At 44.5% G+C, this 144,179-nt stretch overlaps 1 protein-coding gene across 1 annotated transcript; it reads left to right on the plus strand.

Annotated features, from left to right (window-relative positions):
* The first annotated feature begins 29,863 nt into the window (after positions 1–29,863).
* Positions 29,864–75,792, plus strand: LOC135289061 (uncharacterized). Its single transcript, XM_064402429.1, has 5 exons — positions 29,864–31,813; positions 67,779–68,006; positions 68,406–68,456; positions 68,647–68,821; positions 75,671–75,792. The coding sequence occupies exons 1-5, from the start codon at positions 29,975–29,977 to the stop codon at positions 75,790–75,792; spliced, it is 2,415 nt and encodes an 804-aa protein (XP_064258499.1). The 5' UTR covers positions 29,864–29,974.
* Positions 75,793–144,179: the final 68,387 nt, after the last annotated feature.

The following is a 144,179-nucleotide window of genomic DNA, read 5'->3' on the forward strand; positions in this document are numbered from 1 at the left end:
TGGACATGCAAGGTTCCAGTGTGCCCTTTTGAATTAAATCCTCAATTATTGCTTTCAGCCCTCTCCATCTTTCCATCGATATGGGGTACTGTTTGATCTGGATGGGATCTTCAGGTATCTCAATTTCAATATGGATTGGTTCCATTTCTAATTTCCCTGCTTCTCCCTTTGAATGCCAGACCTTAGGATTGATTTTTCCCTCATCCTCCATGGTTAATTGGTACAAACTTACCATAAGCTGTGAATCCTGAGCAATCAGGCTAATTCCTAGATCCACCATCAAATCCCATCCCAGCAAATTATAATCTGCTTCTTCCACTAATAGGATATTTCCCACACAAAACTTAGTTTCTGATTCAATTTCCACACCCTGTATAACTGGTACCTTAAAGGGTTCTCCTTTTGCTCCAATGACCATCATGGAATATTTGCTTTTAGAACATCCACTAGGTAATTGTTGCACCGTGCTCCACTTGGCTCCTGAATCCACCAAGAATTCCAATTCTTGCTTATGGGGTCCTATTTTTAATTTTATCAAGGGCTCTCTAGGTGTTATGGACCCCAAATTAAAAAGCCCCTGACACCTCTAGTGTTCCTGAAAGATCCTTTCAACCCTTAGCCTTTTCTTACATTCCCTCTTAAAATGACCTCTTTGCTTGCAGTAATAGCACTCCAGTCCCTCCCCCTGCCTATTTGTGGGTTTCCTTTGGGGTTGCTTAGGTTTCCCTTGAGGCTTGTGTGCCTGACTAGTCTTACCTGTATTCGAAGCCTTCTCTTGCTTCTGAGCCTCCGTTGCTGCCACCACCAAGACCTTTGCCTGTGCCTTTTGCTTTTCATCCTCCCTTCTCATATAAACCCTCTGTGCTTCCCTTAGCAATTCCTGCAGAGTTCTTTCCTGCATATTTCCCATCTTTTCTAGATTCTGCCATATATCCTCCCATGATTTGTCTACAAAGTGGGTTTTTAGCAGGATTGCCCCCACTGGGGAGTCCGGATCTGTCCCGGAGTACATCTGGACACTTTTCCTTAATCTCTCCAGCCACTCGGTGGGAGTTTCATCTCTCCCTTGGCATTCTCCTAATGCCTTGCTCAGATTTTGTCCTTTTGGAACTGCCCCCCTGATACCTTGTATGACCATATTCCTTAATTCTATCATTCGATGTCTATCTTCCACCGTCTGTGCATTCCAAGAATGTGTTTGGTTAGGCCGTTTATCCTCCCCACTCCCCCCTTGAGGGTTTCTATGCTCCCAGTCCTTTATTGCTGCTGACCAAATAATCTCCCTTTCCTCTGCATTAAACAATGATCTTAGGATGGCACTGTTATCATCATAGGAGTATATGCTGTTGCCCAGAAATTTATCCAGCCTCTCTGTCACCCCCAGCAGATCATCCATTATCTTCCCCATTTCCTTCTTGAATGCTCGTACATCCCCGGAGTTTATCGGCACGTTAACATATCCAATGACTCCCGGAGCTGTTGGAACCTCCCTTAATGGAAAAAGACTTTGTTGACCATCCTCATCCTCACTATCCTCGAAGTTTACCTTCCAAGTCCGCTGTCTTGTTCTACTAGCAGGCGGGGATCTATTGCCGCCCGTGGGAACAGCGTGCCTTGTGTTTTCTACTTGTTGTGAGGGAGGAGGGGAGAGCGACTGTTCTTGCGAATGTTGCACCGCTGAAGCCGATCCTTGTACAGGTAAGGCTTCCGCTGGCGGTGCTTGGGGTACTGCAGGTTGGTGTGCAGGATTTATTGGCGTGGGGAGAGGGAGAAGGTCTTGTGGCGTTGGGTAAGGTGGTGAGAGATCGTCTAAAAGTTCCCACGTTTCCCCAGGGTTTGTCTGATTTCTGTAGGTCCAAACTGGGAACAGTCCCGAATTGGCATATTCCCATAGTTGGGTATGGCTGGGCCATTACCCTCAGGGCAAGAGCCCAGCAGGGAATGCCGGCCGGCCAGGATAGCTCAGCGGGGGGCTCAGGCAACCTAGGCAAGCTATAGTGATTTGCAGCTCTTAGTGATAGTCAGCTCTTAGTGATTTGCAGCTCTTTAGCTTGCTAGGTGCGGCAGCAGCAGATGCAGGGGAGAGAGATATGAGAAGCGCTGTATGGGTTCGGCAGGATTCTTTTATTCGGGTCTCCGTGAAGGGTCCAGTGACAGCTCTTCTGCCGAACCGGGCAGAATTAGGGGTTTTTATACCCTACAGGGGTTTTGAAAACTGTCCAATAGTAAGGGTCAGGGGAAAGTGACCTATGGGTTTACAGGGAGATAAGCAGGGTCCGAAGGAGGAAGAGAGGGGCTTCTAAAGCTCTAGTCATGCTGACTCGGCATTTCCTAGCTCTCAGGTCTCTGATCGCTAAGGAGGCCTTGCAGGCCCTGTGCCTGCTATAACTCCACTTTCTGTATTTAGAAAAAAGGCGTTCCCTATGGTTCTTTTAAAACAATGAAAAAGGCATGAGAACATGACTAGCACAATGACAATTACAAGAAAAATCCACAAGAATCCCTTAACCAAAGATGCAACCCATCCCGTTAACCCCCATTGACCGAAGAGGTCATTGACCCAGTCTGGAGTCTTTTCTACTTTTAAGTCCTTCACAAGTCCCTTCAGTTTCTGGATATTGGCGTGGATGGATTCCGAGCGTGAAGAGAGATTGAAGCAGCACATCCCTTCGAAGTCTTCGCAACCATGTCCGTAGGCAAGCAGCAGGAAGTCAATCGCTGCTCGATTTTGGAGGGAGGCATGTCTTGTGGTTTCTTCTTCCTTTAAGAGATCGCTCAGGGCAGCAGAAGTAGTGTTAGCTTGCTTACTGAGCCAGCACCCAAAGTGATTTATTTCACCTAGGGCCTTAGCTGAAGCTACCCATGGTAGGAATATAGAGACCGCTATCTTTTTAGGTTTGTTCCAATTGTATAATTTGGGATCGCAATTTTCATCAAATGCTTTGTAGGACCTTTTGTGGCGTATTAATTCACTCTCGTTTTTCCAACTTTGCAACAAGGTGATATTTGGAGTAAGGGTGGAAAGTTTTCCAAGGGTACAGGGACCTCCGTGGAGTCGTGAGGGGATCCCAGCCCATACTCTGTCACCACAGATAAGAAACGTTCCCTTGGGTAGTACTTTGGGATGGAGAGAGGACACAGAGATCACACGAGCAGTGTAATTACACCAATCGTGAGGGTTGTAGGCTTTGTTAATTGGTGATATGTCTTTTCGCTATGTGTTTTTGTTCAGGTCAATTTCAGGCCAATTATTCTTTGGACATCTAAAGTAAAATTTGACACAGAAGGTGGCCTTAGAGGACCCCAACAGATCCAATTCTTGAGGTTCCTCAAGAGCATTGGGCAGTATTTTTGTCCACTCGTCCCAAGTTTCTACCTGGTGGGGTCGCTTACCTGTGGTGCGGAGAAGCTCCGAATTATAGGGGGGCCAGTCATCAGCTACGAAAGGAATTCCTACTAGACATGTGGAAAGTGGGTTATCAACGCTCCCTATAGATAAGCACATGTTATCCTGTTTTAATGTCTTCGCTAAGGTTACCCAGACCTTATGGCTCGGCTGTGGGCCGATCCCACCGATGGCACATGGTACGGTGAGGAACATCCAGGCAGCAGTGAGGATAGCACCAATGGAGATATTTTTCATCTTTGGGCAGGAATGGGGCTTCTGATAGGGAATATAAGCGAAATTTGTTATTTTTATGGTAGGAGGGGAGGGTTAGGGTTCCTTTCTTGTTCCTTTCCTCTGTTCCTTCCACCCCCCCATTTATTTTTAGTTTTTTACTGGTTTTTTGTTTTTTCTATATGCTAAGGGTGGGGGAGTGGGTAAAAGTTAGAGGCTTTTGGTAAGAGTTGATAAAGGGGATAATAGGGTTTTTAGGGTAAAAAGGGTAATAACATCTAATTAAGAGAACAGTTTTGTTTTCAGGCTGTGTTTGGCCTAGGGCTTGATGCCTCAGAATGTTGTTCAGCTTTCTGCTTTGTCTGCTGTTGTGTGATGGGAGAGTCGTCTCCTCCCCCTGTGGACGTTTGGCGACGTCTTCGTCTCCAGGCCGAGCTGGTCTGGTTTTGAGGAGGTCTTGTGTTTGACTCAGGAGAATTCTTGTCACTGCTTGTGGAAGTGGTATTTGCAGTGCCTAGGTACGGTTTTATGTTTTTCCTGGGTACCATCTTGGACGAGATGGTAGCAGAACACACGCATATCCTCTTCCCCAGGTAATGAGTTCGAAAGGTCCAGAGACTTTATGTGTTTCTGGGTCCTTCAGCAGCACCGGTGGTTTCTCTGTGAGCTTTGCATGGGTGGTATTTGCAAAGTGGCGAAGTATTGGTGGATCAGGCTCTGAGGTTGTACAGTTCAGGAAGTTGATGACATAGAGAGCCTTGCAAAGTCTTTCAACTGGAGAAATGATTTTCGTTCCTTTCTGTTGCTGATTGAGGACTCTTTTGAGAGTTTGATTTGTCCTTTCCATGATGGATTGTCCTGTGGGGTTTGCAGGTATACCTGTCTTGTGTTGTATTCCCCACTCACTGAAGAACTCTTTTAACTTACGAGAGGTATAGGCAGGTCCATTCTCTGTTTTGATCTCCTTTGGTACTCCCAGGGTAGCAAAGGCAAGGAGAAAATGTTTTATGGTGTGCTGCGCAGTTTCTCCTGGATGTGTTGATGCAAATACTGCTCCTGAGAACGTATCGACCGATACATGCATGTACTTTGACCTTCCAAAAGGTGCAAAGTGGGTTACATCTGTCTGCTACAGCTGGCAGCTGTTTAAACCTCAGGGATTGACTCCTGTCCCCATAGATGGTATCTGGTAGTTTTGACAGTTCGGGCATGTGGCAACAATAGCTTTTGCCTGATCTTTTGAAAGCTTGAATATTCTGATAAGGGCAGGCACATTTTGATGAAAAAATGAGTGTGACAGCTTTGCCTGGGCAAAGATGTTAGGGACATTAGTAGTCTCTATTGCCATGGCTAAGGTGTCTGCTTTCCTGTTCCCTTCTGTAATGAGACCTGGGAGGTCAGTGTGTGACCTCACATGCATTATATGTTAAGGTTGTTTTCTGTGGGAAATTAAGCGTGTTAATGTAGAAATCAATTGGTATAACTTTGGATTGGAAACCTTTTTGAGAAGAGCATGTTCTGCTCTCATAGCTATGCCAGCAACATAAGCTGAATCTGTGACCAGATTAAAAGGTTCGTCTTTGAATTTCTCAAAGGCTCTGACAACAGCTGCTAACTCTGCAATCTGTGGAGATCCCTCCACTATTTTTATGTCAGATTCCCAGTTTTGGGTCTTAGGGTCTCTCCATGTCATTACCGACTTGTGGGATGGCCCTGAGCCATCTGTAAAGACGGTTAGAGCTTTTAGAGGTGTCCTACTTTGGACTAATTTTGGGGTCAGATGAAATGTCACATCACGATTAAAAAGCTTATGTTTTGGGATGTGTACTGGAATTTGGCCTGTATAGCTAAGGCGTACTGGAGACTCTCATTGGTCTGGAGCAAATGCTCCAGGTCCCCAGTGGTCATTGGCAAATATATGCATGTGAACTCACACCCTGCAAGGGAGCGGAGGCGAGTTCTAGCCTTTTTTATTAAATGTGCCATAATTTCTTGGAAGGCGGTAATTGTTTTTGAGGGTTGGTTATTTGTAAAGATCCATTCCAGTATTAGTAAAGGGTCTCAAAGTTGAGTGTCCCATTGGAAAATCAGTCCATAGAACCGAGGTGCTTTTCCCAGAATGACAAACTGGAAAGGCAGGCTGGGCTTGAAGCGATGGGCTTTGCGTGAAAACAGGGCTTCTTGGACCTTGGTGATGGCATCTCGGGCCTCTGGTGTTAGAGTGCATGGAGAGTCCAGATCCTCCTTGCCCTGAAGAAGGTTGAACAGTGGAGCGAGGTCCTCTGTTGTAATTCCTAGCAGTGGACGTACCCAGTTGATGGATCCGCACAGACTGTGTAAGTCTCTCAGGGTTTTTGGGTCGTCTCGGATGGCGAGCTGCTGGGGTACGATGGTCCTTTCCCGGATCTGGAATCCAAGGTAAGTCCATGGATTGGTGTACTGTATTTTGTCCTCACAGATCTCGAATCCTGCCTTTTCTATGGTTTCAATAGTCCTTTTAACTGCTTTGTCCAAGTAAGTTTTTTCTGGTGCACAGACCAGGATATCGTCCATATAGTGATGGATGATTGCATCTGGGAATAGGTTCCGAACAGGAGACAGAATGTGGGCAATATACCACTGGAATAGAGTGGGACTGCATTGAAGTCCCTGAGGAAGATACAGCCAATGATATCTTTTGAGTGGAGCCTCTCTGTTAAGAGAGGGGACGGAGAAGGCGAACCGTGGAGTGTCCTGGGGATGCAGCGGGATGCTGAAGAAACAGTCTTTAATATCAATGATAGCAAGTGTCCAGTCTCTAGGCAGCATCGATGGTGAGGGCAGGCCAGGCTGGAGGGGACCCATGTCCTCGATGACCTCGTTGATTCTGCGAAGATCGTGGAGGAGCCTCCACCTATCAGTTCCAGGCTTTTGTAGTACGAAGACTGGAGAATTCCAAGGGCTGGTGGTCTCTACGATGTGGCCTTTGGCGAGCTATTCATCCACAAGGGCATGTAGTGCTCGCAGTTTGACTTTAGAGAGGGGCCACTGCTCGATCCAGATCGGGTTATGGCATTTCCAGGTGAGACGAGGAGTGTCTGGCAGTGCACGCTCCTCAGTGTCCCCAATTAGAAATCCGGACTGGGAATACATAGGGAGGCACCCCACTGACATAAAATGTCCCGTCCATACAAGGTGATGGGGGCCCTTACCACAAACGGGCGGATGGTTGCCAACTTGCCTTCAGGCCCTTCGATGAGAATGTTGTTCTTGCTCCGCATGGAAACTGTAGCTCCACCGATCCCTGTAATCATGCCTGCCACAGGTTGTAGATCCCAGTGTGCTGGCCATTCTGAGCGAGCGATGATGGCCACGTCTGCACCGGTGTCCAGCATCCCTGGTAGGTGGACCTTCTCTCCTCTGCAGGTAAGACCTACTCGATGACAGGCTTACTGGGTCCCACAATTTGTGCCCACATTGCTGTGGGGTTGAGAGGAAGCTGTTCCCTGTGATTCTTAGGGAGTAGAAAGGCCTGTGAGAATGGGGTACCCTTTGGAAGAAAGTAAGGTAAGTCTGTGCAGTACACCTGGACAAAGATTTCTTGTCCCGGGTGCACTGTTTGTACTTCTGGAACAACAAATATTTCCTTTGGGCTATGGAGAGAATCACCTATTATTAGGATGTTAGAAGGACCACCTTTTGGCCCACGTTTGCCTGTGGGAACACGATAAACATTGTCATTTTTTAAGTCAATGGACAGTGCAGTTACCAGTTGGCGGCGGGTTCCCCTCGGTATCACTCCGTGTGTTGGGTCCTCCTCATGTGGTCTGGAATCTCCTGGGATGGTGCATAACTGGGTCTGGATGGCCTTTGATTTGGTGTCTTTGCGTGGGGCCCCACCACGCTCCGATAGAAGTTTCCCGGACACGGCTGATAGTACTGCTGTTTTTGGGGCCTTTGTTGGGAATTGCGAGGGTACCTGGGAGGTGACCTCTCTGGAGAGTCCTTTATAAAATGTCCAAAATCTCCGCAGTGGTAGCAGCGGACCTGGTCTTTAGAAGCTATTACTGCATATGCACTAGAAACTCCTTCTGCAACACCCTTAGTAACTGCTTGTGCCACTGTATCTTCAGTGGACAAGTGGCGTGTGCAGCTTTCCAGCATTTGCTCTATGGTAAGTTCTGTGTCTAAGGGTAAGGGTCTCAGAATTGCTTTGCATTTTTCATTCGAATTACTCATGGTAAACTTACACAACAGTTCTTTCCTTGCCTCTGTGCTCTCTATCTGTTTTTCCAGAGCATCCTTAATTCTATCCACAAATTTGATTAAGCTTTCATCTATTCCTTGTTTAATAGTAGAAAAGTATTGGGTAGGAGTAGAGTCATCAGGGGTAAGAAGTAAGGAGGTTTTTGCTGCTATAGCCACTTCTTGTAGCGCTGCCATAGGTAAAGTATCAGCTTGGTCAGAGGGTTTTTGCAAATCCCCTTCACCAGCCAGCTGTTCGAGTGTAAAGTTTGACTTACCAGCATCTGCAGCATAGTTATCTGATAATGTTTTTAATTGCTTTTTCCAATGCCTTTCCCAAAGCATGTACTCGGCGGGAGAGAGGAGGCACTGGGCAATATTTTTAATATTGTGGGGTACCAGAACATGTGCTGAGAATGTAGTTTCTAGGAAATTTCTAAAAATATGTGAACTTCTACCATGTTCTTTGGCTGTATTTCTTAATTGCATGAGTTCTTTATTTGTAATAGGTTCCCATGTCTTTCTAGTAGTAGCACCTCCTCTTTTTCCCTTCTTATAATCTACTGGAAAGGCAGTAATTCTCTGAGCTAATTGCCAGTCCCCTGCCTGTGTCGCTTCCATTTTTATTTTTGCCCATGGATCAATATACTCTATTTCCAAATCAGAATCGCTGTCACTGCTGTCATCAGATGACGAGAAGTGAGAGCTATCAGGCAGTGCCTTATGTTTTTTATGGCAGGCTGGAGCAACATTTGGCAGAGGGGCATGTGGCTGGTCAGAGTGTAAGGTAGCACATGGCAGAATGTGGCTACAGGGAGGCAGCAGGGCTGGAGTGGCTGTGCAATGCGTGATACAGCATGCACAGGACTGGGGGGCGTGGGGAGGGGGGGGTGGTGCCGGGGGAAGTCTGGGAGGTCCCGACCGGGGGTCCCTGAGGGTGGGTGTGTGGCTGCAAAGCCTGGGTATGGGGGCAGGGGATCAACGCAGGAGCGGAGGAGGAGGCGGGGTTGGAGGAGGGTGCAACGGATACACAGGCGGGCTGAACCCCTGCCGCAGCAGGGATGATACCGGGGGCAGGGAAAGACGTGAAGGTGGCAGGCAGGGCAAGGGCGGGAGGGGCGGGAGAGGGAGTGGGGTTTGGGTCAGTCTCGGTGGGAACTGACGCAGATGCTCTCGGAGATAACACAGAGCAAGGAGGCGCGCAGGGTGTAGCTCTCGAGGGGGAGGCGGGGGGAGGAGGGGTTGGGCAGGGGCCGTGGGCGCGGCGGGGTTGGGGGGGTGCGGCGCAGACAGCAGGACACTAGGACCCAGAGGAGTGCTGGATTCCAGGGTGGGTGGGGAGTTATCTGCCCTATTAGCATTTGAAATAAGGGCTTCTGTTGAGTCAGATAAAAGGTTCGTGCTTTGTTCAACAGGAGTTTGCCCTGAAGTTACTATTTTTTTGTTAGTTTTTTCTACAGCTTTAGTTATAGCGTGAAATATAGGTAAAAACCGGGTTACAGAAAAGTCTTGGTTAGTTTGAAACTTATATATCGTGGTCCCAATTGTATCCCAAAAGGAGTCTAAGGTAATAGTCTGTGTATTAGTATCTGGAAAGTGGCAGAAAATCCACTTTATAAATTTTTTCAGGTTAGTGTTTGAAAGGTTACCTTTGGAAAAAGAAAAGTTGTTAGAAGATAGGATTTCTAGGATTAGTAAATATAAATCTCTCTCGTTCTGGGATCGTTTAAATGTACTAAGCTTTGATCCCATGTTCCCATTCCCTGCCAGCAGAAAAAAGAGGAAAAAAAATTAAAAAACCAAAAAAAAGGATCCAAGGAAAAAGTATTTTGCGCGCAAGAAAGGCTGTTTTAAACTTACACTTCTTCAGCCAGTTGTGGGTCAAAGTTCTGCTGGGGGTCGTCTGCTTGTCAGCCTCCATGAACACTTGCGTGCTCAGGTGTCGGTGTGCAGGTCGCCTGACCTCCTTTCCAGAAAAGTCCTTCTAAAACGGAGAGCTTCTTCTTCTAGGATTTCTGATGAGCGGAGGCAGTAACAATTTCAAGAAGAAATGCTGCTCCTCTGAAATGCCAGGTCCGGCATTCAGTTCCTCGGCCAGGATATCGCAGCGGTTCAGGTGTCAGTCCAGAGGCCTCCGCTGTTCGGTGCGCCAACTATGGCCGGGCCATTACCCTCAGGGCAAGAGCCCAGCAGGGAATGCCGGCCGGCCAGGATAGCTCAGCGGGGGGCTCAGGCAACCTAGGCAAGCTATAGTGATTTGCAGCTCTTAGTGATAGTCAGCTCTTAGTGATTTGCAGCTCTTTAGCTTGCTAGGTGCGGCAGCAGCAGATGCAGGGGAGAGAGATATGAGAAGCGCTGTATGGGTTCGGCAGGATTCTTTTATTCGGGTCTCCGTGAAGGGTCCAGTGACAGCTCTTCTGCCGAACCGGGCAGAATTAGGGGTTTTTATACCCTACAGGGGTTTTGAAAACTGTCCAATAGTAAGGGTCAGGGGAAAGTGACCTATGGGTTTACAGGGAGATAAGCAGGGTCCGAAGGAGGAAGAGAGGGGCTTCTAAAGCTCTAGTCATGCTGACTCGGCATTTCCTAGCTTTCAGGCCTCTGATCGCCAAGGAGGCCGTGCAGGCCCTGTGCCTGCTACAGTTGGGCATATTCTCTTTCCTCACTGGTTGGCCCCACCTCCTCAGAAACGAACTCATCCAAGGCTCAGCAGGTTTCCTTTTCGAAGGTGCCAAGCATAGGCCAGAACAAATATTTATTAACCTCCACGTTTGCTCATTTCTCCATGCAATAGTAAATCATTTTTTCCCTCGACCTCCTCCGCCTTGTCAGGCACTTGTCTCAGTGTTCTAACATCCACCCCAATGGACTGTTCCTAGGTATGTTTGGCAAACAGTACTTTTCTCCTTTTACTGTCTTACCTTGGGTTTTCCCTAAGATTTTACTCTTTCTTTGTCCCATCCCGCTAGGTTTAGCAAATTCCCTTTACATACCTTTTCGTTGTACTGGAGGAACCAAAAAAAATTCCCTAATTCCCCTGGTCTTCCAAGGGGACCTTTCAATCACACAGTGAACCGGTCTGTGGATTTTTGCCTGTAAATGAGCTCTCGTACTTACCTTTTCCTGGATCCAAGGGAGTTACCAATTCCCTAATGTCAGAGGTCTTTCCTACCCCTTTCTGATCCTGCCCGTGATTGATGCCCTCCCCTTCCCAATTTTCCCAGGTTTTCAGGGTTTTGGTGTGTGTGCAAAAATGAGTTTCTCAACTGCTTCCCCCTTGACCAACCACTTTCCTTGCAGAACAATGGAACTGCAATCTTGGGGTCCACACTTGCTTCGTGAGGGTGTCATGTCTCACACACACGCTCAATCACACCCCACTCAACCACGCGATACTTACAGTCCTTTTTCCCATGTGGATTCTTCGTGCACATAGTTTTTATGAGTGAAAAAATTCCCTGGTCTCAGAGGTTCCACTGCGATTTTGAGAGCTCTGGGCCCATTTTTATCCTTTTGATTGTGGCTTCGGCTTTCTAGTTCGTGGGTCTGATTGGTTCCATCGGGTCCCCCAATCCTGCCTGGCTGCTGAAATCAGCGGGGCGCCACCTGGGCTGAGAGACGGGTCCCTGGAATCCAGGATCAGATCATGTCGGGAACACCAAGATTGTTATAGGTAAAAATTGATCCAGCCAATTTAATAAAAAATAAAAAGTAAATGCATCCACAATCGATATACAGTCCCAACCGCCAACAATCAAAAAGTAGCACCGACCCCGGGATCGGAGCGGGTGAACTATGATCCGGCCTCTATCGCACCGAATCCCGCTGTTCACCACCGAGGTCTGGCAGAGTTTGATTTTTATACTCTTTTTCTTGCCCACGGCAGAGTCTCTTTGTCCCTCCTGGAGTTCTTCATATTCATGTAGTGTCTATTCTCTGTCTTGTGCTGGACAAAGCCTCATCCAGGAATTGATGTGTATCTGTCTCCAGTTCCCGGAATCCTTCATTCAGATGTATGTCCTCCATGGTCCTGTCTATCCGAGGTTGACATCTACATGGGCCATCATTGCTGGGCATTTTCATGCTGTTGGGAGTACCTATCTCCTGTGCGGGCTAGGTTTTCTTCGTATGTTAATGATACAACTCCTCCTCGGCTGCGAGTTGTGGCTTTTGTCATCCTATGTGGCAATCTCCCTCTCCCCTTTGCTGGCATGATCTTAAGGCTTTATTTTATATTACATTAATAATCTTACATTTCCAGCACGAATTACCACCTTATTCATAACAGGATGTATCAAATAAAGTTTACAGTATGGTACTGATGAAAATGGTAATTTCCCCTGTCCCCTGAACAATTCACAGGCTAAGGTCAGAATATAAGAACTCTTTGACCAAAACAGTCCTGATCCTTCTATCTGAAGTATTCCTCCCCAAGGAGATGTTTTATTCAGGCCGTGCTTGAAACCAGTGATGTAAGCTTTGCCTTATTTCTTAATTAGGTGTTATTCTTTGTACATTTCTTGGATCATTTGGGTTTTCCCAAACTATTACCACCCAGTCCCCGTTTGAAAGTCAATTTGGTATCACCCAGTTTAAATGTGATAGTACATTCTTCAGTTTTTCACAAGTCCTTTGATTCTGCTGGCATGAATTCACCCTCTTTTTGTGGTTAGGATTGCTGCTTCAGTAGTACCTGGAAAGGACTTTTTAATAACACAGTGATAAAAGAAAGACAATACTGCATTAACTTTTACCATTAGCTTTCTTCAAAGCTTTCTGGGTTTAGCTAAAAGCTTTCTCCACAGCAGCATCTTCTTTTTGTATCCAACTGTGCTAATAGCTGCAGAGGCAAATTCTCCTTTCTGTGAGCTACAATTAGTTAAACAAGAAAGGCCAGGCCGATTGTAATCCAAGATGAATCACATCTATTGCTTTTTACTTTTTGGGCAACATTTAACTGTTTTAGCCATAGAGACCCATTCCTCAGAGAAAAAAAAAACCTCCTCTTAACAGCAAAAAACCCCAAAAAACCACCTTACTTTAAAAAAACCACTTTGTGAGTTTTGGAGAGTCAGCAATTTCTGCCTTGATCTTATCTTATATTGCTGGCCCCCCTCCCCCTCTTTTTCACAGCATTGCTTTCAATGCTGTTCTTCGCCTTTCCCCCACTGCTGCCACTTTACTGCAGCACCCCGGCCAGGGCAAATCCTGCCCTAGCGTGAGTGGGGAAGAATTTACAGACCCTGTAAATGGGGACCGTGGGGGCATGCCTTGGGTCACTTTTGCCGCCCCGCCCCCTCCCCTTCTCTCTCTTTCTACCTACTTGTGGGTGTCGACGCTGCCATCCTGGACTTGGGACCCCCATACTCTGGGAGCCATCCCAGCAGTTCCGCCTCAGAGCCAGCACACTCCTGGCCAGCAAAACCGTGTAATCTGCGCCCAGCACTGCCACTGGGTCACCTCCATGAATCGGTCCCTGCCGCAGCCCCTGAGACCCTGCCGCTTGTACGGGAGCGACCAAACACCTCCCAACCTTGACAACCCCAAAACTTGGCGTCCCCAGGTGCTCCTGACATTCTTTTTCCTTAGTCAACATATCCTCTTTCCCCTTCAAGAAGGGCCGGTTCTGCTAAACCTTTTCCGGAACCCAGTTCAGCATTGGATAACCTCAAAACAACCATGTGTTAAGACACTTCCCTGCCCTTTATGCAGAAATCGCATTCACACTTGTGTTCTCCTCCAGCACCAAGACATCATCACTCCACATTCCAACATCCCAGAATCTGCTAACCACCCCTCCCCCTTCTTCAACTTCTCTCTTTCTTCTCTTCTTACTTTCTTTTTCTTTTCCTTTTCTTTCTCTTTTCTTTGATTCAACATACCTCGGACTGTACGAGGTGTACGCACAATTAGTTTACTTCCAAAAGTAAGCTGACAACTCTCTTCTACCAGGATTGTAGTAGCTGCTATAGCTTAAATACATACTGGCCAGCCATGGCTCACTGGGTCCAACATCTTTGATAAATAAGCTACTGGTCTCTTTACTCCTCCCCACTCCTGAACCAGAACTCCATGAGCTACCCCATTTTCGACATTCACGTACAGATGAAAGGGTTTTTCTAATGAGGGTAAGCTTAAAGCTGGTACTTAGGCCAGTTTTAACTTCAGTTCTTCTAATTTAACATAATCTTCTTTGGTCCACTTTATATCATCTCCCTCTGTCAATTTTCCATACAAAAATTTTACTGCCTGTGCATACCTGTCAATCCATAATCTACAATATCCCAATAATCCAAGTAGTTTTCTGATTTCCCTCTTTGAAGAGGGAGGGGAAGGGATAAAATTCCTGCAATTCTCTCTGGGTTGAGCTTCCAGCTACCATTACTTATTAAGTGTTCCAGATATTTTACCTCTGGTTCTACAGATTGCAGCTTCCCTTTTGATACTCTTAATCTTTTCCCCCGAGAAAATTCAAAACTTTTATAATAGCGTCTCCAGCTTCCCCAGATAAAAGATAGTTTCTATTGGACTTCCTTACTGGGACAATAGGGGTATTATGAGAAGACATAAAGTTCTAATGTCTCATCTTTTATAAGTCTTTTTATTACTGGCTTCAAACCTTCCCATCCTTCTAAAGATATGGGGTACTGATGTACATGTATGGGGCAATCCTCTCTCAATTGTGACCCTTATGGGGTCAATATTTAATTTTCCCCTACTTCCTTTCTTAGCCTGGTATAACTCCTATGCTTAGTTTTACTTCTAAGTCTTTTCCTAATAAGTTGCTACCTGCCCCAGGGACTAATAATACATCCTCTATCTAAATTCTACTTTCTCCCTTAATTACTACATCTTTAATGACAGGAACTGTGAAACTCTCTCCTTTTGGTCCTGTTACTTTTACAGTGTCTTTGCATAAACTATAACCTTTTGGAATATTTAACAGGCAGGTTCTTTCTGCCCCTGTGTCTACCGCAAATTCTAATTTTTCTTCTTGGCGACTTACTTTTTCTGTTACCACAGAATCTAGATGGTATCTGTCTTGTCAAATATAGAGCTTATGACTTCTCTATTCCTCTTTTGTGCCCATCTCTCAAAAGATTTTTAGATCATTTATCCAATCAGGACAATTTTCATATTTCTCTTAAATCTGTCTAACCATTCAGTTGGAGTTTCTTATTTTCCCTGCTGTCCCTTAAAAGCCTTTGTAGCATTTTTCCCTGGGGGTGCTGCCTTTTTTATTCCCTTGATTATCAAATTACAAGATTCATTCAGGTGTTTCCTCCACTCCTCATCATTTTGACCCCAATTAGGAGGTGCTATTGGCATTTTCTGATCTCCTGGGGGACCCTGCTAGTTTTCCCTTTCCCAAATTTTTATTCCAGCAGCCCCAGTCATTTTCCTCTCCTCCTGAGAAAAAGACTATTTTCATTATAGATTGCATTTCTTCCCAAGTAAAAATGTTAGGACCTAATAATTGGTCTAATCGCTCAGCTGTGCCTATGGGATTTTTCCTTTGTTTTGAGGAAAGATCAGGGGAGACCTGTCTTTTGGCTGAGTTTCTTGTGTTTCGATAAGCTGCTTCTACAGGGAGAAAGTTTTCTTGAACAGCAGGAGCTGTTGTTACTAAGGGAACAGGACCTAGGACAGGGATGGGGATGAGGGGAGGGTTCCGCACCGAGGCTTGGTCCTCTAAGGGGAGGGCGTAGGTGGGGTCTGCTGCGGGAACAGCCAAAGGAGGGTGGTCTTCTGGTGGAAGCAGGGTGAGGGCAGCAGCACAGGCAGAGCAGTGGGGGATGGGGCAGTGGGGACAGCTGAGGGACAAGCAGTTGTGGATGGGATGGCCAGCACAAATGGGACCGCCGGCATGGCCAGCGGAGCGGCCATGTGGCAAGCAGCTGGGACCGGGGCAGACAAATTCATTGGCCTGGCCAGAGCCAGCACAGGGGCTGGATTGAGTGGTATAGCCACAAGCGGCTGTGCCAGGGCCGAGATGGGGGCTGGGGTGAGTGATGCAGCTGCGAACGGTGGGGGAGCAAGTGGGAACAGACGAGGTAATATTTGTAAAGGATCTTTCTTTTTTCCTCTTGTTCCTAGACTCTTTTTTTCCCCTTTTGCTTTTCTTGCTTTGTCTCGGGAGTTTCTGATATTTTAAAGATTTTTATTCTCCTATAGAATAGTAAATAGGAGGGGATAACCAGTTTCCTTTCTGCTGGAACAGCCCATCCTTCCTGGTTATATGTTCCTTTTCGATCCTCAGTTAGCTTTCTATCCTTCTTATTATACACTGGCTTACCTTCTAGGGAGATTTGGCCATCGGGAATTAAGGCTCCTTCTACTGTTACCTCACCTTTTGCTGCTTCTTTTGCCTCCCTGTCCACCAGCTCGTTACCCTCTTCCAATTCTGATCTCACTTTCTAATGTGATTTAATGTGCATGATTGCCATCTTCTCAGGCATTTGGACTGCTTCCAATAGCTGTATTATTTCTTGTGCATGTTTAATGTCCTTCCCTTGCAAATTTAACAGTCCTCTTTCTTTCCAGAGAGCCCCACAGGTATGCACTACTCCAAATGCATATCTTGAATCTGTATAAATGTTTATTTTCTTTCCCTTTGATAACTCTAATGCATGGGTCAGGTCAATTATTTCTGCCTTCTGTGCAGAGGTATCTGCTGATAATGGTCCTGATTCGATTAGGTCCCTTGATGTGGTAACTGCATACCCAGCATTATCGTTTTCCATTGATAACATAGCTGCTTCCATTGGAGAACCAGGTTTCCACATCATCCAAAGGAGTGCCCTTCAGGTCTGAGCCGCTGGAATAAGTGGCTTCAATAGTGTCCAGGCAGTCATGATGAATTGGCTCTCCTTGGTTCCCATTAAGAAAAGAGGCTGGGTTGACAATGTTAGTTACCACAATCTCTGCATCATCCTCTTCTACCATGATAGCTTGGTATTTCAGAAACCATTGTGGGGAGAGCCAGTGGCTGCCCTTTGTTTCCAGTACTGAGGATACTGTATGAGACAGTAGTCATTTTCTGGCCCAGGGTGAACTTACAGGCTTCCTGAATGTTCAGTTCAACTGCCGCCACTGCTCTGAGGCAACCTGGCCATCCTTTGGCTTCTACATCCAGCTGTTTAGAAAGAGAAGCAACTTCCCTCCTGTAGGGGCCCAGGTCCTCTGCCAGTATTCCCAGGGCAATTCCCTGTTTCTCATGAGACAAGAGAAAGAATGGTTTACTCACGTCTGGAAGTCCTAAAGCTGGAGCTGACATGAGGGCCTTTTTCAGTTGACCAAAGGCCTGTGTGGCTTCCTTTGTCCACTGGAGATATCTCTCCTTCCATTTGTAATGAGCAAATACAGAGGTTTCACGAGTACTCCATAGTTGTAAATCCATAGTCTGAACCATCCCGTCATGCCCAGGAAGGTCCTCAGCTCTTTTATTGTTTGAGGTTTCGGGGTTTGGCATATTGATTCTATGCGTTCATTCCCCAAAGTCCGTTGTCCAGCACTGACCTCATAACCCAGGTAGATCACCATTTGTTTTACTACCTGAGCCTTTTTCTTTGACACTCTATACCCCTGAAGCCCCAAACAATTTAGAAGGCTTACCATCCAGGCCACGCACCCTTCTTCAGTAGGGGTAGCTATTAGAATGCCATCTACATACTGCAACATTTTCCCTTCTCCTGGTGGAGCTTCTCAGGATTCCAAATCCTTTGCAAGTTGTTCTCCAAACAGGGTGGGCAAGTTCTTGTATCCTTGGGGTAGGACTGTTCATGTGAGCTGAGTTTTTTGTCCACTTTTGGAATTTTGCCATTCAAATGCAAAAATTTTCTGGCTGGTTTCATGGAGAGGGAGGTAAAAGAAGGCATCCTTCAAGTCTAAAACAGTAAACCAAGTTAGCTCTGGTGTTAAACACATTAACAAGGTGTACAGATTTGTTGTAATGTGTTTTTTTTTTAGTTTTATTAGTATGCTTACTGTTTGATTTGTAATTTTGTAATTCCCTTATGCTGTCCTTTTCCTGCCTTTAGAGTGGCACAGGTTTTCCAATTTGTATTTTATGTTTTTAAAACTAGACTTGCTCCCTCATTGTTATTTAGTTTAATGTTGTTTTTTCTGTTTGTTACCTAGCTACTCCCTGCCAAGCTTTAAATCCCCTCCCCTTCCCAGTTGCTAACCCTTCCTGTCCCTGCCCTTTTCCCAGAACCTTCCTTATTCCTCTTTTCATTAAATGTTAATCCATCCCTGAGCCTGCCTTCCCCCTGGAAACTTCCTTGTCAGTTTTGTATTTTTCCAAACCCCATTAGTTCACTGAAGCTGTTTTTCTCCCTTGAAATTCTTTATTGCTTTACACATTGTATTCCCCGCCTTGTTTTTCACCCTTAGTTCTCCTGATTAGTTAAAGATTGTATCCTCCCCTGAGACCTCCCCCCATTTATAAGCTATTGTCTGCCCTCAGTTCGGGGTCCTGGGACTCTGGGGAGGGGGAGTTTTGCCATCAAATTAAATTACCCCAGTTCCACCCCAGGACCGTGCTGCACTTTTGTTTCCGTGCTGCACCTCCACTGGTAGCTGGGATTCAGCGGAGCTCAAAGGGGGTCTGTCGCACCCCCTGTCACCATCTAGCTGGGACATACAACACAGGTTAGCCACCACAGGGTAAAGATCTTCAGTTATCTTGTTAACATCCCGTAAGTCCTGCACAACTCGGTATGACCCATCAGGTTTGGGGACAGGCAGGATAGGAGTGTTGAAGTCAGATTGGCACTCCTTCAATAACCCCAGCTGTAAAAAATTTTCTATTATCAGGATAATTCCTTCTCTATCTTCCTTCCTCAAAGGATACTGTTTACTTCTAACTGGTTGTTTTCCTTCCTTAAGCTTACTTTGTATCGGTGATGCATTTTTCGCCCTCCCTGGTACACTGGAGGCCAATACTCCTGGAAACACTTGATTCAGGATCTCCTCACTAATTTCCTCTTTAGCTTCAATGGCTGTCAGTATTAAACTCAGCACTTCTACATATTTTTGCTCATTCACTTCCAGAGTAACTTCCCCATTTTTAAACAAAATAGTTGCCTCCAACTTCTCTAATAAATCTCTCCCTAGGAGCGAATCTAGGGAATTGGGCATGTATAAGAATTTATGGATGCCCCACTGTTTACCATATTTGTATTTGAGTGGCTTGCAAAAATATGCTAATTTAGATTGGCCAGTTGCTCCCCTTACCCTAACATATTCATTCCCCACTGGCACCAAAGCTTTATTTAAAACTGAAAATGTTGCCCCTGTGTCCACCATAAGTTCCACCTCTTTTGCCTCCTTCCCCATTTTCATTTTTATAACCAGTGGATCCCCTGGAGTAAGGTCCCTCAGTCCCCTTCAGTCGCTTTTTATATGAGCAACCACCACTTCCCTTTCCCATTTCTTTTTGTTCAGGGCACTCATTTTTCCAGTGTCCAAATTTTCTGCAATTTGCACACTGATCTTTGCCCAGCTGGGATGGTCCTTGCCTAGATGTTCCTTGTCTCTGTCTTCCTTTGCCTTCCTCTTTTACCACTGTCATTAACTTTCTCATCCCTTGCTTATATCCTTTTTCTCGACTGCTGAAAACCCTCCATGCTTCATCTAGCAAGGCCTCCAAATTCCTTCCCTCTGGTCCCCAGAACTTCTGAAGTTTCCTCCTGATACCTCCTGTAGATTTCCCTAAGAATAAATTTATTAGCTGCTCTATCCCTATCTCGGATCCAGGATCTAATGGTGTATGGTGATGCATTGCATCTCTGAGGCAATCTAAAAACTCAGAAGGAGTGTCAGAGGGAGTTTGCTTAATTGTGTACAAAGCTGACCAATTTATAATCTTGGGGATGGCTTGTTCCATCCCCTTTGCTACCCATTCTTGATAATTGTGTATTTTTATTACTTGCTCTTTATTTTTTAGATTCCAGTTTGGATCCTGCAGGGGAAAAACGTTCTTAACACTGTCTTCTGTTGTTTTACAAAAGTTTTCTGCTAAATCCCCTGCTGTTTTTAAAACTAGCCGTTTTTCCCTCTCTGTTAATGCCTCTAACAATAACTGAAGGTCTTACCAGTCTGGGTTATGCTCCTTAATCATATATCTTAACCTTTTAGTTGTTCCTATCAGGTCAGTCCTATAGTTCTTGGCAACTCTTTCCCAGCCTTCTAAGTCAATTGTAGAAAAAGGGATTTTAACACTCTTTCCCTCCCAGATCCCACTGCCTCCCTTAAAGGGGCTTGTATTACTTCCTTTGTTTTCTAGTCTGAGATGCTATGGGACCACTCCAGCTTGTGGAAGGTTCCTCATTGTCACTATCACTATCAGGAAATGGGGGATATGATGTTGTTTCTAATCCAGAAGTGGGTGGAGGAACAGAGGGTCCAGCTGGCATCTCTTCCAAGGGAGCTGAATCTGCTCCTCCCCTTATATATGCCTTTGCTTCTCCGGGGGTGGCTCAAATAAATGCAGCAACTCTTGCTTTTGTATCTCTGCTTGGTAAACCATGTCACGATGTATGCAACACTGGTTTATTGAGCAGGTACTACAACATCATTCAAGCTTCTTTCTATTAGCTTTGCTTTCCTTTTCGAGGGCTAATACTAGGGGATCAGAGGGGCCCTTGATCCCACAATCCCTCTGCCATTCAGGGTGATTTTGGAGGGAGAAAAACATATCTGCATATACTCTAAAATTTCTGGTTCTGGGTCCTCCTGACTCTGCAGCCTGCACTGAGCCTAGGCACTGTGTCTCCTGTCTGAGGAACAATACCACCACTCCCTGCAGGTCCCACATTTAATCAACACCTATGGTAGATTCTGCTCTTGCCTGCAGAAACAGTGGTCCCACTCCTGTTTATCAGATTTTTGGTGCAGGCTGCTGTCATTCTAATGGTGCCAGATCTCCCGTAGACATCCTATATACTCCCTCTAAATAAACCCACTGATGTCCCTTTATTACCCAATTACTTTCAGGAGTCACAGACTCCCAAGGTTGAAGTCCAAGCTGCTGGGGAGAGGCACACCTTTCAGCCATCTCGCCACAGCTAGAACAACTGTTACTAATGCACTACCCATGGCAAGGCATACTAAACAAACCCTAAAAGCAATACTCACAGCCAAAACATCAAAGCAAACAGCAGTAACTGAAAATAACAGTAATCGAACAAACCAAATAGTCACAGCAAAAGCATTAAAACAAACAACACTAACCAAAACACTTATTGAACACACCCAACAGCCACAGCAAAGGCATTAAAACAAACAGCACTAACAAAAAACAACCCTTATTAAAAAAAAATCCTAAAAGCAATACACACACCAAACTATCCCTATGGATAACACTCCAGCAAAGCAAAATGCAATAGCCCTTAAACAGTACTCCTGGCAAGTAACACTAGACAAGCCCTAAAAAGAACATGCGGTGAGAGAGAATTTGCAAAACACAAAGAGTTCCTCGTGCACGCAGTAAAAAGGAAAGATTGCCGCAATTATAACTTTTGACACAAAATGGCAGTATTGCCTCAGAAATACACCACAGCTCCCAAAATCACAGTCACTCCACACAAGCTCTGAGGCACGTACACACAACCAAATAGCAACAGGGATTCACTCGATTTACTCTGGAATTGCTAGCTGCCGGTCCACGGTCAGTGAACTCTTCCTCACTGCCTTTCCCTCAGTCAGTGGTCCTTACTGCTGGCTGCACATTCCACCAATGGCTGCTTGCAAGCCCAAACCTACCAGGACCAGGTTCTGTGCATTCAGACGTCTCTGAGCAGCTTATCAGTGGTGTTTATGGGGGCCCCCCTTTAAAAGAAATGCATACTGTTGCTCCACTGATTTGGAGGTAGTTGTCTGCCCCACAGTAAACAATCCGAGAAGCAGAGTTCCTTCCAGGGAAAATCCTGGGGTGCGCCTTTAGGAAGTCCGCCCCTCAGTCAGTCCTACGGGTGGCAGAGAACCATCCAACCACAATCGACAAAATGACACGTTGAGAGAGACTCTAAAACTCAAAGACAAAATGAGTTTTAAAGTAGGTATGCTTTTATTCGGCCAGAGGCATGGGGATCTCCACAAAGACATGCATGCCCCTGGTACACTCAGGTTTTCTTTTATCCCTAAAATGGTATATATGCATTAAGATCCACAACAGATCATTTTCTGGCTCCCCTTCCTCTCCGCTTTCTATGCTAATCATCTTGTCAGTCCTTAAACTTCTAAAATGATAAAACAAGTGATTGGCGTTTTTCACAATTGGCCCTGCGACTCTGATAAAACTCCTTGCTGCCGAAACCTCAGAGGATTCCGAGTGAGGGAGGCGCCCTGCCAAGTTTGGCAGCCTCTCTCTGTTTCTTCTGGCGTGGTCGGCAGATGCTGGTTCCTACCCAGTGGACAAAAAGAGACAATAAAACAAAGAAAAGAGAAAAGGTCCCCTAAAACCCTGGTAATTTGCCCCCTAAGACTAAGTGTACATGAGGACCCGGAAAGGAAAAAAGATTATAAATACTTTGGGGGGGGGGGGGGGGGGGCGGATAAGGGGGGGATTGTGAGAAGTGTGAGATGTGGGCCAGCTACTCCAGACCTGCAAAGAGATTGTAGAAATTCTGAGTGCTGCAATTGCGTAATTTCGTGAGAAATGTGGCCAGGGAGGAAACAAAGTGAATGAAAAAGGAGTGAGAGAGACCCTCAGGGTGACTGGGACGGGGTCCCAGGGAGGGGTTGAACCCCTCGGAGGATGGGAGCAGAGGATTTTCCTAGCACAATCCGCTAGGAAATAGGAAAAAAGGGAGGGGCCTCTAGAAATTTTGCCAGGTTGAGCATGTAAATAACGCAAGAGACTAGGGAGTGCCAAACTCAAGATCATCTAGGCATAAAAGCTGCTAGGCTGAGAGTAGACACACTAGAGACTCAGGGATGTGGGATCCAAGAGCACATTGAGACATCTGAGATTTTAACAAGTGATTTGAAAGTAAAAGGTACCTTATTATTGTCTTGTTGTGTGTGAGAGTGAGTGAGAAATAAAAGTGAGTAAATGTAGATGAATGAAAGTATATGTAAGGTAAAGTATTTATTTTAAGCTTCATTTTATCTCCTTGGAGGGAGGAGTATTGAATTGTATTGTGAGAGAAAGGGGTTTTTGTGTATTGGGAAAGGTGGTATTCTGGTTGTTAGAGAAAGTGGGAAACAGACACAGGGGATGAATAGATAAGATCTTGAAAAATGGGGCAGAAACCCAGTAAGTTGGGTCCAGGGAAAAAAAAACCAATAAGAGGGTATAAGCAGAGATAACCAAAGATAGCTCTCTGGGAGTTATATTAGCTAACAGGGATACAAATCCTTGTACAAGGAGAAAAGACAGGACAAAGATGATCCAATTTTGTATGATAGAATGGACAAAGAAGGAAATAAGATCTGACCACGTTTACTGGCCTAGATACAGCTCTTTTGAAGTTTGGATTTGTCAGGCCCTGAATTTGTTTGTAAATTCAAAAGAACCATTTAATCTAGAAGAAAGAGAATATGCCGCATGCTGGATGGGAGATCGTAGGAGAATAAAAATCTTTAAAATATCAGAAACCCCGGAGACAAAGCAAGAAAAGAAGAAGGGGAAAGAAAAGGGCTGGGAACAAGAGGGAAAAAAAGAAAGAAAAATTTGGATCCTTTATAAGTATCGCCTTTTCTGTTCCCACTTGTTCCCCCAACATTCGCAGCTGCACCACTCACTCCAGCCCCCGGCCCGGCCCCGGCCCCACGGCTTGCAGCTGCACCACTCGATCCAGACCCTGTGACAGCTCCGGACCCACCAGTGAATTTGTCTGCCCTAGTCGCAGCTGCCTGGCCCGTGGCCACTCCACTGGCCATGCTGGGAGTCCCTCCTGCTGCGTGGTCTGTGGTCGCCACTCCAGCTGAGCTGGGGGTCCCGTTTGTTCCGGCTGCTCCATCTCAGACCGCTTCTCCCGCGACTGTCCCTACTGCCCCAGCCCCAGCTGCTCTGCTCCTGCCAACTGCATTGGGGGCCACCACTGCTGCCGCCCTCGCCCAGCATGCTTTGTCTATGCCGGCTGCACTGGGAGCTGGCTACCCAGCTGCCATAAACCATGCACAGGCCATCCACACTCTGGTTTGGTTTCCACCGGAAGACCCCCCACCTTTGGCGGTTCTGGCAGCAGATCCCGCATACGCCCTCCACTTGGAGGGCCAAGCCTTGCCTTGGATCCCTCCCCTCACCTCTCCTCCTCCGACACTTCCATCCATCCCTGACCTAAGTCCTGTTCCCTTGGTAACAACAGCTCCTGCTGTTCAAGAAAACTTTCTCCCTGCAGAAGCACCTTATCGAAACACAAGAAACTCAGCCAAAAGACAGGCCTCCCCTGATCTTTCCTCAAAACAAGGGAGAAAGGTTGTTATAGGTAAAAATGAAATAGGTCCAATTCTAATAAAAATAAAAATAAAAATTTATTCGCTACCGTGTTACAGTCCCAACAGCCAACAATCAAGCTGACAGCGCAAAACCCCTGGGAGATAGGCTGGGTGAACATGGATTTGGCCTCTATCGCACCAAATCCCCCTCTGTCCACGCTAGCTGCTCCGAGGGGACAGATTTTATACTCTTTATTTTGCCCGTGGCAGAGTCCCTTTGTTTCCTTTCAGAGTTCTTCATATTCAAGGTGGTTCTTTTCTTCAGTCTGAACTGCACAAAGCCTCATCCAGGAATAGATTCCGGGAATCCTGTATTCAGGTTGCAGGTGTTGATGGCCCTGGCTAGCTCAGATGGGTATCTTTTTGGCTGGCATCTCTGGATACATGCCACCGTAAACGACCATATCCTGTGCAGCCGAGGTTTCCTTCGTATATAAATGACATGGTATTCCCTTGCCAGTCTGCCACGGTTTCGCCATCCTGAGAATGAAATCCCTAGCCCCCCTTTTGCAGCCAGTTTAATTCATATACTTTATAGAAGTCTGTATTTTATCAGCACGAATTACTAACTATATCCCTAGCAAAGGTTATAAAGGATAAAGAACAAAAAGAGTGGGATGAAAAGATTCATTTATTCCCACTACGAGAAGTTCCAATGGGAGGGGGAGGAAAAGGGTTTGTAAATGCCCCTTGGACTTCTGAAGTCAGAAATTTTAAAAAGGAAATTAAAGGATTATTGAAAGATCCCATAGGCACAGCTGCGCAATTAGACCAATTCTTAGGTCCTAACATTTTTACTTGGGAAGAAATGCAATCTATAATGAAAATAGTCTTTTTCTCAGGAGGAGAGGAAAATGACTGGGGCTGCTGGAATAAAAATTTGGGAAAGGGAAAACCAGCAGGGTCCCCCAGGAGATCAGAAAATGCCAATAGCACCTCCTAATTGGGGTCAAAATGATGAGGAGTGGAGGAAACACATGAATGATTCTTGTAATTTGATAATCAAGGGAATAAAAGAGGTGGCAACTCAAAGGCAAAATGCTACAAAGGCTTTTAAGGGACAGCAGGGAAAATAAGAAACTCCAACTGAATGGTTAGACATATTTAAGAGAAATATGAAACAATATTCCAGAATAGACCCTGAGCCTATGGTGGGACAACCTCTGTTAAGATGAATTTTGTCACTAATGCCTGGCCAGATATTAGAAAAAAAATAAAAAAAAAAATAAATTGAAGACTGGCACTATGGGTCACTAGATGATTTATTAAAGGAGGCTCCAAAGATTTAGGTTCAGAGAGATGAAGAAAAAGCTAAAGTGAAAGCAAAAATTATGGTAACCACCATGGGAGAAAGTAATTTCCAGAGGAATCTAAAACCCCCAGGCACCACGCTTAGACATGAAGGTCGTAGAGATTGGGGAAAAGAAAAGAACTCCAATACAAACCAAATCTCAGGAGTATTCTAGAAATATCTATTTTTACTGTGGGGTCGAAGGACATTATAAAAGAAACTGCCCCTATCAAATAAAATATCTGAAAATCTTCTGAGAGATGGGCACAGAGAAGGAATAGGGAAGTCATTGGCTCTATTTTTGGGGGGACAAATACCATCTGGAGCCTGTGATAACTTTAAAAGTGGGTCCCTAAGAAGAAGAATTAGAATTTGTGGTAGATACAGGGCAGAAAGAACCTGTCTGTTAAATATTCCAAAAGGTTATAGTTTACGCAAAGACACAGTAAAAGTAACAGGGGCAAAAGGAGAGAGTTTTACAGTTCCTGTCATTAAAGGTGTGGTAATTGAGGGAGAAACTAGAATTTGGATGGGGGATGTCTTATTGGTCCCTGGGGCAGGTAGCAACTTATTAGGAAGAGACTTAGAGGTGAAACTAGGAATAGGGGTTATACCAGAACAAGGGAAAATGACAGCTAGAGTTGTAAAACTTGTCCAAGACGATGAGGAAAAAGTTAACAAATAAGTTTGTGCTGGGGAAGGAAATAGGGGAGGATTTGATATTGATCCTATAAGAGTCACAAATCAGAGAGAAGATTGTGCCATACACGTACGTCAGTACCCCATATTTTTAGAAGGACAGGAAGGTTTGAAGCCAGTAATAAAAGGACTAGTAAAGGATGGGACATTAGAACCTTGTATGTCTCCTCATAATACCCCTATTCTCCCAGTAAAGAAGCCTAATGGAACTATAGATTGGTACAAGATTTACGGGAGGTTAACAAAAGAACTCAGACTAGTTACCCAGTGGTACCAAATCCCTACCCTCTTCTAAGTAAAGTCCCACCCCAGCATGTGGTTTAGTGTAGTGGATCTTAAAGATGCTTTTTGGGCTTGCCCACTAGCCAAGGAGAGCTGAGATATTTTTGCATTTGAATGGGGGGATCCAAAAACTGGGAGAAAGCAGCAATTGAGATGGACAAAATTACCACAGGGGTTCACTGAATCTCCAAACTTATTTGGGCAAGCTTTAGAAACAATACTACAAGCTTTCCCCACTCCTCCTGGAATACAAATTATCCAATATGTGGATGATCTTTTAACTGGGGAAGCTGAAGTTGAGGTTAGAGAGGCCACTATAAAAGTTTTGAATTTTCTCGGGGAAAAAGGATTAAGAGTATCAAAAGGGAAGCTCCAATTTGTAGAACCAGAGGTAAAATATCTGGGACACTTAATAAGTAATGGTAGCCGGAAGCTCAACCCAGAGAGAATTGCAGGAATTTTATTCCTTCCCCCTCCCTCTTCAAAGAGGGAAATCAGAAAACTTCTTGGATTATTGGTGTGATGGGAATATGACCTTTTTGTTCACTAAAAACAGGAGGGAATATATTGTAAATAAGTAACTGTCAGTTGGAATGTGATGACTGTGAGGGGAACATGACCTTGTTGTTCACTAGAAACCGGGGGGGAATATAGTGTAAATAAGTAACTGCCAGTTAGAATGTGATAACTAGCTTACGAACTTGAGAAACCGCAAAAGACAAACACTGCCGAGCTAATCAACCGCAAGTTGTTCCAAGTCTTAGGCTCAAGGAGAGAAAGCACGGAAGAAGACCATCAAGGACCTTCATCAGCGACCACCAGAAGGCAGGAGAAGACCCCCTGGCAGCAAAGCGAACATGCGCGGAGAGAGACACCGGAAGGAGGAAGGATGGGGGCATAAAAGGAGAACGGGACAACCCTCGGCGCGGTAGTTGGTGGAGCGAGGACTCCCCTGCCGCCCAGCGCTGCATTTTGCTTTTTCTTTTCTGTAATAATAAATTGGCTTTGAATTGGCTCCGATAGCCTGTTGTGCTCATTTATAACAGCTTGGTGCCGTGACTCGGATCGGAGGCTGCGGGGGATTCTCAGTCGCTGGGGGGGCGCCCCACCAGCTTGGTGGCCCCAGTGGCTGAAGAGTTCAGCCTCGGCCCCGACCGACGAACCCCGAAAAGAAGGAAAAGAGAAAGCAAAGGGAGATTAAGGGCCCAGGAAACCCCTTAAAGGTTTTGTGCACAAAGTCCGGATGAAGACGCGGGACGCGTAAGTATTACGGGATCCGTCCGGGTGGGGTTGGGATCCCGGAGTGCGGCGAGTGCGTGGTGTGTGTGTGTGGAGGGCTGGCAGCCGGACTCTCCAAGCGAGTGTGGACCCTTAGTAGTGCGGTTCCCATAGATTCGCGAGGGCTTGGGCCACGAACCAGGGGAAGCGAAAGTTGATTGTGTGAAAGAAGGCACTCCGGAAGAATGGGACAGGGGAAGAGTAAGCCCCCTGTCGATGTAAAACTCCCTCTGATTCCTAGGGAGAGTCCTTTAGGATTTTTAATAGAGAACTGGCAACATTTTCCAGGCACACAAGGCAAGGATAAGGCTAAAATGATTCACTATTGTGTTGAAGTATGGGGAGGAAAGGAGATTTCAAAAGGTGTATTTTGGCCTATATTCGGATCCTCAGAGGATTGGGTAAGGCAAATCCTGAATATTTGGGTAAACAGCAAGAAACCCCCCTGTACTAAAGAAGAAAGTGATTATGCAAAGGTGTGCGTGGAAAAACCAGAAGTGTTTCTTTTTAAACTCTCTGAAGTGCCAAAAGGGAAAAAGAGCAGGAAAAAGGGAAGTAGACCAGAAGAAACCCTAGTGCCTCCCCCACCCTATGTACCCCCACCCCAGGAACAGGAAGTGGCAGCCCCTCCGAATGCACTGACAGGGACAGACTCAGATTCGGATGGACCTGAGTATACAGGACCAGCGACCCGAAGTCGAACCAAAAAGGGTTTATACCCCTTAAGGGAGATGCCTATGGGGGGACCACAGGCAGGTATAGGGTTTGTGTCGGTGCCCCTGAGCTCGGGAGATGTCAGGGAATTTAAGAAAGAAATGGGACACCTCTTGGAGGATCCGCTTGGGGTTGCTGAACGGGTAGACCAATTTTTAGGGCCCAACATGTATACCTGGGAAGAATTACAATCTATACTGAACATTTTATTTACGGCAGAAGAGAAAAATATGATTAGAAGGGAAGGGATGCGCATTTGGGATACGCAGCATGCGCAGGGGCCGGCAGCAGACATAAAATGGCCATTACAAAACCCCAATTGGGACCATCAAAACCTGGCCCATAGGGTCCACATGCAGGATCTCAGAACAATAATCGTGCAAGGAATTAGGGAATCTGTTCCGAGAGGGCAGAATATTAACAAAGCCTTTAATGAAAGACAAAAGAAGGATGAGACCCCCACCGAATGGCTGGAGAGACTGAGAAAGAACTTTCAGTTATACTCAGGAATGGATCCGGATGGGCAGATGGGGCAGGCAGTACTAAAGGTACATTTTGTTTCCAAATCCTGGGAAGACATCAGAAAGAAAATACAAAAGTTGGAAGATTGGCAAGATAGAGGATTAGATGAGTTGTTAAGGGAAGCTCAGAAAGTGTACGTGAGGAGGGAAGACGAGAGAGATAGGAGGCAGGCTCGGATAATGGTGGCAGCTGTGCGCGAAAGCCAGGGGTTAGATAGGAGATTCGAGCAGAGCAGAAGGGAACCGAGACGGAACGAACCATCCCCAGGGAAGTGGAAAGGTCCAAGGGAAAAGCAGGAGTTAAAGGTGTGTTTTTACTGCGGGAGAAGAGGACACTTTAAGAGGGAGTGCCGGATGCGGATCCGAGATGAGAAGGAGTTCAAGGAGGATTAGGGGGGTCAGGGGCTCTACCTCTTGGGGACCCAGAAACATCAAAGGGAGCCCTTGATAAAATTGAAGGTGGGTCCCCAGGGCCAGGAAGTTATCTTCCTGGTCGACACTGGAGCTGAGAGATCTACGCTCCAGTCGTTACCTAAAGGGTGTAAATTATCAAAAGAAACTGCCACGGTAGTGGGAGCAAAAGGGGAACCTTTTGAAGTTAAGATAATAAAGGAAGTACCGGTGGAATCAGATTCCAAAATGGGTATTGGAAACTTTTTATTAGTACCAGAATCAGACTATAACCTATTAGGTAGAGACATGATTGTAGAATTAGGCATTCAAATCGAAGTGGTAGAACAGGAGATTCAGATCAAGCTGTGCCCCTTAAGATTAGAGGATGAGAAGAAAATTAACCCTGAAGTATGGTATAGTCCTGACAGTGCCGGAAGACTGGAAATTACTCCCTTTAAAGTAACAATTAGAAACCCGGAGATTCCAGTAAGAATAAAACAGTACCCGATGTCCTTGGAAGGGAGAAAAGGGTTGAAACCAGAGATTGACCGACTAATCAGTCAAGGATTGTTGGAACCTTGCATGTCTCCTTATAATACTCCAATTCTCCCTGTAAAGAAACCAAACGGGTCCTATCGCCTAGTACATGACCTGAGGGAAATAAATAAGAGAACAATAGCTAGATTTCCGGTGGTAGCAAACCCTTATACATTATTGAGTAAACTAAGCCCGGACAACCACTGGTATAGTGTAATAGACCTAAAGGATGCCTTTTGGGCTTGTCCCTTGGATGAGGCAAGTAGAGATTACTTTGCCTTTGAATGGGAAGATCCAGAAACTGGAAGGAAACAACAACTCAGATGGACAGTATTACCCCAAGGATTTACAGAATCCCCGAACTTATTTGGACAAGCCTTAGAACAAATTCTAGAGAATTACCAGACAGATGCTGGAGTAACCCTGATACAATATGTAGATGATTTATTATTAGCAGGAAAAGAAGAGGAAGAAGTAAGAAGAGAAAGTATAAGGCTTTTAAATTTCCTGGGACTTAAAGGTTTAAAGGTTTCAAGGGCTAAATTACAGTTTGTGGAAGAAGAAGTAAAGTATTTAGGGCACTATTTGAGACGGGGTGAGAAAAGAATAGACCCAGAAAGGGTACAGGCTATTTTATCATTACCAATACCCAAGAATAAGAGACAAATCAGGCAAATCTTGGGTTTAACAGGGTACTGTAGACAGTGGATTGAAAACTACAGTAGCAAGGCCAGATTCTTGTATCAAAAACTGACTCAGGATGGATTGATGAAATGGACTCAAGAGGATACTGAAAATTTGAAGGAACTGAAGGAAAGTTTAGTACATGCCCCTGTTTTAAGCCTCCCTGATTTAAAAAGACCCTTTTATTTATTTGTCAATATAGAGGGAGGAGTTGCCTTCGGGGTACTTACCCAAGAATGGGCAGACAAAAAGAAACCTGTAGCGTATTTATCAAAACTTTTGGACCCCGTAAGCAGAGGATGGCCCACATGTTTACAAATATTGGCTGGATGCGCCTTACTAGTTGAAGAAGCTAAGAAAATTACCTTCAACAGTAGCCTTAAGGTTTACTCTCCCCATAATATCAGGAGTGTAATGCAACAGAAAGTGGACAAATGGATATCTGATGCTAGGCTCCTAAAATATGAAGGGATTTTACTAGAAGCACCAAATTTTACCCTAGAAACAACTGCAATTCAAAATCCAGCTACCTTTTTGTTCGGGAGCATAGAGCAAGAACCTTTAACACACAATTGCTTGATAACTATTGAGGAACAAACCAAGATCAGGCCTGATCTGGAAGAAGAAGAATTAGATAAAGGAGAAAGGTTGTTTGTAGATGGATCCTCCCGGGTGATAGAGGGGAAACGGCAATCAGGGTACGCCATCATTGGGGGCAAAGGCTTACAAGTAGTGGAATCAGGGGCCTTGGATAAATCTTGGTCAGCACAAGCCTGTGAACTGTACGCCATCCTTCGGGCTTTAAAACTTTTAAAAGGAAAAGAGGGAACAATATATACTAATTCTAAATATGGGTTTGGGGTAGTACATACCTTCGGAAAACTATGGGAAGAAAGGGGACTAATCAACTCACAAGGGAAGGGATTAGTTCACCAGCAATTGATAGCTGGGGTATTGCAAGCCCTGAGGGGGCCAAAAAGGATAGCTGTAGTACATCTGAAAGGCCACCAAACAGGAACAGACCTCAAGACTAGGGGTAATAATGCAGCAGATCAGGAGGCAAAACGGGCAGCAGCAAGGGAAATGGTTTTAAGGGAAAACTCAGGAGAGCAAGATAGACAAAGGGCAAATACAGAATTAGTCTTCACCCCCGAAGAGGAGGATAAGTTAAAAAAACTAGAATTGTCCAAGAATAATGGGAAATGGATAACCCAGGATGGGCGGGAAATATTACCCAAAGCAGTAGCCCAACGAATTCTGTATAAATTACACCAAAGCACACACTGGGGAGCCCAAGGGTTAGCAGACCATTTCGCAACTAAGTACATGACTATTGGGTTACACGACATTGCTAAGTATATCACCAAGAGCTGTCCCACTTGTTTACGGGTTAATCGAAGCAACTTGAGGAAACTACCTCCTGGAGGGCGGCCTTTAGCAAAAAGGCCATTTTCGAATATACAAATTGATTTTACAGAACTACCTAAAGTGGGGCGAATCAGATACCTTTTGGTGATAGTAGACCACCTTACACACTATGTGGAGGCGTTCCCAACTACTAGAGAAACTGCCCAAACTGTAGTAAAAACCTTGCTAGAAGAAATAGTACCAAGGTATGGGGTACCTGAGACTATAGATTCAGATAAAGGGCCACATTTTACCTCAAAGGTAACACAAGATTTGGCTAATGCACTGGGAATAAAATGGGAACAACATACCCCCTATCATCCTCAAAGCTCGGGACGGGTGGAGAGAATGAATGGGGAAATAAAAAAGCAATTAACCAAATTAGTATTAGAGACCAAGTTGTCATGGGTAAAATGTATACCGCTGGCCCTGCTGAATGTTAGGACACAACCACGAGCAGATATGGGCCTATCTCCTTTTGAAATGTTGTATGGGATGCCTTATAACCTAGAAAAGGTACAGTCAAATCCCAATATAAGTGATCAGAATTTGAACCACTACCTAACTATTTTGGCAAAGTACAGAAAAAGTTTGTGGGAAAAAGGAATGTGGGCCCAGAGACCTCCTCTAAATCTTGTATTACACCAGGTTCAGCCAGGAGACTGGGTGTTAATCAAGAGCTGGAAAGAAAACCCTTTAACCCCAAAGTGGGAAGGCCCATATCTCACCCTGCTTACCACAGACACTGCTGTACGGACAGCCGAAAGAGGGTGGACTCACGCCAGCAGAATAAAAGGACCAGTGAACCCTTCCAACTTCCCTGAACATCCACAGAACCCTCAGTGGAGAATAAAAGGACCCCCAGACGGCCTAAAACTAACTCTCACTAAAACCCCAGAAATGGGACATCACCCTGATGACTGAGCAATGGGAAAGACTGGGACGGGCTGACCAAAGGAGAGTCCAACAGAAACTGTCATTAATTCTGCAGCCATATTTACTAAGTTTAGCACGCTTTAATTCGGCAGCTCGAGAGGCCATAACGAACCCCCCGGACAACTGGGTTTGGTGGATTGAGACTTATAAATATCAGGAAGAACCTTCGTTCCGACCCCTTAGACGCAGTCCATGTTGTAATTGCGGCAAGGAGTGCTGCGAAGCATGGGTAGCGTTCAGGTGCGGGGGTTGCCATAAAGTGTATTTATTGGACAGTACAAAGGGTATTGAATGAATTGCGGTGTGGGCAATGTCGGAGTAGAGACCTCAGAGAGGACGACTGGAGTCTTGCACTAGAGCAGGAAAATAGAGTACCCTATTCTCAATTTAGGGCAGTTTATGAAACCCCAGAACAATTGTTATTAGCCTGGGCTCGATGGGAAGTCAAAGGATGGCTGCGTAAGTGTTCAGAGATAGCTCACTCTCTCATAGTGAGTACTAAGTGTTTATATACGGTTCCCTCCCTGAGAACTTCAGTAATAGGACCTATCCCAGAGGGCAAGACTCCAGAGGACGTTTTAGCGGACCGGGTTGCGAAATTATACTTATAGCTGATAACTGTAAACTTAGTTGTAAGGAGAAGTGGTGGATTCACTGCCAGAGGGGGAGGGGTTCCCCGAGGTGTACACCCACCCTGTCGGGAATAATAGAGGGATCTAACCAACCGAGGTTTTGAAATATAAAGTAGCCACCTGGGAATTAAGAAAGAGACCCCTTGCGTGGCGGAAAATCTATCCTAAAGAAATGGATCCAGAGCTTTACTGTTATCACCCTATCGAGCCCTTTATTCTGCCTGCTGTCGATATTTTAGAGACCAAGTGCCAGAAAGAAAGTGGGAGAGAGGAGTTGAACCCATCCCCGAGGAGAATTCTTGCTGCCGAGAAGATGAGTTACCCCGTAGCTCGGAGCAACCGAGTTGACGGGTTAGGCAGAGGAATGATCCATGGGGAAGGGCGACTCTTACACGGCACCAGAAATAAAGACCACAATATGACGATGGCGAAACTGGGCGAGGGGAATAACAGAGGGGAGAAGGCAAAGCAGAGAACTAATAGAATGAACCACTCTGGCAGTAGGTCCTTCCATTTTTCCAGGTGGGGCTGGAACGTGTGGATAATGCTAATGATGTCTGGGGCAAAAGCCAGCGTGTCGCACGAGCCCTTTAAATGGTCTCTAGTTAGATGGGAAGATCAGAAAGTAATCAAGAACCTTACCCAACCAGGAGCCCCGGCCTTTTGTGTTTACTTAACTGAATTGCTCACCATATGGCCCGGAGATGTTCCAACAAGCCCCCACAACCCCCAGAGACGATATAAAGCCTTTTACATGTGTCCAGCCTCGAATCCCGGGAAGTCTTATTGTAATTACCCTGGATATAATTATTGTGCATATTGGGGATGTGAGACTATAGCACTGGGATTCTCCCCCGGAGGAGGGCCAGATAGATACTTAAGGGTGAACCGTGGGCCCCCAGGATGTCAGGACCCACGTTATGGGTATGATGGGATAATACAGGGAGGAAACTCGCAGTGGTGCCAGTACATATGTTTAAATGTAACACAACCTGAAGATTCTAGTTGGTTCATGGGGAGAACATGGGGTCTACAACTCTGGGAACCAGGAAGGGATAGAGGAGGGATGATTTTGATAAAGAAGGAGGCAGCACCAGTAGATAGTCGAGCGGTGGGGCCTAATAGCTTAATAACTGGAGGAATACAGAATGCAAACACCTCCGAGGTAGAAAATTCCACCGCGGGATCAAGTGAGTGGCCACTAACTGACCAAATCACCCAAGAGCATAGCGGGTTATGGAAAGTAATGCAAGCAGCATTTGGAGTTTTAAACCATACAAACCCAAATTTGACAAAGGAATGTTGGTTGTGCTTTGCTGTTGCTCCTCCCTTCTGCGAGGCTATAGGTACTACAGCAGAGCTTCGCAGAATTAATGGATCTAATCCACGAGAATGTTATTGGAAAAAGGGAACAGATAGAACTCCAGGTATATCAGTAGCTCAAGTAACAGGGAAAGGGAAATGTATAGGGAAGATCCCCAAGGACAAACAACATTTGTGTAACATTATAGCAGACACCGGAAAAGGAAAAGGACAACCCTCTCAATGGCTCCTCCCGGCAGAGAATGCCAAATGGGTGTGTAATACTTTGGGAATAACTCCATGCATATCCATACCTCATTTTAACGAATCTTCCGAGTACTGCATACAGGCGGTGATACTCCCCCGGGTTATATATCACCCAAAGGAGTACGTATACGAACATCAGACCGTGTCCGAATATCATTTGATGAAAAGGGAGCCCTTCACAGCCTCAGCTCTCACGTTAGCTATATTGCTAGGGATAGGAGGAGCAGGAGTAGGAACAGGGGCAGCCGCTCTAGTAAACCAGCAGAAGGGAATGAGGGACCTAAGAGTGTCAGTAGACGAGGATTTAAGTAGAATTGAAAAGGCCATAGATGGACTAGTAAAATCAGTAAGATCATTATCAGAAGTAGTGCTCCAGAATAGACGAGGGTTAGACTTACTGTTTTTGCAACAAGGAGGGCTGTGTGCAGCATTACGAGAGGAATGTTGCATGTATGCAGATCACACTGGAATAGTAATAGATACCATGGCCGAGCTCAGGAAGCAATTGGAAAAACGTAAAAAGGAAAGGGAAGCGCAGCAAAACTGGTATGAATCATGGTTCAACCACTCTCCTTGGCTCACAACACTCTTGTCCACTATAGCAGGACCCCTAATATTATCCATCTTAACATTGACCTTTGGGCCCTGTATTTTCAACAAACTAATTAACATAGTAAAAGGAAGATTAGAGGCTGCCCATCTCATGCTCATTAGGGCGAAATATGAACCTTTGAATGGAGGGGAGACAGAGGATTACCTGGAACTCAGCAGAAGGGAGCTTGCCAGATTCAGTGAACAAAAAGAGTAAAATAGAAGAAGGGGGGATTGTGATGGGAATATGACCTTTTTGTTCACTAAAAACAGGAGGGAATATATTGTAAATAAGTAACTGTCAGTTGGAATGTGATGACTGTGAGGGGAACATGACCTTGTTGTTCACTAGAAACCGGGGGGGAATATAGTGTAAATAAGTAACTGCCAGTTAGAATGTGATAACTAGCTTACGAACTTGAGAAACCGCAAAAGACAAACACTGCCGAGCTAATCAACCGCAAGTTGTTCCAAGTCTTAGGCTCAAGGAGAGAAAGCACGGAAGAAGACCATCAAGGACCTTCATCAGCGACCACCAGAAGGCAGGAGAAGACCCCCTGGCAGCAAAGCAAACATGCGCGGAGAGAGACACCGGAAGGAGGAAGGATGGGGGCATAAAAGGAGAACGGGACAACCCTCGGCGCGGTAGTTGGTGGAGCGAGGACTCCCCTGCCGCCCAGCGCTGCATTTTGCTTTTTCTTTTCTGTAATAATAAATTGGCTTTGAATTGGCTCCGATAGCCTGTTGTGCTCATTTATAACAATTGGGATATTGTAAATTATGGATTGACAGGTATGCACAGGCAGTAAAATTTTTGTATGGAAAATTGACAGAGGGAGATGATATAAAGTGGACCGAAGAAGATTATGTTAAATTAGAAGTATTGAAGTTAAAACTGGCCTAAGTACCAGCTTTAAGCTTACCCTCATTAGAAAAACCCTTTCATCTGTACGTGAATGTCAAAAATGGGGTAGCTCATGGAGTTCTGGTTCAGCAGTGGGGAGGAGTAAAGAGACCAGTAGCTTATTTATCAAAGATGTTGGACCCAGTGAGCCACGGCTGGCCAGTATGTATTTAAGCTATAGCAGCTACTGCAATTCTGGTAGAAGAGAGTTGTCAGCTTACTTTTGGAAGTAAACTAATTGTGTGTACACCTCATGCAGTTCGAAATGTATTAAACCAGAAGGCTGAAAAATGGTCGACAGACTGTAGAATGTTAAAATATGAAGCAATCTTGATAGACAGTGATAACCTGACACTAGAAGTAAACAGAAGTTTAAATCCAGCTCAATTCTTATATGGAGAACCAGTAGGTAACCTAATACTTAATTGTTTAGAAATTATCCAATACCAAACATAAGTTTGGGAAGATCTTGAAGAACAAGCCCTTTCAGAAGAGGAAACAATATATGTGGATGGTTCCTCCAGATGTCTACAAGGAAAAAGAATGTCAGGGTATGAAGTAGTTGATGGAAAAAACATGCAAACTATTGAAAAAGGAAAATTACCTTCAAACTGGTCAGCTCAAACTTGTGAATTATATGCTCTAAAAAGGGCACTGGAATATTTAGCACACAAGAAAGGAACTATATATACTGATTCAAGGTATGCCTTTGGAGCAGTACATAACTTTGGAAAAATTTGGGAAGAAAGGGGATTACTTAATTCAAGAGGAAAGGGATTAGTACATGAGGCACTCATTTTAGAGGTTTTAGAGGCATTAAAATTACCTGAAGAGATAGCTATAGTACATATTAAGGGACACCAAAAGGGAATGATCCCAGAACTAAGAAGAAATAATTTGGCAGATCAAGAGGCTAAAGATGTAGCAGAAAATGGGGCCTAAAGAGTAATGTTAATTTTAACTCAAAATAAGGAAAAATTGGAAATTCCAAAGTTTAGTGAAGCAGAGAAAAAAGAATTAAAGATAGGAGGAGAGCAAGATGAATCTGGGAAATGGAAACTTCCTGATGGAAGACAATTACTTAATAAAACACATACCAGGAAAATATTAGAAGATATGCATCAGAAAACCCATTGGGGTACTCAGGCTTTGTGTGATCATTTTTTAAGGAATATGGGTGCATTGGGATTTTTGGAGTAGCAAAGCAAGTAACTGAAAGATGTATAGCTTGGCAAACGATAAATAAAAAGGTGATAAGAAAAACAACATTAGTGAAATAAATGGGCAGGAGATCTTTCTCCTTTTTAATGCCTTTATTAAGAAGAATCAGCTCAGGTGGGAAGAAATCGACGGGTTGCGCCCTCGCCGCCGCTGCTCCCAGGCGTGGCACGAAGCAGGAGGATGATGCAGTTTTGTCCGCTGGTCTGCAGACAGAACTGGGGACTCTGTCCTCACGGGAGAGTCGTTGAGTCCTTAGTTTGTTGGTTTAGAAACCCGGGGGGTCTCTTTAATCAGTTTCTTTTCAAGTTAGAGTGAGAAATAAAAAGATTCAAGCAGGTACGGGACAATGCTCCCATCCTCAGACGTCACTCTAAGTCACTTATGGCTCGTGATTTTAGGGGTTTTTCTTATAAAAACTGTAAAACTGTAACAATCCAGGGTGCACTGCGTTTCTCATTTGCATGTTGTCTCTGGTGTCACTGTTCATCTCTTTACCCTGGAGGGTTTCCCTTGGTATCTTCTTGGCATGCAGCCAGCATCAGGGAAACAATCAGTTAATCACCCACCATCAACGAGTGATTAAGGGCTTTTCTTCGCAGGGAACCTAAAGAAGTCTGACTCGGTCTGGCTTGGTTTTTTTAACTCTGAAACTTAAAAAAAATTACAACTTTCTATTCATAACAGTAGGAGGTCATGAGTTAGCTCTTCAACCATTTCAAAGTATCCAAGTAGATTTTACTGAACTTTCTTAAGTACAAAGATGAAAGTATTTATTAGTAATGACAGACCATCTAACTCATTGGGTGGAAGCAGTTCCCACTGCCAGTGCCACAGCCAACATGGTATGTAAAACCCTTTTGGAACAGATTATTAAATATTAGTTTTTACCAATATTACTGAACAGGATGTGCCTTGGCTTGTCTGGTCCCTGCTGCTGAACCAAATAGCGGCACCTGTGGTCTTTTCTCCCCAGAGGCACTATTTGGCTACCTGTGGATCACAGCTGGGCATGCTGGGACAAGTCCAGGCATGTCTGAGCTCCAGTGCTTACGGGCTAGAGCTTGTTAGTAGAAGAGGGTCACTCCTCAGGCCTCCCTGTGCTGGAGAAACCTTTTAAGGCGATGGTGAAGAAAGGAGTCGGTCCTGATGAAGGGTTTAATCCAGAGTTTTTATTCTGGACATGTTATGAATAGAAAGTTATATATTTTTAGGTTGCAGAGTTAAAAACAAGTCAGACCAGTTGCTGTAAGTTAGTCTCACTGCCAAAGAAGAGTTCTTCAATTACCTGTTAATGGCTGGTGATTAACCATTGTTCCCCTGATGCTGGCCGCTTGCCAGAGAGGGACACCAGGGCAGACCCTCCAGGTACGAAGAGGAGTGACATCAGAGCCAGTATGCAGATAAGAAATGCATTGCACCCCAAATTTTTACAGTTCTCCCAGGAAAACCCCTAAAATTACGAGCCAACAAGTGACCTAAGTGACGTCTAAGGATGGGAGCGTAGTCCCATACCTGCTTGGATCCTTTTTGCTTCTCACCCTAACCTGAAAAGATGTTGATTAAAGAGACGACCCGGGGTGTTAGACCAAAAAGCTGGAATCTGCTAATCTCCTGTGAGGATGGAATCCCCAGCTCTGCCTGCAGACAAGCAGACAAAGCTGCATCACCCTCCTTCTCCGTGCCACTCCTGGGAGCAGCGGCGGCGTGGGCGCGACCCGTCGATTTCTCCCCACCTGAGCTGATTCTTCTTAATAAAGGCATTAAAAAGGAGAAAGATCTCCTGCCCATTTATTTCAGGACGCATGGCCCCTGAATGTAGTAACAGCTCCACAAGGACTCCCCCAGCGCATGGCATGCTCGTCCTTTTTACCCTGGAGGGGGACGGGGGGAACCCAAGGACCACCAACCAGGTATGGGGCAAGGGGCGCTCAGGTGAGAAGGACACCTGGATGGGCCAATGGCCCCCCAGGGGGTGGAGAGCATCCTTTGAATCTGCTAATCACTTGACGCCCTTCTGGAATTTCTGGGTTGACCGACAGTATTCGGCAGAGGTCAGGGAGGGGGAAAGGAGAGGTGATTGACACACTTGGGGAAAGACCAGGGTAACTGCGGCAAACCATGACATCACACTGCAACATCTTCCCCTTGTTTTGTTTAAAATGAAGAGGACTGGGTTGGGAGGACAGAATGCTTGCCAAACCACAGTTGGTCAATTCATTCCTCCTTTTCAGGAGGGTCAGTATTTTCTACTGAGGCTTCCCGGTCTTCCATTGGAGCACTAGGGGCTTCCACATGGTAGACTTCAGGGGAGGAAGATGAGCTTGAAATTAGCTTGTAAACCATGCGGTTGATAAGACCAAAAACAATGCTAACAACTACAATAACAATAACTAGAATAAACAGTACTAACAACAGAGTTTTCAGAATAGATCCTGTTATAAGTAAAAATAAAAATTGACCCAATCGTAATAAAAATAAAAACAAAAAAATTTATTCGCAACCATATTACAGTCCCGACAGCCACCAATAAAAAAAATGACAGCGCAGACCCCCGGGGATACAGGCTGGGTGGATGCAGATCCGGCCTCTATCGCACCGAACCCCCCCTTCCTCTGCACCTGCTGCTTTGCAGGGACAGTTCTTATGCTCTTTTTCTTGCCTGTGGCAGAGTCCCTTTGTCTCCTTTCAAAGTTCATCATATTCATGTTGGTTTCTTTCTTCACTCAAAGCTGCACAAAACCTCGTCCAGGAAGAGACAGATGTTCCTCCTCCAGTTCCCGGAATCCTGTATTCAGGTGGAAGGTGTTGATGGCCCTGGTTATCTCAGATGTGTATCTTCATGGGCCATCATCACTGGGCGTCCTCGGGTACATGCCACCGTAAACGACCATCTCCTGTGCAGCAGAGTTTCCTTCATATGTTAATGACGAGTTCCACCCTTGTCAGCCAGCCGAGGTGTCACTCTAGGATTAAACCCTGGTCCCCCCTTTAATAGCATGTTTGATACATATATATCTATAATCCATTTGCACAAATTTCTATCATATCCCTAACAGATCCCAACCAGCCCGAGAGTTCCCAGCCCTTGAATAGTTCATTCAGCCAGTCGTCTGTTTCTCTCTTGATGTCATTCACGATGGTTTTCATTTTGTCAATTGTGGCATGGATGTTCTCTGCTTTTGATGACAAGTTGAGGCAGCAGAGACCTTCAAATTCTTCACAGCGATGGTTGTGTAGGAAGAGCAGATAGTCTATGGCTGCTCTGTTTTGAATGGTGGCTTGCCTGGTAATTTCCTTGTCTGATAAGAGGTCACTCAGGGCAGTAGAGGTGAGGTTTGCCTGTTTTGCAACCCAACATTCCAATCGGCCTAATTCTCCTATGCGTTTTGCTGCAGAGATCCACGGCAGAAGGACTGTAACTGCGGTGGCCTTAAGTCTGGACCAGTGAACAATTTCTGAATTACAATCTGGGTCTAATTGCCTTAGGTCTCTTTTTTGGATAGCAAATTTGAGTGTATTGTTTTTTATTTGCCAATGCATTAGATTTGTTCAATTTGGGGTAAACAGGCTCAGTTTGCCAAAGGTGCATGTACCTCCCAGCAGATGAGGGGGAGACCTGCCCATGCTCTGTCTCCACATATTAGAAACACACCTTTTGGGCGTTCATGGAGCTTATAACCACAATTTGATGAGTGCATGACTAGGACTGAGTTTTTGCACCAGTTTTTGTCTGTATATTGTGGGTTGCTAGGATGAGGATAGTTGTTAAGTTCAATTTCATAATGTGGTAACCAGGGTTTAAATTTAAAGTGAATGCAAAAGGTTGCATTCATGGAGCCCAAGAGATGGAATTCTTGTGGCTCCCTTTTTGCCACCAGTAACTGTCTTGCCCACTCCTGCCAAAACAGTAAAGGATTGTCAGCAGGGTAGTGACCAGGAGGAGGTGCAAATATGTTAACTTCATTGAAAGCGTGCCACGTTTCTTTTGGGAACTCTGCAGATTTAAAAGGAGCTCCCACCAGGCAAGTTGACAGGGGGTCAGAGGCTGTTGCTGTGGAGAGACAGATGTGATCCTGTCCAAGGGCTTTGGCCAAGGTGGTCCACACATTTGCTTTGGGCTGAAGGACTATCCAGGAGATCACTGGGAGAATGATCATGAGTAGGACGAGGAGCAGACTCAGCTTCATGGTGTCTCGAGACTGCACATGAACAGTGGGATCTAAACTGGTAAAAGGAAACTTAAGACAATATTATATTACAAACTATTCCAGATAGGAGGTGCACATGGAATTTCTTCCAGTGAGCACATGTGGTGTTTTCTCCTCCAGGCAGCATTAGCAACCTGGGGCGTTTCTGTAGACTTGCATGAGACCTTGGGGAAATAGGGCCTTACCCATTTTGAAGGAACCCACTTTAAACCAGAGAGGGTGGACAGACAGGGGTATCCACATCCCCATGTAACCAATTTGTAAGGTCCCACTGTCTTCCAAGTCTCAGGGTCTTTTAATAAGACTGGATGCTTTTCTTTCACCGACATCTGACTGCTCCCCCCAAAGTGGCCTACGATGGGCGGATTCAGGCTGTCAAAAGAACAGTTCAGAAATTGATTGTAAACAATGCTCTGGAAAACCGGATGTGGGGAGATTCCACTTTCAGGACCTGATGTTGCTGGTCCAGGACTCTTGATATCACAGTGAATCCTTTCTACTACAGCTTGACCTGTAGGGGAGTAGGGGATGCCTTTTCTGTGCCCTACTCCCCATTGCTGCAGGAATCTCCCAAATTCCTTGGATTTGTAAGTGGGCCCATTATCAGTTTTCAATTCCTTGGGGATGCCCATGAATGATAAAGCCTGTAGCAGGTGATTTATTGCATCAGAGGATTATTCTTCCATGTGTGGGCAGAGGCATAGACTGCCCCAGAAAAGGTATCTACACTGACATTAATGTATTTCTGTCATCCAAATGACTGTATATGTGTTACATCTGTTTGCACAGTTTACAACTGTTCAATCCCCTCGGGTTTGCTCCCGCACTTATCGTAGGGAGTGCATGTTGTTGGCAATTGGGGCATGTGGCCACAATCGCTTTGGCCTCTTCTTGAGTGATGTGAAACTGACGAACTAGAACAGGTGCATTTTGGTGGAAAAGCTGGTGGCTGACTTTTGCCTGTTCAGAAACATTTGGAAGAGGGGCCATCTCTGCATGCGCAGCAAGAGCATCTGTCCTTCTGTTGCTTTCAGCGATAAAACCTGGTCTTGGGGCTTGTCAGAACCCAGGACGTCCCCCTGACAGTCATGGATGATCTGAGCCCCAGCCAGGGGGCTTTGAAGCCCTGGCAGGGGGGTCGGAGACCCTGGCATGCAGCCAAAGACCCCTGTGGCTTTGAGTTCGACCCATGGAAAAAATTACCACCTTTGTATGAAGAATTAAAGGTCACAAAAGTTTAGATAACATAACGGTAGTTGTCACAGGGCAAAAGGTGAAACTTTTGAAGAATTTTACTATGGAGGCCCAGGGGCCAAAATGGAGGGATTTGGGCATTGTCCTGTTCTTCTCCCTTCCTCTTCCTAGTCTCCATCTTCTTGGTGATGGTGGCACTTTGGGATTGGTGTAGAGTAGAAAGTCACTGTCTAACATAGGTGATAGGTATTGGAACATAACTGTAAATATCGAATACGTAGGTTATAGTATAAAAGACAACACCAGCTCTGTGGGCAGGCAGTGTGCCTCAGACTGACCTGAAGAACAGACCCTGGCAGGCCAGACAGAAAACGTTTTAGATAAGAAATAATAAACAATCTTGAGAATGTGAGCCGAAGACTTCTGACTCCTTCTTCGACAGCTGGGTTGGGGAAAAGAGATTTTTTAACACTCCTCGGGGTCACCTCAACTAGAGGAGATCTCAAGAGGGGCTTTGTCATTCTCTTGGACCTTTGGTGACTGAAGTAAACCCACTCTATGATCAAGAAAGGGTCCCTCTGGCCCTGACCCTTTTTAGGTGTTTATTTTGTCTTAGGTGTTTGTTTCTGCTCCCACTGGAAAATGATTCCATGGAGGTGTGGCAACTTACCTGAGATGATAAATTTGAATGGCAGGTCAGGCCAACATCAGTTGGCCTTTCTTGTGGACATTGCTGTCTGAAATTTTTCTAGAGCTTTCTGTGCCTCTGGGGTAACAACCCTCGGGGAACTCGGGTCCTCTCCCCCTTTCAACAAATTGAAAAAAGGGGCAAGGTCTTTGTTGGTCAGACCTAGCCAGGGCCTTACCCAATTTAAAGACCCAAAGAACTTGTGGACATCCGCAAGGGTCTCGATCCTTGTTTTGATTTCTAATTTTTGAGGAACAATGGTCCTTTTTCCAATTTCCAAGCCCAAATACTTCCAAGATCGCATCTTTTGAGTTTTCTTTTCTTGGAGCTCGAACCCTGCAACAATCAACACATCAATCATTAGGTCAAGCGCATGGGTAAGTAAATCATCATTGGGGGCACACACAAGGATATAATCTATATTATGATAGATAATGGCCTTTTCTAAGGCTGCACGCACCGGGGACAGTAAGGAAGAGACATGCCATTGGTAGATTGATGGCGAGACCTTTATTCCCTGCAGAAGAACTTTTCAATGGTACCTTTGCCAAGGGGCTTCCCTGTTGATAGTAGGGACTGAGAATGCAAAACGCGGTGCATTGTCACGGTGTAGGGGAATTTGGAATAAACAATCTTTTATATCAATAATAGCTAATTTCCAATCTTGTGGAAGCATCACTGGGGATGGCATACCAGGTTGGACAGAACCTGTTGAGAATTTTTACAGGACAATGGACATGTACAACATATGCACAATCCAGCCTTCGTAGAAACTGAGTAAGGTAACCATGTCCTTGAAGGACACGAAAGGAGAAGAACATGCTCAAAAGCAGACAGTTCAGGATGCAAAGGCAGACAAGAAAACTGCAGTGAGACACCTGAAGAAGGAAGATTAAATAAAATTAACTGATATATTAAAATGCATGCGTAAAAGGATTTAACAAATAATATATTAGCTTGAGGCATGAACAATAGAAAACAGTATAAATATAGGTTGCTTTTTGTAATAAATCGGCTTCACTTGATCACACTGATCATGGCGTGATGTCCCGTTACTGATCCTCTGCAATATTTTGGCGCCCGAATGAGAGGGACCTGAAGACATCTATTTCACTCTTGTACAGAGGTTCAGCAACAGCCTTCAGGAGGCAGAGAAGCCGGTCGAAAGTATCCTCACTGACCCAGCCAGAAGAAAAGATGGATAAAGGAGCTCCAAGTGAAGAAGAATTGATCTCGCCCTGATCACGTAAGTGACCAGGGAGGAATGGGGTTGGACCATGAAAGAGATGGGGTCCAGAAACTCCTCCAACATATTGCCTCTAAGAGGACAGAAATATGATGCTTCCGCTCTGAAGGGACTTATTTACTGGGCATGGGAACGAAACCTCATACCAGGAGCGCAGGTCGCTTTTGAGGTATCGACATGGGAAGCCATGGGCAGCATGTTGTGGGACTGTATTGCTTCGGGAGGACGTGAGGCTAAAGAAGCATCTAAATATGCTACTCTGTGGAACAACATCGTAGAGGTATTACAGGCGATGAAGGCAGAAAAGAAAGCTGCTGCAGCAGCTTGCATTGCTTTTTCCCCAAGCCCCAATCCTGAGCCATAGGCATTTCCTGCTAGCAGGTTATTTTCAACTATGTTAGATGTTCCTTCTCGCTGCCCAGGACCCTCTAGCCCAGTTCCACTACCCAAAGAGGAACTGAAAACATCAGAACCCTCAGATGAGAAGCAGTCAGGAAGCAGCCTCCCTTGGAGGTTCCAGCTGCCAACCCGGGAATAAAAGTATACAGGAAAAGGGAGCAGCTGATGGTGAAGTTTTAGAATTAACGCACTCCTCATCTGAAGATGAGGCTGAAGAAGAAAAGAGAGATTTGGGATCTGCCTCGGTAGAGGAGGAATTAAGAGCTTTGGTAGACAATTTGCAGAAGTTAGTAATTCAACCAAGTGATCAAGTCGCTCCCCACAAGGACTATTCTTTTGAAAAGGGGGAGCTGACAGTTATTTTGAGCTCTGAAAGGGCTCTCAAGGAGAGGAGGGGAAGACGGATACCCCCCTCAACCACAAAAAATAGGCAGTTAGAGCTATATCCTGAAATAAAATAGCACAAAAAAGAAAGTGGAGGGGAGTTATCACTGAGGCAATAATTGAGGGGACATTCTCCCCTAGTACTATAGAAGCCTTCCCCATGGTAACCCAAGCCACAGGGCGAGGGTGGGAGCCATATGATTGGAAGATATTAGAAAAATTGAAAAGTGCCATCACGCAATATGGCTTGAAATCTCAATTAGCACAATCATTATTTCAATTCATTTTTACAGCAGATACCTTTATTCCAGCTGATGTTCAAACTCTGGTTAGATTAATCATGCCCCCTCATCAGCAGATTCAATTTTATAAGAATTGGGAAGGGGCATGTAAAAAAGAGGAAGCAAGACCTCGGACTCAGGGGCACCCACTGTTTGGAGTCACAGCACAACAGTTATTAGGAGATGATCCCTGGTCCACAGCAACTGCCCAAGCCCAAAGTATCGATGAAGTTTTGCATTTAAGCCAACGACTTGCATACAACTCAATCCTTGCATTGCCTGATGGGCTGCATACTCAGGCTTTTACACAGATACGCCAAGGGGGAAATGAGTACTTTGATAAATTCGTAGACCGCTTGCATAAAGCTATTTATGATCACCCAGATTTGGATCCGGAAACAAAGCAGAAATTGTTTACAATGCTTGCCTTTGACAATGCTAATGACAAGACTGGCCAGATTTTCGGCACGTTGCAAGAAGAGCCGCATGGGTGGCTCAACCCCCTCTGAAAGACTTCACTCAATCCAATCCGCAACTCCTGGAAGCGCCAGAGTGGACTTGGAAACCACAGTAGACATTACCATCACTGACTCTGCAGTACATCTGGTAGAGACTAATGTAAAGAGACCTCTGGGGGGTGGGCTTAGTGCTTTCCTGTTAGGGAGGTCATCTGCTACTAAAAGAGGATTGGATGTAATTCCAGGGGTTATTGATGCAGACTATCAAAGGGTTATCAAAATTATGGTTAGGACATTTTTTTCCTCCTGTATCTATCCCTAAAGGATCATGAATTGCTCAACTTGTTCCTTTTAAGTCTTGTGTTCCCTGTACAGGATTGAAGGAGTGGGGAACAGGCGGTTTTGGTTCCACAGGTAACCCAGAAGTGTATTGGGCAATGGACATTACGAGAGGTAAACCGGATAAGCAGGTAACCTTGACACATCCTAATGGTAATTCTATTACCAAGAGCCTCACAATTGATACTGGAGCAGATGTAACAATCATTTCAAGCGCTATATGGCCCAAAAATTGGCCAGTAGTCAATCCTCTTTTGGGAATTGCAGGGATTGGTGGAACCCAACCAACTCGGTTAAGCAGGGAGGTAATTACCTTTACTTTCCCAGATGGAGTGAGTGTAACAACAAGACCCTATGTCATGCAGACTCCTGGTAATTTGTTATGTTTAATTGGCAGGGATTTGTTGAGTCAACTAAAGATCACGATTGTTACACATACTTTTTAGCAGCGGCTGGAGGACAGACCACGGTGATCTGAGTGTCTGGTACTAGGACTAACAATATTTACTGATGCAGGCAAATGGTCTAAAAGGGCTGCTTGTACATGGCAGCAAAATGGTTTATGGAATCAGCATATAATTCCTCCGGAGGTAGGAGATACATTGCAATCCTTGGAGTTGAAGGCAGTTATTTGGGCCTTTGAGAATTGGAATGATCAGGGTATTAACATTGTTTCTGATTTACTTTACGCGGCTGGCTGTGTACAACGCCTCGAAAAGGCGGTAGTTAAGGAAGTTAATAACAAACATTTGGATTCACTTTTAAGCCAACTACTGAGAAATTTGAACCTACGCCGACAGGAGTATTTTATTATTCATGTCCGCAGTCATCAAAATCTCCCTGGTCTGTCTGAAGGTAACGCTCGAGCTGATCGGTTGTTAGCCACTGCCTGGCCAATGCCAACCTCCGATAAATTTCAACAAGCAAAAATTCTCATGCCTTTTTGCATCAATCAGCAAAGATGCTAGTTAAACAATTTGGTACTTATTTGGTCCCTCTTACTGATGCCACTCGCATTGTAAGGTCCTGCCCAGGTTGTCAAAAGGATGGTATTGGCTTAGGTACTGGTGTAAACCCAAGAGGTACCCAACCTTTGCAATTATGGCAAATGGGTGTAACACATGTAGCAGAATTTGGCCAGAAGAAGTTTGTGCATGTTTGTATTGATACTTACTCTTGTCTTATATGGGCTACCCCTTTAACAGGTGAAACAGCACGTCATGTTGAGAAACATTTGTACAATTGCTTTGCAGTGTTGGGAGTCCCTTTAGCCATTAAGACTGATAATGACCCTGCTTATTGTTCTTTAAAGTTTCAACGTTTCTGCAATTTATGCGGTATTCAACATGATACCAGTATTCCACACAACCCTACAGGTCAGGCAATTATTGAGCAAGCCCATCAGACATTCAAGGGCATGCTGCAAAAACAAAAGGGGGGAAATGATAGGGTTATCCCCAGAAGAAAGGACAGCTAAGGCTACCTTTGTACTTAATTATCTCAGAACAACAGGTGATAGGGACAAGCCACCTATTCTTGTGCATCATGCCCTCCTACATAGGCCAAGTGAGGAACTGCCTGATAGTATTCAAGTCATGTTTAAAAGCCCTGAAACGGGGATGTGGGAAGGGCCAGCCACAGTGAAATTAATGGGAAGAGGTTACATGTGCTTACTTACAGATAAAGGGATTCGCTGTATTCCGGCTAAGTGGGTGAAACCTTACCTAAAGTCATACCTGCCAGCTAATGCTCTGTCCAGAAGCAGAACGTCTGCGACAACACCGACTCCAGATGCAGCTGAACCCGATACTCCAGCAGCTGATGGTTGAACAATGATTGAACTTTCTTCCACAGCTATTAACAGATGGGGGCCAACTACCTGGACCTGGGGTTACAGTAACCAGTAACGATAGCTTACCACCAGTTCCAACATGGGATTTAAACCAACTTGAACAAGCTTGTTCTGTTCATGGCTATTTTTACAAACCATGGACCAGGGTCCAGTGTGTTAAATGCAAACTGAAGTGGTGTCAGTCCTGAAATTCCAGAAGGGCGTGAAGTGATTGGCAGGTTTAAAGGATGCTCTCCACCCCTGGGGGGGGCATTGGCCCATCCAGGTGTCCTTTTCACCTGAGACCTCCCCGCCCCATACCTGATTGGTGGTTCTTGGATTTCCCCCCCCCCTCCCCCCGGTAAAAGGGCAAGCAGACCACACACTTGGAGAGTTCTGTTGGAGCTGTTGCTAGATTCAGGGGCCTGTGGCCCAGAATAATAACTCTGGATTGAAAACCTCCATCAGAACTGACTCCTTCCTTCACCATTGCCTTAAAGCTTCTCCAGCACAGGGAGATCTGAAGAGTGACCCTCTTCGAGAATAAGCTCAGCCCACAACCATCGGAGCTTGGGCACGCCTGGACTTGCTCCAAAGTGCTCAGCTGCGACTCACAGCTAGCCAACAGTGTCTCTGGGGTGAAACACCACAGTTGCCGCTGTTTGGCTCAGCAGCAGGGCCAGAAAAGCCAAGGCACATCCCGTTCAGCAATATTGGTAAAATCTAATATATGAGGAAGGTGTTTTTGTTAGTTAGCCAATCAAATAGAATCTATTGTATCACTCTATAAAAACTGCGCGGTTCTCTTGAATAAAGCCTTCTTAGCTCTTTCTACAATACTGCCTCCCACCTGTTCCTGCGTTATTCTCAGCGCAAGAGAGACAGACTTCAAGTGCGCTTTTGGAGTGGTGCATAGTTTTGGGAAAATTTGGGAGGAAAGAGGACTGCTAAATTCAAAAGGGAAGAGACTAGTCTATAAAAGACATCTCTGAGGTGTCAGAAGCATTACAATTACCAAAGGAAATTGCTGTTGTGCATATTCTGGGCCACCAAAAAGGAACCACCTTAGAAGTACGGGGAAACAATTTGGCAGACTTAGAGACTAAAAGTGCAGCCAAGTCTGGAGAAGAAAGCATAATGATGGTTTTTCATAGTTCACTCTTTAGAATTTTTTAAAAGTTTAATAAAGGATAAAAGAAGGACAAATATCCAGCATTGGGGTGCTTTTGGCGAATGGCCAAAGAGCACACTGTCAACTTAAACATCATTCTCTATATGCTGTTACATTGCTGGGAGTACATGCATTATTCATGAGTTTATGCATTATTCCAACATTCCTTTGAGTTTTTGATGTTCCAGGAACTCTCGTGTTTGGTTTTAACCTTTGACTTGTCTGCAGGACAATTTGTAGATTAGGACCATATATTTTATTTCTTCCTGTAGTTCTATCCTGTTGTTTCACACTCTCTGATATCAGAGTTGATAAATCCTTCCCGGATGCTTATGCTCTCTTTTCTGTCACTGTTATCACTTGGAGAGACCAGTCTGAAGATGTAAGAAACAAAATAATTGCTTACACCATTCTCTGAGGTTGTTACATAGATATATTTTAGTGTCTATTTTAACATTTTGCTAAAGCCTACAATACATTTATCACACTACTATTCATATGAACTATACAGTGCATACATAAACTGAGAGATTATACTATACAAAAGCAGTTAAAAGTAAGTATAAATTGAACCATATCAATATACTTGTGATGTAAAAAGCTAATCTATAAATGCGAAAGTCAATATTATATTATAATCTATAACAGTAAGAATCCCAAACAATTCAAAAGGGAATAATTGAATATTCTCTCAGATTTGTCTCTTATTCTTGCCAAAGCTAATGGCAAAAGCCATACTCATGGCCTCTTAAGTTTCTGTCACCAGCTTCAAAGGGTGTTTCGTTATTCCTCTATTCATCACTTCTACTTGACCTGAATTCTCAGGGTGCCAGGGCGTATGAAGGTCCCACTTGTGAGAAACAAGGCTCACTCTTTAAAACTTTTTAAAAGTTTAGTAAGGAAAAAGGGACAGTATCCAGCGCTGGGGTGCCTGGCAAACTGCCAGAAGCATACCATTAGCTTAAAACAATTTTCTTAGATACTTTTTCATTACATTGGTTGCATGCATATTCATGAGGATTATACATATTCAAACATACATGTGAGATCTTTTGCATGTTCTGGGAATTCTTTTAGCTTTGTCCAACCCCTGACTCATCCTACAATAGCGTAGATTTGATTTTTGGGAGTTGTGTATGTCATTTCCTCACAATGACAAATGGGGAAATATTGATAGCTGCAGGGTCAGTAGCAGGACTCCTTCTCACATCCTTTCTTTTGATGTTATCTGTGTGGTTTCTTCAATGTTATCTAATCATACAGACAGTTTTACCTACTTCCACAAACTTTTCTAAATCACCATTGTCGGTTGGTTACAAAAATAAAAGCATTCTGCAAAAGTTAAGACAGTCCCTATTTTAATATTTTGTGAAAGCCTAAACTGCAATACATGTTTATCACACTAATGCATAGATAAAATACACATGGCCAGGGCACCAGCCACAAAAGCTGACAAATTACACTATATCAAAACCAGTTAAAAGTGATTACAAACTTTATGACATCAAAATTGTTGTGATTAATAATAATTTGCAGTGGTCAATATATAATAGTGAAAGCCAATAACTACATGGTTATTTATAACACACTGAATTTCTTAAAGCAGCCATAATATCTTGAAGGATGTCCCTGTAAAATTAGTTACCCCATCCAAGTCTACTGCTTTCACAATCTCATATTCAGAAATCATTTGTTAACTGATCAAATAGTTGCTGAAGTGGCTAGAAATGCATCTGGCCACCTTGCCAGCCAGCATACCACTACCAGAGGTTATCTAAGCCCTCTTTCCTAGGGCATCTCGGCAATATACACCTGACATCTCTGGAAAGGACACGTAGGCCTAAGGTAATTCCCATGCCTGGCACTTGCAATCTCCTTTGTAGTCTGGCTATTAACTTTAGCCAGGCACCCCTCATTAGCTCATTTTGCTAAAACAAAAAGACTCAAGGCACTACCTCTTGAAGAATCTTACATCTCCGCTAATCCTCGAGAGTTCTAACGATGACTCCCCCCCCCCCCCCCCCCCCCATGGACCCATCCAATTATTTGCAGGCTCAAAGTTCCTGGCATCCACTGTTTACTGTCCTTTGTAACTCAATTTTCTCCTTTCTTCTGCCCCACTACCTTTAATTATCTTCAACTCCTCTGGTGGAAAAGACAGCACCACCACTTCCCCCCTCCCCCTGGCAACAGCTGAGTCATAGGGAGCAAAGGGAGAATCCCAGATACCTCTGGCAAAAGTGCTGCTTTCTGAACATCTCTATTGGCCAGTTGATTACTTATTGTCTCTTCTGAGCACTCTACCTGAGGTCCTTTAACAGCTCTTATTTCTACCTCTTCTGGTAAATTCACCACTTCCAAGAAGTTGAGTTAATGAGCTCCCAAGAGGGAATGTTTTCCCTGGAAGTTAACAAATCTCTCTCCTCCCAGCTTTCCAAACTCACATACTACCCCACATGCATACTTGGAACCTGTAAATATTCAGTACCTTCCCTTTATACACTTTGCAGGCTTTTATTAAGGCATAGAGTTCTGTGGTTTGTGCTGACCATGTGTGTGAAAAACAGAGTTCACTCTTTAGAACTTTTAAAAGTTTAATAAAGGATAAAAGAGGGACAAACAATTATTCCAGTGCTGGGGTGCTTTTGGCAAATGGCCAAAGAGCACGAAAATTGCTTAAAAAATGTTCTCTTTATACGGTTGCATTGCTGGGGTTATATGCATATTCATTAACGCATATATTATTCAAAACATTCCTGAGAGCTTTTGATATTGCAGGGACTCCTCTTGTTTTAGGTTTCCCATCCTGACTTATGACTTATCTGCATGACATCCTGAGATCAAGTCAATATATTTTATTCTTTCCTGTGGTTTCTGTCAAATATAGGTTAGAAACTGTTGTAAAATAGTTGATAATAATTGTTATGGGTAAAAATCGATCAAGCCAAATTAATAATTAATAAAGATAAATTTTATTTCACGACTGAGATATGGTCTCCGATAGCCACAATCAAAAGGGACAGCGTCGACCTAGGGTTCGGCGCTGGGTGAACACTGGTCCGACCTCTATCGCATCAGAACCCCCTCTGTTCACGCCAGTGTGTGTCCAAGTGGTTTTTATACACTTTAATTAGCCGAGGCAGAGTGTCTCTTGTTCTTTTCATGGTTAAACACATTCATGTTGTCTCCTTTGTCTGTGTTGGGCTGGACAATGTAGTTCACAGCAAGTGATGAACGCTGATGTTGAGTTATGGGAACCTGGCATTGGGATGCAAATTCCCCCAATGGCTCCTGCTATCTTGATCTCGGTACTTGTGGAGTATTCATCACCCAGGTGGTTCTTGAGTAAGGACTCATGTCCTCCAGAGCCAGGCTCTTTTGATTGTAAATTAGGCTTTTCCTCCCTGCCATCTGCGGTTTCACAATGGCATGCAGTAGTCTCCCGGTATGAGGTAATCCCTCAGCTCCCGCCTGTGGATTTGTAACACTTTCGAATATGTCTTTCAAACATTATAGCATATATATTTCTATCATATTCTACATAAGCACAAATTACCTAAATCACATATTACAATAATTGTTAAGCATGTACTGTTAAAAAGTTTGGTTATTATATCATAAAAGCGGTTAAAAGGATAGTTATAAGAAATACCGTACTCATCATACCGTAAGACACGTAAGTAAAGTACCTCCCATACCCCCACCCCCCAGCCAGCCTGGACAGAATTGTAATGGGACAATCAAGCACTTGAAACCTTCATGCAAATGAAGGATCCTAACAGAAACCAATCCAAAGGAACAAAAAACAGTATAAAAAGGGGACATCCAACCCAATGAATCTGTGCTGCTCCACCTGAAACATTGGGAACATTGCTGCTCAAGAAAGGAAGAAGATCCAGTGCTGGCGCTGTAGCATCTTTGACGGGAATGCTCCTGCCTCACCCACGGGCCCCCTAAGCTTCAGGCCTTATTATAAAAAATGCTGTAATCACTTTAGTACCGGGAATGTGTTCCCGTTTATAACAGCTGGGCACTCATCTGGCATATGACCTCACCCAACCAAGACCAGAGGACAGGATGGCCGCCTGTCCTCCCCAGTTCCACAGAGGGAACTTGCATTGCTATCCAGAAAAAAGGCCTGAGGCACATGTGAGGCACAGCTGAGCAAGGCACTAGCTGGTAAATATCACCCATCCACGGGCAAGGGGAAGGGCGAAGGGGACAGGGGAGACGAGTGTGTGGAGAGCATGTTTGAGACGAGCTTGGAGCCCCGGAGTGAGGGAGGACCTTCTAGTACCACGGTTCTGGCTTTCTGTGAGGACACCAGGTGGGAACATAGGGAAGTGAAAGAGGAAAGGCAGAGTGAGGCGCTGCCCCCCACCCCTCCTTGTTCCAACACCTAGGCAGGCCCCATTAAAGCCTGGCAAGCCATCCCCTGGGCATGTAGGGGGCAGTGGCAATCTCTAGGGAAGGTGTGAGTGACACGCAAACAAGCCATTGTTCCCCGGGCTTGTGGGGACTGTGGGGAGAGAGTGAGTCACACGCAAATCAGCTTCACCTCCCTGGGCATGTAGGGGGCCATGGAGAAGGTTTGAGTGACACTCAGACAGCCTTACAGGTGAACTGGCACTAGAGGCGACCAGATTCAGGGTCCTTCTTGGAGGCCCGGTGGTCCTGAAGCCTGGAGGGCAGACCCTAAGGTGAGGGGGGCTACAGCATTGTAGGACTTTTATAGCACCACAGCTGTGAGGGGTGGTTGTGTGGCCCATTCCCTCAAGGGTACGGGGGGGGGGGGGGGGGTGGGAAGTTCAGCTTGGGAAAGGTACGGAGGTCCAAAACCCCTGACTCTGAGGCTATCTCTAGGGAAGAGGGATAGCCAAGCCTCAGGGGAGATGGAAGGGGGCAGGGTGGGGGCCTACACGGACCAATGATTCTCTGGCAACAGGAATCCACTTTGTGTAAGTCTAAGAAGTTTGCTAATGTTTCCTTCCTCTGTCCAATAAAAGGGAAATTTATGGGGGTGCTGAACCTAGGTCAGTGGGGAAACTTAGGGTGTCACTGCTCAAGGGCTCTGGAGTGTCAAAAAAGGTACTTTACATAGTCAGAGTGGGCAAGGCACAAGAGCCAAAAACTCTGCTCAGCAGAAGTCAAGAAGTATGAATGAACAGGCCTGAGGGTGTGAATGAATGTGTGTGTGAGTGACAAAGAGTAAACGTTCCTTAGATAAGAACGCCAGATAAGAGTGCCCAGGGGCACCAAAGTCATTGTTGCAAGGACACCTGTTGTATAAACAGAAAGAGATTAGAAGATCTTGTCTCTCTTGAGTTAAAAAAGAGTAAGAACTTTTAAAAGGGCCAGTAACAGTAAGCAGCTTTATTTACTAGCCTGAAAGCTTATAGTAACTGAAAGTCACTATGGGTCAGAGCCACAGTAGATGAGGAGGGCAACCAAGGAAAAAGAATAAGAATATTCCTCCAGGTAGCCTCCTTGGTAATATACTCGATGACTGGAATAAGTGGGAATCAGCTAAAAAGTTAGATCAAGTAAGGATCATTTATTATTGTGTGGAACATTGGCCAAAGAGGAAACTACAACAAAAATCCTTAAAGTGGCCCTGGTATGGAAGTAGAGATAAGTGGTTCTGTAATTTATTATACCAGCAAGAATGCAACCAAGAAAACCCTAATTCAGAAGAAGTAGAGTATGTTACTTGCTGGGTCAAATTCTCAGAAGGAGATTCTAAGGTATACAAACTAAAAAAGGATAAAGAGCAGAAATCAGAGGAAAAGGAAAAAGAAAACGAGGGAGTTATTCAAAAGAGGTTGGATCCCCTGGATTATGTAGTCCCACCAACACTTCCTTCAAACTATCAAGCCATCCCCCCACTTAACACCCAGCCTCCTGCTTCTCAAAACCTACCTTTATTCTCTCCAATGATCCCCACCTCTCTATCTCCTCAGGGAATCTCCATGTCATTTTTACCCCCTCCAACAACTCCACTCCCTCATATATATCCACCCCTTGATGCTTTTCCCCCGCCGCCTCCTATACCCACTAACCTGCAGCATGCTCAACCTGTAAGTCAGAATACAACACCTTTCCCTGAGGAAAAAACTCTGGATATATCCTCCAACCTAACAACTGAACCCTCCCAAAATAATAACAAAGAATTAGTGAGCCAGTCAAATGGCCCTTCAGATGCTGGCCTTTACTGTAATACCAGATCAAAAAGTGGTGTAAGGCCAGAGTTAAATCCGGACAGGCTGCTCCCCCTGAGGGAAGTTCCACTAGGTGGGGGGGGGTGGGGGGTAGGAGGAATAGGTTTTGTAAAACACCCCTGACAGCTTCTGAAGTAAGGACATTTAAAAAGGAACTGGTTAGCCTGGTGGAAGACCCAATTAGGACAGCTCAGCAAATAGATTTAGTTCCTGAGTCCCAATATGTAGCAGGCTCAGGGCCTGCAAGGCCTTGGCGGGCAGAAGCCTGAGCTAGGAGATGCCAAGTCAGCATGACTGGACCCTAGCAGTCCCTCTCTTCCGCCTTTTGGACCCTGCTTATCTCTCTGTAAGCCCATAGGTCACTTTCCCCTGACCCTTACTATTGGACAGTTTCCAAAACCCCTGTAGGGTATAAAAACCCCTGATTCTGCCCGGTAATACCAATATATATACGTGGGGGGAGCTGCATTCTATTATGAACATCCTCTTCTCCCCCAAGGAGATACGCCTCATAAGGTCAGCAGGGAGAAAGACCTGGGTTAAGTAGAATTGCACCGGACCCTCAGGTGAGCAAAAACTCCCTGTAGTGGACCCAAATTGGAATCCCAACCACGAAGAGGGCTGGAGAAACATGAAAGACTATAGGACCCTAATTAAAAGAGGCATAAAGGAATCTCTACCCAAAAGCAGCAGTACTAAATTGGTATTTGATGGGAGTCAAGAAAAGGATGAGTCCCCGGGAGGCATGGATAAATCGATTAAAACAAAATTTTCAGTTACATTCCAACATTGATCCTGATGGACCAGAGGGCCAAGTATTATTAAAAGTACAGTTTGTTACCAAAGCTTGGCCTGACATTAGATGGAAATTAGAAAAATTGGAAGACTGGCAAGAAAGGGGAATTAACCATCTATTAAAGGAAGCTCTGAAAATTTATTTAAGGAGAGATGAGGAGAAGAACAGAACAAAAGCAAAAATTATGGTGGCAGTAGCAAGAGAAAGTGTAGGAGTGGGAAGAGGGGAGCCAAAAGGGGGAGCAGAAAATAAAAGGGAAGCTGGGTAAATGGAAAAAACCACAATTAAATTATGTGTATTACTGTTACTGTGGTGAAAATGGGCACGTTAAGCGGTCCTGCAAAAAATTACAAATGGATGAAGCAATTGAGAAAGAACAGGACACCCTGGAGAAGATTCTGAGAGGAGATGATGATTAGAGGTGTCAGGGGCTCTACATTCTGGGGGATGAGATCGGAGGTCCGATAGACCCCCGGTAAACTTAGAAATTTGCCGTCAGAGCGAAGAATATGGGTTTTTACTGGACATGGGTGCTGATTGATCCTGTGTGATGAAGGTCCCCAGAGGGGCTCAGCTAAACAAAAAGATCTGCCAGGTGTGGAGAGCAAAAGGGGAACCGTTCAGAGCCCAGGTTATACAGAGCATAATTATAAAAGGCAATTCAAAGGAATGCAGGGCTGATTTCCTTTATATCCCGAAACTAGGTTGTAACTTATTAGAGCAGGACCTAAAAGTAAAGATGGGAATTGGAGTAGTACCAAAGGAGGGGAGGATGGTACTCCAAATAATGTTATTAACTGAACGGGATATGGGAAAAATTACCCAATTGTCTGGGCGGAAGGAGGAGGGCGAAGGTTGTTAAATATCCCACCAATTAAGATAAAAATGCAGCCAGGAATCCCCCCTGTTAGGATAAAACAATATCCCATCTCCCCTGATGGCCAGAGAGGACTAACACCTGTGATACAGGGAGTCATGGAAGAAGGCATACTAGAACCATGCATGTCATCACATAACACACGAATTCTAGCTGTCAAAAAGGCTGATGGAACCTATTGATTGGTGCAGGACTTGAGGGAAATTAACAAACGAACTATTTCCAGATATCCAATAGTATCGAATCTGTATCCATGATATTTTATGAAAAATCCTTTGCTAGGATTTTTCCCTCCTGAGAAGATGAGGAGCCTCAGGAAAGAAATGTAAACAATAACTGTCTGCTCCTGCAATGCAACAGATGCATCTGTGATTGGTGCATGGTGGTTTTTTCTAATTAATGGCCAATCACAGTCAGCTGGATCGGACTCTTGAAAGTCACAAGCCTTTGTTATTGCATTCCATTATTGTTCTTTCTAGCCTTCTGATGAATCCTTTTCTCTCTATTCTTTTAGTATAGTTGTAATGTATAATTTTAATATAACATATATCATAATATAATAAACCAGCCTTCTGAAACATGGAGTCAAGATTCTCATCTCTCCACTCGTCCCGGGACCACCCCACAAAGTATCCCCCACACAAATCCATATACCCTTCTTAGTCAAATTCCACAAGAACATGCATGGTTCTCAGTAGTAGATTTGAAAGATAATTTCTGGGCCTGTCCGTTAGAGGTGTGGAGCAGGAATTGTTTTGCCTTCGAATGGGAAGACTCAGACTGCAAACGTAAACAACAATTTCGGTGGACCCGCCTCCCACAGGGATTCACAGAGTCCACTAACCTATTTGGATGAGCCTTAGAGGATCTTATAAAATCCTTTGTACCTGTGGAAGAAATATATATTTTACAATATGTGGATGACCTACTAATATCAGGCAAAGATCAAGAACAAGTCCAACAGGCCAGTATAAATTTATTAAATTTCCTGGGAAAAAAGGATTGAAAGTATCAAAGAAAATACTCCAATTTGTAGAAGAAGAGGTAAAGTACCTGGGGCACCTAATTGGAAAAGGGTACAAAAAACTCAGTCCTGAAAGAGTTGTGAGGATCCTGTCAATTCCACCACCCAAGACTAAAAGAGATGTAAGAAAACTATTAGGTCTAATGGGCTATTGTAAATTATTGATTGATCAGTATACTCAAACTGTAAAAGATTTGTATGAAAAATTAATAAGTACAGAACCTGTAGCCTGGACTCCAGAGGATACTGAACAGTTCCAAGACTTAAAGGCTTGATTGACAAAAGCCCCAGTTTTGAGCCCACCTATTTAAGAAAACCATTTGATCTGTTTGTTAGATCTGTTTGTTAATGTTAATGAAGGGATAGCATATGGAGTAATAACCCAAGATTGGGGGGGAAGCAGGAAGATGGTGGCTTATCTGTCAAAATTATTGCAAGAGGGTGGCCAGCCTGTATTCAAGCTGTGGCAGCCACAGCTACCTTATTAGAAGACACTCTAAAGCTTACATTCAATGGGAGGATTCGAGTACACACACCCCACAACTAGAGGATAGTGTTAAGCCAAAAATGTCCTCAGTGGCTAACAGACAGTTGAATACTGAGGTATGAAATAACCCCGATGAATATCAAGAATCTAGGGATTGTCACCTCAAAATGTTTAAATCCTGCTCAATTCCTAACCAGGAAACCAATGGAAAATTTAGATCATAATTGTATAGAGCTAATTGAGATACAAACAAAAGTAAGAGGAGACCTAGAAGAAGACCCCTTACCATATGGAAGGATCCTGTATATAGATGGAGCCTCTCAAATTGTAATGGGAAAAAGGGTGTCAGGATATGCCATTATTGAAGCAGAGGAGATCAAAGAAAAGGGGAAATTACCCTCAAATTGGTCTGCACAATGTTGCAAGATATATGCCCTAAAGAGAGGTTTAGATTTATTAGTAGACAATATAGGGATAATCTACGCGGATTCTTGATATGCCTTTGGGATAGCTCATACCTTTGGAAAAATCTGGCAAGAGAGGGGATACCTTAACTCAAAAAGGAAAAATCTGGCACATGAAAGTCTGATCAGGGAAGTACTCAAATCCCTCAGAGAACTGAAAGAAATTGCCATAGTCCATATTAAAGGCCACCAAAAGAGGATATCCCTGAAATCCAAGGAAACAAATTAGCAGACTTGGTGGCCAAAGAAGCAGCCTTAGAAATGGGGGACCCAGTCATAGTCCTAAGGGTAAAAGAAGACCAAGGAAAAATAAGGTAAGAGGGGGTACCAATTTTCAATGACAAGGAGCTAAAAGAAATAGAGAAAATGGGTGGGGTAAAAACAGAGGATGGAAAGTGGTGGACCCCAGACAGGCGACAAATATTCAACCGAATAATAACCAGGAAAGTGATGGAAGACATACACCGATTAACTCACTGGGGAAGACAAGGAATGTGCGATCCTTTCCTGAAATATTACATGGGGATGGGAATATATGAAATAGCCAGATCCATCACAGGAGACTGTTTAACCTGCCAAAGAGTAAACAAAAAGGTGATGCAAAAAAACACTCCATGAGGGAGGAAGCTGTGGTATTCACATTCTCTGAACAGAGACCAACATAATTCTCTCTCCCAGGATTTTCCTGGGGAAGGCAGTGAGAAGCTCAGAGAAGAAGAGAAAACAATTCTTATCTCTATTCACTGCTCTTGTTGTTTGGCACATGTGCAATGTGTTATGGAGGTTGTTTACTGGAAGTGATTTGGTTATTGGACACCGGTGAAGGCTGTTTTGCTACCTTGGCCAATTGGGTAAAAGCTGTGTCCTGACTGTCTCCAGGCAGTCATGGGTTTTTCTTTAGTATCTTTGTAGTATAGTATCTCTTTAGTATGCAATTTAGTATAGTATTAGTGTAATATAGTATAGCTTAATACAGCAATTGTTCAGCCTTCTAAATCATGGAGTCAGAGCACATTATTCCCCGGGTGGGGGTTGCTCTTCTACTATAGGAAATTAGCCATAAGACCTTTCCAGAGTATTCAGGTTGATTTTACTGAATTAACTCCAGCCCAAGGATATAAACACCTAATGGTCATAGTTGATCATCTAACCCACTGGGTTAAAGCATTCCCCACGAGAAGGGAGACAGCCCAAACTATGACAAAAGTTTTCTTGGAATAAATTATTCAAAAGAAATTATTATTATTATAGTAAATATTATTGATTCCGACCGTGGTCCCCACTTTACATCCAGTGTTCTGCAACAAGTCATCAGAACCTTGGGAATAAAGTGGGAGTTACACACCACTTGGCACCCTCAGAGTTCTGGGAGGGTCGAGAGGGTGAATCAAACCTTAAAGAATATCTTAACAAAATTTGTCTTAGAAACCAAATGGAATTGAGTGAAATGTTTGCCACTAGCCCTATTACGAATAAGAATGAGACCCAAAACAGATCTAGGGGTCTCTCCTTACGAAATGTTGTTTGGGCTGCCTTTCTTGCTTACCCTGTACAGTATTGGGGAACATCTAGAAGGGGGGATGACAATGCAAAAATATATAGAAACAGTAACAACAACCCTAGAAGAACTAAGGAAAAAGGGCTACCTCCCCTAAACTTCCCCACTGAACTGTAAAATACATGGTATTAACCCGGGAGACTGGGTATTGATTAAATCATGGAAAAAAACTCCACTAACTGCTCACTTTGAAGGCCCCTTCCAGGTGCTGCTTACAACAAACACCGCAGTAAGAACAAAGGAGTGGAGGTGGACTCATGCAAGTCGAGTGAAGGGTCCAGTACAATCCCCAGCTGAGGCAAGCAAATGGACTATAGGCAGCAGAGACTATAAAGACTTGAAATTGGTCCCGAGGAAAACACCAAAAGAAGCACAACCCCAAACACAATCCCCCACAGGAAACATCTACATTGTTATCTGTATATCCTTAAAGTTTGTTAATGTTTGTTATAGTTATAGTATAAGTTTAAGTTTTGTTCAGCTAAGAATTGACAATCAAAGTAACATCTCAGTTTCCGGTACTGTTCCATAGAGCACTCTCCTTGCAACCCTAATTGGGACCAAATTGAAGAAAGGGAGTCGGTACAATAAGGGTCATGGCAGAATGTCTCCAGAAGAAGGGAAAACCAGAGGTGGGAGGCAAGACTGAATCAGGAACTACTTCTGGGAAATACTCTCAGGGCACCGAGAAAACCCCTGTGGACTGAGAGGTAAGGAGGCCAGCCCGTACTAGACTCCCACTCTTAGCAATGCTACTACTCATCCACTTTAAAGGAAGTGGCAGAAACACTTGTGAGAAGTGTTACTATCCCTTGTATAGAGGAGATACAGTAAGTGTATTAATTGGAGTACATACAAACATGAATCCCAAATGTATCAATCACTCCCAGTTAACAACCTGTAAAGAAGATAATAAAATATATTGGTTGGCTAAAAATATTGCAAACCCAAGCCAGAGGATGTCAGGAAAGTGACCTATGAAAGATGGGTTTGTTTTGAACAAGAAAGTGAAGCCAACTTAGAGGATAAATTCAAAGAGAAAGAAGTGCAATTGAAAAGACAAAGGGATAGAGAGGGGCAAATACATGGAAAGAATCTTTTTATTGATATGGTGGAAAAGATTTTAAAAAAATTTAATTTGACTGATTCTTGGGTGTGCGGGGGGGACACACTTAAATGAAACTTCGCCATGGGACGGTATCAGTTTAGGTCCCCTAGACATTTTAAAATGGATTACATCAAGAAAAAGCATGGTAGTATCCAAAAGAAGGGAAGGAGAGTGGAAGATAAAATCAACAATAACAGGGGAAGAGTGTTTATCCAGAAAAGGGAAAATGTATACTATAGAAGTAGGAGAAACGCCATGTAAAAGATATCTAGCAGCAAATGACACACACACACCAGGTGAATCCCAGAAACCCTTCATTCATATTGGTCAATAGAAAAAACTGAAAGTAGATGTGCATACAGTGAAAAAGAAAAAAATGTTTCAATGCTTAGAAGATTATATTAACCCATTCTGGGCAATAGAAACCCTATCCAAATATTGGAAACATATAACAAATTGAGATTCTAATTTCTGGGATGCACCTAAAAATTTATTTTGGATCTGTGACAACACAGCATATGTGAAGTTACTGGGAGGGTGGACCAGGAGTTGCACAATTGGAGCAATAAAACCATCCTTTTTCTTACTGCTGAAGTATGCAAAATCAAACTTGGGAGTCCCAGTATATGATGATCTGGCCAGAAAGAAGAGGAGTTTATTTGGCGGAACCCAAAATCGGAACAATGAAATTTGGACCCCACAAAAGTTTATTGATACTTATGGGCCGGCTACCTGGGCCCAAGATGGATCCTGGGGGTACAGAACCCCAGTATACATGCTCAATCGAATCATCCGTTTACAAGCAGTACTTGAAATAATATCAAATCAAACAACTCTGACCACTGATCTCTTAAACCAGCAGCAACAACAAACACGAGCAGTAATTTACCAGATCCAATTGGCAGTGGACTACCTCCTCGCAGAGGAAGGAGGGATCTGTGGAAAATTTAATACTTCAGAATGCTGCCTAGACATCGATGACCATAGTCACGTAATAAAAAACATATCTCAAAATATTAGAAAACTCACCTATGTTGGAGCACAGCAATGGACCCCCTTGTTTGGAGACTCCAATTGGTGGGACAACTTGTTCACATGGAACAGTAAATGGTGGAAGAAATTGGTCTTCTTTGTGGTGTGTGCACTAGCAAGTGTAATATTTCTACCATGTACAATTCCATGTCCAGTCCGGATAGTAACCAGCATTATCCAAAGCAGCATCATGCTGCAAAGTAACATAGAAGGGAACAATGGCGAAAAAGTAATGTTAATAAAAGAACAGAGTGATCAGAATGCCAGAGATATGCTTGAACAGTATGAGAAACCGAGAAAAGTAGAAGTTGAACGTTAAAAGGTTGATGCAGGCTGGAAGCCTGATCAAATAGTTAGAGGGGGGAATTGTCAAAAATAGGTTAGAAACTGTTGTAAAATAGTTGATAATTGTTAAGCATGTACTGTTAGTTTGGTTATTATATTGTAAAAGGGTAGTTATAAGAAATATGGCACTCAATGTACCGTATTACACCTAAGTAAAGTGCACCACTGTCTTAGGTTACAATATAAAAATGTATTCTATACCCATCCTCAAGAGCTGCTGAAACCAGGAGGGGCATTGGTTTTTTCCTTATCTCCTGTTAATGGGCCCATCAATGTCTTGCCGCATGACTTAGAGATAACTCCCTCCGGGAGCCATTTCTGTTTAACAGGTAATCAAGGACCCACTGCATGACTCAGAACGATATCAGCCCATTGTGAGATGCTCCACCCAGGGGTGAGGAGCTAAGCATCCCCACATGGATATAATCTGGGTTTTGGGACAGAGCAGTCAGTCTTTCCAGTGGATTCCCAGAGGAACAGCTGCCCTTACCCACTGGTTTCCAGAGGACAAGAGCTACCAGATCGTTTCTACAGGATCACCACTTCAACAAGACCATTTCATCTGGACTGCTACCTCCACCCTAACTAGCAGGGTGTCAGGTTGTATTCTGACTCTGTCAGTGGTTTTTCTTTTGTATTATTGCATGTATTTGGTTGGGGTTTTTTTTCCCTTTTCCTAATAAATTGTATTTCTGACTTGGAGTCTCTTCTTGCGGGAAACCACCCATGTGTGAGGACACGAGGCTTGACTCCATTTTTCTCAGAAGGCTGATTTATTATGTTATATATTATACTAAAATACTACATTAAAACTATACTAAAAGAACAGAGAGAGAAGATGATCAGAAGGCTACAAAGACCAAGAATAGAACAGAATGCATAACAAAAATCCCGTGACTGCTCACAGCCTTGGCACAGGTGGCTGTGATTGGTCACTAATTGAAAACAATCCACATGGACCAATGGAAGATGCACCTGTTTCATTCCACAGCAGCAGATAGTTATTGTTTACATTTCTTTACTGAGGCTCTCAGCTCCTCAGGAGGGGAAAAATCCTAGCAGAGGATTTTTCATAAAATATCATGGCTACAGTCTCTCACTTGTTTTGCTTTCAAACCAGAACAACCACCCCCCAAGCAAAACAAGCCAGCCTGGACAGAATTGTAATGGGCCAATCAAGCACCTTAAACCTCCATGTAAATGGAGGTCTTTGCTTGGGTTTGAATCCAACCTATCCCTGCCTTATCCAGGGACTTGTTTTCTTCTAGGTTGGTTGAGTTTAGGGGGCAACTTCAGATCAGCTGCAATGAGACAACCCACCCTTTCAGTTACACTAAAAAATGCAAAGTGCTCTCTGTTATTCTACTTCCAAGGGCCTCTTGCAGACAGGGTGACAAAAGACAGCATGAGTCTAATTTGAATGAGGTTTTCCACCCAATTCAATGAACTCAGCTCCCCTCAGCTAGCAATGTGTCCCATGTACTACTGGAGTTGCAGCACTCACTTCCAGGAGCTGTTAGGAGAGATCAAAATCCCTTAGGCTAACATGCCATAGATTAACTATTTATAGTTACAAGTTACAAGTTAACTCTAAAAACAAGAAACCATTTAACCCTTAGAACTGTTAGAGAAAAACCCAACTACTAGAAAAACAATTTGTGAACAGTTACATCTTAACTCTAAACTGAAATTATAACTTTGAAACATTCAACTTTAGAACTGTGAGAAAAAAATGATAAAACAATTTGCAAACAATTAAAGTCCTTATATGAACTGTTACTTCAAGAGTCCCAGATTTCCATGAGGTAGATGATCAAGTTGTTTCAGCACTGTTCCATACATGGCTCTGCGATGTCTGTTGACGGGCCATCAGGAGGATGCTTCCTGTGGTCCTGAGCAGGATGTAGGGCAGGACGGACCATATTAGGTCCTTGATTACTTACGACCTGAGTCCAGTACATTTGGGACTGTCCTTAAAATGTCCCTTGTGGTATGGACTGGTGTGGACAGTTTACCTTCACGTGGCCTTGTTGTTCACATTTGTAACTATGGGATGTTTGTTTAATAGCAGCTGTAATAATATTAGCTAACATATCCATGTTGTGAGATCCAGTCCAAACCTTAGCACATGCATTTATCATATCCTCTAGGGAGGGATTCTCTTTAGGTAATGCATCTATAATCTTTCTACAGTGCACATTTGCATTATCTTGTGCTAGCTGCAGTATTAATTGGCACCTTGCATTGCTGTTAGATATCTGTTTTTCCATAGCATCTTGCAAACATTCTATGAACTGCATATATAATTTGTCAGGATTTTGTCTTATACTTGAATAACTTCTGGTAGGCACAGACATATTTGTAATTTTTGTTAGAGCTAGCATTGCTAAGTCCATTGCTTGAGCTAGGATTAAGGGGTTCAGGCGTGCTTGGGTTTGTGGGTCTTCCATGGGGAGCAGTCCCATAAGTTGAGAAATCCCTGCCCCAAAACATGGGTCCTGCTGCGAAGCTCTTGAATTTTGTAGTCCATGGTCTTCTGCATAAGACCTCCAGCTTGATTCAAACATCATATATTGCACTGGAGTACAGAGCAAATTTGCAATCTGCTTCATATCATAGGGGGTTAATTCACTAGCAGTTATAAATCAAAGCATATTTGCAACAGCAGGTGACCCCAGCCTGTGTTTAGCAGCCAGCTGGGGTAGCTCTGAGAGGATTTGCCAATTAAAGGGTACGTATTTGTCAGGTGTTGTCCCATTAGCTTGCACAACTGGGAATGCTGCAATTGTCCCCCCACCCCGCCACCAGTCCTCTGATGATGGTGAATACATGGGTACAGAAATTAATTCAACCCCTCTATATCTCCATATTCTATTGATTTTTTGTTTTACCTCCATCCAGAAGATTAGTGAGTCTTGAGTGGATTTCTTGGAATGGCACATCAGAACCACAAAAATATGAGGCTTTGGTTGACACTGGTGCACAGTGCACACTAATCCCATCAAGATGTGGGGGCAGAATCTGTTTCTATTGCTAGCATGACAGGGAGATGACAGGATTTGACATTGGTGGAAACTGATGAGAGCCTGACTGGAAATGAGTGGAGGAAACACCCTATTGTGACTGGCTCAGAGGCCCCGTGCATTTTGGGCATAGACTTCCTCTGAAGTGGGTATTTCAAAGACCCAAAGGGACTCAGGTGGGCTTTTGGGATAGGTGTTGTGGAGACAGAGGGTATTAAGCAATTGAAAATCTTGCTTAGACTATCAGACAACCCATCTGCAGTAGGACTTCTGAAAGTGGAAGAGCAACAAGTACCAAATGCCACTTCAACAGTGCACTGCTGACAGTACTGGTCAACTTGAGATGCTGTGATTCCCATCCACAAGACGATCCATGTGTTAGAGAGCCAAGGGGTGGTCAGCAAGACCCACTCACCCTTCAACAGCCCCATTTGGCCTTTGTGCAAGCCTGAAGGAGAATGGAGATTGACTGTGGACTATCGTGCCTTGAATGAAATGACTCCATGACTCCACCATTGACCGCTGCGGTGTCAGTCATGTTGGAGCTCCAACCCAAGCTGGAGTCCAAAACAGCAAAGTGGTATGCCACTACTGACATTGCCAATGCATTTTTCTCCATTCCTCTGGCAGCAGAATGCAGACCTCATTTTGCCCTCACATGGAGGGGAGTGCAGTACACCTGGAACTGATTGCCCCTAGGGGTGGAAGCACAGTCCTACCATCTGCATTGCACTGATCCAGACTGCACTGGAAAAGGGTGAGGCTCCAGAACATGTGCAGTACGTCAGTGACATCACTGTTTGGGGGGACACAGTGGGAGAAGTGTTTGAGAAAGGAGAGAAAATCATCCAAATTGTCCTGAAAGCCGTTTTTACCATCAAGAAGAACAAAGTTAAGGCACCTGCTCGAGAGATCCAGTTCATGGGAGTAAAGTGGCAAAATGGACAGTGTCAGATTCCCACCGATGTAATCAACAGGATCACAACAATGTCCCCATCAACCAAGAAGGAAACACAAGCTTTCTTAAGAGCCATAGGCTCCTGGAGAATGAATATTCCTGAGAAGAGCCAGATTGTTAGCCCTCTCTACCTGGTTACTTGTTGTATCGTGCCTTTTGTTTTATTAGTAGGTTTATGGTTTGATATGTGGTTTGGTGGTTTTCCTTGTTGCTGTTTTCCTTTTGTCTCCACCTTTTCCCAGTTATTTCATCAGCTAGTTTCTAGTTTCTATTTCTCCAAACTTTAGCCGTTTACTGAAACTGTTTTTCCTCCCTTGGAATTTTATTGGTTCACTATTGTGGTCTCCGCCTGGGTCTTTTACTCCCAGCTCTCCCGATTTGTTGAAAGTTGTGCCTTCCCCTGCGACCTGCCCCCACATGTAAGTCTTTGTTTGCCCCTTGATCGGGGTCCCGGGAGAGGAAAAGGGGAAGTTTACCATCAAATAAAGTTTCCCTGGACCCCCATAAATCCCTGTGTTTTATAATGCACCGAAACAACTGACAGCTGGGATTCAACGGAGCTCCAGGGGGAACCTGCCGCCCCCCCCCCCCCCCCCCCCTTGTCATCAGCTAGCCAGGGAAAGAGAAGCGGCAGTTACTCATAAGAACAATTTCCAGTGGGGCCCTGAACAGCAACAAGCCTTTTCCCAGATCAAGCAGGAGATCATTCATGCAGTAGCTCTTGGCCCAGTCAGGACAGGACCAGATATGAAGAACATTCTCTACTCCTCAGCTGGGAGCCATAGTCTGTCCTGGGCCCTTTGGCAGAATGTTCCTGGGGAGACTCGAGGCTGACCATTAGTATTCTGGAGCCTAAGCTACAGAGGGTCTGAAGCCAACTGCACCCCAACAGAGAAGGAGATCTTAGCAGCATATGAAGGCATCCAAGCTGCCTCAGAAGTAATAGGCACTGAAGCATGACTCCTCCTGGCACCCTGACTACTGGGGTGGAAATTCAAAGCAAAGGTTCCCTCTACCCACCATGCCACCAATGCCACATGGAGCAAGTGGATTGCTCTCATCACACAGCACACCCGTATTGGTAAACTGAATCGCTCTGGGATTCTGGAAATAATTACCAATTGGCCTGAAGGTGAAAACTTTGGTCTCACTAAGGAAGAAGAGCAAGAAGAAATGACGCATGCTGGAGAAGCTCCACCATACAACCAACTGCCAGCAAAAGAAACTTTTTAATGATGATTCTTGTTACATCATAGGCATGAAATGAAAGTGCAAAGCAGCTGTATGGAGCCCAACACAACAGGTCACAGAAGCTACTGAAGGAGAAGGTGGATCAAGCCAACTCACTGAACTCAAGGCCGTTGGCCCTGGACACTGCTGAAAGAGAGAAGTGGCCAAAGCTCTACCTTTACACTGATTCATGGATGGTAGCCAATGCTCTGTGGGGATGGCTGAAAAAGTGGAAAAAGGCTAATTGGGAGCACAGGAGAAAACCAATCTGGGCTGCTGAATAGTGGAAAGACATTGTTAACGGGGTAGAGAAACTACCTGTTAAAGTTTGCCATGTAGATGCCCATGTCCCCAAGAGTAGAGCTAATGAGGAGCACCGAAATAACAAGGAGGTAGAACAGGCAGCAAAGATAGGGTTGTCAAAGATAGATTTAGATTGGCAACAAAAGGGAGAGTTGTTCCTAGCTCAATGGGCTCATGATGCCTCAGGTCATCAGGGTAGAGATGCCACCTATAAGTGGGCACAAGACTGAGGGGTGGATTTAACCATGGACAGTATTTCGCAGGTTATCCATGACTGTGAGACGTGTGCTGCCATCAAACAGGCCAAGCGAGTGAAGCACCTATGGTATGGTGGGCAGTGGTCCAAGCAGAAGTATAGGGAGGCCTGACAGATTGACTACATCACACTGCCCCAGACACGCCAAGGCAAGCGCTACGTGCTCACAATGGTAGAAGCCACCACTGGATGGTTGGAAACCTACCCTGTGTCTCACACTACTGCCCGTAACACCATCCTAGGCCTTGAAAAGCATGTCCTTTGGAGGCATGGAACACCAGAGAGGATTGAGTCAGTCAACGAGACTCATTTCGAGAACAGCCTTATCAACACCTGGGCTAGGGAACATGGCATTGAGTGGGTGCACTGTTGCTATTGTATTAGGGATGTCTGAATAAAATGACACAGACTCCAGAGTCTTCTCAGAAGGCAATAGCAAAGTTTATTAGACATCACATTCTTTTATAGACTGTTCCGAGAAAGCTGGACTTGATTGGTTCTCAATCAACACCCCTCACATCATTAGCTAATTAGGAACAACACCCTTCTTGTAAACACCGTAAAAGTAAACAACAAGTTCAAAACACCAGCTGCAAAAATTAAAGATTATTTTAATTATTTCTTTTAGCTTTCTCAAAGCTCTCCCAGAGCAATGCCTGGGAAAGTTTACCTTTCTCTCTGACCAGACTGTCAGCATCCACAGGTGTACCATACTCCCTACCATGCACCAGCTGCAGGAAAATTGGAGAGCTACAGTGGACTGTTAAAAACCACCTTGAAAGCTTTGGGTGGGGGATCTTTCAAAAATTGGTAGCAGCATCTAGAAAAGGCCACCTGGTTAGTTAATACCTGAGGTTCCACCAACTGAGCAGGCCCTACCCAATCTGAGCCCCTGCATACAGTAGATAAAGTCCCAGTGGTACATGTCAGAGGTCTGTTAGGGACAACTGTTTGGATTAATTCCGCCTCGAGTACACACAAACCCATCTGTGGGGTTATCTTTCTTCAGGGACCAGGCTGCACTTGGTGGCTAATGCAGAGAAATGGAACAACACGATGTGTACCTCAGGGAGATCTGATTGTTGGGTGAGAACCATGTGTAAATATCACCATTTGCTGAATGTCACTGCCATTGTCTGTATATAGCAGTATACTGTATATATGTGATATATATATGTATGTATAAATGTATGTGTGTGTAGAGTTAGAATATATATTATTTTTGATAGTATGCTGATAATATGGGGATAAGGGGTAGAATGTCCTAGGGTGACTTTATGATGCTTGTATCCCCAATCGTCTCTTCTGCTTATGTTGGATATTGAGTTTTGTGCCTCTAAGACTGGTTCTGAGAGCAAAGGAGGGGAGAAGAAGTGGGCAGTTTGTTTTCAGAAACTGCACTTGCTACCCTGCATTCTTTCTCATGGACTATGTTGTCTGCAGCACAGACAGTGAGAGACAGGGAGTTTTTCTTTGTTTTTTCGCTGGTTTGCTTGTTAGCTACAGCAAGGAAAGTTTTCCCAAGACTGTGTCATTTTTCCTGGAACTGTTCAAACCTGGTCTGGACCAAAAACTCAAAATAAAACCAGGAGCTCACACCTGTGGCCCACCAGGGCCCAGAAAGCTGCATTCTAGTGCTAGGGGTGGGGGGTGAAGAGAGACAGACTGAGCAAGCAGAGACACACCTCTCTGAACTACAAGACTTTATGAATTTTGCCAGCTCTTCAGAACAGCAAGAGGTTTTATTATTTAATGTTATTCATTTTTATGCTTGTGAATACTTTGCTTATTAAATAAACAGTTTTTCCCCCTTTTCTTGAAGGAGATTTATGTCTCCCGAACCGGTGAGGGGAGGTATTAAGTTCTGTTTTCTCGGGCCAGGGTTTTATGAGCCTTTAAAAGGGAACTTAATACACCAAGGATAGCTCAGCTACTACCTTTGGAGGCAAATAATGAGCAGGATGGCTTCTGCTGCAGTGTTGGAAACAAAAAGGTTTAATAAAAGGAAAAACAATAAACAGAAAATCCGATCCAGGTACAGAGGTCTGCTCCTGGTAAAACACCTTCACAAAAGCCTCGTGGTCTCTTTGTTCTCTCTTTTTCTACCTGATGGCCCAGGCGGGACCTTTTGGCTTTCCTCCAATTAGGTGACCCCAAGGTTTTAGTGAAGTCTCTGGGGTCCTATAAGGTGTCTTTTCACCTGATCGTTGGGAGAAACTTCTGGGCTTCCTTCCTTTTTTGGGGGACAAAGGCTAGTTTGTCCCTCTCTCATTGGGGGCATCCCCCTACACTCCTTCAGGGAGGGGCTGCTTAAATTTGCTTTCTAGAGGGATTCCTTTGGAGGTTTTCCTCCCAAATTTGCCATAAACTAGGACAAGGGTCCAGGAACAGGAGGAGTTAGCTAACAAGATCAGGAGGGAAGGTAACACACAATTGATAAAAGTAGCAAAAGCACTGCTACACCTACTGAAAAAAAAAGACAAAATCTTCCTTTAAGAGTAGCAGCTGTTAAAAAGCATTATCATTAGAATCTAAAAGAATGCTTAGATCTTTGCTTCTTGCATTCACCTTTGGGTTGCAATGTATGCTGAAGCCCCAGGACATCCACTACACATTCTACTGCATTTTGGCCTACCATCCTGCTTGTACTACAAATCAACTTCACAGCAACCCAATCACAGAATCACAAAATGGTTTGGGTGGGAAGGACATTAAAATTAATCTCATTCCAACCCCCCTCCATGGGTAGGGCCATCTTCCACTAGACAAGGTTGCCCAAAGCCTCATCCAACCTGGCCTTGAACACTGCCAGGGATGGGGCATACACAGCTTCTCCAGGCAACCTGTGCCAGTGCCTCACCACCCTCAAAATAAATAATTTCTTCCCAATATCTAATCTAACACTGCCCTCTGTCAGTTTGAAGCCATTCCCCCTTGTCCTATTGAAATAAATGGGCAGGAGATCTTTCTCCTTTTTAATGTCTTTATTAAGAAGAATCAGCTCAGGTGGGGAGAAATCGACAGGTTGCGCCCACACTGCCGCTGCTCCCAGGCGTGGCACGGAGAAGGAGGATGATGCAGCTTTGTCCGCTGGTCTGCAGACAGAGCTGAGGATTCCGTCCTCACGGGAGAGTAGCAGATTCCTGGCTTGTTTGTCTAACACCCCGGGGTGTCTCTTTAATCAGTATCTTTTCAGGTTAGGGTGAGAAGCAAAAAGGGTCCAAACAGGTACAGGACTACGCTCCCATCCTTAGACGTCACTTAAGTCACTTGTTGGCTCGTGATTTTAGGTGTTTTTCTTGTAAAAACTGTAAAAATTTGGGGCGTAATGCATTTCTCATCTGCATACTGGCTCTGATGTCACTGCTATTCTCTTTACCTTGGAGGGTCTGTCCTGGTGTCTTCTTGGCAAGCGGCCAGCATCAGGGAAACAATGGTTAATCACCGGCCATTAACGGGTAATTGAGTAGCTTTTCTTTGGCAGCGAAACCAAAGAGGTCTGACTGGTCTGACTTGTTTTTTAACTCTGAAACTCAAAAAAAAAAAAAAAATACAACTTTCTATTCATAACACTATCACTCCACGCCCTTGTGAAAAGCCCCTCTCCAGCTCTCTTGTAGCCACTTTAGGTACTGGAATGTGCTCTAAGGTCTCCCTGGACCCTTCTCTTCTTCAAGCTGAACAGTCTCAGCCTGTCTCCATACCAGAGGTGCTCCAGCCCTCTGAGCATCTTTGTGGCCTCCACTGGACCAGCTCCAGTCGGTCTGTGTCCTTATACTGCGGGCCCCAGACCTGAATGCCTTTGAATTATGGCCTTGGCCATGTAAACTACCCAGAGAACAGTTTAAACATAGGTCCTGAACAAATATTCCCTTTTCAGATTCCATCTGCATAACTGTTAAAGGGTTATAGAATAGCATTTGATTTGTAAAAGAAAGAAAAAGGACAGATTAATTATAGCACATGCTGGCACACAAGAAGGATGTGAGACACTGTGGGAGAGGACTATTCTGCAGTATAGAGGAAAGAAAGGAGGGCAGTCAGGCATGCCTGGGATAATGCTGCTGTGCCTCAGGGAAGACAAGGTCAAAGCATCCTATCAAAGGGCCACCAACAAGCCACATTCATGAATATAAATCCTGTTTAGGCAGGAGGTGACATGTGACAGGCCAATAGCATTTGCTGCCTGAGCAGCTAGTGAATGTCCATGAGAAACACACAAGAAGGCAGTAGAAAGGGGCTCATTATTTAACCTGCTGATAGGCACACCTGACTTGGTATATTCAAAGTCAAACTGTTTAGGAGTGGACTACTTGCATCACAAGGCAAACAAAAGCATGAATTACAGTTTCTTCAAATTGAAAGACAGAATACACCAAGATGCATGAGTGTCACAAAATTAAAAATACTTTGAAACTATGCTAAAAACTGACTAGATTTAAAACTGGTACCATATAAGTGCTTCCATTACTAAATTTACTAACCAGATTTGCATCTCTGTTGCATTTGGAATGCATATTGGTCACAGTTCTCTCACATGATGCTGTATTTTGCAGCCAGATTTTCAGCTGCAACTGCCATAGGTATTTTAACATGCATATGTGGTAGAGCTTCTCACAATGTATCTTACAACTGCATAGAACATAATGAAAGGAAAATTATAAAGTACAACATTATTAACATTTGTTATTGACAGTTTCTAATTATTCAGCAGCCTCTTGGAAACTAATGCCTCTTTATAAATTAGCTCAAGATACTTTATTTAAATTAAACAAACTGCAAAACACTATGTAAGTTCTGTGTTATTTTAGTTAATCTGCATTGTGCTCTAGTATGGTCCTTTCTATTCACACGTGTTCCTGAGAGGTTTGGGAATAGCCTACAATCCTTAGCATTTAGGCATATTTCACTGCTGCATGTGATGCCATTTGGGTTTTGCCTTTTTTCTTTTATATGTTCTCTGTATTCTTCACACATATATTTGTAACTCTGTCATCTATTGCATTAATAGCTAGTTTTCCCAAAACTTTTCCATGGCCTTTCCCTAGGCAGAAAGACAAAACAAATTCCAGAGCTCCAAGCCCCGAGAGGTACAAAGCTCCATGCTATCTTGGTTCTTCCTGGGAACCAAGGCTGAGAACAACTCTTCAAAATACATTCTCATGGACAAAGTACAGCTAGTGCTGAAGGAAGGGCTCCAGAAAAGGGGCTAGACCTGGGGAGGAATTGCATCACCACATGTGCTCCTAATTGGTGCTTTTCATCAATTATGGTAATTTCCTAAAACCTCTGAAAATGTACACACCCCGGGGGGGGGGGGGGGGGGGGGGGCTTTTGTAGACATCTTTCCATAACTGCCTCTAAAGGCCTTCAAGTAAAGATCCCCTTTTATATTACCTCGTTACTAAAATTATCTTGAATTTCATTTCCAAGTTGGACAAAAGGCAACACATGAATTATTTTTTAGATACCTACGAGAAAATACATTTGTTTGGTGGGTTGTGGTAGTGGGGGTTTTGAAGCTCCTGTTGTAGTGGGTTTGAGTATGTTTGGTCCCTCCCTGTCTGGTTGGAATGGCAATTTGAAGATGCTTGTCTATGTCTGACATTGTTTACCTCCTGTCTAGCCATGGCAGTTAAAATAATTCCAGTTTTTTTCTCTGTCTGTCCATAAAGGTCCTGCCCCTGTGTCTGGAAAATTCTGTCAGTTAAGGATTTTTCTCTTTGCTATTGGTTTATCTTTCCTGCTTCAGCTTACGTTTACAGTTAGTTTCCTGCTCTCTGTTACATAAAAGCCACTGTGTTCCCTGCTCCCATGCTCTTTTGTCGCTGTTCCCCCTTCAAGTCCCACCTCTCCTGCGTCCCACCCAGCGCAGCACCAAAGCCAGCAGCTCTGACCTGACCCTCCGCTGCGAGAGACAAGACAGCCTGTGCAGCGTGGCAACAGCTGTCGTCCTGGTGACATGAAAGCCCTGCTGCTGCCCGAGCTGCTGCCCCATGCTACCGCTCCAGCTACCCGGGCTGCTGCTGCCCGCTTGGCCCCTGCTCACAAGAGGGACTGCCACCACCGGTACTGCTGCTGCTTGTGAGATTGCATCACCTGTCTTGCCTCGGACCTGCTCCGCTGCGGGAAACAATTGCCGATCCCACATGGCACTGCCCCAGCACCGCGGTTCCATGGGAGAGAAATAAAGGCAACTTGGAAATAACAAGCAAAAGGCCTTTGCTTCTCCCTTTATCTCTATCTTTAGACGTAAGATCCACATTTGCTATGATCTGCACAAGTGGCTGACCCGCGATCCTGCTTGCCTGCAGCAGAGCTGGAACACAGCCACCCCTGGCGCGCGTGCGCGGAAAGCGAAAGAAGTTAGGAGTGTGCAGGTGAACGGCGCCACCACTCCTCCCGCGACCACGGCGCAACATCAGTTGGTTACCAATGTGATAAATGTATTAAATTTGTGCTCATATAAATATGATAAATATGTTTGTAATTATAGAAATACATATCGAATCATGCTTTTAGAATGTATGTTACAGAAAGCACCCAGGTTTTAGAAATCTTACACAGGGATTGGGAAATCAATTACTTCACTAGATTGTAACACACACAGGTGTTCACTGAAGTCCAAATTAGCAAGTGAAGGCATTAGCTCCTGTAGAAACTCTGAGCGAGCCTCGGAACACCCAAGCCATCATCGGCCAATAATGACTGTAGATAATCGAGGACAGCCCTGGACTAGCATGTGAATACCCAGTTCCCGTAACTTGGACTTTACATGCATCAGTTCCCGGACACGGTATTGTTTTTCCCAAGGCAGCTTTGTCCAAGCAGGAGACAGAATTCCGCAGACACCAGACGGAAGACAGAGGACTGCATGAATATTCGAATCTTTCCCCGGATGTGGTTCTGTCTACTCAAGGATAAGATTCTTCCAACACCAGACAAGGGATGAGGACTGCATGAATATTCGAGAAAAGAGAAAGAAACAAAGGAAATGTTGCTCTGGGCAAGAAAAACAGTATATAACCGTGGCTCACCAGACAGACTTCACAAACTCGGTAGATCTGATGTGAAAGGGGGTCAGATCTGTGTTCACCCAGTGTCGAGTCCCGGGCTCGGCGTTGTCCCTTTGATTGTGGGTGGCAAAGATTGTATGTCGATTTGCAAAATAAAATCTATCTTCTCTGAATTTTAATCTGGCTTTCTCAAATTATTGATTTGGCCTTATCTGGTTGTTGCCTATAATAATCTTAGTGACTCTGCCCGACGTGATCTGATTCGGAGGTCCGGGGGACCCTGTCCTCCAGTCAGTGGCCTGACTGGATCGGGAGATCCCATGAAACCAATCAGATCCAGAACCAAAAATCAAAGCCACAATTGAGGAAGGGATAAAACCAGGCCCGTTTAAGCTCTCAGGCACTTTGAGAAATTCTCCGGAAACCGCGGAAAATTTTTTTCTCTTGTAACATTGACGTGCACAAAGAATCCACATGGGAAAAAGAATCGTAAGTATCGTGTGTTTGAGTGAGGTGCAATTGAGCACGTGAGTGAGACGTGATATTATCACAAAACGAGTGCAGACCCCAAGACTGCAGTTCCCCTATCCCGCATGGGAGGGGGTCGGGCACAGGGGAAACAAACAAACTCGTCTCATGCGTAAAGCCTGTAACTCGGGGGGAGTTCAAGGGATCAGTCATGGGAGGGTCCAGAAAGGGAAGGGTACGTTCTCCGGAATCTGAGAATTGGTAAACCTTTTTGGATCCAGGACTTGAGTAAGTCCAGGGAGAAAAACAATTTAACAGAGAGCTCCTTACCAGCTGAAAACCCACAGGCCGATTCACTGTAAGGACTTTAGGCTGGTAAAACAAGTAGAATTAAGACTTAATACAGGTAAACCCCTAGCATTCCGGTTTGGAGTTTGGAGAAAGATCAAGGTAAGCACGGTATTGTGAGTAATACCAGAAAAATGGGACAAAGAAAAATCAAAAGTCTGAAGAAAGACCAGGAGAAGCATGAGAAAGAACAAGGTAAGAAATCACCTGAAATAGAAATCCCGAGAAATAGTCCGTTGGGGTGGATGCTAGAGCAATGGGAAGAATGCCCTGAGAGACGAAGTAGATTGAAGGAGAGAATTATACATTTTTGCATAGAAGTGTGGGGAGGGAAAGAGATCAGGAGACATGTGGTCTAGCCGGTGTTTGGTACTTTTGAAAAAGGGGCTTGTCAGGCCCTACATGATTATGTGTATGATATGTATTCACCTAATAGCGAGGAAAGAGGCTATGCAAGGTTGTGGGAGCAGGCAAGCACAGGGTTATACCCTGTCAAAACCTATAAGGGGAACACAATTCAGACAGAAACCTGGGAACCTTTAGATAACCTCCTACCCCCATATCCTCCACCTCAGCTAGTACAGGCATCGGCCCCTTTAACCCCCACCCACAGATGCTCAACAACAACCCGAGCAAGCTCAGGCATCCTCACCATCTGTGCAATTTCCAGAGGGTTCGTCCATAACAGGATAAGCCTCAGGATCATAACACACATAGTCACACACAGCCGCCACCACCAGGAGGAAACGAACAGCAAGTTGTCCCCACCAAAGAAACCAGCTCTCCTCCGGCAAGCAGAACAAGGGGTAAGACAAAGAAGGTAAACACAGATGATAGTGAAGATGAGGGGGACAAACAAAACCTTTTTCCACTTCGGGAAGTACCCACGGCCCCTGGCGTTATCAGATATGTAAATGTCCCAATAAACACTGGAGGCATAAGGGCTTTCAAAAAGGAAATGGGGAAGCTTATAGACGACCCACTGGGGGTGGCAGAGAGACTGGACAAATTTTTGGGAAATAGTATATATTCATATGATGACATACAGGCTATTCTAAGCACATTGTTCAACACAGAAGAGCGGGATTTGATCAGGCAAGCATCAGTAAAGGATTGGAAGCACAGAAATCCTCAAGGGGGGGGTTTACCAGAAATGGCTGGACCAGAGGCCATCGTGGAATGCTCAGATGGAGGAGGGGAGGGCAAAAATGATGGAACTATGGAATATGGTGATTCAGGGGATGCCGGGGGGGGCTGTACCAAAGGGGCAGAATATCAGCAAAGCATTAGGGGAATGCCAAAGGAAGGATGAGACTCCCACTGAATGTCTTGAAAGGTTAAGGAAAAGCCTCCAGATGTACTCTAGAACAGACCGACTCCCCAGTCGGGGTGATTTTGCTAAAGACAGTTTGTTGCCAAATCGTGAGAGGACATCCAGAAGAAATTAGAAAAAATAGAGAGCTGGCAGGAAAAACCATTGCAGGACTTACTTCAGGAGGCACAATGGGTTTATATGAGAAGGGATGATGAACAACAAAAGGCACAAGCAAAGGTTTTGGTGGCAGCAGTTTGGGAAGCTCAGAAACAAGAATGGACTAAGGAATCAGAGAAACCCCTGCAGACACACCAACCCCCGAGGAAGCCAAATCCTCTCCAAAAAAGGTACCTTAATACCCAAAAGAGTATCCCAGAGTGCTTTTATTGCAAGCAAAAAGGTCACTTTAAAAGAGAATGTAGAAAAAGGTTGAAACATGAGAGGATTTTTCAGAAGGATTAGAGGTGTCAGGGGCTTTTTAATTTGGGGTCAGAAACACCTAAAAAGCCCTTGATAAAATTGAAAATTGGACCCCGGAAGCAGGAATTGATTTTTTCTTGTGGATTCAGGAGCTGAACGGAGCACCGTTCAGCAGCTACCACTCGGATGTACAACAAGCAATGATTCTATGATGGCGATTGCGGCAAAGGGGGAGCCTTTTAAAGTACCAGTAATTAAAAATGTTGAATTAGAATCTTAAAATAAAATTTGCTTAGGGAATATACTGCTGGTAGAAAAGGCAGATTATAATTTGCTGGGGAGAGATCTAATGGTAACTTTAGGAATAAGCTTAATCGCCCAGGAATCCCAGCTTATGGTAAGTTTATATAAGTTAACAGCTGAAGACAAGGATAAGATTGATCCAAAAGTGTGGTATACAAAGGGGGAGGCGGGAAGGTTGGAAATGAAACCAATTCGCATAGAAATAGAAAGACCAGAAGACCCCATCAGGGTCAGGCAATACCCTATCCCTCTGGAAGGTAAGAAAGGGCTGAAACAGGTAATAGAGGAATTAATAAGAAAAGGGACTTTGGAACCGTGTATGTCTAGACATAATACTCCTATCCTGGCAGTAAAGAAGCCGGACGGCAGCTACAGGTTGGTTCAGGATCTGATGGCTGTAAACAGCAGGACAAAGACGTTATTTCCCACTGTACCTAATTCATACACCCTGTTAAACAACATTTCTCCTGAGGACACATGGTATCGTGTGATAGATTTGAAGGATGCTTTTTGGACTTGCCCATTAGAAAAAGAAAGTTGGGATTTCTTTGCGTTTCAGTGGGAAGATCCAGACACAAATAGAAAACAACAGCTCAGATGGACTTCATTGCCTCGGGGATTTGTTGATTCTCCAAACTTATTTGGACAAGCACTCGAGCAACTGCTAAGTCAGTTTGTGCCGACTGAGGGAACCAAGTTGTTGCAATATGTAGATGACTTGCTGGTGGCAGATCCTGAGGAAGAGACAGTAAGGGATTGTACAATAGCATTGCTGAACTTCTTAGGGGAAAACGGATTGAAGGTGTCAAAATCTAAACTGCAGTTCACAGAACCAGAGGTAAGGTACCTGAGGCACTGGCTGTCAAAGGGGAAAAAGAAGCTAGATTCCAAGAGAATAGCAGGGATAATTGCTCAGCCCTCCCCGCAAATGAAGAGGGAAGTCAGGCAATTGCTGGGACTTTTGGGGTATTGCAGACAGTGGATTGAAGAATACAGTGAAAAGGTAAAATTTCTCTATGAGAAACTTACCACAGATATACTAAAATGGACAGAGCAAGATGAAAAAGGGTTCAAGCAGCTAAAAGAAATTATCATGACGGCTCCAATGTTAAGTCTCTCTGACGTCAGGAGACCATTTCAATTATTTGTGGATGTTTGCAGCCATACTGCCCATGGAGTCCTGATGCAGGACTGGGCAGGGGACAGGAAACTGGTGGGATATGTAACCAAGCTCTTAGATCCGGTAAGTCGGGGCTGGCCCACTTGCTTGCAAGCAGTTGTAGCTGTGGCCATGTTGGTTGAGGAAGATAAAAAAGTGACTTTTGGGGCTCTGCTAACAGTATTTACCCCACACAATGTGAAGACTGTTTTACAACAAAAAGCAGACAAATGGCTCACTGACGCCAGGCTTCTGAAATATGAAGCCATATTAATATATTCTCCTGATTTAGAATTAAGAACCACTGCCACTCAAAATCCTGCCCAATTTCTGTTCAGGGAATGCTCAGTCTTGGGATTTCCTCTGGTCGAGATGATCCCGAGGTGTTTTAAAAAGTCTCTTTTCCCCAACCCAGCTGTCGAAGAAGAAGTCAGAAGTCTTTGGCTGTCGTTCTCTAAGTTGTTTATTATTTCTTATCTAAAACATTTTCTGTCTGGCCTGCCAAGGTCTGTTCTGCAGGTTAGTCTGAGGCACACTCCCCCCGCCCCTGGGCTGGTGTTGTCTTTTATACTACAAACTACATATTCGATATTTACAGTTATGTTCCAATACCTATCACCTATGTTAGACAGTGACTTTCTACTCTACACCAATCCCAAAGTGCCACCATCACCAAGAAGATGGAGACTAGGAAGAGGAAGGGAGAAGAACAGGACAATGCCCAAATCCCTCCATTTTGTCTCCTAGACCCCCATAGTAAAATTCTTCAAAATTTCACCTTTCACCCTGTGACAACTACTGTTATGCTACTTAAACTTTTGTGACTTGTAATTCTTCATATAAAGTTGGTAATTTGCTCCATGGGTTAAGATTGAAATCCCAACTGTCTTTGGCTTCCTGCCAGGGTCTCTGAGCCCCTGCCAGGGTTTTGAGCCATCCAGGGCATCCAGAGAGATGTCCTGGGTTCTGACAGCTCAGGGGCACCAGTCCATAATTGTGCCGAGATAGTAGAGTTGCAAACAAAAATTAGACTGGACTTAGAAAAAGAGGAATTGGAAGAGGGAGAGAAATGGTTTGTAGATGGGTCAGCTAGAGTTGTTGAAGGAAAAAGAAAATCAGGATATGCCATTTTGGATGGGAAGACAGGGGAAGTAATAGAGTCAGGACCTCTGAATGCCAGTTGGTCAGCACAAGCGTGTGAACTCTGTGGTTTTAAAGGCTCTGTGAAGGTTAAAAGAGAAAAAAGGGACAATTTTCACAGACACAAAATACGCATTTGGAGTAATACACACCTTTGGGAAAATTTGGGAGGAGAGGGAGTTGATTAACACCCAAGGATGAGGGCTGGTACATGCGAAATCATCCAGCAAATCTTAGATGCTATCAGAGAGCCTGAGGTGATTTCAATTGTCCATGTAAAAGGGCACCAAACGGGAATGCAGTTTCAGACTAGAGGGAATAATCTAGCAGACAAGGAAGCCAAAAGTGCAGCTTTACTAAGAGTAAGTACCCCCCAAAATCGAGGAGGGTGAAACCCGAGAATATCCTCTGTATCCTTCCCCAAAGGAGATCGAAGGATATGAGAGAATGGGAAGAAAGCTGGAAGGAGGTAAGTGGAAACTGCCGGATGGGAGGGAGTTGCTTTCTAAGGATTACACCACAAGGATTCTCAGGAGGCTGCATCAGCAGATGCACTGGGGTGCTCAAGCTCTCACAGAACAATTTTTAAGATTCTTTGGGTGTAAGGGGATTTATGAACTAGCAAAACAGGAAGTACAGAGGTGCATGGTTTGCCAGAAGACCAACAAAGCAACGGAGCGGCAAGTGGCTCTGGGGAGCCATCCCATAGCTTACCGACCCTTTGAAAGAATCCATGTGGATTTTACTGAACTTTCTAAGATAGGAAGATATGGGTTCTTGTTGGTAATGGTGGATAAATTAACCCATTGGGTAGAGGCATTTCCAAGCTCGAGGGCTACAGCCCAAACAGTATCAAAATGCTTGAAGAAATTATACCTCTTTATGGATTGGTAAAATTTATAGATTCGGATCAAGGGACACACTTCAAAAATTATCAAACAATTGGCAGAAGCCCTGGGAATCCGATGGGAGTATCACACTCCATGGCATCCCCAGAGCTTGGGACGAGTCGAAAGAATGAATCAAACATTAAAAGCTCAATTATCCAAATTGATGTTGGAAACAAAAATGTCTTGGTTAAAGTGTCTTCCATTGGCTCTGTTAAATATTAGAAATATGCCTCATTCTGAAACAGGGCTGTCAGCCTTTGAGCTAATGTATGGAATGCCTTATGAACATGGTATGCCCATGGGGCACCCAAGGATGGAGGATGGGCAAATTCAGCCCTACTTCATAGCAATAAGCAAAAACCTTCAAGAGTTAAGAAAACAGGGAATAATAATGCAAAATACCCCTTTGGGTACCTAAAATACAACCAGGGAACAAAGTACTGGTAAAATCATGGAAAGAAGTCCCTCTCTCCCCTCACTGGGAAGGTCTGTTTTTCATCCTCTTAACAAGAGATACAGCAACTCAAACAGCAGAAAAGGGTTGGACACACTCATCACGAGTCAAGAAGGTCAAACTCCCAGAAGAGACTTCCGAGTGGAGGATTACCTCTTCCCCCGGGGACCTCAGAATAAAACTGCATCGGCCAAGTAAATGACTGAAGGGGACAAGATAAGTTGTATTGTGACCGGCTGTGAATGTTATCCTTTTGTACATTTTAGGTGCACATATTGTAATGAGGTGTGGGTTACTCATTGTCCAAACACGTACAGACCAAGGGGATTGTGCACAAAGTGTTTTGAACTTGAGCAGAAACTGACTAGTTGTCTCTTATCGATTGCTACTTGGGTGGGTGCAATTGAATTGGATTCAGAGGAGTGGTATCACTAGTATCTAAATGGGACCAGAGGAAAATTAAATTCAAAAGCCCAAGTTCTAGCTATCGAATGCTGGAAAAATGTCAAAGTACCTTGCTAGACCAACATGGTCAAAATATACAGGTGAGGTGCATATGAACGGAGGTATGAAGCTCAGTTCAGACATGGAAACCCGGAAGTCTATTCCCACTGCCGAGAAGACGGGACACCTCGCCGCTGGGGGCACCCCAGGGGGCATAGGTTATGGCAGAGGAGTACAAATATGGGGAATACTGATGAGCCTGAGTCTAGCCATGTGCTACGTGACAGGCATGCAGGCGGAAGATCTGCCCGGCACGAGGGGGCTGAATCCTAAGTGCAGACAGTGCTTGCAGATTGCCTTGGGGAGGCAGGAAAGAGCCAAAACATCCACATACCCAGCCCTGGAAGACTGCAGATAGGGTAAGATAAGCGGGTACTGCATGATAAATGGCACTTGGTATGGGATGTGTGAAATAAAAGGAAAAACCACCTGCTACTTAGAAAAAGCAATCTTTAAAGACTAACAGTCAGACACTCTCTTTCACAAGCTACACAAAAGGGATGTGGGGAAAATACCTATTCCTACACGTAACCAATGCAATCGGACTGTGTGGGTTAGAAGAAAGATGGAATTGGTGTTTGTTGCATATTTCCAAGTAAATAAGCTCTGCTATGACAACAATAAGTTGGGGATGTGTGCAATGGGGGGGGGAATGTGGGAAAGACATTTCGTGCTGTTCTTGTGAGCCAGTGAAGGCTTCCTGGAGATAAGGAAAGCCCCGTATCTTTCTTAAGGAACACATCAAGGCTATCACTATGGCAACATGATACAAGAGGGGAACTTAAAAGATACGGACGTTAGCTGGCTCACAAAATGACGTGGCTCCCTGGTTACCTATGAGGAACTTTGTTTCATTCTTATTACCAATGGGCAATGTATGTTTCTGTTAAGTAAATGTAAATATCTTGAAAAACTATAAAAGCAACATGTTGCTGTAATAAATCTCTCTCATACACCCTTCTGATGGAGTCTGGGTGCTTTGTGCTGTGTCGCGCTCTATAGCAACAGGGGAAGACTTATTGGGTAGGTAAAAATCTAAAGGATGAGTGTAAAATTGCACACAACAATGAGCCTATTATTTTGGATCTGCTGGGTAAAAATGATAACAGGATGTGCCTACAATATGAGAAAGTTTTCTGTTTTTCAAAGAACAAAGAAGGGGGGGTGGATCCAGAAAATAAAATTAAGAAAGTAGCCCAAGAACTAAAAAGACAGGAATCAGAAATGAGAAAAAGGAGAATAAAACAAGAAAGATTAAAAACCTTAAGCAAACAATACGATCAGTTGGAAAAGCAGTATAATGATTTAGGTTTACCTGCCTTGGGCAGAAATTTGTTTATAGATTTAATGCAGGAGATTGCTACAGAATTAGGCCTTACTAATTGTTGGATTTGTGGGGGGTTCAAGTCAGCTGAAAAATGGCCATGGAAAGGTGAGAGTTTAACCCCAGAGCAGCTCTTAAAGTGGGAGAATGCTAAAATTTCAAAAACAATACAAAGACCTGAGGGTTGGGTATTGGAACAGCGGGTAATTGGAACTTTCTGCATCAGCCAAGAGGGAAAAGAGTACACCAAAGTTGTGGGGTACACTCCATGTATATCCACTTTGGTGGTGAACTCGAATGATAAGAGCAATATCTGGCAACCAGAACCTCCTGCTGGGTATTGGAGTCAGGAAAAAGAAACAAACTGTGAATAGAGTGACAGAATTGAACTTTGCTGGAATAAAGGCTCTGGAGTTATGACCCAGGAAATACAAAAATAAAATGGAAAGCCCCTGATGGTATGTATTGGATATGTGGGAGAAAAGCGTACAGTGAATTACCTCAAAAATGGAAGAGCTCATGCACTTTAAGAATTATCAGGCCAGTGTTCTTTACCCTATCCAGATCAGAGAGCAGCTCATTGGGAGCACCCTTATTTGAAACCCTTAATAAAAATAAAAGAGAATTAAGGAAAAAATTCCCTATCGTAGGTGGGAGTCAGAAAAACAGTATATAACCGTGGCTCACCAGACAGACTTCATGAACTTGGTAGATCTGATGCGAAAGGGGGTCAGATCTGTGTTCACCCAGTGTCGAGTCCCGGGCTTGGTGCTGTCCCTTTGATTGTGGCTGGCAAAGATTGTATGTCCATTTGCAAAATAAAATCTATCTTCTCTGAATTTTAATCTGGCTTTCTCAAATTATTGATTTGGCCTTATCTGGTTGTTGCCTATAACACCAAGAAGGTAAAGTGAGGAACTCTGGAAAGTCATAGCAGCTTTCTTGTTCTTTGGCTCTTTCTCTATGGTCAGGTAAAATCACCTTACTTGAGTCAAAGATTTCTATGGGTAAAACATCTCCAGTGAGAAAATTCACAAGTCTAACTTCACTTAAGCCACTAAAGGCAAGCCCAGTCAGCCCAGATGGATTTTGTTATCTCTCTGTCACCAGTAAAGTTCTGCAAGATAAATCACTCCTTCACCTACAGCTGGATAATTTAATTATCTTCATGTTAAAAACCCAGTAGTACCTACTCAGTGTATCAGCAACCTAGTGAAGGTATTCTTTGGAGGAACTGAGGTTTAATTACAGTGCCACACAAGAACAGAGCCAAGCATACTTCATATTCACCAACTTCATAACAGAAAAACTGCATGGGAAAAACAAAGGGCGGAAAGAGTGAAATATTCTAATTTACTATTTTGATGTTGATACCAAAATTGGCCAGATAGAAACTTCCTAAGAGAATTTTGAGTATTAGAGAGCAGATAATCTTTATTATAGTGCTGGGCACCCAGAGGATCCTTCCTCTAATCAAGTGCCCCAAGGGTCAGGTAAACAGAGATTTTGTCATACACACTGATTACATATTAACTAGCTAACCCCGCTTACTTGGTGTATATGTATTACTTTATTTTACATAGTTGCACCCCTTATCAGAAGGCCTTATATGTGGATAGATAGAAGGTAGGAGACTAGCGATAGTGGTGAAAGTAATCTCACCCCTAAAGAGTTACAGCTGTGCCAATTATCAAGTATTAAGAACAAGCCTGCTCTTAATAGGCCACAGCTGGATCCAATTAAAAGGGGTATTATAAAAGAGCAGGTTGGTTGGTTGAGATGGCGTTTGTTGGCTGTGCTGAGAAGGTGGAGTCAGTGCTGTGAGGAGCTGCACCTGAGAAACCACTGAGAAGGTATAGAACCTTGGTAATAGGACAGCAACACTTATATGGTTCTTTGGGGGTCTGTCTTCAAGGTTCAGTGTCCTTTTTAGGTGGCTGTTCCTTGACCCCCACTTTTGAGTAAGCACAATATAATTTTTTTGCATAACTTCTGCTTTGTCAGCCTTGCAGAGATGAGCAGGCACCCTGCTTGTGTTTTGCATGACTTCTGTTTTGCCAGCTGTATCTATTTCTCCAAGGCTACATTGCTCCCTTTGAGAGGAGTAAAATAATATTGTTCTGTTTTACTGTCCTCATCAAGTGAGTAAAATGCTGTTCTGTTCTACTGTCCTTATCAATGTTGGTTATGACCAACTGAGTAATTATGTGCTAGTTTGAAAGCAAACCAGTGGGAGATTCCAAGTCAGAATTACAATTTAATAGGAAAATTAAGATAAAGGCAATAATACAGAAACACTGTCTTAAACTGACAGTCAGGATGCAATTTGACACCCTGTCAGGCAGGGTGGTGGTAGCAGTCCAATTAAATGGTGGCTGCAATCTTGTTGAAGTGACAGATGTGATTTTGTTGAAGTGGTGATCCTGTAGAAGAGTCTGGTATTCCTCTGAAGGTCCAGTGTTGGTTATGTAGCTCTTGCCTTCTGGGAATTCAGTAGACAAGGATGCCTCTGGTGTTACAAACCTCACATTATATCCAGGTAGGAATGCTTGGTTCCTCTCCCTGGGTGGGGCATCTTACAATGGGATGATGTAATTTTATGAGTCATGCAGTGAGACCTTGATGGCCCATTAATGTAAGATATCCTCTATAGTTATCAGGTATGAGTCATTGTCCTGGTTTGGGACAAATTTGGAAGGGAACTTCCAAAAGGATGTTTCCCTAAAGGGCAAAATTCAGTGGCCCTTCCCCCCACCTGTTCGGGAGATAAACCTCCTTTGAGAAAAGTGGAAAAAAACTGTTTATTTAACAAGCAAAGTACTCACAATCATGGAAAAATGAATAATATTAAACAGTGGAACCTCTTGTTGTTCTGAAAAGATGGCAAATTCAGAGAGTGAATCCTTTTCATGGGGTGTAGCTTGGCTCTTATCAGTCCCTCCTGGGCTGGAGAATGCCATGCCCTGAGTCCCAGCAGGCCACAGGCATGAACACCTGGTGTTTTTCTGAGTTTTTGATCCAAAGCAGGACTGATCAGTTCCAAGAAAAAGAAAAGCCACAGTCTGGGGAATTTGTCTGCCTCAGCTAGCTAAAAAAACTAACTAAAAGCAAAGGAGAGCTCTCTCCCGCTGTCCGTGCTGCAAACAACACAGTCTGTGAGAAAGAATGTGGGGGAGCAAGTGCAGTTTCTGCAGACAAACCGCATGCTTCTTCTCCCCCCCCCCGCCCCCTTGGCTCTCAGAACCAGTCTTAAAGGCACAGAATTCAATACTCAGCACAAACAGAACAGACTGGGGATACATATGCATCATAAAGTCACCCTAGGACAGTCATGGAAGAGATAAACAACACTGCCCCACCTAGTTTTAACAGCTTATGAAAATATTGATAGAATGCATACTTTTGGTTACATCTTAAATTGTGACTGTTATAAATGAGCACAATGGGCCAGTCGGGTCAATTATATAGCCAATTTAATAATACAGAAAAGAGAAAGCAAAATCGCAGCGCTGGGCGGCGGGGGAGTCCTTGCTTCACTAACTGCCGCGCCGAAAACTGTTCCGTTCCCCTTTTTGTACTCTCCCGCGCTCCTAGCCCCGTCGCATTTCCGGTGCTTCTCCGCGCATGTCCACCAGGTTGTTAGAGGGTCTCCTTCTGCCTCCTGGTGGTCGTCGAATAGGGCCTCTGGTACTTTTCCTCGGCGCCCCCCTCTCTGGGAATCTGGGCTGGGAACAACTTGTATTTTGATTAGCTCAGCAATGTTTAGTCTCATATGTTATCGCCTGGCAGTTGGCAGTTACTTATTTACATTATGTTTCTTCCTGTTTTTAGTGAACAAGAAGGTCACATTCCTATCACAACCTTATGTTTTCTCCTGTTTTCAGTGAACAAAAAGGTCATATTCCCATCACAAACCCCCCTTTTTTTCTATGTCACTATTTTTGTTTACTGAATCTGGCAAGCTCCTTTCTGCTGAGCTTTAAGTAGTTCTCTGTGTTTCCATCGCTTAGAGGTTCATACCTCGCCTTAATGAGCATGAGGTGGGCGGCTTCCAATCTCCCCTTTACCACATTAATTAATTTATTAAATATGCAAGGCCCGAAAGTGATTGTTAGGATGAACAATATGAGAGGTCTCGCTATAGTGGACAGGAGTGTGGTGAGCTAAGGGGAGCGGTTGAACCATGATTCGTACCAGTTTTGTTGTGCTTCCCTTTCCCTTTTTCGCTTCTCCAATTGTTTTTTGAGCTCGGCTATGGTATCTATTACTATTCTAGTGTGGTCTGCATATGTGCAACATTCCTCTCGTAATGCTACGCACAACCTTCCTTGTTGTAGAAACAGTATATCTAATCCCCGTCTGTTCTGGAGTACTACTTCCGATAAAGATTTTACTGATTTGACTAGTCCATCTATTGCCTTTTCGATTCTACTTAGATCTTCATCTACTGAGGCTTTCAAGTTTTTCATACCCTTTTGCTGATTTATTAGGGCAGTTGCCCCTGTTCTTACTCTTGCTCCTCCTAAGCCCAATAGGACGGTTACTGTGAGAGCTGTGGCCGTAAAGGGTTCTCGTTTCACTAAATGATGTTCAGGAGTGATCTGATGTTCATATATATATTCTTTTGGATGGTATATAATTCGGGGAACTATTACAACCTGTATGCAATATTTGAATGTCTCATTGAAATGAGGTATAGATATACATGGAGTGACTCCCAGTGTATTGCATACTCATTTGGCATTTACTGCAGGGAGAAGCTACTTAGCCGATTTCTCAGACTTGACGGTTGTCATATCTATTTCACACAGATGTTTTTTGTCTGATGGAATTTTTCCTACGCACTTCCCTTTCCCTGTTACCTGAACTATTGATATCCCTGGGGTTCTGTCCTGGCCTCTCTTCCAAAGGCACTCCCGTGGATTGGTTCCGTTAATCCTTTTAGGTTTTGCTGTAGTTCTCAAAGCTTCATAAAAAGGCGGGTTAACAGTATAGCACAACCAGCATTCATTGGTTAAATTTGGGTTCGTAGTATTGAGAACTCTAAATGTAGCTTGCATTACTTTCCACAGCATACTATACTCCCGAGCAGGTGGAGCTGTTAGTGGCCAATCTCCTGACTGAGTCGGTTTCCTTGTGAGATTTTCTACTAATGAATAATTGCCTCTTTCTCCCTTTCTCTCTTCTTCAGTAAGTACGGGGTTCGGCTCCACAGGTTCCGGATCATGAGGGACTGGCTCTTTTCTTATTAGAAAATGCCCTCCCCGATCCTTTCCTGGTTTCCATAATCTTGCCCCCCAGGTTTTTCCTGTGACCCAAACTGGATCGTTAATTTTGTCATTGGTCACGTTTATCTGAATGGACTGGCAGTTCCCCCCCGTTGTCACTCCACCGGCAAAATCAAATCGGGGAGGGGTACAGCCCCATGGGTACCATCTGATTCTTATATATGAGTCCCTCCTTCCTCCTGGGGTAAAGCCATGAGCTATAGTTTCACATCCCCAATATCTACAATAAAAGTGTCCAGGATAGTTGCAGTATGGTTTCCCTGGATTCGACGCTGGGCACATATAGAACCCTATCCTATTTAAACAGGGTTTAGCCTGGATAATGTCACATAGCTGACACCTAAAGGAGGGGACTCCTGAAGTTGTAGTTGTTGTTATGACTCGTTGATCTTCCTACCTAATAAGTGACCATTTGAAGGGTTCATGGCTTACGCTGTCCCCTAATGTTTCCCTAATCAATAACCATATCATCAATATTTGCATTAAAGTTGAGTAACATCTACTGCCAGTATGGGTATGAATAATCAGCCTGTCCAGTTTTACCCTTTCTTCAACTTGAGTTCCTTGGCCCTTTTGATCCCTGCCTGTAAGCTCTATTGGTGCTTCTATTTTGTGAAATTCCATCCTTCCGCTACGTATCCCTCCGCCTCGCTCGTCAACTAGTTTGCGACTAGTTACGAGGGCTGTTATCTTTTCGGCGGCAAGGATCTTCTGAGGGATGGGGTTTGCACCTCCTTCGCCTCTTAAGAGGGTTAACAGGGAGTCGCACCTATAGCTGTTATTTTGCTTGCGAGTTTTACCTTTGTAAGGACCAAGAGACTGGTTAGGACACTCTAGAGTTCTTTCTCTAGTTATCCCTCCCAACGAGGTTGGTAAGTATTTTCTGGGAGCCCTCCCTCTCTGGCAGTGGACTCACCACAACCTTTTACAAAGTTTATGACAGGGACGGATTGGCCCGGCTTTTCTTGATATGTAGACGTTCAAATTTAGCAATCAAATTATTTAAAGCTGTATCTGGGTTTGTGTCTTTTCCTAGGGGTCCAACTATTGAGGTCCTTAAGTGTGGTACCGTATGTCGGCACCTTGCAGTTAGAATACGGGAATTGGCGATCTGTCGGCACTTTTTCAACCAACATTTAATTTGCCACCTTGCCCATGCTAACAAGAGCTGTTTTGGGGTCTCATACACACTCCGAAATTGAGTATAAGGTATTCCGTTCTCTGTTTCTAATGCTAGAGCCCAATCTCCCCTCCTAATGTCCTTGCCTGCACACTTCCCGCACCACAAGTGATATATTAACCTTTGTTCTTTCTAATAAACCTTATTACAACCACCACATTTAAAGGCTACCCATGCCTCACAAAGTTCTTTTTCGCAGCTACAGCAGGGACTGCGTTTAAGAGGTCGGAACGAGGGTTCTTCTTGGGGTCCAAAAATTTCAATCCACCAGACCCAATTGTCTGGAGGATTCGTTAAGGCTTCTCGAGCTGCTGAGTTGAAGCGTGCTAAACTTAGTAGATACGGCTGCAAAGTTAATGACAGCTTCTGTTGGACCCTTCTTTGGTCTGCTGGTCCTAGCCTTTCCCACTGCTCAGTCATCGGGATGACGGCCCATTTCTGGTGCTTTGGTGAATGTCAGTCTTAGGCCGTCTGGGGGTCCTTTTATTCTCCACTGACAGTTCTGTGAATGCTCAGGAAAGTCGGAAGGGTTCACTGGTCCTTTTACTCGACTGGCGTGAGTCCACCTTTTTTCGGCAGTTCTCACAGCAGTGTCTGTGGTGAGTAGGGTAAGATATGGGCCTTCCCACCTTGGGGTTAAAGGATTTTCTTTCCAACTCTTGATTAACACTCAGTCTCCTGGCTGAACTTGGTGTAATACAAGATTCAAAGGAGGTCGTTGAACCCACATTCCCTTTTCCCACAGTTTCTTTCTGTATTTTTCCAAGGTAACCAAATAACTGTTCAGACTCTTATTACTGATATTGGGGTTTATCTGTACTTTTTCTAAGTGGTAGGGCATTCCATATAGCATCTCAAAGGGGGATAGCCCTGTGTCCACCCGGGGTTGTGTCCTAATGTTTAGTAATGCCAGGGGTATACACTTTACCCAGGACAATTTAGTTTCTAATACTAATTTGGTTAGCTGTTTTTTTATTTCCCCGTTCATTCTTTCCACCCTTCCCGAACTTTGGGGATGATAAGGGGTATGTTGCTCTCACCTTATTCTTAGGGAGTCGGCTAGATCTTGGGTTACCTTTGAGGTGAAATGCGGCCCTTTGTCTGAATCTATGGTTTCAGGTACTCCATATCTTGGCACTATTTCCTCTAATAGGATTCTTACTACAGTATGGGCGGTTTCTCTGGTAGTTGGGAATGCTTCTACATAATGGGTAAGGTGGTCCACCATTACCAAGAGATATCGTGTCCGCCCTACCTTTGGAAGTTCAGTAAAGTCAATTTGTATATGTGAAAATGGTCTTTTTGCCAACGGCCGACCCCCTGGGGGCAACTTCCTTAGGTTGCTTCGATTAACCCGTAAACATGTTGGGCAACTCTTGGTAATGTATTTGGCGATATCATGTAGCCCTATAGTCATATATTGGGTTGCGAAGTGATCTGCTAACCCTTGTGCTCTCCAATGTGTACCTTGGTGTAGTTTATATAGGACTCTTTGGGCTACGGCTTTTGGCAATATTTTCCGCTTATCCCGAGTTACCCATTCCCCATTAAGTTTAGACAGTCCCATTTTCTTCAATTTGTCCTCCTCTTCGGGAGTGAAGACCAATGCTGGATCTTCCTGACTATCCTGCTCCCTTGGTTTTTCTCTCAAGAGCATTTCTCTAGCCGCTGCTCGTTTAGCCTCTTGATCTGCTGCATTATTACCCCTCGTCTTGAGGTCTGTTCCTACTTGGTGGCCTTTCAAATGTACTACTGCTATTCTTTTTGGTCCCCTCAGGGCTTGCAGTACTTCAGTTATCAATTGTTGATGAACTAATCCCTTCCCTTGTGAGTTTACTAATCCCCTTTCTTCCCATAATTTTCCAAAGGTATGTACCACCCCAAACCCATATCTAGAATCGGTATATATCGTTCCCTCTTTCCCTTTTAGGAGCTTCAAAGCTCTCAGAATAGCGTATAGTTCACAGGCTTGTGCTGACCAAGATTTATCTAAAGCCCCTGATTCCACTACTTGTAAGTCTGTGCCCCCAATAATAGCGTATCCTGATTGGCGTTTCCCATCTATCACCCGGGAGGACCCATCTATGAACAACTTTTCTCCCTCGTCTAGCTCTTCTTCTTCCAGGTCAGGCCTAATCTTGGTTTGTTCTTCAATAGTTATTAAGCAATCATGTATTAAAGGTGCTTCTTCTACATTCCCGAACAAAAAGGTTGCCGGATTTTGAATAGCAGTCGTTTCTAAGGTAAAATTTGGTGCTTCTAGTAAAATCCCCTCATATTTCAGGAGCCTAGCATCTGATATCCATTTATCTGCTTTTTGCTGCATTACGCTCCTGATATTATGGGGGGAGAAAACCTTAAGACTACTGTTAAAGGTAATTTTCCTAGCTTCTTCAACTAATAAGGCACATCCGGCTAACATTTGTAAACACGTAGGCCATCCCCTGCTCACGGGGTCCAAAAGTTTCGATAAGTACGCTACAGGTTTCCTTTTGTCTGCCCATTCTTGGGTTATTACTCCAAAGGCAATTCCCCCTTCTATATTAACGAATAAATAAAAGGGTCTTTTTAAGTCAGGGAGACTTAGAACTGGAGCATGCACCAAGCTCTCCTTTAATTTTTTCAGGTTTTCTGTATCCTCCTGAGTCCATTTCATCCACCCATCTTGAGTCAATTTTTGGTATAAAAACCTGGCCTTACTACTGTAATTCTCTATCTACTGTCTACAGTATCCTGTTAAACCTAGGATTTGTCTAATTTGTCTCTTGTTCCTGGGGGTTGGCAATGATAGAATAGCCTGCACTCTTTCCGGATCTATTCTTTTCTCACCTCGTCTTAGATAGTGTCCTAAGTACTTTACCTCTTCCTCTACAAACTGCAGCTTAGCCTTCGAAACCTTTAGTCCTTTAAGCCCCAGGAAATTCAAAAGTTTTATACTTTCTCTTCATACTCCCTCCTCATCTTTCCCTGCTAACAATAGATCGTCTACATATTGTATCAGGGTTATCCCCGGTTCGGTTTGGTAATCCTCCAAAATTTGTTCCAAAGCTTGTCCAAATAAATTAGGGGATTCTGTAAAGCCCTGGGGTAACACCGTCCATCTAAGCTGTTGTTTTCTCCCTGTCTCTGGGTCCTCCCATTCGAAGGCGAAATAATCCCTGCTTGCTTCATCTAGGGGGCAAGCCCAAAAGGCATCCTTCAGGTCGATTACACTGTACCAGTGGTTATCCGGGCTTAGTTTGCTCAATAATGTGTAAGGGTTAGCCACCACGGGGAACCTAGCTATCGTCCTCTTGTTTATTTCTCTCAGGTCATGTACTAAACGATAAGACCCGTTTGATTTCTTTACTGGTAAAATTGGGGTATTATAAGGGGACATACAGGGTTCTAATAATCCTTGTTTGATTAGTCTATCAATTTCCGGTTTCAACCCTTTGCTCCCTTCCAAAGACATCGGGTATTGTTTTATTCTTACTGGAATCTCCGGATTTCTAATGGTTACCTTGAAGGGGGTAATTTCTAATCTGCCAGCACTATCCGGATTATACCATACTTCAGGGTTGATTTTTCTCTCATCTTCTAATCTTAGGGGACACAACTTAATCTGAATCTCCTGTTCTACCACCTTGATTTGAATACCTAATTCTACAATCATATCTCTACCTAATAGGTTATAATCTGATTCTGGTACTAATAGAAAATTCCCAATACCCATCTTGGAGTCCGATTCTACTACTACCTCTTTTATAACTTTAACTTCGAACGGTTCCCTTTTTGCTCCCACTACTGTAACGGTTTCCCTAGATAACTTGCACCTTTTAGGTAATGACTGGAGTGTGGACCTCTCAGCTCCAGTATCAACCAGGAAGGTAACATCCTGGCCCTGGGGACCTACCTTCAATTTTACCAAGGGCTCCCTTTGATGTTTCTGGGTCCCCAAGAGATAGAGCCCCTGACCCCCCTAGTCCTCCTTAAACTCCTTCTCGTCCCGAATCCGCATCCAACATTCCCTCTTAAAGTGTCCTCTCCGTCCGCAGTAAAAGCACACCTTCAGTTCCTGTTTATCCCGTGGGCTTCTCTGCTCACTTCGCCTCAATTCCCTTCTGTCCTGTTCGGGTCTCCTATCCGTTCCCTGGCTTTCACGTACTGCCGCCATCATTAGTCGGGCTTGTTTCTTATCTCGCTCTTCCTCTCTCCTCACATACACTCTCTGAGCTTCTCTTAGCAACTCATCTAACCCTCTATCTTGCCAATCCTCTAATTTCTGTATTTTCCTTCTGATGTCCTCCCAGGATTTGGAAACGAAGTGTACCTTTAGCACTGCCTGTCCCATCTGTCCATCTGGATCTATTCCTGAATACAACTGAAAATTCTTCTTTAATCTTTCTAGCCATTCAGTGGGGGTCTCATCCTTTTTCTGTCTTTCGTTAAAGGCTTTATTAATATTCTGTCCTCTTGGGACAGACTCCCTGATTCCCTGCACAATTATTGTTCTGAGGTCTTGCATGTGCACTCTATGGGCCGGGTCCTGATGATCCCAATTAGGATTTTGTAATGGCCATTTTATATCTGCTGCCGGCCCCTGCGCGTGCTGCGCATCCCAGATGCGCATTCCCTCTCTTCTAATCATATTTTTTTCCTCTGCCGTGAACAGGATATTCAGTATGGATTGTAATTCCTCCCAGGTGTACATATTAGGTCCTAAGAATTGATCTACCCGCTCGGCCACTCCAAGCGGGTCCTCCAAGAGGTGTCCCATTTCTTTCTTAAATTCCCTAACATCTCCTGAGCTTAGGGGCACCGACACAAACCCTATACCGGCCTGGGGTCCCCCCATGGGCATTTCCCTTAAGGGGGGTATAAGCCTCTCTTGGTTCGACTTCGAGTCATTGGCCCTGTATATTCGGGCCTGTCTGAATCCGAGTCTGTCCTTGCTGGTGCATTTGGAGGAGCCTCCGCTTCTTGTGCTTGGGGTGGGAGTACATAAGGAGGGGGTGGCACCAAAGTGTCTTCTGGTTTATTCCCCTTTTTCTTGCTCTTATTCCCTTTCGGTGTTTCAGAGAGTTTGAAGAGAAACACCTCGGGTCTCTCTACCCAAACTTTAGCATAATCACTCTCCTCCTGAGCACAGGGGGGTTCTCTACTATTTACCCAGATATTTAAGGTTTGCCTTACCCAATCTTCTGAAGAGCCAAATACAGGCCAAAACACCCTCTTGGAGATTTCTTTTCCTCCCCATACTTCCATGCAATAGTGAATCATTTTAGCCTTATCCTTGTCCCGTGTGCCTGGAAAATGTCGCCAGTTTTCTATCATAAATCCTAAAGGGCTTTCCCTAGGTATTGGAGGGAGTTTCACCTCGGCAGGGGGCTTACTCTTCCCCTGTCCCATTCTTCCGGAGTGCCTTCTTTCACACAGTCAACTTTCGCTTCCCCTGGTTCGTGGCCCAAGCCCTCGCGGGTCTGTGGGAAATGCACTACTAAGGGTCCACACTCACTTGGAAAGTCTGGCTGCCAGCTCTCCTCTCACGCACCACACACTCGCCGCACTCCGGGATCCCAACCCCGCCCGGACGGATCCCGTAATACTTACGCGTCCCGCGTCTTCGTCCGGACTTTGTGCACAAATCTTTTAAGGGGTCTCCTTGGGCCCGCAACCTCCCTTTGCTTTCTCCTTTCCTCTTTTCGGGGTTCGTCGGTCGGGGCCGGGAGCGGGTCCCTCAGGTCCCGGGGCCTCCGAATCGGAGGGGCGCCCCCTCCGGTATTGAGAGACCTCTCCGACGGCCACCGATCCGAGTCACGGCACCAAGTTGTTATAAATGAGCACAATGGGCCAGTCGGGTCAATTATATAGCCAATTTAATAATACAGAAAAGAGAAAGCAAAATCGCAGCGCTGGGCGGCGGGGGAGTCCTTGCTTCACTAACTGCCGCGCCGAAAACTGTTCCGTTCCCCTTTTTGTACTCTCCCGCGCTCCTAGCCCCGTCGCATTTCCGGTGCTTCTCCGCGCATGTCCACCAGGTTGTTAGAGGGTCTCCTTCTGCCTCCTGGTGGTCGTCGAATAGGGCCTCTGGTACTTTTCCTCGGCGCCCCCCTCTCTGGGAATCTGGGCTGGGAACAACTTGTATTTTGATTAGCTCAGCAATGTTTAGTCTCATATGTTATCGCCTGGCAATTGGCAGTTACTTATTTACATTATGTTTCTTCCTGTTTTTAGTGAACAAGAAAGTCACATTCCTATCACAACCTTATGTTTTCTCCTGTTTTCAGTGAACAAAAAGGTCATATTCCCATCACAAAGACCGAAGACAAATTATCAGAGCAGAACTGGATCCTACTGCCTATTTCCCACAGTATTCACTAAGGATTTATCTTTAGAAGAAAATGTGAAAATAAGTTGTGTGTCAATCAATACAACTTTAAAATTCCACTTTTAAAGTTGAGACATGCTTACAAGTTGGAGGTATACATCATCCTTACCAGTCAATCTACCCAATGATAGCCTTAATAGCCTTACCTAATTTGCATATGCCTCTTTCACAGCCTCTCACAAGTTTTTATATTATCTATAGTACTTTAATGGGATGTACCAAGTGGACGAAGTTTTGTGACTATGAGTCTGTTTATATGTTTAACATGGAACAGGAATTCAAATATGGCTTTGGGAAAGCTAGAAAATTGGCATGCTGAACAAAATTGCCTGAACCTACTGTTTTAATAATGTCTGAATAGTAGATAAATGCTTTGGACAATTAAATCCCAATCTAATCTCCAATAATTTCATTCACAAGGATTCAGTGTGTACAGGCCTGATAGATTATGTTGCTCTGTGAACTTTACTTTGTTCAGAAAAAAAAAAAAAAAAAGTAAAAAAAAGTACCAGACCTTGAGTTCTCCTCCTAATCTGGTTCCAAATCAAACCTTTTGAACTCCATAAGAAGCTTGGCTGATACTTTCAGCTCCACCACACAAAACAAGTTCTGAGTCATTAAGGCAAATTTCCTGTTAACAGAAAAACAAAAGAGATCTAGGGTTTACTTTGCTGTTTTTGTAAGATAACAACTGTTTTAGAAAAAGACCTTGTTTCCTACAAAGCCATGCATACAGAATGACTTCAAACTTACTCATGTGCATATTTATTAAGGGTTTAGCCTTCCATTAAGGTTGGGATCTGTCAATTTAAGGACATGTTCCTTCTTGCTCCTTTCAGCAAGGAATGATTATATCAATGAGGGAGGAAGAGAACATGGGTGCAAGACTGCATGCTTGTGTGGTTAGGTTCAGAGATGTTTGAGCTTTGATTTTTTTGAGCTCCCAATCTTCTGAAAAGGAACAAAAATTAAACCTTAAAGCCTGAAACAAAATCTTAAAATTTGGAAAAAAGTGACATAATTTTAGAAATCATTAGCTAGGTAAGCTGCCAAAAGAACCCCCCAAAACACACTAATCCATCACTGGCAAAGCACATAGAATCTAAAAGCCCTAATTCTTAAGCGTATCCTCGGACCGCTCAAATATTGTGCTTCCATAAAATTATTCACCCAGTAGGACAGTTAAGATTATTTGTGTTCTGGAATAGAAGCAAATGAAATTATTTTGATATGCATTTGAAATTACTAGTTAATAATAATTAGTATGACTGATTTATAGTAATACATGCTGAGATGTTTCCTATAGTTACCAAAAAATTTCTGAACATTTAAGCAGCTCAGAATAGAAGGCACAGCTTTGTTGTGTGCCAGAGAAATACAGAATCATTAGCTGCATTGGTGAAAGGTGATCTTTGGAAAGGAATGCACAACCTTACTTTCCATATAAATGGCCAAAATGTCTGACAGATATATTTAGCGTAGACCAACATATGTATAATCTTTGCAGAAAGCACAAGAAAAATGTCAGATGGTTATTACTGCAAACATATAATCTTACCTTCACATTGTCTTCCCCATTTTTTCCTCTAGAGGATCAGATCTAAAATAATTCTCTAGCCAAAAAAACACAAAATGAACAAAAACTTACTATGAGGTTACTAAAATATTCATAAATGAATGTATGAAGAAAGGAAATAAAAATCACTGTACCACTGTACCATCTTACTCGGTGGTTTTCATCAGCCACTCAAAGAGAAGTTGATTTTCTTCTATTTTAAATGAAATTATGCCATAAATTATGTATAATCTAAAATGTTACCAGATGATAAATTGTCTATACCTGGTGAGCTAACACAATGCTTGTTCTACCAAAACCACTGGCCTATGGAACTGCACAATGCCCATTGTGTAAGAAGGAGAACTGGACGTTCACCAGCCCCAGTGCCCTGCCAACTCAGCCAGGTCACCTAGAACACTGGGGTCCCTGACCACTACGGACCACCAGAGAGACCCCCAGGACAGAAGGATGCATGCATAAAGGGGAGGCGAAATATGGTAATGATTTCAGGGAATTGGCTGGAATTGGCTATCATATGTATGTTTTGTCTGGGACAATCAATGAATATGTATGTAGAACACGGTATATATGTATGTAGAACACGGAAACCTTCCTGTACTCAGCAGGGGGCACTATGGTGTGAGCTCAGCTGCCTCTCCACATGGTTAATGGCAACTCAGCTGGTGGAAGAGATAGAAAAAAAAGCTTCCTATGCAAACCCACAGGGGCAGCCGGTCCTGGATTGTGAAATGGGCTGCAGCAGGCTGGAATGACAGTGGCGAGCAGATTTGGAGTGACAAAAAAAGCATAGCAGAAACTCCGTAGCCATGCCAGGAGCCGCAAGGGGGGTCGGGAAGATACAGGGTGGTGGGTTAAAGTGGAGCAAAAAACCTGGAGCAGTGGCAGAAAAAACAGCAGGGCTGTGCAGAAGCAGCCGGGCTCCCGAAAGCAGTCGAGATGCTCCCTCCAGAGGGGGTCAGGGTCCCTGGGTTTTCCCTGAGACACCTGAGTAGATGGTGAGGGTCCTTCCCAGTGAGGCTGTGTGTTGATAACACCCCAGTTCAATAGCCACTCTTACGAGCAAAGGCTCACTCATATTAAGGAGAAAGCAGTGTAGGGCAGTGATGCCTATATAACTTAGATCAAAGTTACAAGGTGTTTATATAGCTTGAGTTATAAGTGTTATGAATAGAAAGTTGTAATTTTTTTAAGTTTCAGAGTTAAAAAACAAGTCAGACCTCTTTGGTTTCGCTGCCAAAGAAAAGCTCTTCAAATACCTGTTAATGGCCGGTGATTAACTATTGTTTCCCTGATGCTGGCCACTTGCCAAGAAGACACCAGGACAGACCCTCCAAGGTAAAGAGAATAGGCAGTGACATCAGAGCCAGTATGCAGATGAGAAATGCATTGCGCCCTGGGTTTTTACAGTTTTACAAGAAAAACCCCTAAAATCACAAGCCAACAAGTGACTTAAGTGACGTCTAAGGATGGGAGCATAGTCCCGTACCTGCTTAGACCCTTTTTGTTTCTCACCCTAACCTGAAAAGATACTGATTAAAGAGACACCCCGGGTTGTTAAACAAACAAGCTAGGAATCTGCGACTCTCCCGTGAGGACAGAATCCCCAGCTCTGTCTGCAGACCAGCGGACAAAGCTGCATCATCCTCCTTCTCTGTGCCACGCCTAGGAGCAGCGGCAGTGTGGGCGCGACCCGTCGATTGCTCCCCACCTGAGCTGATTCTTCTTAATAAAGGCATTAAAAAAGGAGAAAGATCTCCTGCCCATTTATTTCAGCTTGGGGGACTCGTCTGGGATAGCCACACCTGAAGAGGACACCAGGACTGGGACGGCCGCCCACCCTGGACCTGCAGGACAGCTGGCTATCGGGACCAGAGAAGATCGGCTTGGGACAGTGACACGGAGCAGCGCCGGATTGGTAAAAATATCTGGCGGCGGGAGAGGGAGGCAAGCGAGTGTGTGTGAGTGAGACAAGGGCCGGCAGCTCGGCCCCTCGAAGCGAGTGAGGACCCCTCAGTACCGCGGTTCCGCACCCCCGTGAGGGGGCCGGCCGGGAACAGGGGGAAGCGAGTGGAACTGGTGATTGAGGCACCTCCAAAGAGGTAAAGAGGACCACCCTCCGGGCGTGCGGAGGAAATAGCTGTGTGAGTGGCACGCACCCCAAAGGCCCTGATACAGGTCCTAACGAAGGAAGTTAGGCGATTTAGGATATCAGGCAGTTTTGCCCTGACAAAGGAGGTCAGGCACCCCTCAGAAACCAGGGCTTCGAGGTTTGGCTGTTTGAGCCACGGCAAAGGAGGCCAAGGTCTCTCTAAGTCCTGACGAAGGAGGTCAGGCAAACCTCAGAGGTCAGGACCTCGAGGATTTTTTTTGTGTTTTGTTTGTTTGTTGAGTCTTGGCAAGAGAAGGCCAAGGTCTCAACAAAGTCCTGACGAAAAGGGTCAGAGAAATTGGAATTTTGGCAGGAGGTCGAGACTTCTTAAATCAGATATATTTCCTTTACAGAAAAAGGCATCTTTGTGATTTGTTTTGAGGCAGAAAAAATGGGAGGGTGCAGTAGTAAGAAAAGTGGCCAAAGACTGAAGAATATACCTCCCCACAGTCCCCTAGGTGAACTATTAGAGAAATGGGACTCTATAGAAGCCACAGAAGGATTAGATAAAGTTAAGATGATTCATTACTGTTCAGAAGTGTGGCCAGAATTAGAGGTGCAAGGAGGATGGCCGTGGTGTGGGACGAAAGACAAGTGGATGTGTCAACAACTGAGTAACTATCTAACGGCTTGAGAAGATACTGATCCCGAGCAATTATTATATGTAGCTTGTTGGTTGAATGCTATCGAGAATGAAGGAGTGCAAATTTGTAAAGTGCAGAGCAAGAAAGAAGGGAATGAAAGAGGAGATGCCGGAATTAAAGAAATTGGTAAAAGGTGGGACCCCCTAGACTACTTGCCTCCTGATGCCCCTCCACCTTATAATCCTCTCCTTCGAGCACCTCAAATAGCAGATCCAGCTCTTCTCCCGGCTGCCATGGGGGCCATTCCCTCACCACCCCCTTCGACTCCTTTAGCTGCTTCTGCACCACCACTAATACCTACTCCACCTGCTGCATGCTCCACCCCTTCACCAGCTCCACCTAACATGCACCCAAGCTCTTCCCCCCCTTCTACTGCTGTCCCTCCACCTCCTCCTAACTGGGACACAAATGCTTCCTTATCTAGTAACCTCTTATCACCAGGTACAGCCGTTGACCTACAGCAGGTCCAAGCTAATGCTAATATCCCTCAAATGAATAATCTTGTTTCTGAAGATGGGCCATACTCTAGTACCTGATCCAAGACCTCCAAGGCAGAGAGACTTTTTCCCCTTAGAGAAGTTCCTATGGGAGGAGTAGCAGGAGGTGTTGGTTTTGTAAATGCTCCTCTAACTGCCTCTGAGGTAAGAGGATTCAAGAAGGAGTTAGGGAATCTAGTTGAAGACCCCGTGGGCATTGCTAACCAAGTGGATCAGTTTTTAGGTCCAAATTTCTACACTTGGGGGGAGATGAATTCCATTCTAAATATATTATTTTCCCCAGAAGAGTCCCGAATGATTAGGGTTGCAAGCATAAGAATTTGGGAAAAAGATAAGCATCCAGGGCCCCAAGTGCCATCAGGTGAAGAAAAATTGCCACTAGTGGATCCCAATTGGAACCCTAACCAGGAGGAAGGGAGGAAGGCCATGATGGAGTACAGGTCTTTGATAATTCGGGGGATCAGAGAATCAATTCCCAAAGGAACCAATACAAAACTGGCATTTGAGGGTATACAGGAGAAAGATGAAACTCCTGCCACTTGGCTTAATCGCCTGAGGCGGAACTTTCAATTGTACTCCAGAACAGACCTGGACACCAAAGAGGGTGAAATGCTACTAAAATTCCATTTTGTTACTATATCTTGGCCTGATATATGGAGAAAACTGGAAAAGATTGAGGATTGGCAAGAAAAAGACATTAATGAGTTATTGAGGGAAGCATTGAAGGTGTATTTAAGGAGGGAAGAAGAAAAAGCAAAGGCCAAAGCTAGGATCATGGTCTCTATAGCTAGAGAAAGTGTGGGAGCAAACAACTCTTTCCTGCAGTCCAAGGCTACAAAAGAGTGGGGGAGTCCACCACCAGGAGCAGGTAAGGATAGGCCAGTACCATCAGGTACAAGAGGAACGGAGAGGCCTCAAGTCCCTTTAAGTGAAAGGCGTTGCTATTACTGTGGGAGGACTGGGCACATTAGAAGGTTCTGTAGAAAGCTGACTCTGGATGAAGCAATAGCCAGAGAACAAGAAGCCTTAGAGAAAATGCTTAGAAGCGGTGATTAGGGGTGTCAAGGGCTCTATACTTTAGGGGACCCGATGCAACACCTAGAAGAGCCCTTAGTACACTTTGAAGTAGGACCCCAAAATGAAGAATTTGAATTTTTAGTTGATACAGGAGCAGAGAAGTCCTGTCTTAACAAATTACCAGAAGGTATGGTAATTGGTAGAAAATTTTGTGAAGTATTAGGGGCTGAAGGGAAACCATTTAGAGCCTCAGTGATTGAGAATGTAAAAATAATTGGAAACTCAAGGCAGTGTGAAGCAAATTTGATCTATCTGCCTAAACTAGAAAAAAGTTTGTTGGGGAGAGATCTACAAGTTCATTTGGGAGTAGGAATTGTCCCGAGAGAAGGGAAAATGGTAGTACAAATAATGTAGTTATCCCAAGGGGATGTTGCTGAAATAAGCCCAGAGGTGTGGGCTGAAGGAGGAAAGCGAGGCCTACTGGACATTCCTCCAATAACAATAAGAATGCAAGATGGTACTTCACCCATATGGGTCAAACGGTATCCAATTTCCCTGGAAGGAAAGAAGGGACTAGCCATAGTTATTGAACAATTGTTGCAAGAGGGAATTTTGGAACCCTGTATGTCACCACATAATACCCCTATACTAGCAGTTAAGAAAGCTGAAGGGAAATACAGGCTGGTACAAGACTTAAGAGAGGTGAACAAAAAGACCATTGCTAGACATCCGGTTGTGCCCAACCCGTATAACCTTCTAAGCCGAATTCCAAGAGAACATGCTTGGTTCACTATTATAGACTTAAAAGATGCTTTCTGGGCATGTCCTCTGGCAGCAGAATGTAGAGATTGGTTTTCCTTTGAATGGGAAGACCCAAATACAAAAAGAAAACAACAGCTAAGATGGACCCAATTACCGCAAGGGTTTACTGAGTCACCCCACCTCTTTGGACAAGCTCTAGAAGGTTTGTTAGAACAGTTTGTTCCTGAAGAAGAAGTACAAATCCTGCAGTATGTTGATGACCTGATGGTATCAGGGAAAGGAAAAAATCAGGTCAGAACAACTAGCATCAAACTTTTGAACTTTCTGGGAGAGAAAGGTTTAAAAGTCTCACAAGAGAAGCTACAGTTCGTACAATCAGAAGTAACATACCTTGGGCACATAATAGGAGAGGGGTATAAGAAATTGAGCCCTGACAGAATTTCAGGCATCCTATCTCTCCCAGCTCCACAAACAAAAAGATATGTGAGAAAGCTTCTAGGTCTGTTCGGGTACTGCAAGTTATGGTTAGATCAATACTCACAAAGTGTGAAATTTTTATATGATAAGCTGGTAGCCCCAGATCCCATAATTTGGACAGCAGAAGACGATCAACAACTAGAGAACCTAAAAGAGAAGTTGTCTTCTGCTCCAGTCCTAAGCTTACCAGACCTCAGGAAGGGCTTGGATCTGTTTGTAAGTGCTGAAAGAGGTATAGCCTATGGTGTACTAACTCAAGAGTGGGGAGGCTGCAGAAAACCTGTAGCTTACATCTCCAAATTGTTAGACCCAGTAGCTAGAGGTTGGCCAGTTTGTATACAAGCCGTAGCAGCAACTGCTATTCTGATAGAAGAGACCCAAAAATTAACCTGGCAAGGAAAAATTAAAGTACATACCCCTCATGATCTTAAAACAGTGCTGAGCCAAAGAGCTCAACAGTGGCTAACCAATGCAAGAATATTAAAATATGAAATAATACTAACTAACACAGAAAATTTAGAATTCATCACATCAAACGCCCTCAATCCAGCACAATTCCTTATGGGAGAGCCTATAGAGAGTCTAGAACATGATTGCCTTGAATTGATAAGTCTCCAAACCAAAGTAAGAGAGGATTTGGAAGATCAGCCTCTAACAACTGGAAGAATTTTGTTTATAGATGGCTCTTCGAGGGTAGTAGATGGAAAAAGAGCTTCAGGTTATGCCATCATAGATGGAAAAACTTTACAAATGAATGAAAAAGGAAAACTACCCCAAACCTGGTCAGCCCAAAGTTGTGAAATATATGCCCTGAAAAGAGGATTAGACTTATTGGAGGGAGACCGGGGAACCATTTTTACAGATTGCCAATATGCATTTGGAATAGTAGAAGAAGCTACAAGGAAATATTTAGAAGTAATTGGAAGAACCCTAGAAGGACTTAGAAAAAGAGGATTCCTCCCCCAAACCTCCCTTCTTGATACAAAAGCACATGACATCAACCCAGGAGATTGGGTTTTAATAAAATCCTGGAATTATAGACCATTAATGCCTAAATTTGAAGGCCCCTTTCAGGTACTCCTCATCGCTAATTCGGCTGTGCGAACCAGAGAAAAAGGTTGGACCCACATCACGAGAATTAAAGGACCAGTCCCACCCCCGAGCATTGGACAAGATTCTTCAATGTCTCCCTCTGGTATTGGACCAGATTCCACACCACTCTCACCCCCGAGCATTGGACAAGATTCTTCAGTGTCTCCCTCTGGTATTGGACCAGATTCTACACCACCCTCCCACTCTAACTCAGGACAGGATTCAACCACATCAGGAGTTAATTCAGCTGAGTATACTATTATAAAAGGACCAAATGACTTAATGTTGACATTCAAAAAGACTGATGAACTGCATAAGAAAAAAGTTTAGAATCATAACATGTCTTGAAGTGTTTTAAGAAATTTGTAAAAGTTAAAAATTGTTAATAAGTAATTCTGGTTAAGTCGTCCCAACTTAGTACCAAAGACCCCAGGTTAATCTTCTCCAGAGTGCTCCCCTAGGAGAGACCAAATTAGCAGGGACAGATCAAGAGAGGTTTAACCAGAGGAGCAAGAGACTCTAAAGAACTTGGAGACTTCTTCTCAGTAAAATCCTCAAGAGGCAAGACTGGGTGGGCAGGCTGTGCAAGATGACCCATACCGGACTCTGATGGCTCTGATTGCTGGTGGTGCTCTGGAGAGCCCAGGAGAGCTGTGCAATGAGTACTACCAACCTCTCTATGAGAAAGAAGTAAGCTCCTTGCTGAGAGTCCACAACAATTGTGTTAACCTCTCCCAATTGATCCTTTATCAAGAAAATGAGAAAATATATTGGATGGCCCGGAACACCGCCACCTTTAGGCAGCCACTCCTGGGAGAGCACCCTGTAGGAGAAACCTGGTGGTGCTTTGAACATGATGCTACTGAAGCAAGCCTGGTAAATCTGGTCAAAGGAAAAAGTATTTCTAAATATTGGGAGGGCAGGACAAAAACTAATATCTTTCAGGAAACCCCTAAACACCTGTTTTGAGTCAATGGTACCACAACATCCACTGAATTGCCAAGAGACTGGTCTAGTGGTGGCATCATTAGAACTATAAAACTGTCTTTATAATACACAAAGAATCTGGATCAAGTTTAAGAGTTCCTATATATGAGGATTTAAGAAAAACAAAACTGTAAAAGCAATGTATGTTAAACAAAATTTTGAAACTACAATCAGAATTAGAAATAATATCTAATCAGACCACATTAGCTCTTAATCATATTAATGACCAACTCAACCAAACCAAAACAGTAATTTATCAAATCAAATTAATTGTAGCAGTCATTAGAAACACTTTAAACGAAATAAGAAAACTAGCATATTTAAGAAATCAAAGGACTCCTACACTTGATTCCAGTTGGTGGGATAATCTATGGTCTTTCAAAAAAAGTTGGAAAACTATAACCTTCACTGTAGGTACACTTGTTAGTCTGTTCTTATTTCCCTGTTTAACAAAAATAGTGACATCTGCTGTACAGAATAACCTAAGGATCTCTAAAGAAATTAACCTGAAAAAACCAAAAAAGGTAATGAAGTTTGGTAAATATGATCACCAGAGTGCTCAGGAAATGTATAATTAATACAAAAAATATAGGAAATTCTATGTTAATGAGCCAAAAATTATAAATTGATGCAAGCTTAAACTTAAGCCTGATCAAATAAAAAAAGGGGGGACTGTTATGAATAGAAAGTTGTATTTTTTTTTAAGTTTCAGAGTTAAAAAACAAGTCAGACCTCTTTGGTTTCACTGCCAAAGAAAAGCTCTTCAAATACCTGTTAATGGCCGGTGATTAACTATTGTTTCCCTGATGCTGGCCACTTGCCAAGAAGACACCAGGACAGACCCTCCAAGGTAAAGAGAATAGGCAGTGACATCAGAGCCAGTGCAGCGGCGGCGGCTGGCCTCTGAGTCTCTGGATCTCCCGGCTAGCTGCGGCCAGCACCGCCGGCAGCACTGGGGGAGGGGGCACCCTCCCGCTGGTAGACTTCCTGGGGAGAGTGCCTAAGGCTGAATGCCTTTAGGAAAGCGAGGATCCCAGGAGCTGTTTGGAGAGGAGCAGGGCTGCGACCCACAGGAGAAATAAGGCAGGACCGCGTCGACAGGGAAAACGAAGGTGTTTATTGAAAGAGCGTCGAGCGCGGACAAAGCAAAGCATGCCCAGCAGGGCCTTATAACCAGAACAAAATGACCAATCCAAATTTTTGAGGGGAGGGGATAACATGTAACAAACATCTCGGGTATCCAACGGGGATAAACTGGGGGTAGAGCCCTGGCCCCCGATCCAATCACTCTATACCCAGGGTAGAAGGTTCTGGATGGAGGGGTGTGGGCACCGAGTGACAGACAGGCCGCCAGGGAGGGGAAAGGTGTAATTGATGGGGCGACCAAGAAGAGGGAGAGAGAGAGGGGGAGCCCAGGCAGAACCATAAACAGGAATGGGGGATATAGGAATAGACCAACGTAAAACTAACGCACCCCAACATCTCCCCCCTTTTTGTTTAAAAAGAAAAAGGAGGAGTGGGGTAACTTAAAAACCGTCTTCTGAGGATTCCTCTGACCAAGGGTGGTCTTCTATTTGCTGGTCTTCTTCGGAACCTTCTTCTTCTTGACTTTCATCCATAATCCTTTCTTCGACTACCACTCGGTTGACTTCCGCAGAAGACACCAACTTAACCATAAGTCCTTTAAGAATTTTCCATACGACAGAAATTGCAATTGAAATGACTATTAAAACGAAAAGGACTAAAACAACAGTTTTTAAAATAGAAACTATCCAGCCCGAGAGACCCCATCCCATAAAAAGGTCCCCCAACCAGTCTGATGTCTTTTCTTTTATGTCGCCGATCATTCCCTTCATTCGGTCAATGGCGCTTCTGGCGTCTCCGGCTCTTGATGTTAAATTGAGGCAGCAGAGCCCCTCGAACTGTTCACATCGGTGATCATGGAGCAGCAATAGAAAATCTATTGCTGCTTGGTTTTGAAGAGTCGCCTGCCTTGTTATTTCTTCGTCTGCTAGGAGGTCACTTAAAGCGGCTGAGGTAAAATTTGCTTGTTTGGCTACCCAACACTCTAGGTGGGCCAATTCACCTAGAGACTTCGCAATAGACACCCACGGGAGAAACACTGTCCATGCGACACCTTCTGGCTTTGACCAATGAACAATTTTGGAGTCGCACTGTTCATTTAAATCTTTAAGGTCTCTTGCTATGCGGACCGAATTGTGTGCGACAATCTTCTCTTTCCAATCTTTAATTTGGGAATTGTTGGGAGCAAACAGCGTCAGCTGTCCAAATGTACACGGGCCTCCTAGAAGGCGAGAGGGGATACCTGCCCATGCTCGGTCTCCGCAAATGAAAAATACGCTGTTGGGAAGGGATCTGGGTTTATCTTCAAAGGTGAGGGAGGTGGTAATATGGGAGGTAGTAGAACACCAATTCCCCGCCGCATAGTTTTGATTTGGTTCTATGATTGGTGTAAAAGATTTTTCGTCGCGGCCGTGGAAGGAGAAAAATTCAACACACAATTTTGCTGATGCGGAACCGAGCAATTTAAATTCAGCGGGGTCAGATTTAGATATGTTTAATCTGGACATTAGCCTCCTCCAGATTAGATTGGGATTGGGACCAGAGGGACGGAAAACTTTATTTTGGGAAAGAGGTTCAAGGGAGGAGTGAAGGGGTTCGGGAAACTCATCTGAAGGAAGCGGGATCCCCACAAGGCAGGTCGACAAGGGGTCTGCTGCCGAGGCGGTGGTGAGGCACAAATGATCCTGGCCGAGGGCACCAGCGAGCATCTTCCAAACGTTTTGCTTGGGTTGAGGGACAATCCATGGGCTCGCGATAGCAAAGAGGTCCCAGAGAATGATCAGCTCGATGTGGGTTCTGGGGATGGGCATTCTCGGGCTTTCTGAAAAGAGCAAAACAAAAGGTCATAAAGGTAAAATATCAGGGATGGTTCTGCTCCGGGAGGTTTAAATCTCCTTCAAAAGATCTCCTTTTTCTCCTCCAACAGGCCTCTTCGACCTGTGCCACTTTCTTAGTTGGAACTTGACGGGAGGCAGTGTATGGCCTGACCCATTTTGAAGGGACCCATTTTGGACCCGAGGGAGTGGAAACACAAGCGTATCCCCTCCCCCAGGTGATAAGGTCAAAGGGTCCCTCCGTCCTCCAGGTCTCGGGGTCCTTGACGAGAACTGGAGGCTTCTCTTTCGGCTGCAGTTGTTGGTGCTGCCCGAAGTGCCGAACAATGGGTGGATTTAGGTTCTCGAAAGAGCAGTTTAAGAAATTGATCATAAAAAGGGCCCTGGCAAGGCGGACCTGGGGGGACTCCATCTTCATTGCCTCACGTTGTTGTTGAAGGACCCTTTTGAGGCTCTGATGGGTCCGCTCCACTACAGCTTGACCCGTTGGGGAATAGGGGATGCCGGTCTTATGCTCTATTCCCCATTGCTGCAGGAAGTTGCGCAGTTCTCTGGATTTATATGCTGGGCCGTTGTCAGTTTTTAATATTTTTGGAATGCCTAGCGTGGAGAAGGCTAGAAGTAGGTGTTTCTTGGTGTCATTTGCCTTCTCCCCTGTGTGGGCGGAGGCAAAAGCCGCACCGGAAAAGGTATCCACTGATACGTGAACGAACTTCAGTTTACCAAACTCGGAGATGTGTGTAACATCGGACTGCCACACTTCGCAACTCGCTAATCCTCGGGGGTTAGCCCCCGTGTTGACAGACGGGAGCTGGAAGGATTGACAATGGGGGCATGTGGCCACAATGGCCTTGGCCTGGTCACGGCTAAGTTGGAACTGCCTGACCAGACCCGGCGCATTCTGATGGTAGAGCTGGTGGCTGATCTTAGCTTGGCGGAACACGTCTGGGAGCGGGGCCATTTGCACAGGGGCAGTGAGGGCATCTGCCCTCCTGTTCCCCTCGGCAATGAACCCCGGCAGGTTAGTGTGGGACCGCACATGCATTACATAAAATGGTTGCTCTCGGTGAGAGACTAATTTTATTAATTTGGTGAGCAGCTGATAGAGGGCTATGTTGGACACCTCCTGCAGAATCGCTTGTTCTGAACGGGCAACTATGCCTGCTACATAAGCGGAATCGGTGACTATATTGAATGGTCCAGGGAACTTCTCGAAAGCCCTGATGACAGCATCTAACTCAGCTACTTGAGGTGATCCCTCTACCTCTTTGATGTCAGCCTCCCACTGCTGAGTCTGCGGATCCCGCCAAGTCATAACTGACTTGTGGGATGCGCCGGATGCGTCAGTGAAAACGGTCAGAGCCTTCAGAGGAGTTCTACTCTGAACCTGCTGAAGAGATAATTTAAACTGGACTTCCGAATTAAAAATCTTGTGGGCCGGCCGATGAATACAAATTTGACCGGTGTAGCTGTCCAGAGCGAACTGCAGGGCCTCATTCTCTTGGAGAAGGTGTTCCAACATAGCTTTTGTAAAGTGGCTCGAATCTAATTTTAGTGGTATGTGAATACATGTGAAGTCCACACCTGCCAGCTCCCTGATCCGAAGGCGAGCCTTACGGATCAGTTCCGCCAACAGCTCCTGTGGCCTCATCATTCTTTTGGACTTTTGGTGACTAAGGAACACCCACTCTATAATCAAGAGAGGGTCCCTAGCCCTTTGGTCCTTTTTGGTGTTTTTGATGTCCTCCCACTGGAAGATCATCCCGTGTAGGTGTGGCAATTTCCCGAGAATAATGAATTTGAAGGGTAGGCCCGGCTGGTAACGATGGGCCTGCCTCTCCGAGATGGACTTTTGGATCCTTTCCAACGCAGCTTGCGCCTCTTGGGTGAGCGACCTAGGAGAACTAAGCTCCTCTCCCCCTTTCAACAAATTGAAAAGGGGGGCCAGGTCTTCGGTGGGAATGCCTAGCCAAGGCCTCACCCAATTCAAAGACCCACACAGCTGTTGGGCATCAGAAAGCGTTCGAATGGAATTCCGAATTTTAATTTTTTGTGGTGTGATAGTTGTTTTGCCAATTGTAAGACCCAGATATTTCCAGGGTGGCATCCTTTGAAACTTGTCCTGCTGTAACTCGAACCCTGCAGCAACCAATGCACTGATTGTTAGGTCAAGACTGTGGGCAAGTTCGTCATCAGTTGGAGCACAGACGAGGATGTCATCCATGTAATGGAAAATTGTAGCGTTGGGTGCCTTTGCCCTGACTGGTGAAAGCAGGGAAGAGACATACCACTGGCAGATGACTGGGCTATTCTTCATGTCCTGGGGTAAAACTCGCCAGTGGTAGCGCTTCCTTGGGGCTTCTCGGTTGATGGTAGGAACTGAGAAGGCAAAGCGTGGGGCATCATCAGGGTGAAGCGGAATTTGGAAAAAGCAGTCTTTGATGTCAATTACTGCCAAATTCCAATTTTGGGGGAGCATTGTCGGGGAGGGCATCCCTGGTTGGAGGGGACCCATGTCTTCGATAACGTTGTTAATTTGCCGAAGGTCGTGAAGGAGCTGCCATTTCTCTTTATTGGGTTTCTTTATGTCAAACACTGGGGAGTTCCACGGAGACGTGGTCTCCACCAGGTTGCCTCGCTGCAGCTGCTCCTCCACGAGCTCCTCGAGCGCCTTTAATTTCTGTTTTGAAAGCGGCCACTGTTCTACCCAGACTGGTGTATCAGTCAGCCAATTCAGTTTCTGGGTAGGGCGCTCTTCAGTGACCGCTGCCCCAAAAACCTGGGGAGCTGCTGGTAGGTCAATTCGGGCTCCCCATTGGGCGAGCAGGTCCCTTCCCCACAGGGGCTTCGTGTAATCTAAAACGAATGGATGTACAGACGCCAATTGTCCATCCGGCCCCATAATTTGCACAATGCTCTTAGATTGTTTCGCTAATTGGATTCCTCCTACACCTCGGATCTGTTCTGCCGCGTCCTGCAACTCCCAATGCAACGGCCAATCCCGTGAGGGAATGACCGTGACATCTGCTCCAGTGTCTAGAAGCCCGTGAACGAGCTTCTGGTCTCCACCTTTCTGTAGGCTGCAGGTGATTCTTGGTTTTTCTCTGCCTAGGGCTTGAGCCCAGGCCACCGATGGGAGGTGTGAGGATGTGGATGTCTTGGGTGGCTCGGAGTCCAAGGCCCCCTCAGGGATAGGAATGGCTTGCGCCACAACTTGACCCCGAGGCAGAAAGGTGGGAGGGCAGGCACAATACATGGCTACTGCGAATGTTCCCGGGTCTGATGATATGAGACCCGGGATGATGTGAATGTCTTGTGGTGTTGATTTTGAATCTCCAACCGTGACGAACCTACCCTTGGTCCGATGCCAGGTACCTGGGCACTCCGGACTGACGGAGACGAGTTGGATATTTGAGTCAATAAGGTGGAGCGGCTCCGTCAGCTGCAACCGAAAGGGGGTCGTCCTGGAGGTGGTTGTTAGGACTGGCCGAGGCACCACCTGAAAAAGATCAGAAATAGGTTCGTGAGAAGTCAAGTCTGGTAAAGTCTTAGAGTCTGTGGCAACAGGCAGGTCCTGCCGGAGGTCTCCCTTCCCTCCCTTTTCCCCGCGTGATGGAATGGTGGCACCTGCCCTATTTTTATCGTAGCGCAGGGAGGGGGCGCGCTTGCAACTTAGTTTTTTGGTTGGTGTTGTGGGGTCCCCTGAGACCACTGTTTCTTTTTAAATTCGTAAAACTCCTGCCTCAGGGGACAGTCCGGCATCCAATGCCCGGATTGGTTGCACAGGTGGCATGGTGCATCCGTCCGGGGCTGCAGTCTCGGCGTGGTGGGGTGTCGGGACAGGGCAGCAGCAGCAGCGGCGGTGACCTCCTCCAGGTCCGTCGCAGCCACCCTCCGAGCCGGAGCCCTGGGTTGCTTGTCAAACTCCTCCGCGATGATGGTGACTTTGCGGTCGCAGACGTCTAACATCTGGTCCAGCGTGGGAGGAGGATCTAGTGGCAGGCTGAGGATGGCGGCCTTGCAGGATGGATTTGCATTCATCGCTGCCATCTCAGTGAGGATCCCCCTCCTAGTTGACTCATCATGGACCTGTGTCTCGACCGCTCTGCGGAGGCGCTCAACAAAGCTTAAAAAGGGCTCATTAGGTTCTTGCACGATCTTTATAAATGTTGTCAAGGGGGTGGCAGGGGACCGCAAGGTGAGGAAAGCCCGCTCGGCTGCTTTGGCTCCTTCCCTTAAAGCCTCTACTGGGACATACCACGCTTGGGTCTGCCCATCCTCCCATGTCCCTGTCCCACACAAGTGGTCGGTTGATAACACACCCCCCTGCAGATCCGAGGCTGTCGCTTGGTTCTCCCACAGCGAGGGTAAGATTTTACCGATTTCTCTCCGCCAATGTTTCTCCCAAACAAGGAATTCCGTGGGGTTTAAAAGGCAGGAGAACAGCCGCCTTAAATCTGCAGGGGTGACCACTGCTTCAGAGAGTGTGGCCCTCAGGATCCCCCGGAAGTATTCACTCTCCCGGGAGAAATCCTTTTGGGCCTTGCACAGCTCCTTTATCGAATGATGTGGGAATGGGGTCCAATGGGGCTGGGTCCTTCCCTCCCCCACGGGATGGTAAGTGACCGGGGCCGCCGAGATGACTGGCGGCTCCTGGTTCTTGCCCTCAGCCCCCCCCCCCAGCCCCAGATGGAGCGTGGGAACCAGAAGGTAGGTCGTGGGAACCGGGACTGAGAGGGGAAGGGGGGGAGCCAAGGATGGGGGTGGAGACGGATGACGACTCTGTCCCCGCCTGGGAGGGGTGGTATAGGGGAGGAGCCGGCGCCGGAGTGGGAGTGCCGCGGGGTGTAGGATCGGGAGGAGGGATGGGAGGAGCGGAAGGCGGAGCAGTGGGAGGAGAAACCGGAGAAGGAGGGGAAGGCTGAGAGGAGGAGTCTGGGTACTGAAAAGGATTGTGGCGGGAAAGAAATGGGTTATGGGAAGAAGGAGGAATGTTGGCGGGAAACGCCACGTGGCGTCCGCCATTTCGGGCTCCTTGGGAGCTATCCTGGAAGAGTGGGGTAGACGGAGGGGAAGGAGGAGAGGGAGGGGAAATACTAAAACGAATCGACCTTTTATAACTGGGAGTGGTTTTAACTGGGTGAGAAGGGGGACAGGGAGAGCCCCGGGGAGTCTGGCCAGGACTCCTCGGGCGGGGGGACCGGGATTCCCGAAAGGAGCCGGAGCGATGACCTAAGCTCCGCGCGGTGCTGTCGCGGGCTGCCGCTTTCAGGATCCCGCGCTTGGGGGTAGGGGGGGAGGGAGGGGGAGTAGGACAAGGGGAACAATGAGAACTGGGAACTAAACTCAAGTCAGATGGCTGCCTCCTCAGTTTCCTCTGGGACTTTAGAACTTCCTTAATCTGGGAAGCCCAGAAAGCAATCTGCGAAAGTGATGAGTCCCCCGCTCTAGCCAATTCTCTTAATTTAGTGCAAACTTGTTCCCAAAAACGCCAATTGTGAATTTGTTCGGGGGAAACCTCTGGGAACTGAGCAGATAGCCAAATGACTAATTTTCGAACCTCTTTCTTTTTTATTTTTTCAAAACCCCCCCGAAAAAGGATACCCGAAACAAAGTTAAAGTGCCTTTTTTGAGCTTTTGTAAGATGAGCACCCATAATGAGATGGTAAAAAGCTCAAGCCCACCAACCCTGGAAAACACGAAAGTAAAATATAGAAAGGTGAACTCCCGAAGCAACCCCCACCGCTGGACTATGCCGGCAAATCGCTGGCCAGCTAGGAAAAACGAGAAAACCCGGACGAAACCGGGGAGCCGGACGAAACCGGCACAAGTTAAAAAGGTGGGGGGGAGAGAAGGAAAGGAAGAGATAGAGAACTCACGGTCTCCGGGAGGTCCAAAGAAAATCCAGGGGAGGTGGCTCCTGTGGAGGGATCGACTCCGGGGTGCGGGGAGCTGCCGATCCCGGTCCCCGAAGAGCGCCACCCGCTAAAGTGGGTCTGCTCACCACAGGGTAGTTTAACGTCCCACGAGGAACTTTCCGGTAATCCAACAGGTCGAGCCCGTCGGCTCCGGGATCCTCAGCCGTGGGGTCCGATGGTGGTCTCGGACTGCCGCACGTTGGGGGCCAAACTGCAGCGGCGGCGGCTGGCCTCTGAGTCTCTGGATCTCCCAGCTAGCTGCGGCCAGCACCGCCGGCAGCACTGGGGGAGGGGGCACCCTCCCGCTGGTAGACTTCCTGGGGAGAGTGCCTAAGGCTGAATGCCTTTAGAAAAGCGAGGATCCAAGGAGCTGTTTGGAGAGGAGCAGGGCTGCGACCCACAGGAGAAATAAGGCAGGACCGCGTCGACAGGGAAAACGAAGGTGTTTATTGAAAGAGCGTCGAGCGCGGACAAAGCAAAGCATGCCCAGCAGGGCCTTATAACCAGAACAAAATGACCAATCCAAATTTTTGAGGGGAGGGGATAACATGTAACAAACATCTCGGGTATCCAACGGGGATAAACTGGGGGTAGAGCCCTGGCCCCCGATCCAATCACTCTATACCCAGGGTAGAAGGTTCTGGATGGAGGGGTGTGGGCACCGAGTGACAGACAGGCCGCCAGGGAGGGGAAAAGGTGTAATTGATGGGGCGACCAAGAAGAGGGAGAGAGAGAGGGGGAGCCCAGGCAGAACCATAAACAGGAATGGGGGATATAGGAATAGACCAACGTAAAACTAACGCACCCCAACAAGCCAGTATGCAGATGAGAAATGCATTGCGCCCTGGGTTTTTACAGTTTTACAGTTTTTACAAGAAAAACCCCTAAAATCACAAGCCAACAAGTGACTTAAGTGACGTCTAAGGATGGGAGCATAGTCCCGTACCTGCTTAGACCCTTTTTGTTTCTCTCCCTAACCTGAAAAGATACTGATTAAAGAGACACCCCGGGTTGTTAAACAAACAAGCTAGGAATCTGCGACTCTCCCGTGAGGACAGAATCCCCAGCTCTGTCTGCAGACCAGCGGACAAAGCTGCATCATCCTCTTTCTCCGTGCCACGCCTGGGAGCAATGGCGGTGTGGGCGCAACCCGTCGATTGCTCCCCACCTGAGCTGATTCTTTTTAATAAAGGCATTAAAAAAGGAGAAAGATCTCCTGCCCATTTATTTCAATATATGTATCTATATAACCTGATATACCTATATAACCTGATATCAATAAACCCAGAATCATAGCTTTTTATACCTATATAACCTGAATCATAACTTTTATACCTATAGAACATGATATACATAACTTTCTATACAATGTAATGGCTAGTATGATTTGCAGAAAAAAACCTAACTCCATAACTTGTATAAGTTGTAAAGCCAATATATTTATTACAGCGCTGGATGCATGTGGGGATCGTTTCCCCTAAAGGGCATGTGCACCCCTGAGAATTCCCAATCCTTTTTTATCCCCCCTTACTGGTACATATGCATAGAGTTTCACAATAGGTTCATGCATATTCATTTTACTGGTTTTGTGTTACACCTTGCAACTAGTTCTTATCAGTCCTTGTATGGAGAACTCTCTGTCTGCTTTGTTCTTCTCTTGCAGGCTCAGCTTTGGCTCTTCGCCTTTGTTTCAGAGTTCAAGGGGCCCTGCTTATCTCTTCAGCTTGGAAATTCACATTCTTTTTCCTTGGCTGAGGCAGTTTTTGTGAGTGCAGCAAAGCTAACAGACTAAACAAGTTAAAACCTATGCTAGCAAGCTACAGACTTAATAATTCAAAGCGGCACAATTCACCTAAATCCGAAATGGATTTCTACCCTCTTAAATTTCCACTCTGTTTCATTCCCCCCTTTCCTAGAAAATAAGTATATTCTTTTACTTAATGCAAATCCCTACGACAATAAGTGTCCCTTAATGCTTTCCCATGTACATTTGATAAGGAGATTAACACAGCCACTCGCTGCAGTATTCTCAAATTCCAAATTAGCAATAAAAAAGATAACCCTAAACTTACTCCAACTAATATCAATAAAACTACAATGGGGTGACAATACATATTAAGGAACCCATTTGCAGTTGGTGACCACCCAAAGATTACATCTCACCAGTGATGATCTGCATTTTGTTTTATTCTTTGCAGAATTCTGGTTAATTATTTTGTATCATGATGGACAGTAATTAGGGTTTTCTCTCTGCTTTTTTGGATTTTCTTCAAGATCTCTAATAGGTCTTGGTGTTTAATTGGTTGTTTTACCAATGTGAGGTCCATTCCAATAGGAGTAGGTGATAGTCTGTGATACATTGTGTAATTGGTTTTAATCAGCTGGTGGGATGTCACTGGGGCCAAATATGAAAAATCACACCCAATAATCTTAACAAAATTACAAATACAAAAATTAGAATGATTTCTACTAGGCAAAATAACAATCCTTGTTATCCATTTTTACAATAGCACAAGCAGTTCTCAAGCATACACAACCTTTACCAGTATATATGAGCACAGTTTTCTGATCAGTGACTGGATGAATCTTGAAGTGGCAAATAGTTTGTTCAGTGTCAAGACACACATCTTGAGCATTAATAGTATTGCTTCCATAAATGAATCCTAGTTGTTCCTTAGTAGCACAAGATTCTAAGTTTACTGTTTGCCACTTTTCATTCACCTTTCGTGCCCACACCCCGTGTTCTGAGGGGTAGAGCACTGTTTTTTCATTATTTAATCCTAGTGCAATGATGGGGTGGATAACGTAAACAGTGGCATTACGTATGGTAAGCACAAAGGCAGTGACCACATTAGAAGCAGGATCATAGGTGAAATTTACCATAGTCCACCAGGATCGAAACTTTCAAAATCAATCACATTATCCCAGACAATCTTTCAAATTTCAGCTGGAAAATCATCTTCACTCCCTTCCTGTATGATCAAAGCTGCTGTTGCCTGCATCTATAATGTGCTTGTATACAACTGAAAGCTAAAGACATTCTCTTGAACCGTACTAAGCGCTTCTACTATTAACTTGTGGTCTTGGTCCCCAGCCTTTTCCCACTTGGCAGTACTCTTGAAATCTGCCACTGGCTAGTTCCTGATGCCAACAGAGATGACTGTAAAGGCTGTTTCAATTTTGCTAGACCACCTGCTTCAGCGGCTAGCTTGTTATTTGTAACCATGTTGTCCAGCCCTCAAAGGATGTGCTTAAGAAAGCAGAGCAGGCTGGTTGGAGTTTTGTTGAGAGCTTTGTAACAAGCTGGCTCCGAGCTAAAGGTCACAGTGAGATTAATTTGACCGAGATAGAGAATGAGGGGAGTTGCCATTCCAATTAAACTGTGTGTCCTTGTCCCACGGGATGAAGTAATGCACAAAAACAGGTGGTAAAGCCAAACCTTGGGAAAGTAGTGATAGTTGCACTAAAACAGCACGTAGATAGCTGATAACTAATTAGCCAATGGTGAGCTGGGATTTCGCACTATGCATGAGCTAATTAAAAGGTGTATAATAATTGGTGATTCGGGAATAAAGACGAGACTTGTAGATCATCATCTGGTGAACGAGTCTTCCTTCTCCGTCAAATGGCTGACCCCGATGTGACCCGTAAGACGACTACGGACGGACACGGCTGCCACGGATCGGAGAAGTAGGAGCGGGTCCCTCTGAAGCAAGGGGTGGGACGGCAAACGAACCACTGCGAGTTCGTGGCCCTGGGAGCTATATAGATAGTCTCAGCCTACGTGCTTCCGAAGCCTGAAAGCCTTGCAACAGCGCTGATTAGAAATGGAAAGGCAAGCAGCATATGATTTGTTTACTTGCTTTTTAAAAAAGCGTCAGGTTAAGGACATAGACTTGCAGAAAGAGCTCCCACAGTTGTTAGCTTACGGGTATGCACAAGGAGTTTCTCAAAATCCTTATACAGTACATGAATTAACAGAGTGGCGTAAGTTCGGGAACAGGAGGGCGACAGGAGCCGCGGGAGAGCCCGGGGCAGATGCGGCGGCGAGAACGCGTGTGGTGGCGGCGGCATGCTCGGTGCCGGCGGCGGTTACGTGCACCGCGGGTCCAGTGACACGCACGGTGACAAAAACTCGCACGGCAGCTGTCCGTGGGGAAAGCGCACAGATCGCCAGGGCCGGGCCAGCCAAGGCGAGATGCTAGGGCCGAATACGCGGCAGCGACAAGTGCAGTGCCAGTGGTAGCGGCGGCGGACGCGCACCAGTAACGCGAAACCCGAAAGCTGGAGCTGGGAGGGCTTTTTCACTTTTTGCAAGTGTACAAGAGCACCAGCGGTGTGGGACATGCTCCCGCTGGCTGCGGGTGTTGGCGCAGAGCCAGGGGGAACCAGCCCGAGCGGAGATCCAGGCGGAGCGAAGCCCAAACGAGATCGGGGCTGCGCGGGTCCGGGCGAGGGCGTTCCTTTCCGCACCCCTGAAGTGGCGCAGATTGAGGCTGTGCCGGAGCAGGCGGAGATGGGCGCGGGCTGACATTCCTCAAGGCACCACCCTGTCACAGCTGCCAGGCAACCACAGCAGCCAGCCCATCGTAGCAATTCAAACAAGTGTCTGAGAAAAAACAGGTCAGGAATTTTCTTCAAGATCAGGATGGAAAACTTCTGAAAATTCACACAGTGCTTCATCATGCAGCAGATGTTATGCGGGGAACTTCACCCAACTGTTCCACAGGCTTTACAGTTAATTCACCAGTTTTTTTTGTAAATGTGTTTGCTTTTTTAAAAGTGATTGATTATTGGGGTTTGATGGCTTTAAGTTTGATGACTTCATTGCCTTTCCCTTACCTGAGGCAGGAACAACCTTTTAAGGGAACAGAATCTAAATAAACTTCCTAGTTTCTGTTTGGACTACATGTGAGAAGATTTAAACTGTAATATTTCTGTATACTATGGTCTTTATAGTCTTTGCTCTCTTCTATTCATTAAGAGATGGCATTAGATAAATGGATGTAAATGTGCTAAGTATTTTTGTACTGTCCTTATTTTAAGTGAAATTATTTGTGTTTAAAATTATCTGTCATCTTTCTCAGGTTTGTTTTAAAATATCTATGCAAACTGTCCAGCTTTACCAGCCTGTTATCCTTCAGTTAATGATTGTTGTCAATCAGTAAGAAATCTCAGTGTAACAAAATGCCAGAGGAACTGCTTCTATTGTAAAAAATTACTCCCAGGGAAACAAAATGTCATGTAAACATGAAAGTATTAGTAAAGATTTAATTACCCAAGGTGTCTTAGAAGACAAAGCATTTGAGAAAGGTGAATCAGACCCTGTTATGGGATCATCAGTCGATTCCCCAATGATTCAAAATTTTAAGAATTATTTATATTAAGTTTATAATCTTTGTTATTTTCAGTTTTTGTAAGTAATACTGATAGATAGTGATTGTTGTTAATACTAGATGAATACTTTGGGAAGGTTGTCTTAACCCCTTCAAGCACTTCTTGTTAGGGAGTTTTCAGATTTTTGTGATGAGAGTTGTTGTGGTGTTTGCAGCTGGCTTTCATGTGTTTTTCTATTTTTTTTGTGTGATCACCTGCAAGACACGTGTCTCTTCAGGATCCTGTCTTTTTATTTCCCAACTATTTAGATGTTTCTGAGGGTTTTTATCAAAATTGCCAGTTTTGTGGTTCTTTTAATTATTATTACAGGAATACTCCAGCAGAGAATTCAAGAAGTTTGCTGTGTTTAGAAAATCTCTGTCTTGACAGAAACTTCAGAAGGATTCAATTATTTGCTGGTTTGATTGGTTTGTAACCCTAAGGTTTCTTGTTTATAACAGTTGTTTTTAAAAGTCCTGTTTAAAAAATGTGTTAAGTGACACTCACCAATTAGAGTTCGGGCTCTGGCCAAGCTCTAGCTCTATTTGGATGGAGTGACTGACAATCAACCCAGATGTTTTCTGCATCAAATAGTATTCAAGTCCTTTTGACTTGGCAATTTGACCATCTATGACAGCTGAGCCATTTTCAGAGGTGATTTGGAGAAACATGAATCCGGACATGATTTCTCCAATTCTCTGTCATTTTAAGGTTTATCAGCTGTCGCAGACTCTGGGATAAGAGTTCAGTGTTGTAGTGTTTAGTAATTTTCTGATCTTGTATGTGTTGTATGAATTTATCGGATCATTCTGTATCAATACATACGAAAATTAAAGAGCTCCAGAAAGGGCTACACACCCTGAAGGAGGATGATGGATTGGGATTAGAAGGATGGTTAAAGAGCCTGGGACTGGGCCCTCAGCTGAGAATAATGATCATGTATGCTATAGGGATATTAGGTGTGATAATATTGCTAATGCTTGTATTACCATGCTTGCTTAATTGCGTACAAAGAATGGTGAGTCAGATGATAGAAAGGGCTTGGAAAACAACACTTCTGGCCCAAAAAGAAAACGGGGGAAATGTTGAGAGCTTTGTAACAAGCTGGCTCCGAGCTAAAGGTCACAGTGAGATTAATTTGACCGAGATAGAGAATGAGGGGAGTTGCCATTCCAATTAAACTGTGTGTCCTTGGCCCACGGATGAAGAAATACACAGAGACAGGTGGTGGAGCGGGACAGCCTGGGAAAGTAATAAGTAGTTATACCAAAACAGCACGTAGATAGCTGATAACTAATTAGCCAATGGTGAGCTGGGATTTTGCACTATGCATGAGCTAATTAAAAGGTGTATAATAATTGGCAATTCGGGAATAAAGACGAGACTTGTAGATCATCATCTGGTGAACGAGTCTTCCTTCTCCATCAGAGTTTTGAGATGTTAATTTGCATTAGCAATTCAACATGTTTGAGAGACCACTCTGGATTGAACAACAGTTGTTGTTCACCCACATTCCTCACTACGTATGGGCCTATTTCACATACTTTAGGTTCTGTAACAGGCTCAAGGCCTGCAAGGCCTCCTTGGAGGTCAGAAGCCTGAGCTAGGAAATGCCAAGTCAGCATGACCGGACCTTAGCAGCCCCTCTCTTCCGCCTTTCGGACCCTGCTTATCTCTCTGTTAGCCCATAGGTCACTATCCCCTGACCCTTACTATTGGACAGTTTTCAAAACCCCTGTAGGGTATAAAAACCCTTGATTCTGCCTGGTTCGGCAGAAGAGCTGTCACTAGGAACCTTAGCGGAACACCTGAATAAAGAATCCTGCGGAACCTCATACAGCGCTTCTCCCTGCGTCTGCTGCTGCGGCACCTAGCAAGCTAAAGAGCTGAAAATCACTATAGCTTGCTTAGGTTGCTTGAGCTTCCGCTGAGTTATCTGGGCTCCAGCACCCTGCGGGGCATCAGCCCGGCGGGAAACTGCCGTGATAAGGTTCAAGTTTGATTTAGGTCTGAACTGCTTGAGTACTGGTGTGAGTTGTTTAAGGTCTTGCCATAGTAAAAGGTATAGCATCTATTTTAAATTTAAATGAGACCCTGATAGCATCATGAGCCCAAAGACAAGTCACTTCTACAGGCTGTATTAATGTGAAATTACACCAACAGTCTGATTTACTTGGGCTATCACAAACCTCCCAGTGCCTGGATACAGGAGAGGCTGAGACACTTATTTGGGCTCTCATAGGTGGTCCTATTGACCACCTGGCATCCCACCCTGATTTCTTCTCCTCTGATCCCTTGAAGTGTCCACAGTTCCCGTTCCTGCCACTCCTGCTCCTCATATACCTGATTCCCGTGGATTACTACAGTGTAAAGGTTTAAATCTTTTTTCTCAGAAGGTTCTCCCATGGATCCAGTATACTGATTAAAAGCCTGAGACCAAGGCCATTCAGCATTGGTTTGGATAGAGGCACTCTCTAATTCCAAAACTCCAATTATAATTATGCACAAAGCAATTCTGTAAATGAAATTACAAACTACCCCCAGCCACAATACACTCATTTTGCCCGAGTAAGTTTTAGTCTCAGTTCACTGTCTCCTGGGTTCACTCTCCAAGGGGCTTCTGGGGCCTTCTTCACTCAAGAGTGGTGGATCCAGGCATTCTGCTCCTTGACCTTGATCGCAGTGAAGGTGGTGAGAAGCACCTGGAATGGCCCTTCCCACTGTGGTTCCAAAGTCTTTTCTGTAAGAGACTTAACATATACATAATCCCCAGGCTGTATGTTATGTACTAGTCCATCTAGCTCCCTGCTCCAAATTCCAGACATGTGTTTCTCAATTTCTCTGAGCTGTTTACTTAAAGCCACCATATGGGAGGCCAATGTTACCTCCCCAATGTGGGTGGACATTCCCTATTGTATTCCATATGGTCTTTCACAAAGCATTTCAAAGGGACTCAACTTTTCTTTAGCCCAAGGTTTAGTTCGAATTCACAACAGTGCCAGTGGAAGAGCTTGGGGCCAGGGTAGATTAACTTCCTGCCCCAGTCTTACAATTTGCTGCTTAATCAAATGATTAATTTTCTCCACCTGGCTGCTTGATTGGGGGTGGTATGGATTGTGAAGTTCCCAATCTATGCCCAGGTGGCTACTAATCTGTTGCACTATTCTGGAAATGAAATGTGATCCTCTATCCAAGGATATTGTGGCTGGAACTCCAAAGCGTGGTATTATTTCTTGTAATAATACCCTGGTCACCTCTTGAGCCTTGACAGTTCTGGTGGGAAATGCTTCTGACCACCCTGAAAACATATCTGTTAATACTAATAAATACTGATAACCCCCCTTTCCTTGGGAGGTCTGAAAAGTCAATTTGCCACTGCTGTCCAGGTTCATGGCCATTCCCAATCTGACCAAGTTTTGGTCTGGGAGTGTCCTAGGGTGAGGTTATGATGCTTGTATCCCCAATCGTGTGTTCTGTTAGTGCTGGATATTATGTACTGTGCCTTCAAGACAGGCTCTGAAGAGCAAGGTTTGTTTTGGTTTGTTATCAGCCTGCTCCCCCACGGCTGGCGGGACAGAGAGACGGGGCAGTACATAGCGCGGCTTTTGCTTTTTGCTTGGCTTTTTGCTGCTTGCTTTGCTCTTGCTCCTGCTTCGCTCCCGCTCTGCTTCTGCTTTTTTTTTTGCTTCTGTTAGTTAGTTTAGCTAAGCGGTCCAGACCTTTTTTCCCTGGACTGTTTTTTCCCTTCCCTTTTTGGAACCATTTAAACCTGCTCCGGACTGGGACCTGGGAAACACCAAGAGTTTACATCTGGTGGCTGCAGCAGCTATCCCCAGTGTCGGAGGGAGCAACAACAGAGCGACCACCCCCAGGAAAGACTTTCTGAATTTGTCATCCTTTTCAGATCGGTGAAAGTGTTGTCATCTGGTATTGTTCATTTTGTGTGCTGGGGGTGTTTTGCTTGTTAAATAAACAGGTTCTTTCCACTTCTCTCCGAGGAATCCTTCCCTCCTTCCCGAACCGGAGGGGGGAAGGGGCTGTGTGGGTTTGCTTTCTGGGGGGGGGGGGGGGGGGGACGGGGGACGGACCTTCTGGAGGTTTTCTCCCAGATTTGCCCTAATCCAGGACAGGGAGTATTTTTGGGGTTAGTCTGGAGGCAAAGATCACACTGTCAGGTCACTTGAGTAATAGTGGCATATAAATTCCTGGCAATGATTCTTTCAATCAAATAGGTGTTCAGGGCATCTATTCCCCAGTGTGTTTCCTGGTGCTCCTCCCTTACTAGTGACCACAACAAATGGGAAGGGATTACCAGCTTCCCTTCAATGGTAGCCCACCCTTCTTGCTTGTATATCCCTTTTTGATCTTTGATTAATTTTCTCTTTCTTATTACATTCTGGCTTACTTTCAAGGGAAATTTGTCCATCTGGAATTAGAGCTCCTTCAATACTTACCTACCTTTCGCTGCTTCCTTTGCCTCACTATCTGCCAGCTCATTTCCTTCCTCCAATTCTGAGCTCACTCTCTGGTATGCCTTGATATGCATTCTCAGGTAACTGGACAGCTTTTAACAGTTTCATTCCTTCTTGTGCATCCAAATCACTCCGTGTGCATGCATACCTTGAGTTTGCCAGTTCTCAGTCTTTTGTGCAGAGGTGCTTGTTGGTAGCGGTCCAGACTCTATTACCTCTCTGCAAGTGGTGACAGCATACCTAGCATGTCTCTTTCCGCTGATGACATAACTGCTTCCATTGGTGAACCAGGTCTTGGCATTATTGAGGGGTATCCTTCAAATCCGGACAGCTCATGTAGGTGGCCTTGATAGCTTCCAGGCAATCATGGATGACTGGTTCTCCTGTATCCCACTGAGAAAATAAGCTGGGTTCACAAGGTTAGTGACTACAATCTATACATCTTGTTCTACCATTATGGCTTGGTACTTCAGGAACATTTGTGGGGACAGCCAGTGTCCTCCTTTTAATCCCAGTGCTGCAGACACTGCATGGGACCCTAGCAGAGTCATCTTCTGGCCTAGGGTGAACTTGCGTGCTTCTTTTTGGTCTTGCCTTAGAGTTCTTTGCCCAGCATTGACCTCGTAACTCAGGTAGGTGACTGTTGGCTTCACTATCTGAGCCTTTTCTGAGGTATTCTATACCCTTGTAAACCCAAAAAGTTCAGAACACTTACCGTTTAATCCACACATGCCTCTTGGATTTGGGTAGCTATCAGGAAGTTGTCTACATACTCCATCAGCTGTCGTTCCTCTGATGGAGCTTCCCAGGACTCTAGATCTTTTGCAAGTTGTTCCCCAAACAGAGTGGGGGAATTTTTGAAGCCTTGAGGCAACACAGTCTATGTGAGCTGGGTTTTGTGCCCGCTTTTAGGGCTTTCCCATTCGAATGCAAAATTTTCTGGCTGGCTTCGTGGATAGGGAGGCAAAAGAAGGCATCTTGCAGATCTAAAATGGTAAACCAGGTTAGTTCAGGTGTCAAACATGTTAGCAAGGTGTATGGGTTTGCCACCACTGGGCACTGATCAGGCTTTTACTGCCTGACCCTAGCTGGTTGTTTTCCTTTACTTGCACAAGAGGTGTATTCTCTGCCCTCCCTGGTATGTTAGAGGCCCATACCCCAGGAAACACCAGATCCATTATTTTCTTGTTAATTTCATCCTTTTTTCAATTTTGGTTTCACTAATTGTTAAAATTAAGCTTAGGATGTCTACATATTGTTGATTCTTTACTGCCAAAATAATCTCCCCATCTTTAAATGTGATCTTTGCTTCCGACTGCTCCAACAAATCCCTATCCAACAGGGCCTTTGGAGAGTTGGGCATATACAAAAACCTATGAATATTTTGATGGTTTGCAAAGTATGCTTTTTCAGACTAGTCAGTTGCCCCCTTACCATAACATATCTGTTATAGGCATCGAGGCTTGAAACTCACTTTTTTAATAATTCAAACACCCTGTTACTTCTTTGCTTCTCACGACCAGTTGCTACTAAAATTCTTATGGCTCTCTGAGTAGCCTTTGTTTCCTTAGAATAAGACAAATGACAAAGTGCCTGTTTTGGTCTCCTCTACCTAAACTCTGTTTTACAAAATCTCAGTCTTTTCCAGTTCTCTTCCTGCACAATCCAATCTTCAATTAAAGTATTGTTTCTACTGACACTCACTTTGCTGCGTTGCAAAAGGCTTTGCCTGTTACAGCAAAAAACTCTGATATGCCCACAAACACAGACACACACACCCCCCCCATCTCAAATTCATGAGAGTCAGGGCTTAAGTTGCTGTGGGAGGGGGATTCCTGGAATTCCTTTAATTTTTTTTTTACCACAGTTAAACATAAATCACTATACTATAGTTTTTCTGCATAAAACACTACACTTATTGTAAACAAAATCCTAAAATCTCCACAAACACAACCATACAATTCTGAGAACCAATTTACCTCAATGTGGGGGAAGAATCACACAAACTCACCGGGAAAGGGGGTATCTCTTAAAGTGCCCACTTTTCTCAACACAACACAGCGTACAACACTTCAGCATCTACCCACATCAGCTTCCTCTGGTCTTCACACACTCTGGACACAATCAAAATAACAGCACACAGTAACTGGAGCCAGTGATTTACTGGATTCACAAACTCCCAGGGATCAAGTCGAAACCACTGGGGCAGAGGAACCCCCTGAGTTCATCTAGCCACAGTTAAAATGTGCACAATCTACACAAATCACCACCTTTAAACACATTTAATGTCCTCACTCACATTTCTCCACTTGTTCCACTTCTCCGCGGGTGTTCCCTGCCCCCACAGCCTGCCCCAGCCAGCACCCCAGGCCGCTTCAGATGCAGGTAGATCTTCCCTCCCCCGCCGAGTGTGTGGGTACACTCGCTCGCTCTTCTCATACACCACGCACTCGCATGATTACAAACACATTAACATTAACCACAACGTCCAGACACCACAAACACACAAAGTTCGGGTTCACTTGACTCACCGCCAGAGTCGCTAGCTGTGGTCATCTTATTGCAAATCTTCCATACCTTCTCAGTGATTTCTCATGGGCAGCTCCTCACAGCACTGACTCCTTCTGCACAGCCAAAAAACCCCAACTCTCTTCTCAACCAGCTAACCCACTCATCTTTATTGGACACAGCTGTGGCCTATGAAGGGCAGGCCTGTTCCTAATCTTTGGTAATTAGCATAGCTGTAACTCTTCAGGGGTGAGATTGCTTTCTGCACTATCTCTATTCTCTTACATTCTATCCCCCCACAGCTAGCAGCCGCTCTATCAAACAATGAACCTGTCTCCCCAGTCACTCTATCAACCAGGGGACCTCTGCCGCCGACCGCTGACCGTGCTCTCAGTTGATGGCTGCCTGCAACAAGCACAGGGATTAGCTGTGCACTCAGATATCTCTGAGCAGCCTACCAACAGCCTTATCTCTCTCTCTCCCCCAGGGCCCTTTGATATACATACCATTAATCGGCACACCAGCAGGTCCTTGTCTGTCTCCACAGGAGGCAAGCTGAGAAAGAGCAGAGCTCCTCCAGGGAAAATCCCGGGGCACGCCTAGGAGGTCTGCCCCCCCTTTCACCCCTGTGAGGACAGAGACAGTCCCCTGGCTGGCTCGCCAAAATGATTTGTGGAAAAAAAACTAACTCCACAACTTGTAAAAGTTGTAAAGCTGGTATGTTTATTACAGCACTGGATGCATGTGGGGATCGTTCCCCCTAAAGGGCATGCGCACCCCTGAGAATTCCCAATCCTTTTTTATCCCCCCTTACTGGTACATATGCATAGAGTTTCACAATAGGTTCATGCATATTCATTTTACTGGTTTTGTGTTACACCTTGCAACTAGTTCTTATCAGTCCTTGTATGGAGAACTCTCTGTCTGCTTTGTTCTTCTCTTGCAGGCTCAGCTTTGGCTCTTCGCCTTTGTTTCAGAGTTCAAGGGGCCCTGCTTATCTCTTCAGCTTGGAAATTCACATTCTTTTTCCTTGGCTGAGGCAGTTTTTGTGAGTGCAGCAAAGCTAACAGACTAAACAAGTTAAAACCTATGCTAGCAAGCTACAGACTTAATAATTCAAAGCGGCACAATTCACCTAAATCCGAAATGGATTTCTACCCTCTTAAATTTCCACTCTGTTTAAGTATATGGTTAACTAGCTGCTTAATGCTGAATAGAAGAAAAGAAGAAAAAAAACTCACCAGGTGGATAGCTTTAGAGATAGATAAGTATAGTACTAATGAGAAATTGGCAAATGTAAAGGCAAATAGCCATAAAACAAAGAATTTAGACCAGTTAAGACCAGACAGAACAGGGAACACCATAACTGTGCATGCTCTGAAGACAAAATTGAAAAGTTCAGATGTGACCAAGACCTTGGAAGCCTTCATCAAAGACCCCTGATGACCCCTGCACTGGGGAGATGCAAGCACAGTGCAAAAGAACTATCTAATAACCATGAGATCATACTATGTGAATCTGTTATAGTGACATAGTGATACTGTTATAGATGAGTAATGTGATGGTTTGCTCTCACAATTAAGAGATGAACATTATGTGCATTTGGGGGAGGGCAGGCTTGTTACTAGGCAACACCTGACCTACAATCAAGTTGTAAAAAAGTGATCTCCACCAATAGATGGCAGAGAAAGAGTTGACGGACAAGACTTCGGGAGGGGCCAAGAGTATAAAAAGCAAAACATCTATTTTGTAGAGGAGCACATGGTAGTTTGGTTCTATGATCTCAGTGCTCCAATTTTTCCCTATTCAGTCTTCTGTTGTATTTTATTAAGGTCTAATAAACCTTTGAAGTTTTAAAAGTGAGCATTGTTTCTCACAATACTAAGCAACACTTACTATATAAATATACCACAACACTTGACAAAAGTGGGTGAGTTAGGTGGAGATATCCCCCTCACCACCAGCGCTGCAATAAAGAAATACCTGCTCTATAGACATCAGTCTATGGGGATTTATTTCCAGCCTATCTTTCAGGCATCATCAGAACTCCATGGTGGCAGTGAATTCTTCTCACAGGAGCAGCAGCACCATCTTACCTCTGTTCCCGAGAGAGAGAGAGAGGAGCTGAGCCCAGCCCCTCAACCCCAAACCAAAATCTCTGGGTATCTCTGCCCTTCCCAAGAGAAAGCCCCCCAGCTAAGAGACTGCAGCCAACTGCACCCCTTCCTCCCCATCTAGGCCACTTCTTTTGTCTCTCTTAAGTATCATCATTATCATCTCTTAGGCAACAAATGTGAGAAAACTCCCTGAGAGAAAGGAAATAAAAAGGAAAAATCCTAACTCCCAACGGCTTTGTACCTGACATCCACTGGCAATGGAATGGAAACCTAAGCCGCAAAGTCTGTTGACAGTGAGGGTTGGAACAGAGACATGAACTCCCACATGTAAACCAGTGTCTTGCAGTATAAATTGCATCTGTGGAGGTCTGCAGACAGAACAAATATGAGGTTTTTTCACTTTCTAATTTCTTTGGAAATAAATGTGAAAAATGCATATTATATAATTGGGTCTTCGCAAATATTAAAATGAATACTATATGTGTTATGTTGGAAAGTTGTGCTGTATTAATTTCTTTTAATTAGTGCTGTATTCATGTGTCTTTTAAGTCGTGTGTTAAATATAGTTTTTTAGCTATAGCATAATATTAAAATAGAAACTATGTGATGTAACATACTTTTTGTAACTAGCTCAAGGAATGGATAAGATAACCAAGAAATTCTTCTCATAGAGATAACAGAAACAAGACACCAAGATCCCAAGAGAAGAATTATTGCCTCCTTATCAGAAAAACCCAGACTCTGAGGGGCCCGAGACAATTGATTTATAAGATGAGGGGGGGAAGTGATATTAACCAGAAATACCCCTAGTTTGAAAGGAATGTTTGAATCATGTGTGAGATATATGAATGTGTAATAGACTATTGCTTTTAAGGGTTAATCCTTTGTTTGCAAAGCGTGCTTTATGTGGCAGAATACAAAAGTAACATCTTTATTTCTGAAGCATGAGCAGTCCTTCGCTGGCTGGTTCAGCATTTTCTGCTGACAATAGGTTTTGTTTCGCTTCTCCTGGCAAGGCTAAGGCGTATCCTGCTTCTTAGGTGTTGTATCGTGCTTTTTGTTTTATTAGTAGGTTTATGGTTTGATTTGTGATTTGGTGGTTTTCCTTGGTGCTGTTTTCCTTTTGTTTCCGCCTTTTCCCAGTTATTTCGTCAGCTAGTTTCTATTTCTCCAAACTTTAGCCATTTATTGAAACCATTTTTTCTCCCTTGGAAGTTTATTGGTTCACTACTTTTATCCCCGCCTAGGTTTTTTACTCCCAGCTCTCCTGATTTGGTGAAAGTTGCGCCTTTCCCTGACCCCCCCCCCATATAAGTCGGACCCGTGTGCACTGCCTGTGTTTTATATTGCGCCGAAACAATTGACAACTGGGATTCAACGGAGCTCCAGGGGGAACCTGCCGCCCCCCCCCCCCCCCCCCCCCCTTGTCATCAGCTAGCCGGGGAAAGAGAAGCGGCACTTAGGCTTGTGATTAATATTTGCTGACTCTTAATAGTTAACTCATGCTTACATGCATTAACTATTGTGACAAATGACCCTCACTTTAAAATTTTAGAAAAAGGTTTATTAAACCTTGGCCAAATATTACAACAAAGGACTGAATAAGGAAGAATCACAGCACTGGGAGCCTTCCCCCTCCCGTGGCTTTGCAGCCATGTGGCTCATTCATAAAAATGGCTGCTCCACCTTTTATACCCTTGGTGTTGCATCAGGTAACCCTAGCCCCTCCCAAAGTCTGTCAGTTAACTCTTCATTGCTGTCCATTGGTGAAGACTACTGTCCTGTAACTTGTTTGGAGGTCAGGTATTGCTATGCTATGCCTCTTAGTAACAAGCCTGCCCTCCCCCTAAATGCCCCAACTACCAAGGCTATGACAAGGGGAGGGCAAAGAGGACTATGGAATGACATCTTACAATAACATTACTATAAATCTATTTAATAACTATATCTTAATTGTGAGACCCAACTATTACATTACTTATTGATAACACTATTGATCAACTCCTTTCAGCATACACACAACAGACTGACACAAAACCAGATCCTGACTGGCAAGCAGCAATTATTTTAAAGTAAATTTAAATTTCTCAGATTAACAGGGGAAGGCCCCTAAAAGGCAGACAGTGTGGAAAATGCAGAGATGATTTTGCAGTTTCATATCCACTTTGTGAAATGTCATAAGTGATGTTCTAATTGGATGCTGGCCTGTGTCAACAACAAAATTTCATTCCTCCAAAGCTTTTCAAAGATGGTTATATCACATTTCTATTAGAAAAGCAAAGTATCTCATACAGAGCAGTTTCCTTCAGAACCCACACCTTTAATAAACCAGGCTCCAACATGAGATGAAACAAAAATGATTAGGCTTCTACATTTCCACTACTTAGTCAGCAGATGATGATGAGCACAGATACAGAATAAAAAAATATAACAGCACTTCAATAGGCTTGTAATTAATCTTTTCCAAACAGAGAGAAGATTTATACTCTTGGGGATCATGCCGTATTATAAAGGAAAAGTTCTGTGCACAATGCTACATGCCAGTGCAAGTTAAGAAAAAAATATAAATTAATCCAGCCACTTCAGCTGAAGAAGGGGAGTTTTAAAAAGGTAATGCATTCATAGTTATTTAAATTTAATCAAATAATATTTAACAAGAAATCCAGGACTAAAAATAAAATCTATTGGGAGGGGGAAGTATGATGCAAAGGGAAGGAAATGTCATTTCAACATGAAAAGACAATTTATTAGGAGAGTCCTATTTTTTTATGTGAAAGCATTGCAAGAGATTTGGATGCAGCAATTATTTTTTTACTAGGCCAAAACCAGTTCTTACAAATCCTAAAAAGTTGAATAAAAGAAGCTGAGATGGCAGCTATAAGAAACAGAATAATCAAAAGCTACTCTTTTGGCTGAAAATACTTAAGAAGGAATAGTGTTCATTTTTTCATTTTCCATGAGAGTTCTCAGTATTTTGTTTCTTCTCCATCTTTGAAACACTCAGTGCAAAATAAGAGTGCGTACCCTTAATAATGGTGAGGTCAGAATACAAAACCAAACTAGAAATGCTCTTTGCTGTCTTGCCTAAAACAGAGACCCTCACCTAGATATATTACTAACTGCAGGTCTCCAATGGTGGTGCCCTGCATACAATAGCATCTACAACACAAGCTCTTTGGAAAAGATATCATTGTCCAAATGTCTCTGCCAGTCAAAGCATGTATCCTTCCAGCTCAAAGTAAATTCATATTCACTCAGAAAAAATTCTATACAGAACTCAAGGGAAATGGATCCAAATCAGCAACCAAAAATGGATGATAAAATGGTTTGGGTTGGAAGGGAGCTTCAAGACCATCTAGTTTCAATCCCTCTGCAATGGACAGAGACACCATCCACTAAAAAAATTGCTCAGGGCCCCACGCAACCTGTCCTTGAACACTTCCAGCTTCTCTGGGCAACCTGTGCCAGTGCCTCACCACCCTCACAGGGAAGAATTTCTTCCTAACACCTAATGTAAACCTACCATCTTTCAGTTTAACGTCCCTCTCCAGCTCACTTGTAGAATCATAGAATATGCTGAGTTGGAATGGACCGATCAGGATCATCAAATCCAACTTCTGGCCCTAGGCAGGAAAGCCCCAAGAATCACACCAAGTGCCTGAGAGCATTGTCCAAACACTTCTTGAACTCTGTCAGGCTTGGTGCTGTGACTACTTCCCTTGGGAGCCTGTTCCAGTGCTCAACCACCCTCTAGGTGAAAAACCTTTTCCTGATATCCAACCTAAACCTCCCCTGATGCAGCTTTATGCCATTTCCTTGAGTCCTGTTGATGCCTTAGAGAACCTAAGAATGAAACAACACACTTTCAAGATATTGTTAGTATAGGAGGTAATATGAAGGCTGGTCTTTATTGGAGGCCTCCAAGGGACAGATATGGGAAATGCACACCCCTGCATGAGGTGATTACAGTTTAATAAGTTTAGCAAATTAGGATAATTGACAAAAATCCCCAGTTAGAGACTTAAGTGGTGAGGTAATTCCCGCCCCTTCAACCCTTTTCTGAATCGTCCCCCCTTTAGATAGGAACTAAACTTTGTTTATGAAAATGTGTCTCAAAGAGCTGGTTTCAACCTTGGCTTCCAGAGAGTCAAGATAGGATAGGAGCCTTGGACCCCCAAGGATTGGAGTCTCTGGAATGTTTTGTCTTTTTGCCTATCAGGATAGGGAGAGGGTAGGGAAAAGTACTGGAGCTAACAAGGAACTATATAACTATACAACAATAGAGCTGTGAATATATATAAAGGAAATATAAAAGCAAAAATCATTCTAGCATCATGGTCATGAGAGTGAAGAGATCCCTTTGTGAGGATGTTGAAGACCACAATGAGGTCTCCCCTCAGTCTTCTCCAGGCTAGATAAACCAAGTGACCTCAGCCATTCCTCATAAGGCTTCTCCTTCAGACCCTTCACCATTCTCATGGTCCTCCTTTGGATGCTCTTTAACAGTTTAATGTCTTTTTTATATTGTGGTGCCCACAACTGCATACAGGATTCAGATGAGGCCGCACCATTGCAGAGCATAGCTGGACAATGATCTCCCTCAGCCAGCTGGGAACGCTGTGCCCGCTACACTCCAGGACACAGTTGACCCTCCTGGCTGCCAGGGCACACTGCTGACTCATATTCAACTTGCTATCAACTGGGACCCCCAGATCCCTTTCCACAGCGCTGCTCTCCACGCTCTCCTTCTCTGGTCTATACACACAATCAGGTTTGCCCCATCCCAGGTGCAGAATCCAGGACTTTCCCTTATTAAACTTCATATTGTTGGTGATTGCCCAGTCCTCTAATTTGTCGAGGTCTCTCTGCAAGGCCTCTCTGCCCTTGAGGGAGTCAACACTTCCTCCCAGTTTAGTGAGAGCAGACTACTACCAAAGGCATAGAGATCTGGGAATTTTTGGGACTAGAAAGCAATGGTCACTGAATCCTTACCAAACATTCTGTTGCTATAGAGCCCCACACGGCACAAAGCACCAGAGCTCAATCAGAAGGCTGTTTAGACTTATTTATTGAAGCAACATGTTGCTTTTATACTTTCACAAGATGTTTACATTTACTTAACAAACACATACACTGCCCATTGGTCATAAAGAAGAAACAAAACTTCCAATAAGTGAAAGGAGCCATGCCACTCAATAAGCCAACCAAAGTCCAGATTTTTTGCTTATACTTTTTTCTTCTCTCTTTCTTCACATTGTCATGGTAATAGCCTTGGTAAATTCCTTGAGAGAGATATGACGTTTTCCTTATCTTCAAGAAGCCTTTGCTGGCTCACAAGAACATCACAGAAATGTCTTTCCCACAGTTCCCCCTTTTTGTATTTGACCCACAAGCACAACTACTAAGGACTTCTGTGGGGCCCTTGCAAAAATCATAGCAGACAGAGGATCCGTTCTTCATTCACTTACAGATAACCAACTTCTACCAAATCGACAACATACACTCTCACAATCTTAACATTCATATACAAACATGGCACATAGAAAACAGATCTTCAAATACTGTTATAAACCTCGCAATTTCTGGATGACACATTTGTAGCAGAATGATACCTTCACCTCTAGTCAAATAAATTTCTCCTGCACAGAGACCAAGTCATCTGTCTAGTCACCACTTAGAACAAAGCAGCGTCTACTTAACTTTACAACTGGTTGCTGCTATCATAATGGGCAATCAACCTAGTTGCTCAACGCGTGGACTTTAGCTACTAATTCAACCCCTATGCAAAGGTAACACTTCTCCCTTGTCAAATTCCCCTATTTTGGTGTTGGGAGCTTTGTAACAAGCTCTCTCCGAGCTAAAGGTCACAGTGAGATTAATTTGACCGAGATAGAGAATGAAGGGAGTTGCCATTCCAATTAAACTGTGTGTCCTTGGCCCACGGATGAAGAAATACACAAAGACAGGTGGTGGAGCGGGACAGCCTAGGAAAGTAATAAGTAGTTATACCAAAACAGCACGTAGATAGCTGATAACTAATTAGCCAATGGTGAGCTGGGATTTTGCACTATGCATGAGCTAATTAAAAGGTGTATAATAATTGGCGATTCGGGAATAAAGACGAGACTTGTCGATCATCATATGGTGAGCAAGTCTTCCTTCTCCATCAAATGGCTGACCCCGACATCGACCCGTAAGACAACTACGGACGGACACGGCTGCCACGGAGCGGAGAAGTAAGAGCGGGTCCCTCTGAAGCAAGGGGGGGATGGCAAATGAACCATTGCGAGTTCGCGGCCCTGGGAGCTATATAGATGGTCCCAGCCTACATGCTGCCGGAGTCTGAAAGCCTTGCAACAGCGCTGATTAGAAATGGAAAGGCAAGCAGCATATGATTTATTTATTTGCTTTTTAAAAAAGCAGCAGATTAAGGACATAGACTTGCAGAAAGAGCTCCCACAGTTGTTAGCTTCCAGTTGTGCACAAGGAGTTTCTCAAGATCCTTGTACACTACATGAGTTAACAGAGTGACGTAAGTTCGGGACCAGGAGGGCGGTTACGCGCGCCGCGGGAGAGCCCGGGGCAGACGCGGCGGCGAAAACACGTATGGTAGCGGCGGTCCCAGCAGTGCGGCGGCGGAGCGGACCGAGCACTGCGGAGGCGGCGTGCTCTGTGCCAGCGGCGGTTACGCGCACCACAGGTCCAGTGACACGCACGGTGACAAAAACTCGCACGGCAGCTGGCTGTGGGGAAAGCGCACAGATTGCCAGGGCTAAGCCAGACAAAGCGAGACGCGGCAGCCGAATACGCGGCAGCGATAAGCGCAGTGCCGGTGCTAGCGGCGGCGGACGCGCACCAGTAACGCGAAACCCGAAAGCTGGAGCTGGGAGGGCTTTTTCGCTTTTTGCAAGCGCACAAGAGCACCAGCGGTGTGGGACATGCTCCCGCTGGCTGCGGGTGCTGGCACAGAGCCAGGGGGAACAGGCCCGAGCGGAGATCCAGGCAGAGCGGAACCCAAAGGAGATCGGGGCTGCGCAGGTTTGGGCGAGGTCGTTCTTTTCCGCACCCCCGAGGTAGCGCAGACTGAGGCTGTGCCGGAGCAGGCGGAAACGGGGAGAGGGCTGACATTCCTCAAAGCACCGCCCTGTCACAGCTGCCTGGCAACCACAGCAGCCAGCCCATCGTAGCAATTCAAACAAGTGTCTGAGAAAAAACAGGTCAGGAATTTTTTCTTCAAGGTCAGGATGGAAAACTTCTGAAAATTCACACAGTGCTTCATCATGCAGCAGATGTTATACGGGGCATTTCACCCAACTGTTCCACAGACTTTACAGTTTGTTTACCAGGTTTTTTTATAAGTGTGTTTGCTTTTCTAAAAGTAATTGAGTATTTGGGTTTGATGGCTTTAAGTTTGATGACTTCATTGCCTTTCCCTTACCTGAGGCAGGAACAACCTTTTAAGGGAACAGAATCTAAATAAACCTTCCTAGTTTCTGTTTGGACTACATGTGAGAAGATTTAAACTGTAATATTTCTGTATATTATGGTCTTTATAGTTTTTGCTCTCTTCTATTCATTAAGAGATGACATTAGATAAATGGATGTAAATGTGCTAATTGTTTTTGTACTGTCCTTATTTTAAGTGAAATTATTTGTGTTTAAAATTATCTGTCATCTTTCTCAGTTTTGTTTTAAAATATCTATCCAAGATTCAAAGTTTTAAGAATTATTGATATTAAGTTTATAATCTTTGTTATTTTTAGTTTTTGTAAGTAATGCTGATAGATAGTGATTGTTGTTAATATTACATGAATGCTTAGAAAAGGGGTTGTCTTAACTTCCTTGAACACTTGCTGTTGATAAATTGATTACATTATGTGAATTCTCTGATTTTTGTGATAAGAATTATTATTAAGGTATTGTTGTAGTATTTACAGCCAGCTTTCATGTGTTTTTCTATTTTTTTTGTGTGATCACCTGCAAGACACGTGTCTCTTCAAGATCCTGTCTTTTATTTCCTAACTATTTAGATGTTTCTGAGGGTTTTTATCCAAATTGCCAGTTTTGTAGTTCTTTTAATTATTATTACAGGAATACTCCAGCAGAAAATTCAAGAAGTTTGCTGTGTTTAGAAAATCTCTGTCTTGACAGAAACTTCAGAAGGATTCAATTATTTGCTGGTTTGATTGGTCTGTAACCCTAAGGTTTCTTGTTTATAACAGTTGTTTTCAAAAGCCCTGTTTAAAAAATGTGTTAAGTGACACTCACCAATTAGAGTTTGGGCTCTGGCCAAGCTCTAGCTCTATTTGGATGGAGTGACTGACAATCAACCCAGATGTTTTCTGCATCAAATAGTATTCAAGTCCTTTTGACTTGGCAATTTGACCATCTATGACGGCTGAGCCATTTTCAGAGGTGATTTGGAGAAACATGAATCCGGACATGATTTCTCCAATTCTCTGTCATTTTAAGGTTTATCAGCTGTCGCAGACTCTGGGATAAAAGTTCAGTGTTGTAGTGTTTAGTAATTTTCTGATCTTGTATGTGTTGTTGATTGTGTGTATTATCTAAATTAACTCCTAATTACTCTTATCTTAACATTTCTTTATGTAACATTGCAAAATGAAACCAGGACCCATTCTTCACCTCCAGGATTTTGAGAAGATTCTTCAGTCCTGCAGGGATGCGGGATTTGTTTGTGTTTTAACAGGTGCCCTGTCTCAGCTTGAAAAGAAAACGGGGATGCTCAGGGTATTGGAGTGGCTCTCTCCACCGCTATAGCAACAGAGAACTGTGAGACTGAAAATTGAAATGATTGCATCCTTCGTAAAGAAAGGACGTTTTAGAGCAATCCAAGTTACAGGAGCAGAGCCTTCCACAATACGATTGCCCATCAAAAAAGACACGCTTGACTAGTATTTGGTGAACTCTGGGGAGCTCCAGGAAGCCCTTTTAGGAGCTGGAGCTGTCGTGGAGACTGGGAAACTGCATCCTAGTCCCCTCCAGTGGATGACAGAATGGGACTGGATAACAAAGCCCATTCGGAGTCTGTCACCATTAAGGGGGGCTATCACGGCCTTTACGGACGCTGGTAAAAAGTCCAGGAGAGCAGCCGTGACATGGAAACAGCAAGGACAGTGGCGACAACATTTGTTGGATGCAGATGCCAGGGACAGTCTACAGACATTGGAACTTTTAGCTGTAGTATGGGCAATGATGAATTTAAAAGGTCCTTTGAATATTGTGACTGACTCCCTTTATGTAGCAGGAGTAGCTGCCAGGGTACTATACTGGGGGAGGGGATATCTTTGTGTTTCCCCTCCAACAGGACCCTTGTGGATCCCCACGAAGTGGACTCGAGCTGTACCAGATGTTGAGGACCGTCGCGGCCTTGTCACCGGAGGACAAAGAGAGGGCGCACAACAAACTGACGCTGATATTGCGACCCTATTTGCAACGCCTCCAGCCCTACTCTAACGACGCGCGACGTGCCTGTGTTCATCTTCCTGACGATTGGATCGAGTGGTGTCAGGACCTTACGGTAGAAGTAAAAGCTCCTCAATCACAGCCATGCCTGGACTGTGGGGACAATAAATGCGCTGCATGGATCGCGCTAGACTGTGGAGGCTGTAATAAGGTGTTTTGGTTGGAGCAATCGACCGTTCGGCAGAACTGGTGCCCAAGCTGCCGATTCTCCTGGAACTTCCAGAACTTGTGGCAGCGAGCACTAAGGGATTTCACAGGGCTTGATTTGAGAGGATCATTAGACTTGTATGAAGCCCCGGAGCAAATTATTTTGGCATATGTTACTTGGCAACTTAAGACCTTGTGTGAGCGAGTAGAAAAGCAAGTACGTACTCACATAATAGCTTCGCGCTGTCTAAAGCTTGTGCCCCTCACACAGACATCCATTGTTGGACCGATTAAAAAGGACTGTGGGGTTGAGGAGGCACTAGACGACTGCATCAAGCAACTTAAGTCCTGTTCTCTTCGCTCCAGAGGGACTGCCAAATAGGGCAACCCACATTCTGGAGCGAGCTGAAACAGGTAGTAGTAGCCACACTTTTACCTGGAGGGGCAGCTAATAAGGCCATGAATTTGGCCAAGCAATTAGGCTGCTGGGCCAAAGACGAACTGAACGCCACCTCCCAGGTATTGGACATGCTGTCTCAAGATGTACAAAGTGTAAATCATGCAGTATTGCAGAATAGAGCAGCAATCGATTTCTTATTATTAGCTCAAGGCCATGGTTGTGAAGAATTTGAGAGTATGTGTTGTATGAATTTATCAGATCATTCTGTATAAATATGCTATAGAGATATTGTGTGATAGTATTGCTAATGCTTGTATTACCATGTTTGCTTAATTGCATACAAAGAATAGTGAGTCAGATAATGGAAAGGGCTTGGAAAACCACACTTCTAGCCCAAAAAGAAAACGGGGGAAATGTTGAGAGCTTTGTAACAAGCTCGCTCTGAGCTAAAGGTCACAGTGAGATTAATTTGACCGAGATAGAGAATGAGGGGAGTTGCCATTCCAATTAAACTGTGTGTCCTTGGCCCACGGATGAAGAAATACACAAAGACAGGTGGTGGAGCGGGACAGCCTGGGAAAGTAATAAGTAGTTATACCAAAACAGCACGTAGATAGCTGATAACTAATTAGCCAATGGTGAGCTGGGATTTTGCACTATGCATGAGCTAATTAAAAGGTGTATAATAATTGGCGATTCGGGAATAAAGACGAGACTTGTCGATCATCATATGGTGAGCAAGTCTTCCTTCTCCATCATTTTGGGACTGTCAGTGCCCTGCAAAAGGAAATGGTACCAGACACATTTCTCAGTACTACCAACCTCTCTGCAAAAGAATTCAAAGAACAGAAGCAAAAGTAACATCCACTAACTTAAATTTAGATTTTCAGCATAAGTCAATAACTCCCTTTACTGTACCTTGAATTACAATCTTTACCACACATTCTTTGAAGGCCCATGCTTCCATCCACCTAATAACCAATGCAATTGTCAGTGTTCAGGAACACATAATCATGGAATGATTATATGCAGGTGCTTTTATTGAAGAGCTCTGGGTGTCAGGGGTACAGACCCAAATCTGACTCCAACATGGTTTTGAGCTGAACATCCTTTATAATCTATCATTATATAACTTACATATTAATTATTAAACTTACATTGTTCTATTCTATACATTGATTTCATCCAAGCATGGACTTCTCGTGATCTCCCTTAAACCCCTGAACATAGTTTCTCATGATTCTTCTTACAATTAAACCATAATTATATCTAATTACTAAGCAATCATCACATCTAACAATTATGTAATTTATCATATACTGATTACACAGGTGCAGTTTCACATGATCTAGCAAACACAAGGCCTAACATTTCCCAGGGCCTACCCTTAACATTTTCCCTGGGCCTACTAAGCCTAACTTCCTTTCTAACTCCCCAAATTTTCTATGATTTTAAAATCTTTTACTATCATTTCCCCCCTTTGAGAGTATTTCCACTTCAGTATAAATGCAAATGCTTTCATTTGATACAGTCCTTTCTTTCTGAGTTTCTGCTTGATGTTCTTCAAATCCATGATTGATGTAAATGTTGTCATGGATGCTGTCACAAACTGGAGAACCAGAAGATAGTGGGTGTGGATCCCATTTCAGTGCCTTTATTATTTTCTGGTTCCAGGAAGTTTTCTTCTGTATTTCTCCTTTTAGGATGCTGTAACTAACAAAATTACTAAGAATACAATTGGTACGATTATCACAGTCTCAATGATAGATTTAATCCATTAATCTATAAACTCACATTCCACCTTAACCCTTTGAAGATTTTGTCTAACCAGCTCGTAGTCAAACCCTTTTGATCTTCTTGTTCTTCATGCTCTATTTGTTTCAACTGATTGATGTCATCTTCTACATCTGCAGTTACATTTGCGATGTGGACACAGCAATGATTAATCCGTCCCTTTAAAAATCCACACACTCCATGCTCGTTCAGGAGTAACAAATCTAAGGCAAATCGATTTTGTAAAGTCATTTTTGAGGTGGCTTGTAATTGCATGTTTAGATCTTTAAATCCTTCCCAGGTGACTCTTGCCAGTCTATCTACCTGACCTGTGAGTTTGTACAACATTTCTCTGTTCTGATAGTTTGCTATTGGACCGAGCAAAGACTCTAGGGCCCACCCAAATTTCACTCCACTAGAGGGTTCTTGCCAAGTGTCATCTTGATTTTCATTATCTAGAACTTCTCGTCTTGTTATAATCTGCAGAAGTTCATGTTTTCCATTAAATGGGGACTTTTCCCAAAATGGACATAAAGTAGGGAGGTCCAAAGTGATTTCTTTTACTTTCCTGTCTACAGGCAGATATGTTGTCCAGGTACCATAGCCTGTTGCCCATACAAATTGTCCTGGACTTCAGATTGTACTCTTGGTACATCCTACGATTATTTTGTAATTCACTTTACCTTGTTTATGTTTGATCCCTCTGCAGGCACAACCAATTTGTAAGGCTACTACCAGGAGTGGCATCTGTTTTATCTCTATATCATCAGAAGTGCAGTCATAAGTTTTATTACATGCCCACCAACTTACTTTGTCTGCCTTTATTCTACTACTAGTGGCAGTATTCATTACTGCTGGATCTGTTTCATTCTCTGAACCTTCCCATTTAATACACCAAGGGGTGTTTGCCATATATTGGAATTTCTGAAATATACTCCTGGACCACACACTGTCCCAAGGCTCTATTTGACCTTTCTGATCTTTTGCCTCACACTTCCATACCAGAGTGGTTTCTGTAACATTCTCTGTAATCTTTTTATAGTGTGGCAAATAGCATTGCTATTTTGCGATGCCTCCCAACCACCCCATAGGAAATCCTATTGTGCCATTATTTAGAATACAGTCTTGTTGGCTCATAGATTTCATCCATTTTCCTATTTCTTTCCAGGTTTCCTTGGCTACTTGCCTCGACTCTGGTACCTGTTTACATGCAATTGTTTTGTTCTTTTGTATTTCAGGTAATTTTGACGTTATGATTTCCCTAACTTATTGGGTCTCCCGCTGCCTTCGGTATTGGCAGACAGGCAATTATTCTGCTGGTGTTTTGCATTTTGGCAAAGTCTTTGACTAATGCAATCATTACATTCTCAGCCCAAATTGCATTGGGAACCTTTATCACCTGTGTTTCTGCCTGTACCTCCCTCTTCATTCTAGAATGAAAAGTGGTTAGTTGATCTTTTTGCATTCCACATCCCAAAGACATTAATAACCATAAAATGAGCATTGGCACAATTACTGATAACATTTAAAACAATTAAACACATCTTATCTGCAGCTTTGTTGGTCCCATGGTTTACACAGTCCATAGTCTGGAATGGATTTTCTTCACTTGGGTATAGTGAATCCAGGGGTCCACACCAGCTACTTTGACTGCTGTAAAGGTGGTCAACAGTACCTGATGGGGTCCAGTCCACCTTTCTTTCAGTGGTTCTTCATTCCAAATTTTAATGTACACCTCATCTCCCAGATGTATGTCATGAACTGGATTCTCGAGAGTCAGCGGTCTATTCCACACAAGGGCGCACCGAAGCTGAGCTAAAGCTTTCCTGAGAGACAGAACATAATTATATACTTC

Source organism: Passer domesticus, chromosome W (genome assembly GCF_036417665.1).
Source record: "Passer domesticus isolate bPasDom1 chromosome W, bPasDom1.hap1, whole genome shotgun sequence".
NCBI lineage: Eukaryota > Metazoa > Chordata > Aves > Passeriformes > Passeridae > Passer > Passer domesticus.

What these genes read in the sequence shown, in the direction of transcription:
- LOC135289061 (XM_064402429.1), top strand. Translation starts at nt 29,975, where the DNA reads ATGTCCTTGGAAGGGAGAAAAGGGTTGAAACCAGAGATTGACCGACTA. An exon ending in CCTGCGACCTGCCCCCACAT is followed by an intron (nt 68,457 to 68,646) that starts GTAAGTCTTTGT and finishes CCTTGTCATCAG; the next exon opens with CTAGCCAGGGAAAGAGAAGC. An exon ending in CTCCTCAGCTGGGAGCCATA is followed by an intron (nt 68,822 to 75,670) that starts GTCTGTCCTGGG and finishes TCCCCCTTCAAG; the next exon opens with TCCCACCTCTCCTGCGTCCC.